Source organism: Peromyscus californicus, unplaced genomic scaffold (genome assembly GCF_007827085.1).
Source record: "Peromyscus californicus insignis strain IS unplaced genomic scaffold, ASM782708v3 Scaffold_9__1_contigs__length_137607984, whole genome shotgun sequence".
Taxonomy (NCBI): Eukaryota; Metazoa; Chordata; class Mammalia; order Rodentia; family Cricetidae; genus Peromyscus; species Peromyscus californicus.
This window is the reverse complement of record NW_026294617.1, coordinates 44,871-189,049: the sequence shown is the minus strand read 5'-3', so window position 1 is coordinate 189,049 and position 144,179 is coordinate 44,871. Positions and strand designations below refer to the sequence as shown.

At 38.9% G+C, this 144,179-nt stretch overlaps 3 protein-coding genes and 1 pseudogene across 9 annotated transcripts; 3 read left to right on the top strand and 1 right to left on the bottom strand.

Annotated features, from left to right (window-relative positions):
- The first annotated feature begins 24,189 nt into the window (after positions 1 to 24,189).
- Hps3 (HPS3 biogenesis of lysosomal organelles complex 2 subunit 1) lies at positions 24,190 to 73,295 on the top strand. Of its 7 annotated transcripts, none has more exons than XR_008216314.1 (17): positions 24,191 to 25,631; positions 31,194 to 31,685; positions 32,544 to 32,715; positions 32,815 to 32,900; positions 38,114 to 38,303; positions 44,235 to 44,316; positions 53,272 to 53,426; positions 54,312 to 54,420; positions 56,070 to 56,251; positions 57,257 to 57,437; positions 58,251 to 58,484; positions 59,779 to 59,964; positions 60,305 to 60,493; positions 62,048 to 62,155; positions 67,509 to 67,715; positions 68,278 to 68,422; positions 72,320 to 72,348. XR_008216314.1 is itself a non-coding variant. In XM_052730447.1 (17 exons), the coding sequence occupies exons 1-17, from the start codon at positions 25,415 to 25,417 to the stop codon at positions 72,445 to 72,447; spliced, it is 3,009 nt and encodes a 1,002-aa protein (XP_052586407.1). In that variant the 5' UTR covers positions 24,664 to 25,414; the 3' UTR covers positions 72,448 to 73,295. The 7 variants fall into 7 exon arrangements, 3 of the variants coding, with proteins under 3 accessions (XP_052586409.1, XP_052586408.1, XP_052586407.1); XR_008216315.1 differs by having other exon boundaries at positions 24,192 to 25,631; positions 68,328 to 68,422; positions 72,320 to 72,433; XM_052730447.1 differs by having other exon boundaries at positions 24,664 to 25,631; positions 68,332 to 68,422; positions 72,320 to 73,295.
- Positions 73,296 to 78,438: 5,143 nt separating this feature from the next.
- Positions 78,439 to 111,881, bottom strand: Cp (ceruloplasmin). Its single transcript, XM_052731162.1, has 18 exons — positions 111,736 to 111,881; positions 104,832 to 105,079; positions 102,837 to 103,046; positions 101,941 to 102,114; positions 99,569 to 99,823; positions 98,598 to 98,769; positions 95,098 to 95,237; positions 93,887 to 94,039; positions 92,700 to 92,917; positions 90,525 to 90,675; positions 88,861 to 89,073; positions 87,477 to 87,684; positions 86,137 to 86,276; positions 84,647 to 84,775; positions 81,750 to 81,856; positions 80,116 to 80,332; positions 79,293 to 79,432; positions 78,439 to 78,462 (listed from the first exon to the last, which is right to left on the bottom strand). The coding sequence occupies exons 1-18, from the start codon at positions 111,879 to 111,881 to the stop codon at positions 78,439 to 78,441; spliced, it is 3,045 nt and encodes a 1,014-aa protein (XP_052587122.1).
- An 11,987-nt stretch (positions 111,882 to 123,868) lies between these two features.
- LOC128105852 (uncharacterized) lies at positions 123,869 to 133,653 on the top strand. The gene is made up of 3 exons (XM_052731161.1): positions 123,869 to 124,192; positions 129,196 to 131,258; positions 133,594 to 133,653. Exons 2-3 carry the CDS (start codon positions 129,672 to 129,674, stop codon positions 133,651 to 133,653), a joined length of 1,647 nt encoding a protein of 548 aa, XP_052587121.1. The 5' UTR covers positions 123,869 to 124,192; positions 129,196 to 129,671.
- A 1,922-nt stretch (positions 133,654 to 135,575) lies between these two features.
- Positions 135,576 to 136,061, top strand: LOC128105851 (60S ribosomal protein L21-like; annotated as a pseudogene).
- Positions 136,062 to 144,179: the final 8,118 nt, after the last annotated feature.

The window sequence follows — 144,179 nt, the reverse complement described above, 5'->3', positions numbered from 1 at the left end:
GCCTATAGGCTTAGCATATCTGACAGACTCATTTGTGAAGTAGGATGTACACAAGGTCAACAGTTCAACCTCACATTGGGTGAGAGCAGTCCATGTACCAGAAACACCTGAATTCCACTAGTGTCATGTCATGATTCAGGATTTTAAATTCTGGAAATTGTTGTTGATTTTTTAATTCAGCTGTCCATTCTTCTTGGCTGTGTATATATGGCTTCATCTTAGCATCCTGTTCTTCTCCACATCCCTCTGTCAAATGCCAGTTTACTATTGCGAGGCGTGAGCTTAGTTACTCTTCAAGAATAACTGTTTCAGCTGCTGTTCCATTGCACATCAGAAGCCATCGGCCCACTGCCTCTTCAGCTGCCTTCGAAGAAAAGGGCACTGTACCTTTTCCGAATTGCGAAGGCCACTTCAGGGATGGTGCCATATTGTCCTGGCCTCAGAAGATGCCTTTTGATAAAGCCATAACCACACTTGTTTTGGCAAGAATCAGTAGTCCTTTGTTTCATGTCTTGTCTGTCCATTTTGTCAGCAGTTGATTCAAGGATACTTTGTTGTCCAGTGGCTAACTTTTGCCACAATGAAAGTTAACTCCATACAGTTTCTTCAATGCCCATATTTTCCCTGAAGTAGATTGGTACTGCCAGGAGCCGACATGTCTCATAATCATAACAAAAAAGAAAAATTTTCTAAGTTATTAAAACATTTTAAATGCCATATTCTGTAGATCTCTGAAGGGTTTGAAGATGACCTGTCTAAAATATATCTGCTCAATTTTTAAAACATATCTAATATGACTACAAATTCTATTGTAATGTCTAACTACTAACTTTCATTTCTTTACATCCTAATAGTTGGTAATAATAACATTCAAGGATCAGAAAATTGCATTGTTAAATGAACGGTATAAGTACAATTAGAAATATACATATAGCATTTTCTAACAATATCAATTTCAGTATATATATAATTTGTATACAATATAAAACAATCCAATCCAATGTAAAGTATTTAAAACTAGTAATTGTCTTTTTCTTCTTCTTTCCTTTTTTTTTTAAACAAGAACCTTAAATCTAATCTCCTTTGCTTAGCCTTTTTCCTAACCCTTGACAACAACTTGTAACCAACTCCCCTAAACAATGAAAATTATCCCAGACCCAAAACCCATTAAAAAGACCAAAAAACCACCCGCCCCACACCACCTCTTTGGGAATGTGGGCGTCGTATTCTTAAAATTGCTTCCTGTTGGGTATGGGTGAAGTTATCTTTATCCTGAAAGAAAAATTTTAGGTTAATTGTCAAATTCTAGGAAAGGTAACCATATCCTTCATTATCCAGTCTGTGTATAATGCCAAAGTTCAGGGTTTATCTCAAGTCTTTATTCAAGTAGTCTTTGAGACTGGATCATCTCAGCTAGTCATCTCAAAATTGCTATGAGCACCTTGTAGTTCAAAGCTGATCTGTAGATGATGTTTGTCAGCTTAATGATGTTATTATTGTCCATGTGGAATTGTTGTTGTTGTGGGGCCCCAACTTCTTCCTGGAGACTTCAGTTGATGTTAGGCCTGGCCGTGATTTCCTGCAGAAAACTGATAAGAGACTCGAACACAAAGACATATATATGCAGCTAATTGAAGCCTTTTTTCTAGAATTAATTAATACTCTATATGACCATTCATATCTTAACAAAGGTTAAAATGTATATATATCTATATATCTATATATTAATCTTGTAAATTTTGATATAAAATTTATACTTTAAGGAAAGTTTTAAAGAATCAGAATAAAATCAAAGAGTTGAGATTAGTAATAGAATAGTCCCTTAGTTAATTTGGCTTTTCTCCTGTCCCATAGCAGAAGATGGCTCTTTTATTCTGGCATGATACAGGGGGTTTGCATTTTCCTTTTAACAACATGCTTGAGTTTAAAGAAGGAGAGAGCCATTCTCCAACTCTAAAGTCAGCTTTAAATTTTAATTGAACTGGGACTATTAGAAGACCAATAGTGTTAAATTTTTAGAGAAAAGCAGAAACAAACATTTAGGAAGACATAAAAAATTTTTAGATAATATATACCCATACGCCATTTCACTCTGTTTCCTGGGATAGATGATTTGTCCCTTTTCTCAGTTGTCTCATTTGTCCAGTGTTCTTCAGATTCCTTAACCTTCATTCTCCTAAAAGACAAAAACAAAAACCTTTCCCCAAGACTAATTTTGGGGATGTTCCTTTTTGGCAAGTTATTATCTGATTAAATGAAAAGACATGTGTTACTGGTATAAGTTAGTCTAAATTGGAAGTTCATGCTGGTTGAAGAACTATCACCTCCTCTAATTAAGAGGTTTCTCTTGTTCAAATCGAACCTTTATCAATTTTGATGGTACCCACAACTTATCTTCTCCTGTAGAAACAAAAGCAAAACCTCGTCCCCAATGTAACACATACCCTGGTTTCCATTCTGAGGTCAGCACATCCTTAAAGCATATAGGCTGATTTAATTCTGTAGTTTTTTCTATTATCCAATGTCTCTCTGCAGCTGTTGTTCCTTTCTCATTGGCATTAAGAAAATTCAAAGTTAATAGAGCATTATGAAGTCTGTTTCTGGAGGTTTTTGTTACCCCTTTCTGTTTATTTAGCATATTCTTTAGAGTTCTGTTTGATCTTTCTATAACTGCTTGACCTGTAGGATTATGTGGTATGCCTGTAATATGCTTTATATTGTAATAAGCAAAAAACTGTTTCATTTTAACAGAGACATATGATGGAGCATTATCAGTTTTGATTTGTGCAGGTATACCCATGATGGCCATAACTTCTAGCAAATGAGTGATTACAGAATCAGCTTTTTCAGAACTCAAAGCAGTTGCCCACTGAAATCCTCAATAAGTATCGATAGTGTGGTGTACATATTTCAGTTTTCCAAATTCTGCGAAGTGAAACACGTCCATCTGCCAGATTTCATTCCTTTGAGTACCTTTTGGGTTACATCCAGCTGGTAATGGCGTTTGATTGTAGAAGGAACAAGTAGGACATTTCTTTACTATTTCTTTGGCTTGTTGCCAGGTTATGGAAAAATCCTTTTTTAAACCTTTACTATTGACATGATGTTTTTTATGAAATTCTGAGGCCTCCAGCACATTTCCTATCAATAATTTATCAATCTCATCATTGCCTTGTGCTAGAGGGCCTGGCAGACCAGTATGGGATCGAATGTGAATTATATATAAAGGATGACTTCTTTTCCTGATTGTATCTTATAATTGAATAAATAGTGAAGTTAATTCTGAAGCATCAGGGATAAATTCTGCAGTTTTAATATGTAATACTACTCTTTCAGCATACTGAGAGTCGGTTACTATGTTGAGAGGTTCTGAAAAATCCATTAATACCAACAGAATAGCATACAATTCTGATTTTGAACTGAATTATAAGGACTTTGAACCACTTTACTTAAATTTTCTGATTTGTAACCTGCCTTTCCTTGTTTGTTGGCATCTGTATAAAATGTACGAACTCCAGATATGGGTTTTTCCCGTACAATTCGAGGCAAGATCCAATCAGCTCTCTTTATAAGATCAAGTCTATCGCTTTTGGGATATTTGCTGTTAATTTCTCCCAAAAAATTACTGCAAGCTCTTTGCCAAGGTTCACTTTCTGTCCATAATTTTTCAATATCCTCCTTAGTTAAAGGTACGACAATTTCTGCTGGGTCTATTCCTGCTAATTGACAAAGTCTCAATTTTCCTTTCCAAATCAAGTCAGAGATTTTTTCCACATAAGTTTTTAATTTTTTATTTGGTTTATTTGGTAAAAATATCCATTCTAATATAATATCTTCCCTCTGCATTAATATTCCTGTTGGAGAATGCCTAGAAGGTAAAATAACCAAAATGCAATCCAGCTTTGGATCAATACGATCCACGTGTCCTTCATGTACTTTCTTTTCTACCAAGGCCAATTCTTTCTCAGCTTCAGGTGATAATTCTCTTGGACTATTTAAGTCCTTGTCACCTTCTAAGGTTTTGAACAAATTATGCAGTTCATCATTTTTTACCCCAACAATAGTTCTTAGATGAGAAATATCTCCAAATAATCTTTGAAAGTCATTAAGAGTCTGTAGTCTATCTCTCCTAATTTGCACCTTTTGGGGTCTAATTTTTTGTAGCTCTATTTTATATCCTAAATAATTAATAGAATCTCCTCTTTGTATCTTTTCAGGAGCAATTTGTAATCCCCAGCAAGGCAAAATTTTCTTTACTTCTTCAAACATTCTTTCTAAAGTATCTGCATTTGAGTCAGCTAGTAAAATATCATCCATATAATGATAAATTATAGATTTAGGAAATTTTTTACGTATCACTTCCAATGGCTGTTGTACAAAATATTGGCACAGAGTTGGGCTGTTCAACATTCCCTGTGGGAGGACTCTCCATTGAAATCTTTTAACCGGTTGAGAATTATTGTAAGTAGGCACTGTGAAAGCAAATCTTTCTCTGTCTTTTTCTTGTAAGGGTATTGAAAAGAAACAGTCTTTTAAATCAATAACTATGAGAGGCCATCCTTTTGGTAACAGAGTAGGCAAAGGAATTCCAGATTGTAGAGAGCCCATTGGCTGAATTACTTTGTTAATTGCTCTAAGGTCTGTTACCATTCTCCATTTACCAGATTTCTTCTTAATAACAAATACAGGAGAATTCCAAGGGCTGGTTGATTCTTCAATATGCTGAGCATTTAACTGTTCTTCTACCAGCTCTTCTAAAGCCTGGAGTTTCTCTGTTGTTAAAGGCCATTGCTGGACCCATACAGGCTTGTCTGTTAACCATTTTAAAGGTAGAGCTGTTGATGTCTTTGGAAGATCATCAGTTGTTGTGCCCTGTTCTTGTATAATATGGATGGCTGGTGACCACTCAGAATAATGCCTTCTAATATTTCTCTCAGAAACATGTGCTAGTTTATGATTTGTTTCTGAGATTGGAGGGATGTTAATCTGAGTATTCCATTGTTGTAACAAATCTCGACCCCACAGGTTCATAGCTATGTTAGCCACATATGGTTTCAATTTTGCTCTCTGTCCTTCTGGACCTATACATTCGAGCCATCTTGCACTCTGTTTCACCTGAGATAATGTCCCAATTCCTAACAGTTGAATGTTTACCTCCTGAAGAGGCCAAGTTGGATGCCAAAATTCTGGTGCAATTATGGTAACATCCGCACCTGTGTCTACCAGACCAGACAACAAAATACCATTTATTTTTATGGATAATTTTGGTCTTTGTTCATTAATAGAAGTTTGCCAAAAAATTTTCTTTATGTTTTCTCCTGAATTTTCTATTCTCTCTGTTTCATCATCCTGACCAGCATGACTTATTCCAATAGGAATTTGGTTATTTAATTGTTCTGAGTTGGGGTTTCCTCTACGACTGCAGGAAAGGTTTGAACTGGATTTGCTATTGGGGCCTGCATGAGGCCCCTCTGGGAGTTTCCCAAAGACTGAGGCAAAGGATTACCCTGTCTGTCCCTTGTTGATCTACACTGGTTGGTCCAGTGTTTTCCCTTACCACACCTTCTGCATACTCCAGAAGGAAGGGGCAGTCTGTTGCCATTGTTCCTTGAAGAAACATTGTTTCTAGGAATGACCTGTTTACAGTCCCTTTTCAAATGTCCTTGCTTTCCACATCCAAAACATCTAACATTCCTCAAACCTCTTGAAATTGCTTCTCCTACCCACGTATCATCATGCTCATGAGCTTCAACATTAACCGTGTCTCTAATCCAATCTTCCAAAGGTGCAGATCTTGCCTTTAATGGCCTGATTATTGTTTTGCATGCTGCATTCGCATTCTCAAAGGCCAAAGACTCAATTATTATCTTACTAGCTTCTGAATCCGGGACCATTCTCTTTACTGCTGAAGCCAGTCTTTGTAAAAAATCTGTGAAAGATTCTTTTGGGCCTTGTACAACCTTTGTAAATGACTCAGTTTTTTTTCCTGGTTCCTCAACTCTGTCCCATGCATTCAAGGCTTCTGTTCAACATAAAATTAGGGTTTGGACATCATATAAACATTGTGCTTGTGCTGAAGCATATTGACCTTCTCCTATAAGCTGATCCTGGCAGACTTGTATTCCTTTATCCCTCCACTGTTTTTCTATGTTTTTAGCTTCATCCTTGAACCAAGTTAGCCACTGAAGCCTTTGACTGGGTTCAAGAACAGCTTGTGCCAGCTCCCGCCAATCCTGTGGTACAATCCTATTATATGTTGACCAAGAGTTTACCATTTGCTTTACATACGGGGAATGCATGCCATAAGATACTATTGCCTCCTTAAACCTTCGTAAATCTAACATTTCAATTGGAGCCCAAATATTTTGTGTAGTCATTTGATCAGGCAACTGCTGTATGGTTACTGGACAAACTAAGGGTGACTGTGTGAAAACAGGCTTTCTTTCTGCAACCCTATGATCCAATCTTGAAGCAACTTCACTGTTAGTTTCTTCTGTCTGAGTTTTTACAGGTTTATCAAGTTTTTCTAAAGCTGTCATCCTGGCACTTAAATTGACTATCTTTTTAAATAGTAAAATGAGAATAAGCATAGTAATAAAAAGCATAATTCGGTCAACATTAATCTTCTCATATAGCTGTTCCATTGTCAGACTGTCTAAAATTGCAAACAAAGCCCAATTTTCTTCCAATGAACACAGAAAACCCATTTTTTTTAAATGTGGAAAAAATTTCTCTTTTAAATAGTTTCCTTTAAAATATTCGATATGTTAAGTGACTTACCAAGTCCTCATAGAACAGTACCAATCCAAGGGAATTTCAAAACAGCCTCCTAGTGTCCGAGGTGTGGATCCAGAGAGAGAGAGAGAGAGAGAGAGAGAGAGAGAGAGAGAGAGAGAGAACACGCAAGAACCGTAGCCACAAGTTCTGCCTAAGAACTTGAATCCAACCACGTGTTCCCGCTTGAGCCTAGTCAAGCCTTGGCTCTGGCCACCTTAAGCTCCAACCACGTGTGTTGGCTTTACAGGCAGGGGCCCTGTTCGGCAGGGGAGGCCTGAGTTGTCTGCAGCACCGGCTTTAAGCAAGTAGCTCAAAGTTAGTCCGGCCTGAGGCCAAGCCGACCTGGGCCCGGGCTAGGGAGCCGGCTGCCCTGGTGGGAAACGTGACCTGCCGGCCGCCCTGGCGGGAGACCGGACCTGCCGGCCGCCCTGGCGGGAGACCGGACCTGCCGGCCACCCTGGCAGGAGACCGGACCTGCCGCCAAGCCAAGTTAAGCGGTTTTTAATGGATTCTTGTCACGTTGGGCGCCAAATGTAGATGTAACCAACGGTCTTATAAAATAAGAAACACAGAGCCAATTCAGAGAAGAAAGCCAAGAGGTCAGAGCTAAGAGCCTCACCCTTCCTGATTCAGGGATCCTCTCCAGCCAAGAGAGCTCTCCGAAAGGGCCTACTTCCTGTGTGTCTGTCTTTAAAGTCTTCCTGTTCTGCCTTCTCATTGGTTGTAAACCCAAACATGTGACTGCCTCGTCACTGTCTGAATGTACCGCCCTCCAGGTCCTTAAAGGCGTGCGCCACCGCCGCCATGCACTTGCTATGACTCTAATAGCTCTGACCCCCAGACAACTTTATTTATTAACATACAATTAAAATCACATTTCAGTACAAGTAAAATACCACCACACCCCCTCCCTCCTCCAACCCCACCTCTCCCTCCCAAGCCACCCTGCATCCCCACAACCTCCAAATCGAGGTCTCCCATGGGGAGTCAGCAGAGCTCTTCTCACTGAGCCCAGGCAGGTACAATCCCCATCCCACTGCACCAAGGCTGTGCAAGGTGTCACACCACAGGCACTGGATTCCCAGAAGCCTGTGTACCAGTGACAGATCCCAATCCCTCTGCCTGGGTGCCCCCCAAACAGTTTGAGCCAAACAACCGTCTTCCATGTCCAGAGGCCCTAGTCCAGTCCTGTGGGGGCTCCTTAGCCACAAGTCCACAGTTCATGGGTTTCTATCAGTGTGGTCCGTCATCTTTGCATGTCCTCCCATCATGATCTCAATGTCACTCACCTGCAGTATCTCTCCTCTCTCATCAATTGGATTCCTGGAACTCAGCCTGGTGCCTGGCCATGGATCTCTGTATCTTCCTCCATCTGTCACTGGACAAAGGCTCTATGCTAGGCTGGTCACCAGAGTAGACTGGTCCAGGCACCCTCTGAACCACTGCCAGCAGACCAAGGTGGGGTCAACCTTGTGGATTCCTGAGAGCCTTCCCAGTACCCTGCCTCTTCCCATTCCCATGATGTCCTCATCCATCATGGTATCTTCCTCTCTGCCTTCCCACTCTGTCCTCATTCCAGCTCAACCCTCCCATCTCCCCACGTTCTCATCCCCCACTCCTTGCCCTTCGCCACCTCCACACACCCAGTCCACTCATGCAGATCCCATCCACCCCACCTTCACGGGGCCATCCATGTGTCCCTCCCAGGGTCCCTTCCCGTTAGCTAGCCTCTCTGGAGTTGTGGGTTGCAGTCTGGCCATCCCTTCCCTCCACTTAGTATCCACTTATGACTGAGTACATACTATGTTTGTCCTTCTGAGTCTGGGTTACCTCACTCAAGATGACATTTTCTAGATCCATCCATTTGCCTGCAAATTTCATGATATCATTGTTTTTTTTACCACTGAGTAGTACTCCATTGTGTATATGTGCCACATTTTCTTTATCCATTCTTCAGTTGAAGGGCATCTAGCTTGTTTCCAGGTTCTTGCTATTATGAATAATGCTGCTATGAACAGAGTTGAGCATGTGTTCTTGTGGTAAGATTGAGAATTCCTTGGGTATATGCCCAAGAGTGGTATAACTGAAGTCTTGGGGAAGACTTATTCCCAACTTTCTGAGAAACCGCCATACTGATTTCCAGAGTGGCTGTATAAGTTTGCATTCCCACCAACAGTGGAGGAGTGTTCCCCTTGCTCCACAGCCTCTCCAACATAAGCTGTCTTCCGTGTTTTTGATCTTAGCCATTCTGACAGGTTTAAGATGGTTATCTCCGAGTTGTTTTGATTTGCATTTCCCTGATGACTAAGGATGTTGAGCAATTCCTTAAATGTGTTTCAGCCATTTGAGATTCTTCTGCTGAGAATTCTCTGTTAAGCTCTGTAGTCCATTTTTTTAAATTGGATTGTTCAGTATTTTGATGTCTAGCTTTTTGAGTTCTTTATATATTTTGGAGATCAGCCCTCTGTCAGATGTGGGGTTGGTAAAGATCTTTTTCCACTCTGTAGGCTGTCGTTTGATCTTATTGACCATGTTCTTTGCTCTACAAGAGCTTCTCAGTTTCAGGAGGTCCCATTTATTAATTGTCATTCTCAGTGTCTGTGCTACTGGTGTTATATTCAGGAAGTGGTCTCTTGTGCCAATTCATTCCAGACTACTTCCTACTTTCTCTTCTCTCAAGTTCAGTGTAAGTGGACTTATGTTGAGGTCTTTGATCCACTTGGACTTAAGTTTTATGCACCATGACAGATATGGATCTATTTGCAGTCTTCTGCATGTTGACATCCAGTTATGCCAGCACCATTTGTTGAAGATGCTTTCTTTTTTCCATGGTACAGTTTTAGCTTCTTTGTCGAAAATCATATGTTCATAGGTGTGCTGTTTTCAGTTCAATTCCATTGGTCTACATGTCGGTTTTTAAGCCAGTACCAAGCTGTTTTTATTACTATATCTCTATAGTAGAGCTTGAGGTCAGGGATCGTGATGCCTCCAGAGGTTGCTCTATTATACAGGATTCTTTTAGCTATCCTAGGTTTTTTGTTTTTCCATATAAAGTTAAATATTGTTCTTTCCAAGTCTGTGAAGAATTGTGTTGGGATTTTGATGGGGATTGCATTGAATCTGTAGATTGCTTTTGGTAAGATTGCCATTTTTACTATGTTGATTCTACCTATCCATGAGCATGGGAGATCTCTCCATTTTCCGATATCTTCTTGTGGGGAGCTGCCCCACTGGGAACTTAGGTCACCTGTGAAGAGGTGACCTGGAACCAAGGAAAGGCAAGTGTGCTCCACTCGCCTGCCCATTCCCCAGCCTCCCTCTTACCCAGAGACAATCAGACACAGCAGGGAGTCAAGTCAAGCAAGAACTTTACTGATGGGCAGTAAGCCTCTTTTATACCAGAAAACCTCAGAACTCTAGGAGGGGGTGAAGGAACCAACCAATCCTTTTAAAGATCACCCTATTTACAAGTTGTTTATTCCCTGACATCATCTCCTGTTTTTAGCATAAATAACTTGAGCTAACTTTCTTTCTCACTATTTGTCTTTAATCTCCATACAAACAACCCAAGCTAACTTCCTTTTAGCCAACCTTTGTATCTATTCTCTGTACAAACAGCTTTAACTAACTTCCTCTGGTACCATTTATATCCACTCTCTGCACAAACAGCTTAAAGCTTAAGCTCTATTTATCTAAATTTCTTTCAGCACCCTCTTTGAAGCCCATGTATGCCCTACATCTTCTTCAATTTCTTTCTTCAGAGGCTTAAAGTTCTTATCATACAGGTCTTTCACTTGCTTAGTTAGAGTTACCCCAAGGTATTTTATATTATTTTTCACTATTGTAAAGGATAATGTTTCTCTGATTTCTTTCTCAGCCCCTTTTCATTTGTATATAGGAGGGCTACTGATTTTTTTGAGTTAATCTTGTATCCTGCCACTTTGCTGAAGGAGTTTATCAGCTGTAGGAGCTCCCTGGTAGAATTTTTAGGGTCATTTATGTATACTATCATATTGTCTGCAAATAATGAAAGTTTGACTTCTTCCTTTCCAATTTGTATCCGCTTGATCTCCTTTTGTTGTCTTATTGCTCTAGCTAGAACTTCAAGTACTATATTGAATAAGTATGGAAGAGTGGACAGCCTTGTCTTGTTTCTGATTTTAGTGGAATCGCTTTGAGTTTCTCTCCATTTACTTTGATGTTGGCTGTCAGCTTGCTGTAAATTGCCTTTGTTATGTTTAGGTATGTCCCTTGTATTCCTGATCTCTCCAAGACCTTTTTCATGAAGGGGTGTTGGATTTTGTCAAAGGCTTTTTCAGCATCTAGTGAGATGATCATGTGGTTTTTTTTCTTTCAGTTTGTTTATATGGTGTATTACGTTGACAGATTTTCATATGTTGAACCATCCTTGCATCCCTGGGATGAAGCCAGGTGGATAATTGTTTGATGTGTTCCTGGATTTGGTTAGCCAGTATTTTATTGAGTATTTTTGCATCAATGTTCATGAGGGAGATTGGTCTGTAGTTCTCTTTCTTTGTTGCATCTTTGTGTGGTTTGGGTATCAGGGTAACTGCAGCCTCATAAATAGAATTTGGTAATGTTCCTTCTGTTTCTATGGTGTGGAACAATTTTAAGAGTATTGGTATTAGCTCTTCTTTGAAAATCTGGTAGAATTCTGAGCTGAAACCATCTGGTTCTGGGCATTTTTGGTTGGGAGACTTTTAATGATAGTTTCTATTTCCTTAGGGGTTATTGGTTAATTTAAATAGTTTATCTGGTCTTGATTTAACTTTGGTATGGGGTACCTATCCAGAAAATCGTCCATTTCTTTCAGATTTTCCAATTTTGTGGAGTACAGGTTTTTGAAGTGTGACCTGATGATTCTCTGGATTGCCTCATTGTCTGTTGTTATGCCCCCCCCCCCCTTTTCGTTTCTGATTTTGTTAAATTGGATTCTCTCTCTCTCTACTTTTTGGTTAATTTGGATAAGGGCTTATCTATCTTGTTGATTTTCTCAAAGAATCAACTCTTTGTTTCATTGATTCTTTGTATTGTTCTCTTTGTTTCTATTTTATTGATTTCAGCCCTCAATTTGATTATTTCCTGGCATCTGTTTCTCCTGGGTGAGTTTGCTTCTTCTTGTTCTAGGGCTTTCAGTTGTGCTGTTCAGTCACTAGTGTGTGATTTCTCCAACTCCTTTATGTGGGCATTTAGAGCTATGAATTTTCTTCTTAGCACTGCTTTCATGGTGTCCCATAAGTTTGGGAATGTTGTACATTCATTTTGATTGAATTCTAGGAAATCTTTAATTTCTTTCTTTATTTCTTCCTTGACCCATTGGTGATTCAATTGGGCATTATTCAGTTTCCATGAGATTGCATGCTTTCTGTAATTTTTGTTGTTGTTGAAGTCTAACTTTAAGGCATGGTGGTCTGATAAGACACAGTAGGTTATTTCAATATTTTTGTATCTGTTGAGACTTGCTTTGTGACCAAGCATGTGGTCAATTTTGGAGAAGATTCCATATGGAGCTGAAAAGAAGGTATATTCTTTTGTGTTAGGGTGGAATATTCTGTAAATATCTATTAAGTCTATTTGAGTCATAATGTCTGTTAGTTCCCTTATTTCTCTGGTAAGTTTCTGTCTGGCAGACCTGTCCATTGGTAAGAGTGGGGTGTTGAAGTCTCCCACTACTAGTGTATGGGGTTTGATGTGCAATTTAGGCTTTAGTAATGTTTCTTTTACGAATGTCGGTGCCCTTGTATTTGGGCATAAATATTAAGAATTGAGACTTCATCTTGTTGGATTTTCCCTGTGATAAATATATAGTGTCCTTCCTGATCTCTTTCAATTGATTTTAGTTTGAAGTCTATTTTATTAGATATTAGGATAGCTACACCAGCTTGCTTCTTAAATCCATTTTATTGGAATGTCTTTTCCCAGCCTTTTATTCTGAGGTGGTGTCTGTCTTTGAAGTTGTGTTTCTTGTATGTGACAAATGGTTGGATTTTGATTTCGTATCCATTATGTTAGCTGGTGTCTTTTTATAGGTGAATTGAGACCATTGATATTGATAGATATTAATGGCCAGTTATTGTTAGTTCCTGTTATTTTTTGGTGGTAGTGTATGTTTCCCTTCTTTGGTATTTGTTGGTATGGGACTATCTATTGCCTGTGTTTTCATGGGTGTATCTAACTTCCTTAGGTTGGATTTTTCTTTCAAGTGCTTTCTGTAGGGCTGGATTTTTGGAGAAATATTGTTTAAATCTGTTTTTATTATGGAATATTTTGTTTACTCTGTCTATGTTGATTGAGAGTTTTGCTGGGTATAATAGTCTGGTTTGCCATCCATGGTCTCTTAGTATCTGCATAACATCTGTCCAGGACCTTCTGGCTTTTAGAGTCTCAATTGAACAGTCAAGTGTTATTCTTATGTGTCTGCCTTTATATGTTACTTGGCCTTTTTCCTTTTAAGCTCTTAATATTTTTTCTTTATTCTGTATGTTTAGTGGTTTGATTATTATGTGGCGAGGGGACTTTTTTTTTGGATCCTGTCTATTTGGTGTTCTGTAACCTTCTTGTATTTTTGTAGGCATTTCCTTCTTTAAGTTGGGAAAGTTTTCTTCTATGATTTTGTTGAATATATTTTCTGTGTCTTTGAGTTGGTATTCTTCTCCTTCTTCTATCCCTTTTGTTCGTAGATTTGGTCTTTTTATGGTGTCCCAAATTTCCTGGACATTTTTGGTCATAACCTTGTTGGTTTTAGTGTTTTCTTTGACTGATGAATCTATTTCTTCTACTGTATCTTCAATGCCAGAGATCTGCTCTTCCATCTCTTGCATTCTGTTGGTTATACTTGCATCTATAGTTCCTGTTCATTTACTCAGATTTTCCACTTCCAGCATTACCTCAGTTTGTGTCTTCTTTATTGACTCCATTTCAGTTTTGAAATCTTAATCTGTTTCCCTCATTTGTTTAATTGCTTTCTCTTGGCTTTCAAGGGATTTACTGATTTCTTCCCATTTTTTGTTTGACTTTTCCTTGATTTCTTTAAGGGAATTTTTCATTTCCTCTTTTAAGATCTCTAATATCTTCTTAAAGTCATTTTTATGGTAGATATCTTCCGTTCTTCTGTGTTGTGATGCTCAGGTCTTGCTGATGTAGGTTCTGATGGAACCATATTGGTTTTTATATCGTTGACTGTATTTTTGCACTGGTGTCTACCCATCTCTTTCTCCACTTGGTGAAAGTGGTGTCTGTGTCGGGGGAGCCTCTCTTGGTCTAATTGATACTCTTGATCCAGCGGGAGCTCTTGGTCTAGTCAATGCTGATGGATTTTTTTGTCTCAGGGATCAGCTCTTAGTCCACCTGGTGCTAGTGGGCTCTGTCTCAGGGAGTAGCTGCAGTCTTACCATGTAGTAGGTGGTGGTAGTCTGACCTGTCTGCAGGATGTCTGCCTGTCAACTGGCCTCTTAGTCCAGTTGGGTGCTGGCAGGCCCTGTCTCAGGGAACAGTTGCAGTCTTGGAGGGTGGGTGGGATTTGGGAGAGGTAGAGCTTGGGTTACAGGGTCTGATGGGGCATGGGAGTAGTCTGACCTGTGTAGCTAGAGTTTTCCAGCCTGGCCCACAGTCAGGACAAATCTCTGTCACTTGCCAGTCCCACAGCCACTCAGACCCAACCAAATAAACACAGAGACTTATATTGCTTACAAACTGTATGGCCGTGCCAGGCTTCTAGCTATCTAGTTCTTAAATCTTAAATTAATCCATTTTTATAAATCTATACCTTGCCACATAGCTCATGGCTTACTGGCATCTTCACATGCTGCTTGTCATGGTGGCAGCTGGCAGTGTCTCCTACCACCTTCCTGTTCTCTCAGTTCTCCTCTCTGTTAGTCCTGCCTATACTTCCTGCCTGGCCACTGGCCAATCAGTGTTTTATTTATTGACCAATCAGAGCAACAGATTTGACATACAGACCATCCCATAGCAGACCTGTGTGCAGGAGGTCTGCCTGCCAATTGGCCTGGAACTGGAACTGCAATGGGTTGGGGTGTAGGGGTGCAGGGTTGTGCCCCTGGGCCCAAAGCCTAGGGGCTGGGGTGTTTGGGTATTAGGATAAAGACTCACCTCTTAATCCAGTCAGGTACTGGCAGGCTCTGTCTCAGGGAACCGTTGCAGTCTCTCTAACTCTTTCTAAGCTTACTGAATCAAAACCTCTAGTTAAAGGCATAGGAAAACTTTAGCAAATCCTTTGGGGGATTCTGATACTTGCTTAGGCTTCTGAACTACCAGTTTATGGGGAAGTGTCTTTTTTTTCCAAGTAACTATTATGAAAAGACTTCTTTGAAAGACTTTATATGACAGATATTTTTAAGTTGACCATCTTTTTGGTGAAGAGATTGGTTTTCAATCATCTATTTTTATTCATTCATTTGTTCCCTTTTCTCCACCACCTCCTTCTCTCCTGTGTTTTCTCTCCTTCTCCCTCTCACCTACTTATGCAGCAGTCAGATAGCCAGCCTGGCCTTGAATTACTATATGGATGAGGCTGGCCTTGAACTCTTAAACTGGCCTCCACTTCACAAATGCTCGGAGATCTGAGCCACATTTCTGGCTTTATTATCTAGTGTTTTGTTTTGGTTGTTGTTTATTTTTTGTTTTGTTTTGTAGACCTTATTGTTTGTTGTCATTTGTTTTTCAGGACATAGTTTAACTCTGTAATTTTTTCTGGCTTGGACCTCACTATGTAGGCCTAGGTTGAATTGATCTGCTATTTTGTATCCTTTTGGAGGTCACTGATCATTTTTACTAGTAAACTTTTGAAATTTTAAATCTTACCTGTATCTTTGGACTCAGTAGTTGAAAGATTATTAAAGAATCATGTTGAGTTTCTTTCTGTTGAGACTTGTGCATTTGTTGGTGTGAATCTCTTCTGATTTTTTTTTCTGGGTAATCTTCTCATTGAAATGGTTTACCCTTGAGAACCTAATGCACAATCCTACTCAGAGAGGAGAAAAAACTGCTGTAACAGTAACACAATCAAACCACATAAGAAACACTTAAAGTTGACAAATACAACTAATATATCACTAATGATCTTAAAGTAGAAAAACCTCAAGACTAGTGTATAAAGTACTATGAAGTTCAAAATGACTTAGATTAAGTGTGGAAACAGTAAATAGTGAGATAAAAGGGCAACATGGAGGAGAAGCATGGATAAGAATGAAAAGAAAAAGAAGAGTTGTGAAGATGATGCCACAGAGAGAAAAAGAGCAAGAGATAAGAAAAAGAAAAACTTTTCCAACAATGAGAAAGATTTTAAAGGCAAAACCAAGAAGATAATATCAAAATATGATGAAATATATAATAGAACAAAATGGAGAAATAGGGCTAAATTGAAAGAAATGAGAAAAAATCATGCTTGATAATGAGCAAAATTGGATAATTGCATTAAGGAGAATTAAAAAAAAATTAATTGGGATAAAGTAGTAATGCTGCCAGAAGGAAAAGGATGGCTAAAAAGGAGAAAGATAAAGCAAGGAAGATGAAATGATGGAGTAGCTTCTCTTTTGGTCCTTGAAATTTGGAGACTTTTGGTTGTACATGTGGTAGAGTGAAGGTCAGTTGAGCCTGTGGGTGCTTGTGTTTTCTGTAGTTTATGCTGGTGCTGAAAATGGATTGGATGTATGCCAGAGCAGTCTTTGCTGTATGTAGTAGCATCTCACACTTAGCCTTGCTGTCTGTGAGATTGGGACTTTCTCTTGTCTTCTTGAGACAACCAAGATTATACTTCTGGGGTGGCTAATGTTCTAGTAGAGAATGTTTCAGGAACACATTACGAGTGTGAGAAGCACCCACAGCACAAATAACTGTTCACATAGAGGACCTATCTTATGACTTTCAAGATCTCCTAAGTATTAATCAAACTACTAGAGTGATGTAGCTGTGGCTATCAAGGAGACTGCTGGAGCATTGCAATTTTGGGGCTTTGTAACTAAACAAGGCATAGGTGGTTCTAGAGGTTGATCCATCTGCTGACCCCAGACTCAGGGCTGTCAAACACCAGTATTACTCTGAGCTGGTAAGATCTGTTTCTTGCCACCAGTGGTGTGCTTTGTACATCACTACTTGTTCTGAGCTCCTGTAGCCTACTCTTTTTAGTTTATCAGCATTAAGGCCTGTCATTTTTCACAGTAGCTCACTAGCAGGCTCCCTGATTTGTAGTCGTTTTTTGTCCTCACACTTTTATAGTAGCTCAGTTTTCAACAATCGTTTCTCCTCAAGATGATTCTAGGCCACTGCTCTCCCAGTCACATAGAAAACAGAGTAAGATTCCTTTCCATTGCTAGCCTGTCTTATTATTTCACCAAAAACTTGCAACTTTATTTGAAGTATGCATGGGCTGTGGCCTTTCCCCAAAATTGAGACTATTTGTCTCTCTTTTTACTAGGGATTCCTGGTTCCATTTATGGATGGGGTTCTTCACATGCCCTCCACTCAGTGAGGACCCTTCCATCTGGAATTACGTTCATCTGGATTTCTTTTCAGTGTATCACCAGTTTTCTTTGTGGTACTTTTCAACTGTTCTGTCACTGTCTTCATGAATTCCTAGTAAGTTTCCTCTTCTTCTCTTTGGAAAGGAATCTCTTCTCTTTTATACAGACTTTTCTCCATGCCTGGCCATATGAAGACTTTGTCTAAGCCATATCTTACCCAGCACATAGTAGCTACTTTTGAATTTCTAATGTCTAAAAATGATAGTTGGTGGAAAAGTTAAACTGGTAGTTATATATTCAAGGTGAAATTTCAAGGGGTAAACTAATAGATGGGAGATGTGCATTGAGGCAGGTAGGGATAGCATGCAGCTACTTAGTAAAGCCATAGAGTTGGTTGATTATATTGAAAGTGTGAGCATAGATAGAATGTCCAGGGGGAATTTAACTTTAGAGCCAGAAAAATATAACAGTAGAATCCAGCAGAAGAGGCTGTGAGGAGGAAAATTTGAGAAAAGAATATCTGGAACTGAGGAAAAACAATAGTTTAAGAAGAGAATGGGAAGCCAGGTGTGGTGGCTGGCACCTGTAATCAGATCACCCAGTAAAGTGAGGCAGGAGGAATGTAGTAATTTCTAGGGTAGCTTGGGCTATCATGTGATAAGATAGGATAGAGAAGAAACCCTCTAACTCTAGAACCTGAGTAGGGGTCTGTTATGGTTTCATTATAAAATACTCCCATTTAGGTACATATAGTCTAACATGTGGTCCTTAATAAGTTTTTTTCACCCCAAAAAGCCTCTCCACCGATGCAGCAATCCAAATCAAACCAAATCACACTGAATTAGAAAAGCCTCAGTTTAATGGGTAAAGTGTTCCCAGGTGATTCTCCAGCCCCCCAGAGAGGAGATGGGGATGAGAGACCGGAAAACCACGTGTGTGTTTTCTGGGATGCAGTTTATATACCTTGTGGGAGTGGCCTTGAGCCTCTCTCGGGGAGGAGCTGTGTTTGGCGAGCCTGGAAGGGGCGGGTTTAGGGAAAGAGATGGGGGAGGGGAGTTGAGGTGGATCTTCCATGAGAACATTCCAGACTCTGGGTATAGGTATGCCTGGGTGCCAGGGGTTCAGGTAGAGCTTCCACTCAAAGAGTCCCAGTTTACCCCACTTCCTGTTTTTTTTTCTCTCTCTCTTTGCTCCCTGTGTGTGGATGAAATGCGATCACTAGTTTCCTGCTCCTGTTGCCATGCCTGCCTGCTGCCATGCCTTCTCTACCATGATGAAATACTCTTCATCTTGAACTGCAAGCTAAAGTAAACCCTTTATCCCTAATTCTTTCTTTCTTTCTTTCTTTCTTTCTTTCTTTCTTTCTTTCTTTCTTTCTTTCTTTCTTCCTTTCTTTCTTTCTCCCTATCTCTTTCTTTCTTTCTTTCTTTCTTTCTTTCTTTCTTTCTTTCTTTCTTTCTTTCCTTTGATGTCTGTTTTAATCACAGCAATAGTAAGTAATTAATACACTGTCAAAACCTTTAACATAGCTGATAAAATAAAAATTATCCACAAAGGGAGTACTTGCCTTCCTAAAGACACCTCAAACAAAAATATTACAAGCAATATACTGTGCTTACTTACAGCCAGAACATTTGTGCATTTGAGTTTAAGTGTGTTAGCACTCATTTATTTTTACCTAAATATAAATTATGTAATTCATGAAAGTACTTTTAAATCTCACTCACACAATGAAATTCTTCAAGGGAAGTAAACCAGCTCCTATTTTTATTTAATTTTAAAACTTTGCTTGAATTCTAAGCTTTGCTCTATCCTTAAACATCATGATAAATTATATCCTTTGAGTAATGTAACTTAGAAATGCACAAAATTTCATAAATAGTGCACATCCATGCCTTCAGTGTGATATATCCTTCTCTTTTTCCTCTGTCTAAACAAATAAACTCACCAATTGTTAAGGATCTTGTACTATCTGAGTACAGGACTTGGGGATTTAGTCAGTAGATTTTCTCAGGCTGCTAGAAGCAGTTCTGGGCTTTAGCTCCCTGCTAGCACTAACAAGGAGACACTATTTCAAAATATAAAAGCAAAACCAAACAAGAATTGTAGCTGGAGAGTTTTCTCTCTGGGTCCACCAAGCACCAGCAGTCCGATAGCCCACTTATAAGATAAACATACAGATGCTTATATTATTTAAACTGTTTGACCTCAGGCTTCTAGCTATCTAGTTCTTACATCTTAAATTAACCCATTTCTATAAATCTATACCTTGCCACATGGCTCATGGCTTACCGGCATCTTCACATACTGCTTGTCATGGTGGCAGCTGGCAGTGTCTCCCTCTGCCTTCCTGTTCTCTCAATTCTCCTCTCTGTTAAATCATTTCCTTAGATTGTGCTAGGGACAAAGCAGGGCACAGTTTCCTCTATCTTGCATTCTTGCTGAGGTCATTCCAGGTTTAACTGGAATCCGATTTACTGGATGGATAATCCAATGGAAAACTATCTAACTCCATCTTAGGAACCAAAGGTCAGGATGTCCTAGCTAACTTAGCTTCTGTTAAAACTGCTTATTTCAAATTGCTTACTCGATGAAGAAACTTCCCCTCTTCAGCTGCCATGCAAGTTGCCAAGACATGATTTCTGCCAGATCCACATCCCTCTGACTCCTACAAACTGCATGATATGCTGGGGCAATGTTAGTGCAGAACTTATGGGAGTGGCCAACCAATATCTATTTTAACTTGAAGCCTACTCCATGAGAGGCAGTCCATATCCGACATTGCTTGGATGAACTGGAGACTAGATAGCACAGAGACCTAGAGTAGAACCAAATATGACTTGTCTAAATACACACACCCACCCCATACCCACACCCACACCCACACACACCCACAACCACACACCTATACATATATATCAATGAAATTATTCCTAATGATATTCTGCTATACTCCCAGATCAGTTCCTTGTCTAGTCATCAGAGAAGCTTCCTCTGGCAGCACATGGGAGCAAACACAGAAACCCATAGATATTAAGCAAAGAGAGAGTCTAAGTTAGAGGTTACCATCAGGTCCCTCCTCTTGGAGCTCAGGGAATCACATGCAAGAGGGAGTGAACAGATGGTAGGAGTCAGAGAGGATAGAGGACACCAGGAGAACACGGCCAGCTGAATCAACTAAGTAGGGTGCATATGGGCTCACAGAGACTAAAGGGGCAAGCAAGGGCCCCACCAGGGGTCTGCACAAGGTCCTCTGTGTATATGATGCAGCTGTTAACTTGGTGTTTTTGTGGGACTCCTAACAGTGGGAGCAGGTGTGTCTTTGGACTCTTTTGCCTGCTCCTGGGACTCTTTTCCTCTTGTTGGGTTGCCTTGTCCAGCCTTGGTATAAGGGCCTTTGCCTTGTCTTATTGCATTTTGTTTTGCTGTGTTTGGTTGTTTTTTCTCAGAGGCCTGCTCTTTTCTGAAGGGAGATGGAGGGGAGTAGATAGGGGCTAAAGTGGAAGTAGGGAGGGGGAGATGGGAGGAGTGAGGAAGGTGAAACTGAGATGTTTTGTATGAGATGTATTGTATAAGAGGAGAATTTATTTTCAATTAAAAAAACGATGATTTCAATTGAAGATCCTTTAACACCAAAATAAAACTTCAAACCATAAATACAGTCTACTGAGAGACTTGCAACTTTACCTTTCTGATACTTTTATAGTGTGTCTTTATAGAACATCACAGTTTCTTATATGACTCAGTTTATTGAATATCTAAAGCTTAACAAAGTTAGCAAAGACAAAGAAGCTAGACATATATCATCAAGTCAGTTTCTGCAAACCTGAGTAGACCTTAGGAATTCACCAAATATATATTGTTTCTTATCAAAATTTTCTAGAAGATTGGTGTTGAACACAGTGTGCTGAGATGTAAGTGGTTAGGCATACATGTCTAAGACAGTTTCTGTTAATCTGAGTATACCTTTATAATTTTAGGAATTTATCATCATATAAAACCCCATCCTAATCCAAAATATTTTGAAGACCTCAGTCTAAAAAGAAGATACAATGATAAGCAGAGAGTGTAAAGAAGAGACAGAGTGAGTAGCTCCAATGGGGAGGCAAGGAAGCTTTAGGAAGTTGAAAACATGTGGGGAGGAGAAAAGGATGGAAAGGGTAGGAGAGAGAAGGATAAGGTCCTGGTGAAAAGATTTTTCAATCCAGGGCATCCCCAAGCAGACTGAGAGACCCATCAGAGAGCAATGTCCCACAATCACAGAGGAGAGGTGTCCCTTTCCATATGATGGAGGCCAGTACAATGAGAGGAGCATCCTAGCATACTGGTGTGGCTTTTATAGTAATAGACACAGCAGAAAGCTCTGGGGTGACACTTACCCAGTAGAAGAGGAGAAAACAAGTGTAGGGAGAGACAGCCCTTTCCTGTAACAGGCACCCAGGAGGGTTTAGCAGACTCCAGAAGCCAGAGAGACTCAGATGTTCAGAATCAGTGGTGAAACATAGTAGGTGGAGAGGAGAAGTGGCTGATGGCATGTACGCTAGAATTTGTACTCAAATATAAAGGGTGGCAGAAGCCAGTAGAAACAAATGCTCCATACACACCATAGAAGAGTCAGATCAGACGCTGGGTCCCTTAGAAAGAGGTCCATTATGCACTATCCCAGATTTCAGTGCCAGATGCATAAAGTGAAGACACAATTGCTCCAATGTATGTTTAAAAGAAAAGTTTATATTGTAGATAAAAGTCAAGAGAAGGGAGAGAAAGTCATACACTGAACACAACCAGCAGAATAGACTTGGCCAAGGGGGTGGAGAGGAGGAAAACGAGAGAGAGAGAGAGAGAGAGAGAGAGAGAGAGAGAGAGAGAGAGAGAGAGAGAGAGAGAGAGAGAGAGACACGGAGAGAGACAGAGCACAAAAGTGCTTAGCAGAAATGTCAGGGTTATATTGGAATCAGAAGCTGGAGGAAGGGAAGACCATGAGCTGGAGAAGTTTAGTGTGTGATGTGGGGTGAAAAGAGCTAGGATGCCAGCAAGAACTCTGTAACAGGTATTCACAATGCTGAGGGAGCCTGGAGGCCAGCATGTGCTTTGGTATACTAATAAGTACCACAGTTAGCCATTTGTCCAAAGTTTCTGTTTGTTTTTATTTTGGGACCAGATAGCCTCTAAATCCATCAGGACAATAAAACTAGGAGAGTGCCCTTCCTGTGCCAATTAGCAGAGAAAAACCAAGAAAGTGGGAGAAGAGAGTATAGAAAGGAAAAGAGAGGAGCCTTTTGAAGCAGTAGTTACACACCATCAATTTCCATATCCATGAATACAGGAGACTGAAAACCTCAGTGTGGGGACTTGAATTTTTCCCAGGCACCTTGGGCCCTTCTCATATCCCTGTTGGTATTGATCAGAGTTGTGGAAACTGTTTATCACTTTGAGAAATTCTTTAGGAAGATGCTTATGCCATCAACTTAGTGTTTCGTTTTTGTTTTTATGGTCTTGCTCAGTAGCCCAGGTTAGCCTTGGGTTGGTGATCCACTCGACTCAGCTTCCTGAATGCTGGGATTATATAGATGGTATGTACCACCACACCTGCCTTTGCTACTTTTCCAGAAACTTCTTTGAGGATAGGTAGTAATTTAAAAAATTATAAATAAATGTCATTTTGTGTTATACTTTCTCAATACATTATGTAGCTTAGCTATCCTGGAGTTTAGCTCACAGAGAGGAATGGAAACAGGAGATCCAAGATCCAGAGCCTGCTCTTCCCACAGAGCCTGCCTGTCCTACAAAGCCTGCTCCCCTACAGACCCTGCTCTCCCCATAGAGCCTGCTCCTACAACAGAGCCTGCTCTCTCAACAGAACCTGCCTTCCCTGAACAGCTTGTCTACAGAGCCTGCCCTCCATAGGTGGCTGAGGAAATATGTCCCTGATTTTGGAGCTCCAGCGTTGTAGTAATCTCCAGAAGGGCTAACACCAGTGTCAGCCTGGGATACTATTTATAACTGTAGAATTCACCTAAGCTTCTCCAGCAAATGCAGTGTTAAGAAGTCCCAAAGTGAGGTCTCTTCAACCAGAATGTCACTCTTAGAAATCTCTGTTATAGGCTAAATTCTATTGAAAATTCTCATTGAAGTCCTAAACCCTAGTACCTTAGAATGTTGCAGACAACACTTTATGGGGTTATTGAGTTGAATAGAGGTCTTATGTGAAGGCCTTAGCAGAGATGGCATCTTTATAAGAGGAGGAAGAGACACCAAGAATGAAGTTTATAGAGGCAAGACTGTGAAGACAGTGAGAAGATGGCCATCCGCAAGTCAAGTAAAGAGGCCTCAGAAGACACCAGGTCTCTGACACCTTGATCTCAGACTTCTAAACTCCAGAACTGAGAAAAAATTTAAGAAGTCTGTTGCTGAAACCAACCAGTGTGCTGTATTTGTCATGGTAGCACTGAAGAACAAATGGCCTCTCCCACTAGGAAATGATGGCAAGCCACCCTGGTCCCCGCTTTTGTAACAGGAGACAAGTGAGTGGCTTCTATTCACAGATCCTCACAAACATGGAATCTAGACACACACACTCCACCTTATCTTCATGCAGTAATTACTTTTATCAATTTTACTGGACTTAGAATCACCTAGTGACCTACTTCTGAATGTGTCTGTGGGGGTATTTCCAGGAGGGTTTAGTGGGAGAAGGAAGACACAACTTGAATGTGGGTAGTGCCATTCAGTGTTGTGAGGTCCTTGACTGAGGGAAAAAAAAATAAGGAGAAAGCCATTCTCCTTTCTCTGCTTTCTGATCAGCCCGGATGGAACCAGTTTACTCCATGTTGGCCCCTATCTCCCAAACACTGACCTAAAACAAGTATTTTCTCTCTTAAGCTGATGTTGACAGCAGTGAACAAAGTGGTTATTAAAGATAAAATATCTCCTCCTAAAGGCCCTTGGGTGAGCCAGTTTCAGGGACTATACCAAGGAGAAGAGGCTCTCTAGAGAAGATGGTGCAATTCTACGATAGAATGAATCTCATGTAAGTCAAATTGCATTAAAATAATACCCAGACCAGTCTTGAAGAGGAAAATTAATTAAAAGGACAGATACTTGTGAAAGGGAAAAGAAGTATTCATGGATGTCAAATCTAGAACATGAGTTGCAGTCTGCTTGATTCCCTCTACCACTTTTGCAGTCCAGATTTCTATGCTTTTCTCTGCTTATTGAATTTGATAAACCTGTTATCTCCCAAAGTGTTCCTAGCAGTGGGTGAGGAAGGCTATCACATAATTCATCTTCATCTGGAAGGCATGGGAAATGGAAGCAGGTTTAACTTCAGTTCAACTGCTCCCATTTTATAAATTCTTGGAACAAAGGACTTATGATGTGATGACATGGGAATTGAAGTTTGCTCTTTTCAGTTTTGTCCCGGTGTCAAGAGAGCATTCCTCAGTCAATACATACGTGCATGCATGCATGCATACATACACATTTCCTAGAATTGTTAAAAATATTATATCTGTTGTATTAAATTTCCAAAAGTAGAATTCAGACGGCAAGTTTCTCTTAAAAAGGGTGTATTTAGGAACACTGCACTGATCATCAGGGGGATTTCCCTCCTTCCTTTCTATTATCTGGGGCTTAGACGAATCTTTGCCAAATGCCTACAAAATGTTCACAGATTCTTTCATGCAATACATTAGCTTTTTGCTAAACATCTTAAAGGATTTGCCTTTTCAAAAAAAAAAATCCATTGTACAATCCACAGTATTTCTATTTCAAAACAACTCTGGCATGTTTAATCCAAGTTGAGCGGTATATATCCACTTCAGGTTTGCAGCTCCATCCTTCAGAAGCTCAAAGGCTACGGGAAGACAAGAGAGACGCCCTGAAGTCAATCCAGGCACAAGCCAGCACATGATCGAGTCAAACACATTCAAGGGTCAAGAATTACCCTTCTGTCCAGAAGCAGTAAAGTGAAGTCCCAAGGAAAAGATCCGAGGTCCCCGCACCCACCCAGTGAGGAGCCAGTCACTCCACCGGCAAGACCTCTTTAAGAAGCCCAGCTCAAGGCGGGGGCACAGCGCTCACGTGATCCGGAGCAGCTTGCTAGTTTGCGGAAGTCGCTCTTCAGTCCAGTTGTCGGGATGGTGCAGCTGTACAACCTGCACCCGTTCGGGTCGCAGCAGGTGGTCCCCTGCCAGTGGGAGCCAGAGCAGTTCTGCTGCGGCGGGCGGGACGCGTTGTTCGTGGCTTCGGGCTGCAAGGTGGAGGCTTTCGCCGTCCAGGGAGCAGATCTGTGCCAGCCACGCTGTGTCTTCTCCACGCTGGGCAGAGTGCTGCGCATGGCCTACAGTGAAGCCGGTGAGGAGAGACTTTGGGGCGGGTTTCTGAGTGGGGAAGGGGCGGGTGCTTCTACTTACATGCTGCTGAAGGCGCTTTGTGCAGTTGTCATAGCAACCACAGATCTTGTGGAGCGCCTTGTTGGAGTGCTTGCCTAGTTTGCCTGAAGCTTTCGGTCTGACCTTCCGCATCGACCTTGTTCAACTAGTAATCTCAGCACCTGGGAGGTGGAGGCTGGAGGATCAGAAATTTAAGATCAACATCTGTTATTTAGTGAGTTCCGGAGTAGCCTAGGCTACAGGTAATCTTGTCTCGAAGCAAAGCAAAACAAACACCCCACACAGGCATGGGCCTGCAGTGGGAAGGGAACGCTGACTTACCCCTCCACGTCTTGAATTAAAGGCTTGTGGCTGGGTTCCACTTATGCCAGACCCATAAAACAAACAAACAAACAAACAAAAATGTAAGAAGAAATCTCAAACCTCGCCCAAAAGAAAGAGGGAGAGAGAATCATAGCCTGAAGTTCACGGATCTCAAAAATTATTCCAAATCATAGGCAGCCCTATAAGTCACTATTACCTCTGTGTGGTTTAAAATTCTTACATTCTGGTCTGATTTTTAAAAATTCTTAAATACATTGTGTCTGTGCGTGTGTGTAAGACAAAGACATAGGCTGTATAAAATGTTCCTAAGGGACATTTATGCCAAAATTTGAGGCAGCAGGCATTATAGAAGGCGGTTTTCTTGCTGTCATTGGTGTTGATTCCTGGGATCCTTGCATGGCTACTACTTGTGTCTAAGAATCATTTAGAAAGCATTAAAAAAAAAAAAGCCCCCATTCCTGGGCCACACATTTGGAAACACTGTTAAGTTTCCTTGGAGTGAGGCTGACATTGCAGTGTATTAAATACTTGTCTGGGTTGGATACTAATGATTTGAGCCACAAGGATTGCAGGAGGCTAACACTAAACTGTGATTAACCTCGTTAATGAAACCTTGAAGAACAAACATGCTTTTATAATCAAACTGGTTGCCTTAAAAAACTTGAGAAGTCATGTGGTATGGCATTAGCATCATGAACCATATAGCTCAAAGGTAGCTTTCAGTCCACAGTTGAACTTTAACCTCTGAGTGTAACTTCTTTTAATTCATGTGTGACCAAACATTAATACACTGACTCCTGGCTTTGCCTATGTCCAGAAAACCTGTCTTTGACTTTTCCTTTGGCCTCTTTTTCATATTCTCAGTATGTGGACCTGGGGATTGTATTCTCAGTGCCCAGTATCCTCCGCTGTAGCAAATCTCCCCTTGTAAAAAAACCAGGATAATTTGTGTATTTATATTTACTGTAAATGTTTTCTAGGTCTTCTACCAAGCAGAAAGCATTTTCTTTTACTTACTGTCAGATCCAATGGAAACACCAATTCTCAAACTCCAAAAGGCAGTCCATATATCCAGAAATTAGCTCATCCAGTACTTTGGGGGAGGAAGGGGAGGTTTCTGGCAGTTAGATAAAAGCCAGCATTCCTCAGGAACTTGTGAAGCTGGTTCCAAGTGAGTCATTTTCCTTACCTCCAGCAAAAGGGATCTATGGTTCTCCAGTTAACCTGTGGTACCTATCAGCATACCAAGGTCCAGACTAGCCTCCTTACCTGTTACATATTTCAAAGTTCATACTAGTATTTTAGGTCCTTACCTTCTTCTCTATCCTAAACTCCTTTCAGCTTGTGGGCTTCCCTTGCCGCAGCTACTTATTCCACTTATAACCTGGCTGTTCTCTGCTCTTGCTGGTCTCACTATGCTCCCTCTGTTTTCTACCCACTGCTGTTCTCTCTCTTGCAGATAGCCCTGGCCATGTCCAGTCAGCTGTGCATGTTGAGTGTGCTTCTTTCTCTTTCTGCTCTGGACTCTGCCAGATCTTCTGGCTGTTCTTTCTCTCTTACTCAATAAAACCTTCCCCTTAACCATACTATTACTGAGTGGTCATGTCATATTGGCAGTTTTCCTTCAGTGCCTGCCTGCCCTGCCAGTGTACATAAGGTGTTAAAACCCTCACATACACTTACTAATCAGTCAAATGCTGTTCTCCTTTTGTAAAATGTGGACAGGATGTAAGTCAGCCTTGGGCTCCCTGTGTCCAAATTTCTGACGTAAACAACTTGAAAGAATATAGATTTATGTTGTTTATAGTTTGAGAGGACTCAGTTTACCATGTTATGGAGGGCTGTAGCTAGAGTTTTCCTGCCTGGCCCACAGCCAGGACAAATCTCTATCACCTGCCAGTCCCATAGCCGTCAGACCCAACCAAGTAAACACAGAGACTTATATTGGTTACAAACTGTATGGCCATGGCAGGCTTCTTGCTAACTGTTCTTACAGCTTAAATTAATCAATTTCTATTAATCTATACCTTGCCACATGGCTCGTGGCTTACCGGCATCTTCACATGCAGCTTGTCATCATGGCGGCTGGCAGTGTCTCTCTGACTCAGCCTTCCACTTCCCAGCTTTATTCTCCTCCTTGTCCCACCTACACTTCCTGCCTAGCCAATGGCCAATCAGTGTTTTATTTATTGACTAATCAGCAACACATTTGCCATACAGAACATCCCACAGCAGAGGGCTTATGTCATGGTGACCAGAAAATAAAGTAAGCAGTAACAGGAAGGGACTAGGGCAAGATAGAGTTCTCAGATGTCCCCTCTCCAACAGTGATCTTCCTCCCAGATGTCTCCTTCTTCTAGCCAGACTCCCTTCTATAGTTCTACCCCCAGCACACTAAAGTTTCCAGAATTTAAATTTACCAGTGGACTGCTGCATTGATTAGGTCAGAGCTCATGATATAGTCATTTTTGGAAATGTTCTCACAAGAAACAATCAGAGGTGTGCTCTAAGGTCTTTCTTAGTTTAATCAAGTTGAAATGCTGAACTATTATAAGAACATTAGGGAGAAAGTAGGTAACAATATAGAATGTAAGTTTTGAGCTTTTAACGTCATCAGGGATAATGGAAATTGAATTTAGGCTGCGTATGTGATGTGAAAAGGAGGGATAACCAACAGACAGAGAGAGACCCAATGGCCAGTGCAGTGTTGAAGGCCCTGTTGCTGGACATGTGTTTATGAGGGTGGCAGGGCAGGAAAGTGAAGACCACACAGCTCTCCTTGTATGTACTAAACCAGCACAAGTCATTCTTTAGCACTTTAGCACAAATATACTGAACCATTGACCATTGTCCACCCATCCCATCTGCCCCCATCTCCACGCCTATATTTAATGATGCATCAGGCACATACTTTCTTTTTAAAGTTAGGTGCTCTCTTAAAAGGTTATACGGAACCCTATAGAATTTATTTCCTTTCCAACAGTTTGCAGAATGAGCATAAGCCTTTGGATTAGTTAGAACCATCATTTGTTGACTGTTGCCTTAGGCAAGTTGCTGTTAATAACACTCTGAGCCTCAGAGTGCTGAACTATAAAATTGGAAGGAAGATATTTTCCTGAAGGGCTCTTATAAGGATTTACAGAGAACTTTAAAAGTGGGCTCATGAGGCTTGCTAAGTAGGCATGCTTAGCAAGTGCTATTACAGCATTTGCAGAACAGGTCATCAATCTGAAATCATGCAATACAATGTGGATATTACCTATAACTTGCAGACACATCATTTCATGTGTGGACATTATATATATATATATATATGTGTGTGTGTGTGTGAATTGAAAGCTTTTATTGTAACTAAAGAGATATTATTTTAAAATGTCAACTCTTAAATATGGTACCAAAAGAATATGGCAACAAAAGAATAGTAGATGAATCGGACATCACCAAAATTAAAGATTTTTGTGCATATATTCTACCAATAGATGGAAGGAGCTATTCAAAGGATTTGAAAAAATATTTATAAATCATATATTTGATAAGGGAATGGTGTCTAAAATATATAATAAATTGATTTGGTGATAGAAAACCACATTAATTAATTTTTTTTAAATGAACAAGTGGAACTGGAACTGGGATGTACAACCAAGTGCCAGTGCACTTACCTAGCACACGTGAGGTGCTGGGTTTGATCCTTGGCAGTACATACATAGCAAAGGACTTGAATAGATATTTCTCTGAAGAAGACATGCAAATGTCCAAAAGCACACAAAAAGAGGCTCCACATCACTAATCCTCAGGGAAATGCAAATTAAACTCACAGTGATATACTCAAAACCCATAGTATAGTTCTTATTTTAAGATTATCATAAAGTAGCTGGACGTGATGGAATAATTATAAGCACTCAAGAGGCCAAGGCAGGAAGATCTTGGCAAGTTTGAGGACATCCTGGGCTATGTCATGAGTTCAAGGTGAGACAGGGATATATAGCATGCATGACCCCTGAGATGGTAGGAAACAGGCATGTATAAATAGTTTTGCTGGCAGTCTGAATTTCTGTTATCTAATTATGGTGGTAACTTTCCAGTTTCTAATAAAGTTTAAAATACTCTTGATCTGTAGCCCAACATAAATTTCCAACATAAAACAAATTATATAGGTATAGGTTTATTTGTTACAGAATAAAGTATAGTAGGTAATCCCCCTACATTAATAGGAGAATTATTAAATAGCTATGGCACATGTGTATATAGGATATTTTATAGATATTAACATATCTGTATGCTCTGTTGGGATGGTGAATGGTGGATAGCCATGTATCAACTTGGAGGAAAAGATTTATTCATTGTTCAAATAATTGTAAGTGGTTCTATTGCATGTTTATGCTGTGTAGTTACTTGGATTTTTTTCCCCCAAGAAAATTGCTAACCTGTATACTTGAGGTTGTTATTTCATAAAATAGGTATTATTACAACAAAATGTGATTATTAAGTTAGACATGAATTTAAAAGTTACAGATTGTTAAATAGAGTTAGTGTGATATAAAAAGACAAAAAGCCTTTCTGTGACCCAGGTTTATATGAGAGAACGTGTTTGGAAGGTCAACACCAGACTGTGTGAATATTAGTCCTTAAGGATGAGACTGAAGGAGGATGTCATTGTGCTTTCCTTTTGTGCTTTACCATTTTGGTTTCTACAACAAATGTTACTTTTATAGTTAAAACAATCCAATATAATCACTAGTTAAAAGAATATTAACTTGAATTTATATTTTATTTGGTATCTCTAGTTTTATCCTACTTTTCAGAGTTGTGACTTATGTAGCAAGAGAAGGAAATGTCTAATGTAAATTCTGTTAAACTCAGACTTCCTTAGTTTTTACCTGAATTTTGTAAGTTACGCTAATGTTGCTGCGCTTAGTTAGTAGACCTTTCAACTGTGATAAGAGTTAACAGAGGAAAATGGAAAGTTTTTTTTTTGTTATATGAATAGTAAAGGAGTTGTTGTAAGACACTGAGATGGGAAGAGACTGTATTTCAGTGACTGATGTGATTTAACACACACCTCTGTCACTTAGATGGCAGCTTTGTTCCTTTGAATCAGTTATGCATTTGAGTCATGTTATACGTTCCATTTTCAGGCAGCAAAATAAGTGGTTGAATTTCTAATTCCAAATTCTAAATGCAATCTTGCTTCCTTTTCTAGGAGACTATCTGGTAGCAATTGAAGAGAAAAACAAAACTATATTCTTGCGTGCTTACATGAACTGGAGGAGTAAGAGGACTGAAAATTCCCGTGTGTGCATTCGAATGGTTGGGCACAATGTGGAGGCACCCTTCTGTGAAAGCTTTAAAGACCAAATGTCTATAATTGAAATGCCATTGTCTGAGGCTCCTTTATGCATTTCATGTTGTCCTGTGAAGGGTGATCTACTTGTTGGCTGCACAAATCAGTTAGTCCTATTTACTTTGAAGTACTGGATCATTAATGAAGAATTCTCAGTGTTGGACTTTGAACGTTCATTAATTATACACATAGATAATATCACTCCGGTTGAAATTTCTTTTTGTGTTGGGTATGTTGCTGTCATGTCTGATTTAGAAGTCTTAATCCTAAAACTGGAGTCAGATCCTTCAAAGGGAGAGGGAGTTAAACACCACTCACAAAAAACCAACAACCAGTTGAAACAGATGGAAGGTAAATGATGAATTTGACTTTCTAAAGAACCCTAGTACCTATGAGGTTTAGGTGTTCCTATCACATTGGTTTGGGTTTATAACTGTCCATAGCCTATTCTGTTTCTACATATATTTGTCAGTATGTGAGTAATGGAGCAACTGCTATTAGATGAGGGGTTTCTAAAGAGAAAACAGTTGGTGTTCTTTTGTTGAGATAGGGTTTCAATATGTCCCTGGCTGACCTGGAATTCACTTGGCTGAGGCTTGCCTCAAACTTGTGGTCTTCCTGTCACAGGCTCCTGAGTGTAGGCATTATAGTTGTGAGTCCCTATGCCTGGCCTACATGACTTTCTAATTTTTATTGTCATTAAATTTGATGTTTAATGACATTGGATAACATTGTCCTGATTGCCTTTTTTTGTTCCCCAACTTGCTGCAGGCTAGAGTTTTTAAAGAGTGAACTTTAATGGAAATAATGTCTCCATAAGGCTGACCTGTAGGCAGTCCTGGGGGGGGGGGCATTTTCTTAATTATTGATGTGAGAGGGCCCAGCCCATTGTGGGTGGTGCCACTCCTGAGCAGGCGGTCCTGGGGTGTATAAGAAAGCAGGCTGAGCAAGCCATGGGGAACAAGCCAGTAAACAGCATTCCTCCATGGTCTCTGAATCAGCTGCTACCCAGAGTTCCTGCCCTGACTCCTGCAGTGATGGAGTGAGATCTGAGAGTTGTAAACTGAAATAAAACCCTTTTCTGACCAAGTTGCTTTTGGTTATGATATTTTATCACAGCAGAAACATAAGTCACAAGCCATGCCTAATGTTCATTCAGGCGGATGGTAGTACTTATAGTTGCTAAACTCTAAAATGTTATGTTTTAAGATGTCAGTAATGACACTTCACGGCTTGAATCAGAGGATTTTGTTATCTGCCTAAAACCCATGGAGCTTCTTGGTGAGAAGTGTGAACAGTCGGGAATATCTGTTAAACTGGAGTCCACAGGATTAGCCGATGAAAAAGTAAAATATTCAAGTGTTCAGCACCTGCTATATAGGTATGAGAGCACTTTTTATTCACCAGGATTTAATATTTATGTGCCTGCTTAAAGTGTATGGAAATTAGATCTGTCCTCTTTCTCTTCTTAAACCTACAGACGTTTTGCTCCTGATATTTCATTCTATGTCTTGTCTGATAACATCAAGTTACATTCCCTTCAGCTGCTACCTATTCACCAAACAGGTAAGTACGGCTGAGCTGCCTTGCAGAGAGGTGACAAGGCCCTGGACTGGAGGGAAGACCCATATGTAGACAGACATTAGATTTGGTTCTCCTACTCAGTCTTCTGAGGAAAGAAAAGTCATATTGGCTAGGAGAAGTGAAGCCACTAGGTGAATGTGACCAGAAAAAACTCAATTCTTTTGTTGTTATTGTTTTTGAAGTAGTCTGTAGGCCCAGTAAAAGAAATTTGTGAGCACTGTTGGAGCTGAGTAAGTGACAAAGTTTTTTAGGATGGACTTGTAAGTGAGGTGGGAAAACTTGGTCTGAGTGGAAATTCATTTGAGTACTGCTTTTCAACAGTGCTGCACATTACATTTACCTGGATACTTAAAAATACTGTTAAGGGAGATTTAGCTCAGTTGATCAGGTACTTTTCTAACATGAATAAAGTCTGGGTTTGATTCCTAGCACTGAATAAACAGGATGTGGTGATGTACACATGTAATCTCATCACTTGGGAGGTAGAGGCAGGTAGGGTCAGAAGTTCAAGGTCATCGCCTAACTAATGAGTTCTAGGCCAGTATGGGCTACATGAGACCCTCTATTAAAAAAATGCGAGTGATTCTGATTCTGACTTATTGGACTGTTTTGGACTCTGGCACTCTCATCTGGCACCAGAAATCTAATGAGCACCAAGATTGAGACCGGTAGGCTCTGCATTCACTCATGGCCTGTTCAGCATCTTCAGATGGTTTCTGGGAAGATATAAATGTTGCTGTAATCCAATGTCTTTATAATGTTATTTTTTTTAAAGTAGACATTCAGTAGCTACTGTTGTTGATCATTGTGCTGAGTACAGAAAGAACAAAAGTAGGCAACATGCTTGTACCTATGAACTTAATTATCTGACGGTAAAAGCAGATACTCATTAAATACTGACAAAATTGTGGTGTGGACAGCATGACAACCATTGCTGCTTGACAAACTTCCAGCATTTCAACATTGCAGACCACAGTTTGCACCTTTTTACTTTCATTTTTAATGATTCTCACTATGTGTTATGAGAGTTCTCTTTTCCTTTGGGAAATTTTGCATGGACTTTGAAGGATGAAAATGCATAAAATGGCAGGCCCTTTAAACAAAATAATTCTTTGGGAAAAATCCCTGTTATCGAGGAACCAGGAATCCCATTATGCCCTCCTAATTACACCAAGAACATTTACTAGATACACCTGGTCCCAAGCATGAAACATCTACAATCCAAATTCAGAGCCTGAGGTCATTAAGGGCAAGAGTTCAGTTTATAAGGTATAATGGGAAAAGAGTAAGATATCAGGACCTTCCTTTTTTGGAGCTATGGGGGTAACAGGCCCATATAGTAAGACTAAGACACAAAGGGACACAATTAGGGAATACCTCAGTGGTTATCCCCTTGAGGAATGAGAATTGCTCTTAAATTGTACTGGAGTGTCTGGTCCCCAGAGGAAGTCCTTTTCCCAAGGTCAGGCATTTGGATAAGGGTCTCCATTCCCTCTAGGCCTTGAGGCAAGTTCCTGCTTGCTAATAGCAGTCATTCTCCTTATCTCAGGAGGAACTTGTAGCCTTTCCTTGATGTAAGAAGGTTCCTGGTAGAGTTACTGAACATGTGAGAACAATAGACATTTAGATACTCACTGAATTTTCTGTCACTGAATCATTGAGTCTGCTTTCCATCTTGCCTGTGACTAAACTATTAAGTACAAAAAGTATATATATTCCTTTTCTAATAAACGCTTCTGGCAGCCATCCCGATTTACCCTCAGATCATGTCTCCCTCCTCCCTTTCTCTGCTAACTCTACTCATCCTCTTTGGGACCTGAACCTCCCACCCCTCTGAAGCAGGTCACTGGCAAAATTAGACACTGAAATAGTGCTCTATAGGAAAAAAAACCCTGGTAGCAAAAGCCTGTAGCAAAAGACCCCTACTTTCTCTGGGGTCTAGGAAGGCTGCTTCCTGAGAATGGATGACTCTGGGATTTAGATGGGTTCAGCAAAGGGAGGAGAAGATGAAAGGACCAAGCAGATGCCATAACAGGCTGCTCAGTCTTCTCTCAGAGATCAGGCCTCAATTTCAGTTTCCTGAGACTTGAGTAAGCAGTTTCTGGGAGGGCCATGAACAAAAGACTGCTCAAAGTTCAGCCAGATGTTTACTTTCTGGGGCCCCTCACCAACTTAGAGTTATGTGCAGTATGTGCTTGGCCAGCCAGCCCCCATGGTGGCTCAAGGACAAAGCCTGGGACTTGTGCTGGACTGCCCCCAAAGTAATAAATTGTAACCACCAACCAGTAAATTCAAAGGTTACATACCCTCACCCAATTAAAAGAGAACAGAGATAAAAATAAACCAATCCGAGTTGCACCTGTGCAAAATTCCCCCAACCCCCCTGAAGGGCTTGTGGATTTTGCCTTTAAAAAGCCAGCCACACAAAGAAAAAGCAAGTTCCTCCTGGCCTCACGACTACAAGTGAGTGCTTTGGATCCAGCTTTCCTGTCCGCAGCTTGTAAACAAACAGAAATAAACCATGCTAATTGCATTCTGAACCTAAGGTCTGTGGTGGTTTGTCTTTGGGGTCCTAATCTGGGCATAACAAAGAGAGTTTTCTAAGTAGAAGAAGCCCCAAAGCTGAGCAGAGAATCTGTATTTGAGGAACCGAAAGAACCAAGTGGAGTAAAGGAAAGGGGGATGTGATACAAGACTGGAGACCAGACAGGGCCAGTTAGCCAATCAGAGGGGCAGCTCTTTTCATTCAGTGAACTTCCCATAACAGTAGGAATAAAAAGTCTCAATCGTTCCATAGCCAATGTGACCTAACTCTGGGTTCATTTTGTCTCAGCTTGACTTGCTTACTGTTGTAGCTTGAGTTTTCCTGCCTGGCCCACAGTCAGGACAAATCTCTATCACCTGCCAGTCCCACAGCCCCTCAGACCCAACCAAGTAAACACAGAGACTTATATTGGTTACAAACTGTATGGCCATGGCAGGCTTCTTGCTAACTGTTCTTACAGCTTAAATTAATCCATTTCCATTAATCTATACCTTGCCACATGGCTCGTGGCTTACTGGTATCTTCACATGCTGTTTCTCATCATGGAGGCTGGCAGTGTCTCTCTCACTCAGCCTTCCACTTCCCAGCTTTATTCTCCTCCTTGTCCCACCTACACTTCCTGCCTAGCCAATGGCCAATCAGTGTTTTATTTATTGACTAATCAGCAACACATTTGCCATACAGAACATCCCACAGCATACTGTTTTCCATCCACAGTAGCCTTTCTGCCTCCCTCAGATATGCCAAGTAGTCTTTTCTGTAAAAGCTATTACTTTTTCTACGTAGACCTAGAATGTGCTTTCTTCAGATCCCTTGTGAGTGGTTTATTCATATCATTTATTGCACAGCTCAAATTTCACCTTATCACAGAGATCTTACCTGGTTCTCTCAGTTTGACATACTTTTATTTTTAATTATGTGAGTATGTGTGCATGTGAATGTGGTTCTGGCAGAGGCCAACAAAGACGTTACAGGTGGTTATGAGCCATCCAACTTGGTTGCTGGGAGCTGAACTCAGGCCCTCTGCTAGAGCATCAGTTAACTACTGAGCTGTCACACAGGCCCCTGGCTCTTTCCATTCAATAATCTCTCTTCACTTTAGAATTTACTTGTTTGTTCCCTGTCCCAATTCCCATCACCAGAATGCAAAGACTCTGTGAAAGAAGTCACCTTGTTTTGTGTATTGCTATCTCCCTAGAACCTTGAACAGCAATACTGCAGCAGGCCATAGGGAATATTTATTGAATAGACAAATGACTGTAGATGTGTGGTCTATATTTGAGCTGTGTCAAAGGTTGAGTGGTTGTTTTAGAAGCTGAAGAATTTGGTTAGGTATTTTATAAGAGGAACCAAGATATGTAAGCTGTAACATTGTCATGTGCTTAGAGATCAGTTCTGTTTAGCTAGAGCTCAGATGTGTACCAGAAAGAAGAAATGGAAATGGTTTTGGGCTAGTTGTGGAAAGTGCAGAATTGGACTTTCAATATCAATGAGTATCATAGAAGGAGGAAGAAAACTTTAAAAAAACCCTCTGGTTATGAAAATTTGAAACTTATTTAGATAGTGAGAAAATAGTAAAACAACCCCCTATATCCCCATCAACAGCTTACACATGACAATATCCTGATCCATTCCTAGTTATTTTGATGACTGTTTTAAGATCTATACCTTTTCTCCATCAATATTTCTCTAAACAGAATCAGGATGTTTTATTTTAAATGAATTCAAAATACTTCTCATGTAAAAATTCCAAGATGTCATCAAATATCTTTTTAGGGTTCCCATTTTCTTGATGCTCTAAAGATTTTTTTTCCCTTACAATTCATTTGTTTGAATGAGGTACATAAACAAGTTAGATTTATGCATCTTGGTTGATTTCTGTGTCTTATATGGGATCAGCCTTCTCTTTTTCTTTTTGCAATTTCTGTAGCAAGAAATTGGACATTTAATGTAAAGCTTCCTATAATCTGAGTTTTGCTGATTGAGTCCTCACAATTGACTGAGTAATTCATCAGGTTTCTGTTGTACCCACTGTATTCTTGTGTGAGTTAGTCATTATATCTCAGTCTGTGCTTTTTAGTACATTATTAGCTATAAGTTGCCCTCAAACATTTGAAATATAGCTAATAGAAACTGATATATACTGTAAATATAAACCACAGACTAGATTTTGAATGTTTAATACTAAAATATAAAACACTTGTTTTTTGTTTATTGCTTGTTGAAATGGCAATGTTTTAGACATGATAGATTACTGGACAATATTACTAAAAACTGTTTCCTGTTCTACTTTTTGGAAATACTAGAAAATTTAAGTTCCAAATATGGAATAATTACGTGTTTTATTTTCTTGTTGTGCAAGTAGTTCTGTTGTCTCTTAGAAAGGCTGTGGTTCCTGGTGGACAATGCAATATTAATAGCCATCAATGAGTGTTGTGACTTACGTTGTTGCAAGATGGTGTTTTCCTAATTATCTCCTCCCTTTTACATTTCTTACTATCCACTTCCCCTTATCATCTCTGTGGTCTCTGATACAGTCTAGTCTGATATAGTTTAGTCTGTCTAGTCTGCATAGGAAAATCATGATATTAATTCTCTCCTTTTATTTTCTGGCTTCATGGCATGTCTCTCTTGCATTTTTCCAATGCAGGTTTTCCTCCTGATGGAAAAGGTTTGTCTCAAGAAAAAGAGCTGCTGAGTCTTTTCTGTTTCTTCTCATTACCTCACGTGGGCTATCTGTACATGGTTGTGAAATCTGTTGAGTTAATGTCAGCCTATTGGTATCCTGAGAAGTCTCAGCAAGCAGTGCTCACACCACAGTTTTTGCACGTCATCACAAGGTATGGGTCCATTGTTGCTTCTTGTTCTCTGGCTCACTTGTTTTCAGTACATTTTCAAGCTGCTGCTGAAATCTTTGAGAATTTTAAGCCTGTTATAGTGGTCTTGTTAATGTTAAAGGTTTAGGCTCTGGCTTTGCCATCGTGGTGCTCCCTTAGATTGGATGGGTGGCCTTGTAAAATCTAAAGTTCTCAATGAAGCTTTTCAGAGAATTAAGAAGAGTGGGGGACAGTTGAGCATCTCTTTAGATTCCCTTTCTATGCCTCATCTCATGGCCACTATCTCCCCTCAGTGTGAACTGAGTCATTTCATAATGGTTTAGAACTCAGAACAGCCAGAAATGATCTGATTCTGTTCCTCAATTAATAAATCTGGAGAAGCATTCATAGGGAGGTAGAGATTTGTCATCATGTGACTAGTGGGTAGCAGTTATTTTCAGGGTAGTCCTGGCCTTACATACTAGAATATAAATTGATCTCTCTCTCTTTCTCTCTCTCTTATCTTTTTTCTTTCTTTTTTTTTTTTTTTTTTTTTTGGTTTTTCGAGACAGGGTTTCTCTGTGTAGCTTTGCACCTTTCCTGGAACTCGCTTTGGAGACCAGGCTGGCCTCGAACTCACAGAGATCCGCCTGGCTCTGCCTCCCGAGTGCTGGGATTAAAGGCGTGCGCCACCACCGCCCGGCTTCTTTTTTTTTTTTTAAATAGCATAATTCTTTATATATTCTTTGGGAATTTCACATCATGCACCCCAATCCTGTTTACCTCCCCATCCCTCCATATCTGTTCATTACCACTGCAGCATCCCTCCCCAAAAAGGAATTCCTCCCAAAATTAATTTAAAAAAAAACACAAAAAAAAAAAAACCCACCTTGCTCTTCCATTTTTTCCCTTCTCTCCAACACCTCTTCATTTGACCTAGTGACATTGGGAGCTGCGGTGTGTCACACATTATACCTTTTGTCCAGTCAGCCACACCCACAAATTTCCTTGCAATGAGTCATTGATCTGGTTCAAGGCCTCTGGCACACTCGTTATCTCTGGACCCTCACGGAACTCCTCCCAGATATCCTGATGGAGTCCTGGGTCTATCATTCTGCAGGACCAATTCCTTCATGTGCTCTAGCAGGTCATAGATGGGATAGATGTTAGGGTGGGCCAACCCAAGGCCCAGGGTGTGGGTCTGATTGGTAGCTGAGCTGGTCAGCCTGGGCCTCTGGGCCTCTTCCCCTCAGGCAAGGTGTGGAGCCAGCTCTTCTAGGCCCATGCCGTTGGGGCCAGATCTCCCATGCCCATGATGAGGGATAGGGCCATCTCTCCTGAGTGCAGAGAGAGGAAGGGGCAGCTCTCCTGCGTCAGTGTCCAGTGAGGAGCAGGCCAGCTATCCCAGGGCCAGCAAAAGATGGGGCTGGCCCTGCATAGCTCCTGGATTTCAATATCCAGATCATTTTGGCCTTGGCAACATCATGGCCCTCGGATGCCAATAACTTGGATGGCTGGTCAGACCCCAGGCATCTTAATCAGCCCTCAGTGGTAACAGGAGCCATGGACATCAACTCAGACCCTGGCTGATGTAGGACCATGGGCCCTACTCTGTAGGGTGCAGGCCTGGTTCCAGCAGTTAGGGCAGTTAGAATGTCCTGTGGGTGGAATCTGGCAGTTGGAGGTCTTTGGGGGAGGGCCTAGCCACTCATGTGGCTCAGAGGCTTAAAACTGATAGAAGGAAGTGATAAAGGCTGTAATCCAGGTTTTCAGAAATGTCCAATCGTTAACTGCCCACAACCTTGATTTTTGTTTTAATTTGGTGAATATATCAGAATTTCCAGAGGGTGTTAAGAGTATATTTTTAAACAGTACAGAAACCACCTTGGGATTCTGATGTACATTTTTTTTTTTTTTTTTTGGTTTTTCGAGACAGGGTTTCTCTGTGTAGCTTTGCGCCTGTCCTGGAACTCGCTTTGGAGACCAGGCTGGCCTCGAACTCACAGAGATCCGCCTGGCTCTGCCTCCCGAGTGCTGGGATTAAAGGCGTGCGCCACCACCGCCCGGCCCTGATGTACATTTTTAAACAGACTTCTCCCTGGTGTAAGGAAAAATGCCAACAGTGGGAGTGTCAGAACACAGTCTAAGAATGGAGCCATGTGAGTAGAATTCTTAATGCTTGTGAGAAAACTCCAAGAACACAAGACAAGAGTCTTGTGACCTCAGTTCCTTCTAAATATGAGTTTGTTCTTGGAATGTGCTTTCACAGATATAGTAAAATGTGTTTACTTCAGATTACCCATTATCTTGCTATTCTTATTCAAAATGTTTATAGCCTGAACTAATATGACCTTGTTTAACCCTCAGAATATAGATTGTCTGATGATGTAAATAAAGTTGGCGATTGCATGAGACTTTAGTCCACTTCATTTTTTGGCTCTATTCTCCCAGGTCCTCTAGAGTGGTGACAGAAGTGTTTCAAATTTGTGTGTAGTGGATAGTGTTTGAATATGAAGAAGCTAAAAATAAACATGTGGGAATCATGCTATAGAGCTAGTGTCAAGTTTTGAAAGTCAAGCTGAGGAAGGCTTTTTCTTCTTGAACACTGATAGCAGCCATTATGCACAATGAATTTATCATCTATAAATAGGCTGTGGGAGTGGTTCATAGGGTATTAAGGGATTGTATATAGGTGAATGGCAGGGAGAGAAGTAAGGATGACTAGGAGCAGCTCTGTTAGAATTCCTTTGTATCTGATAAGCTAATTGAGAGAGAGAGAGAGTTTTTAAAAACCCACTAGGGCTTTGAGCCTGATTTTATTTGTTTATTAATTTGTTAACATAGCATTTTGCTATGTAGTCCTGATTGGCTTGGTACTCACTAAGTAGACAAGACTGCTTGAAAGTTCTAACAGTCTTCTTGCTTCAGGCTTTTGAGTGTTAGAATTACCAGTTTGTGCCACTGTGCCTGGCTTAAGCCTGATTTTATGAAATAGTGCTGCCTACTGTAATGTAGGGCACAAGGGCAGTCTGGTTTAGACCATTGAGTTTGAGGTGCTTATAGACTATCAAGAGAGCATGCTAAGTGAGACTTTAGATAAGAATAGAGAAGAAAGTTCAGGTGTGTATGGCCAGGAAGCAAAAGCTGATTCTCAAAGTAGTCAAGAGTTTATAGAAGAGAAAAGTCACTGAGAATCCTCAGCTCTAATGAAGATTATGTTTAAAAAGCAAAAGAAGGAAGACAAAGATTTATTTTAAATTTTATTTTGAGTGTTTTGCTGGCATGTATGTATATGCATCATATGAATGTATGTACAACATGTGTGTGCCAGCTGCTTACAGAAACCAGAAGAAGATGTCAAATCCCCTGGAACTGAAATTAGGGATGGTTTTGAGCCACTGTGTAGGTGCTGGGAACCAAACGCCAGTCCTCCACAAGAACAGCAAGTGCTTTTAACCACTGAGCTATCTCTACAGTCCCAAGGAAAAGCTCTTTAAGGATATAATGTAGTATCTCAGAAACCAAGGAATTGAAGAAAGAGAGAAGGGAGGAATAGAAATACCCATCTCTGTCCCCAAGTGCAAAAAGACTTTTCATTTTTTTCTCCACCTGATTATGTAAATGGATAGTACAATAGAAATTAGTTTACCTACTAAATTTGTACCCTATGTTACTTCTCATGTCATTGTGACAGAATGCTCAACAGAAATATCTTGAAGAATTGATTAGGCTCTTGGTTTTAGAGATGTCAGTGAATTTGGTGAGGAGTATGTAGCAGAGAAGAGCCTTTTGCATCATAGCTGATGGGAATCAGAAAAAGAACTGCTGGTGTTCAGCTGGCTTTCTCACTTCCCCCTTTTATTTTCTCTGGGCCACTATTCCAGAGGATGGACAGTGATGCTCATGTGAGCCTTGAGGTTTCAAAAGATACAGGTGATTCCCAGTACTATCTCTATGCCTCATGGCTGTGAATTAAGAGCTCCTAGGTGTTCCTTCTCTTTGTCATCATGGACTCCAGTGCTCTGAAACCATAAGCCAAATTAAACTCCTTAATTAATTAATTAATTAATTAATTAAAATTTTAGTTTTTCAAGACAGGGTCTCTTTGTGCAGCCATGGCTGTTCTGGAACTGGCCTGGAACTCACAGAGATTCGCCTGCCTCTGACCCCCAAGTACTGGGATTAAAGGTGTGTGACACCACTGCCCAATTAAACTCTTTTATCAGTTGCCTTGGTCATGGTGTTTTCTCACAGAAATAGAAAGTAACTAAGGTAGACATTTTGAATATTTATCTTTTATTCCTTTTGTACTTCTGCTCAGTAATCTAATAGTAGCAAATAAACAGGATTACGGGAGGTGGAAACAAGTCAGAGACCCTTGCCTTTTGTCTTCAAAACCTAACAATCATTGACCTTTGTGTCATACTTGTTCACTGTCATTCTAGACCCATTCAGATGTTGTTTGTGCCTCATTCTGTCAGGCTCTCTTCACATCACAAGGTTGCTTTCTCTGGTGTACATTAGTAAATGCTAGTGCTGGTATCCTAGTTTATGTGGTAGCATCAGAGATTATTTCCTGTAACTGTGAGAATGACACTTAACAGTGGTGTGAGATGAAAATGGTAGCATTGAGAACTGGGCAGAGGCCTGGTGCATGCCTTGCCATATGAGGTACAGAGCACGGCTGAAAAGGTGCCACCACTTCCAGTTTAATGCTAGCTACTGTTTGGTTTGGTTTAGGTATTTTTTTTTTTTTTTTTTAGACAGGATTTTTTTTATCATGTAGCTCTGGCTATCCCAGAACTCACCATGTAGACCAGACTGGCCTTAAATTCACAGAGCTCTGTCTCTGTCTCCTGAGTTCCAAAAGGTATGCATCACCCACCACACCTAGCCTTTTTTCCTAATTTTTAAGAGCTCATGTTTACTTCTCCAAGTTTCTAGTTTGTTTCCAGTGTCATTCTTGTAAATCCTTTACAAGCTGAATTTGGTAGTAATTTCTCAGTAAATAGCTTTTTAATCAATATTGCTATTGATTTAGATAACAGCAGATAACAGCCAGGTGTCTGTGTGCCCTCAATCTGTCCTTTACCCTGCCCAATGACCCTTGGGTTATAGGAGATAAAGGAGTCAGGAGCCTTGTGTCTAGTTGGTTTTACTCTCTAGAAAGGTGGCAGCCAATATGAACTTTTCCAGTTTACAAGGCATTTTGAAGAGTCTTGTCTCATTTTCATTTTACCATTCATGTGTTTGTGTAGTCTGAGTTGGTCATACTTCATAATCAAGGCTGAATTTTATTCTGAGATGGTATGATAGGTAATAGGTATTTGAATCCCCTATAGTGGGTTTCTCTGCCGATGCAATAAGCCAGATCGAGCCGAATTAAAAGTCCACACTCTCAAGCCCCCTAGAAGTAAGGCAGGGGAGGGGAAGGAGAAATCATGAGGCACGTCTAGGTACAGGAAGATTAAATAACCTGTAGGTGTGCTCTTGAGGAGGTTTCAGGGGAGGAGAGGGGCAGGGTTTGGAGAGGGAGGAGGGAGGTTGAGGCAGAGCTTCCAACTGAACAGTAGGCAGCATCAGGAAGCAGATTCTAATTCTGGGTTCTAGTAGTCAACCATTCATACTGTGAGCTACTGTTAGGGGCATTTTGCTATTGGTTAAGTGAGGATGTTGGTTCCAGCCTGGATAGCCTGACTATTAAATGTGGGTATACATCACAGTCAGTGCTTGAGATTTCGAGTCCATGGGAATGAGGTAGTCTACAAACATGCCTCAGGGATTCCGCAACACTATCCTTTCTAAGAACCAGACTAACTCACTATCATGTAACAGATACTAGCATTGTTTTCTGCCCTCTGCCATTGCTGTTTGCTGATGAAGCCCTTCCCACCACAGTGAGTACATTGGTTCTTGACCCCCTCTTTGCTTAGTGGCATCTCTCTTCTTCCTTAGCCAAAGCCTGCAGTGTTTCACAGTGCGGTGCAGTGCAGCAGTGGCTCATGAAGAGGACCTGTGCATGGATAATACGTTGAAGGTTAGAGCTGGCTTCTGATGACAGTAAGACACTGAGCTCAAGGGAGGGCATGAATGCTTGCAAACTTGTTCTTAGACCTAAGCTTGGAAAAGACTATAGACCCAAGAAGGCTTTATTCATTGTGCCTGCTAATTTTATGTCAACTTGACACAGGCTAGAGTCCTCTGAGAGGAGGGAAACACAATTGAGAATGCCTCCATAAAATCAGGGTATAGGCAAGCCTGTAGAGTATTTTCTTAGTTAGTGATTGGTGTAGGAGGACCCAGCCCATCATGGTGGTGGAGGGTATCCCTGTGCTGGTGGTCCTGGGTTCTATAAGAAAGCAGGCTACTAATGAAGCCGTAGGAGCAAGCCAGTAAGCAGCACTCCTCCATAGTCTCTGCATCAACTTCTGCCTGCAGGTTCCTTCCCCGCTTGAGTTCCTGTCCAGGCTTCCTTCAGTGCTGAAAAATGTGGAAGTGTAAGCCAAATAAACTCTTTTCTCCCCATCTTGCTTTTGATCATGATGTTTCATTTTAGCAATAGTAGCCCTACTTCTATTTTAATAAATGTATTAATTAGGGCAAGTTTGTAACTATGACATATTTTTTGTCTTCTTTTGTTTTCAGTCTTTTATTCTCTCATATATTTCAACCACAGTTTCCCCTCCATCTCCTTCTCCCAACCCCTCCCCTTCATCTCATCTCTATAACACCAATTGCTGAAATGGTCTTATTAATAAAAAACCCAGAGCCAGATATTGGGGTAAAAGCTGAGAGATCAGAGAAATAGAACAAGCCAGCCACAAGTTCTTACTGCTAAGAAATATTCAGCCCAAGAGAGCTACTTCATGTATGCCTACGCCTTATATACCTTTCTGTGCCCTGCCATCTTTTTTGTTGTTGTTGTATTTTTTGTTTGTTTGTTTGTTTGTTTTCGAGACAAGGTTTCTCTGTGTAGCTTTGGAGCCTGTCCTGGATCTCGCTCTGTAGACCAGGCTGGCCTTAAACTCACAGAGACCCACCTGGTTTTGCCTCCCGAGTGCTGGGATTAAAGGTGTGTCCTGCCATCTTACTTCTTCTCTCTGCCCAGCTACATTACTTCCTTTTTCCACCCAGCTCTATCACTTCATATCTGTCTGTACACACCCCCAGACCTTTATGGTTAACTAATGCTGGGATTAAAGGTCTGTGCCACCATGCCTGGCTCTCTTCCCAGTGTGGACTTGAACTCATAGAGATCTGGCTGAATCTCTGCCTCTTGAATGCTAAGATTAAAGGCATATGCTATCTCTGCCTGACCTCTGTGTTTAATATAGTGGCTGGCTTTATCCTCTGATCCCCAGGCAAGCTTTATTTGTTAGAGCACAAATAAAATACCACCCATTTTCCCCTTTTTTGTCTAAAATAAAAAAATTATAATATAAGAAAAACTATATACAATAAGTACAATAACTATATACAGTATATACAGGAAATAAATACATCAACAAAGTGTAGTCCATTTGCCTTTGACAAATTCAGTGAAAATATTCCATTATCTATGCTATTTTGGTGAGTCCAACATGTATCTATTCACTTTCTATCCTAACTTGTATTACCAACCGAAAACTGTCTTTTGATGTCTTTCAAACTTACACACTTTACACTCTTTAGTGAGTTTCTCTTCGAATTTGTTAATAAGAAAAACTATAACTATCTAATCTTTAACTCTCTCCAAATCCGAGAAGGAAATAATGTTACCTAGTTAAACAGCAAGTCCAAACAAGTGACTTCCAAAAAATGTGAAGAATGACAGAAACAGCTGGCTGCCAGGACAATCACCTGAGGTTTCTCTGCAACATTGGGGCATCCATTTTCAGCCTACAGACCTAGTATATATGACAGAATCATCTGTGAAGCAGGATTTTCTAAAGAGCCTTCCTACCTTGTTTTGGCAAGGATCAGCAATAATTTCTTTTGTGTTCTGCTTGTCCATTTTGCCTGCAGTCCAGGCAAGGGCAGTTTCTTGGCTAACTTTTGCCACAATGAAAGTAATCTCCAAAGGAGTTTCTTCAATGCCCATCATCTTCTCGGAAGTAGATTGGTGATGCCAGGAGCAGACATGTCTCATTATATAAAAAAAGAAAAAAAAATCTTATGTTATTAAAACATCTTAAATGCCATATTGTGCAGATCTCTGAAGTGTTTGAAGATGACCTGTCTATCTAAAATATATCTCTATTTGATTGAAAACATATCTAATATGACTACAGGTTCAATTGTAATGACTGACTACTAACCTGCATTTTTTTATTATCCTAAATAGTTGGTAATATCTTTCAAGGACTAGCAAATTACATTACATTGTTAAATGAACTGTATAGGTACAACACCTTGAATAAGATTAGAAATATATGTACAGTATTTTCCAACAAAATCAATCTCAAATTTGTATCAATATATGTATTTTATATACATTATACAGAAATCCAATCCAATGTAAAATATATAAAACTAATAGTTGCTTTTTTAAAGTGGATTCAATAAACTACCTTTTTAATCTTATATCTATATCTTCCCTTTTCTTTTCAGAGTAGATTCAATAATCTACTCCTTTATCCTATTATTTCTATATCACTTTTTTTTCTCAAATAAGAACCCTGAATCTAATCTCCTTGTTTAGCGTTTTTCTCCTGACCATTATCAATTAACAACATGTAACCAACCATCCTAAACAATGACAGTTATCCATAACCCATTGAAAGACCAAAACCCACCACCCCACCTTTTGGGAATGTGGGCATCATTTTCCTAAAATTACTTCCTGCCGTCTAGGGGTGACAATATCTTTAGGAGATCCTGAAAAGAAAAAAAAAATGGGCTAATTGTCAAGTTCTGAGAGAGTTAGCTGTATCATTTGTCCAGTCTCTAAATAATGAGAAAATGCAGGGCTTGTCTCAAGTCCTTGCTCGAATAGTCTGTGAGGATGGATCATCTCAGCTAGCCATCTTAAATTTGTCCTGACCAGTTTGTAGTCCAAAACCAATCATTGGGTGGTGTTTGTCAGCTTAGTGGTATTATCATCATCCTGATGGAATCATTCTTGTGGGGCCCCATTATCTTTTTGGTGACTTCAAAGTCACAGTTAGATGCGATCGTGGTTCCCTTCAGAAAACTGATAGAAACTCAAACCCGATATCATGTATAGGAAGCTAGATAAAGCCTTTTTTCTAGGATTAGTTATTATTCTATGTGACCATTAATATCATGACAAAAGTTTAAAAGTTTTAAAGAGTCAAAATAGAACCAAAAATTGTGAGATTAGTCGCGACAGATTAGTCCCTTAATTTTGGTTTTTCTTCTGTCCCAAATAAAATGGCTCTTTGGACAGGATACAGAGATTTTGGATTTTTTTTAAATAAGCATGGTTGGATTTAGAGAAGGAGCGAGCCACAGTCCAACTCCAAATCCAGCTTTAATTTTTTAATTGATCTGGGACTACATAAAGACCATTTGCATTCTGTGTCTGTAGAGAAAAGCAGAAACAAACATTTAGGAAGACTTATGAAATTTTATCCAGTTAGATATGTGATATACCAATAGGACAATTAACTCTTTTTCTTGGGACATTTTTTTCTGGATGATTTGTTCTTTTCCTTCAGATGTCTCATTTGTCCAGTGTTCTTCAGATTCTTTAGCCTTCATTCTCCTGAAAGACAAAAACAAAAACCCTTCCCCAACACTGACTTTGGGGAGCTTCACTTTTGGCAAGTTGTATCTGATTAAATGGAAAGCATTTGTTAGTGCTATAAGTTAGTTTAAATTTAATGGTCATGCTGGTTGATGAACTATCACCTCTTCTAATTAAGAGATCTCTCTTGTTCAAATCGAACCTTTATCAATTTTGATGGTATCCATAGCTTTTCTTCTCCTGTAGAAAAAAAAAGCAAACCTCATCCAATGTCTCTCTGCAGCTGTTGTTCCTTTCTCATTAGCATTGAGAAAATTCAGAGTTAATAGAGCATTATGTAATCTATTTCTGGAGGCTTTTGCTACCCCTTTCTGTTTATTTATCTTATCCTTTAGAGTTCAGTTTGATCTCTCTATGACTGCTTGGTCCATAGGATTGTGTGGTATACCTGTAATATGCTTTATATTGTAATAAGCAAAAAACTTACTACAAAAAATAAGCAGAGACATAATGTTGGACCATTATCAGTTTTAATTTGTACAGGTATACCCATAATGGCCATAACTTCTAGTAAATGTGTGATTATAGAATCAGCCTTTATGGAACTTAGAGCAGTTGCCCATTGAAATCCTGAATAGTTATCAATGGTGTGGTGTACATATTTCAATTTTCCAAATTCTACAAAATGAAACTCTTCCATCTGCCAGATTTCATTCCTCTGAGTACCCTTTGGGTTGCATCCTGCTGGTAGTGGAGCTTGATTGTAAAAGAACAAGTAGGACATTTCCTTGTAATTTCCTTGACTTGTTGCAAGGTTACAGAAAAATCCATTTGAAAACCCTTACTATTGACATGATGTTTTTAATGAAATTCTGAGACCTCCAGCACATTTCCTATCAATAGTTTATCGATCTTCTATTGTGCTAGAAGTCCTGGTAGACCTGTATGGGATCAGATGTGAGTTATATATAAGGGATGATTCCTATTCCTGATTATATCTTGTAACCAAATAAATAACAAAGTTAATTCTGACTCATCAGGGATAAATTCTACAGTCTCAATATGTAAGACCAATCTGAGAGTCAGTATCTATGTTGAGAGGTTCCCAAAAATTCATTAATACCATCAGAGTGGCTTATAATTCCGATTTTTGTACAGAATTATAAGGACTTTGAACCACTTTACTTAAATTTTCTGATTTGTAACCTGCCTTTCCTTGTTTGTTTGTGTCTGTATAAAATGTAGAGGCTCCAGATATTGGTGTTTCCCATGCAATGTGAGACAAGATCCAGTTAGCTCTCTTTATATTTATTTCTATCTTTTTGGGATATTTGTTGTTAATCTCTCCCAAAAAATTACTGCAGGCTCTTTGCCGAAGTTCACTTTCTGCCCATAATTTGTCAATTTCATCATTTTGTTACAGTGTAGTTACAGGTACTACAATTTCTGCTGGGTCTATTCCTGGTAGTTGATTCACCAAATTTGCCGACAGTGACCCTTCAGATGTGAGGCTGACTGTTTCTGTGTAGAGCAGTAGTGGCCCGAGCAAGTTTCAAGGCAGCTACCTAGTGTGGTAGCAGCCCAAGATGGGGATCCAGAGAGAGCCTAAAACCCACCAGGAGAAAAGAAGCCAAGGAGACTCCAGCCCACGTGAGTGGAGACTCCAGCCACATGCAGCTTGGGCCTGAGCCAGAGGCCTGCAAGACTATAGGCAAGCAGCTTTTTAGTGAATTCATACCACAAATGCTGGGTCACCACCAGATGTAACAAAAATTGCTAAACAGTCTTATAAATAAAAAAACCCATAGCCAGATATTGGGGTAAAAGCTGAAAGATAAGAGAGGCAGAGCAGCAAGCCACTAGTTCTTACCCCTAGAAAATCCTCCACTGAAAGAGAGTGAGCTCCTCCCTCTGCCCTGCCTTATCACTTCCTTTCTCCACCCAGCTCTATCATTTCCTGTCTGTCTGTACAGACCTCCAGGCCTCTATGGTTAGCAAGTGGGTGAATTGATTGCATGCTTACTCAGTAGCATCTACGGTTTCCGAACTAGTGAGGCAGTGGGGAAAGGGAGCCAGAAGGTGTGAACCACTGCCTTCCCTCTCATACCTCCACTGATGCTGTGCACATCAAAAAAAGTACAGAAAAATCAACAAATCTTAGTTTTCCCAGCAGCTGAAAGCAAAAAGTAAGCCAAGACAGCAACAGAAAACTACAGCACTACAGTCGAGCAGGTAAAAAATGAACCCACTCTATTGGACACAGTCACTCTTCAATACCTGTTGATAGTACTGTGGTACCCATACCTCAGGCTCACTAGGCAGGACAAAACAGCTAGTTACTAACTAATATAACCATCACTAAACAACAGCACCACCACAACCACCAAAAAAAAAAGACACTCAAGGTAGACATAAAGTAACCTGTGAAAACCAGGGCAGAATAATTTGGGGGCTACTTGCAGCAAGCATAATTGTTATGAATATTCATTCAATTAGCTTATACCTTAGAAATGAAATAGCACATACTGTTATGCAGATGATGACTGCATTACAGAGAAAAGAAATTCAATGTCAGATGATCATCAAAAACTTGCCTACATTCAGTTGTATTCAAAGATTTTCTGATATTAAGGATATTCTCACTAAAAGCAAAAATGAAATTATTGATCCAGCATATTGAGAAACTTTAGAGTATAGAAAATTGTCAAAGCCTTGGAAAATAAAGAATTGTATTCTGATGATAGTAAAAGAAACCACTTTCATGCACTACTTTCAACTGAACAAATTGCACAATACTGTTTTAATAGTTCTGTACGGTTGTTACAAATATGTCTGTTAAAAGCAAAACTATAGAACCAGGAGTGGTAGTTCACACCTGTGAACCCAGCACTTGGAAGACTGACACAGGAGGACTGATCCATGTTGGAGGCCAGCCTGGGCTGCTGCCAGAAACATACAATGGGGAAACAAAAAGCATCTTCAACAAATGATACTGGTCTAGCTGGATGCTGGTATGTAGAAAAATGCAAATAGATCCATATCTGTCACCTTGCACAAACACAAGTCCAAGTGGATCAAAGACCTCAAAGTAAATCCAGATACACTGACCCTAATAGAAGAGAAAGTAGGGAATAGCCTTGAACACATTGCCATGGAAGACAATTTCATGAACAGAATACCAATAGTGCAGGCACTAACATAAACAATAAATAAATGAGACTTCATGAAACTGAAAAGACCTAGAAAGACAAATATGGTATGTACTCACAAGTAGATATTAGCTATAAAGTAAAATATAATCAAGCTACAGTCACAGACCCAGAGAGGCCATGAAGCAAGGAGGGCTCAAGGGGGACATAAGGATCTCCCTGGGAAGGGAAAAGCAAACAGATTTTGTGGCTGGACTGGGAGAGAGGTGATAGAGCTGGACAGAAAGAGGAAGTGATGTAGCTAGGTGGACAGAGGACGTAAGATGGCAGGGTATAGAAAAGTATATAAGGCGTGAGTATACAGGAAGTAGCTTTTGTGGGCTGAGGATTTCCTAGCTGTAAGAACTTGTGAATGGCTTGTTATATTCCTCTCAGCTTTCACCCCAATATCTGGCTCCAGGTTTTTTTAATTAATAAGACTGCTTAGCAATTCGTGTTACATCTGGTGAACCAACGTTTGTGGCACAAATTCACAAAAAAGCCTCTTGACTAGGGCTCAGGCCCGAGCTGCAAGTGGACGGAGGCTCCACCCCACGTGGGCCAGAGTCTCTTTGGCTTCTTCTCTCCTAGTGGGTTATGGGCTCTCTATGAATCCCCATCTCAGACTGCTACCACACTAGGTACCTGCCTTGAAACTCCCTCAGGCTTCTCCTGTTCTATGCGGTCGGCAGACTTGGTGAGTCAATTAAGATATCTTAAAAGGAGAAATTAGTTAAAAGAGAATTTTTTCTCCCACATTAAAAATGTGGGAAACATTTTTCTGATGGAGGGAATTTGTTCTCTGTCTGATAACATATTAGGTGTTGTGGAAATAGAGCAATGAAATGGAAGGATAATTAATGTTGATGGTTTTTGTATAATGTCAATTATGAATATTATTTGTTTGATCATTTTGTTTTATTATTAGAAAGGTTAGTTATTTGAGTGCCAAGATAAAAGTTTTAGAAAACCTTCTTAAAATAGATCATAGACATATTCAGACCCAGACAGAAGAATTTAAAGATGAACCTGTCTCAGCATTGCATTATATGGTTACAGAGAAACAGTCTAAGGCTTTCAAACAGCCAACCTTAATCTATCCAGTAACCTTACAGGAACTGCCAAATGCTCAAGGCTGTGTATGAGCTGATTGGACTCCTGTGCAAATGTTAGATTTGAGAATTTTCAAGGAAGCTATAGTCTCATATGGCAAGCATTCTCCATTTGTAAAGCAGATGTTAAAATCATGATCAACTTGTAATAGAATTATCCCTCAAGACTGGAAAAATGGATACAGCTGATTTACAGACTGGAACCTGATTACAATGGAAGACATGATGGAAAGAGGAGGCTGAGACTATAGAACAACAATGTAGCGTTAGAGGTATAGAAATGTTCCAAGATCAAATTCTTGGAGAAGACGATTATGCGAATATACAAAGACAATCTTTACATGCAAATTAGGAGAGATCGATTACAGACTCTTAATGACTTTCAAAGATTATTCAGAGACATTTCCTATCTACAGACCACTGTTGGAGTAAAAAGATGAACTGAGTAATTTGGTCAAATTCTTAAAGGGTGACAAGGACTGAAATAGTCCAAGAGAATTATCAGGTGAAGCTGAGAGAGAATTGGCTTTGGTGAAAAAGAAAGTACAGAAAGGACAAGGTCTTCAAAGACTATTCTGCAATAGTTCCCCTAGCTCTCAGACCCTCTCTCTGTATTTATAGTTAGCAGTTCAAAAAAGATCTATAAAGTAGGTGGTGGGTGACATGTATAGATTAGTATTGTAAAGAACAAGAACTGAGTGGAGAATTTTTATCAAATGAACAGACAGACTTTGTGGGTTTGTTTTTAAACACAGGGTTTCATGTATCTCAGGTTGGCCTCTAAGTTACTTTGTACCTGACTATAACCTTGAATTTCTGATCATCCTGTATCCACCTCTTGAGTGAGATGTGAGCTACTATCCCTGGTACTATGCCATGCTGGTGACTGAACCAGGGCTTCATGTACTCTGCTAGCTGAGCTACATCCCCAGCCTTGATGTTTGAAGATGAGATTCACATACCTTCATTCCTTGGTTAAATTCGTAATTTTTTTTCTTTATTAGGCTTGCCCACCTGTTACTATGGATGTGTGTGCTCTAAGAATACAGCTTTTCATAGGCTTGAAAGCCATCTGTCATTTTAAAAACCACATCATACTTCTGACCAAGGCAGACCCTGAATCCATTCCAGAGAGAAAAGAGTCACCCAAGAGGCTTCTGTAAGTATTCCCTGAGCCCCACACATTTCTGCCAGTTTCTGAAATGAAGTGTAACTGGTATATTGTATATGTGTCTTACTTTTATTTTTTTAATTAAAACTCAGAATGATCAGATAGGTGGCTTTTCCAGAGAAAATAAGGAAGGTGTAATGATCTCTATAATATTGTTTGTAATTGACCATGGAACTTTTACAAGAAATGAATTATAAAATAGTTTTAGTAGCTATCGCCTGTACTGTGGATAAGAATATAAAAGATGTGCCTTCTCTGTGGAATTATGGGCATAGACAGAACCCATAATGTTAATCCTGGCCACAAAGCTTTTTCCTGTTTCTCCTCTTTGGCATTTCAGTACTACACTTTTTATCCAAAGGTCATTTCTATGTTATAAAAGAGCTTATTATATTTTTATATTAAAGAATGATCCATTTTATATTAAAGAAAATACATCACAGTAAGAGATAACACTTTAAGCCAACTCACAGGCTTATGTATCTTCAACATTTTTCCAGTGATGTGAACATTTACATGTTGTTTCTGTTAAGATTTTGTGGTCCATGGCATGCTGGACTCAAGGAAGCCACAATGAAGAGGGCCTGGACATGAGGATTTTCAAAACTGATAGGTTTTGAAAATCCTCTATTTGGGGACCTTAGTCTTAGAGAATTGGAGGCAAGTTGGCTTACCAGTATATGACAGAATAGTAAATGCTATATACTTGTGAAGTGATGTGAACTTTGGAAACTGACTATGTGTATAGCTAATTACCAAGGAAAAATTAAATGAAAGTGATGTAATACTTGTATTATTTTTACAGTACCCAATATTTACAGGTGAGAACGGTAATTTATTAATAACATGTCTTGTAATTCTGATCCCTTTCAGTTCTAGAAAAGATGCCAGTGTTAGGAGCAGAATCCCTCCCATAGCCGAGGCCGGATGGAATCTGTATGTTGTGAATACCATTGCACCAGTTCAGCTATACAAAGAAATGGTACTTTTTCAGACATCTGATTCTTCTTTATAGAAATTTAGAGTGAAATTGAATGTGAAAGAGTGGTTCTAGACAGATGTTGCTCTTGTTATTACCCTGCCTCTGTCCCTTGTATTTCACTAAGGAAACCTCAAAAGAGAAAAACAAAATGGATTAAATCAATTATACATTTCAGTTTGCTGCATCCAGACAGCTTCCAGGCTCCATCACGACAGTCAAGCATGTATCTTTCTTCACCTTGTTTTCACAGCTTCTGGCATTTGAGAGGCCACTTATACTCACCCTCCAGAGAGGACTACTGAACTAATTTAATCCATTGATTTTGAGTCCTAGTGTGCTGGTTGTTTTTTGTCAACATACCACAAACCTATACATAACCTGGGAAGAGGAAATCTTAATTGATTCCTTCATCAGATTTCCTTATAGCTCTGTCTTAATTAATCATTAAGGTAAGAGGGCCAATCTCACTGTTAATGCCACTTTCTAGCCAGGTGGTCCAGGGTGATATAAGTAAGCAGGTTGAGCAAGCCATGGGAGCAAGCCCAGAAACAGTGTTTCCCCATGGCTTCTGCTCCAATTCCTGTTTCCACGCCTTGGTTTCCCTCAATATAGATTATAAGCTTTATGCCAAATAAACCCTTTCCTCCTCCCAAGTTGTTTTTGATCAGTGTTTCATCATAGCAACAGAAGCCAAACTAAAGCACCTAACAAAGAGAACCAGGAAATGGAGGTGAAAAAACAAAAATCTCAGGTAATTATTTTCTGTCACACTCTTACTTCCAAGTATAATAGGTTGTCCAGGTACAGTAGCTCCAGTAGCAGCCTGGTGAGGGGCCTAGAGTAGAATTCTTGTCCTGTTTCAAGATTCACAGCTCCTTACTCATCTCTGGCACTTAAAACACTTTTCTTTTAAATAATGCCAAGCTTAGATAAATTGAAGGAATGATAAATATACAAAGAAAACCTTACAGCTGACACACAGATTGTAGTCTGTACTCCTCCCAATTTGCCCTCATGTGCTCCTGTTCTTTCCCAACACAGTTATTTTCCTTGGTCCATTGAAAAGTAACTGCATACATCACAGCTTTTAACTTTAAATAATAAGATACACCTATATAACCATGGTAATCCATATGCTTCAATAAATTTAATCTTGACACAATATCTAGCCCATAGTTCATATCCCACCCAGTTTAGTCAGTGGAGTCAGCCATGGCTTGATGGCTTTCCCACCAATCCATTCTAGAATTGGGCAATGTGCTTAATTATTGTGTCTCCTTAGCTTACTTTAATCAGGAGGGTATGCAGGCTGAGCAAGCCTAAGCAGTGATCCTTTCTGGTCCCTGTTTCTGTTCCTGCCTCCTGGTTCCTTCCTCCAGGTTCCTTCCTTGGCTTTTGTTAGTGAACTGTGACCTGTAAGCCAAATAAACCCTTTCTTCCCCAAGTTGCCTTTGATGGTGGTGTTTTATCATAGCAATAAAAAGCAAACTAAGAAAATATGCAACCACTTTTTTACTTACTTTTAGTGTTTTATATACTTATATATTAATTTTATTAACAAAATGTAATGAAGTTCTTCAGAGTGGAGACGGGGTAGGGAACTGGTGATCTTTCTTCAGCAACACTAGCTGTTTGTCTTTTTGTTTCAGGTAGACTACAGTAACACCTACAAGACTGTGAAAACCCAGAGCTGTATCCACTTGCTCAGTGAGGCTCATCTGCTAGTGAGAGCTGCCCTGATGGATGGCAGTCAGCTGGAGCCTGCAGAGAAAGCAGAGCTCTTAGAAGCATTTAAAGAAAGCTGTGGGCATCTTGGAGACTGTTACAGCAGGTTGGTGAGACCTCTTAAGCTTTGTTACAGAATTTTACATGTACTTACCAGATTTTTTTTTTTTTTTAATCTCTAGGAGTTGGTTCACTTTTTTCATTTATTTTACAAGCATTTGTTGAATGTATGCTATGGGTCAGGTACTGTGGTAGGCTTAGAGATACAAAATGAATATGACCTACCCAGTGTCTTGAAAGTGTCACAGTTTGTTAGAGAAATAGTAAATCCACTACTAAACTTTTGAATATGGGAGGGTGGTTTTATTTATTTATTTACTTTTTATTTATTTTTTTACTTTATTTTTGTTTTCAGGATTTGAGGGGCATATGACCAGGAAAAAAGACCTGAGATAGCTTTGGTACTTGTTTCTTGTCTGTTAGCTTGAGGGAGGGGTGTCATTGGAATAGTCTGAGATCTTAATATTAGTAATCAGTGTTTTCTTGATGTCACAAAGAAATACTAAGGTCAATAGAGATTTTTATTTCTGAGAACCAAGTTTATAAAAGTTTTTGTAGACAGTTGTTTTACAGGCTTATTTAGCTGGTGTAAATGATTATAAATAGACTATGCTGAACCATAAATGCCATTATTTTAGAGGCATATTAAATATTAAAATTCATGCTGGGTGGTCATGGTGCACACCTTTAATCCTAGGACTCAGGAGGCAGAGGCAGGTGAATCTCTGAGTTTGAGGCCAACCTGGTCTACCGAGTGAGTTACAGGACAGCCAGGGATACACAGAGAAACTCTGTCTTGAAAAACCAAAAATGAAAACCTAAAATTCACTTAATGAATGATTGCTATTCCACCTTTATTGCATTCAGGAAAAAAGAAACTGCAAATTGGAGTGAAATTAAATAAAATCAAACTATATGGTTACTAGTGGCAGGAGAAAAGCACTGTGAGGCTTATTTCTTTGAAAGCATTATCTGTTTTATTATTAACTATTTTAAGTAGCTGGTTTAGAAATGAACAAGTTGAAGCCCTTTAAAATTTCTCTCTCTTTAGGCTTGACACTGAGCAATCCCACCTCGCCTTACCGTACTATAAGATGTCTGGTTTGTCTCTGGCTGAAGTTTTGACCCGTGTGGACTGGACAGGAGAGAGTGAATCACAGAAATATGAGAGAGGATTATTATTTTATATTAATCATTCACTTTATGAAAACCTGGATGAAGAATTAAGTGAAGTGAATATAATTTCCTATACAGTTTCTGTTTTTAACTTTTCATTTTAATAATTTTTTAGTAAATAGTATTTAGAACTTAAGTTCGAAATATTTTCTTCTTTTTTTTTATACTAAAAAGAAATCAGTGTGCTCTTTTCTCCTTTAATGATTTTAGGATTATAGCTGGGAAAAGAGTTTAGGGGTCACCTTCTCATATTTCCTCAATATTCATCATGGAGATGTTATCTGTTGTGGTTGAGGGACCTGCCCAATCATAGTGACATCTATTCTTGAAGTGAAGGACAGAATCAGGTCCCTGCCTTCCTTTGCAGTATGATTTTTTTCACAACTCCATTTGACTTATTTTTCAAGTGTCCAAACGTCAAATGGGCCAGTGACCTGTTAAGACATTATTAAAGTTTATTTTTGTATTTTGTGTTTTAAGCACAGTTGGAAATTGCAATACTGTCTACTTGGAGATTTCATGGGAAGTAAAATTTCTCTTGAGTTATATTATTGTATATATTTTGAACTACGTTGTAGTTTTTAAATTGTAGACTTTTAAGTATAATAATATTTTCTCCTATGTGATTAAAATTAGAAATGTTGGTCACAAATTGGTATCTATTTTTCACTGATTTCTTTTTCTTATTGCACCTCTGTAGACAGATCATGCCATCTCATTTCTAGTCTCCCAAATATTTTTATGAACACTGTTTCTCAATCATAACATTATATTGTTTATATACTGGCTTTACATGCATACATTCCTTTTGTTCTGATTATATTCCTCCTATTGGCTAACCTCTTGTACTTTGTTCATATTCATCAAAGGAATTAGCAGCAAAAGTGGCTCAGATATTTCATGTGGCTGAGCCGAAGCAACTGCCTCATGTCCTCTGTAGTCCTTCTATGAAGAATATCAGTCCTTTAACTGCCTTGCATTATTTAAAGAATCTGGATACTTGTGAATTTTCACCAGTCTTAGTGACCTTGACCAAGGCAGCAATGGCCTTGAAAATGGGAGATCTTGACATGTACAGAAATGAAATGAAGAGCCATTCAGAGGTATAGTACCATGCCTGGTGTTGAGCACAGTCTGAAAGAGGATTGGAGGTTGTCCCGAGGCATTTGGCTTTCTTCTGGCTTTGTACCTCATGGCCTCTACTTTTTTTTTCCTTTTTTTTTTTTTTTTTTTTTTCTGAGATAAGGTTTCTCTGTGTAACTGCCCTGGCTGTCCTGGAACATGTTCTGTATACCAGGTTGGGCTTGAATTCATGGAGTTGCATGCCTCTGCCTCCTGAGTGCTGGGATTAAAGGTGTGTGCCACCACCTCCTGGCCTAGCTCATGGTTTCCTAGTAACAGATAACAGACAGTATTAGATGGGAACTAATCTAAGTGGCTATTCAAAGATCTTTCATCATCTTAGTACCACATATATTCAGAATATTATGTTTGATACAGAAGAATATAAAAGCTGTGCCCAGAGTTGGCGATTAGAGTAGGTATAAGAGACAGTGTGTTCCCTGGAAGCATAATAGGGTAATGAGTTTTTTCAAGTATAGAAAGAAGGATATTAACTGTAAACCATATGAGTCTAATAGGTGCAAAAATGCTGTCCACTCAGAAAAAAACCACAAGTGACACCATGGAGTAGTGGATATTTAAATGGTACACCAAAGGAGGAAACAGAGGCCAAAGATGCTAATCATTTAAGGTGGGGGTAAGGGGATTATTTGTGTGCTTATGTCCCAGGCCTATTCTAAATCTTTCATGTATTATTTCATTTCATTCTTGTTTAGTGCTGAGGTCAGTGTTGTCATAACTGTTACACACATGAGACCCCTAAGACACAGAGCCAAAATAACTTGTCTATGATCGCACAGTTGGTCAGCTTTTATAGGCAAGGTGACTTTAGAGCCTGGGCCTTCTTCTTATTGTTGCCTGCTTGGTCAAATATTTGCTCACAGTATAAACATGTTTTCTGAAACAAGAAAGATTATACCAGGAGACAATTTGCTATGAGAAGAAGTCAGCATTAGGGCATCTGCTTAAAAGAGCAGAGTTCTGAAAATCAGAGTTTTCTTTCCATAATTTTGAGAAGACTTAGGACATATATTCCGAATCTAAAACTCTTTACAAAAATGGAACATCTCTAAGTTTAGTTATCTATTAGTAATTTATATAATACAGCTAATGGTATCCTTCTTGGGATCAGAGTTAGTTTTTGTGGCTAAAAAATAGAAATAAAATGTTAATAACTTTCCCCTAAATCATGAATGCATTAGGATGTATGTATGAGATGAGTAAAGTTGATTTGTAATATACACTGCATTCTAACATTTCTTTTTTAATCTGAAGATGAAGCTGGTATATGGCTTCATTCTGGAACCTCGGCTGTTAATTCAACAGTGGAAAGGCCAGATTGCTCCTACTGAACTTGCAATTCACTTGAAGGAAACTCAGCCTGGATTGCTTGTGGCTTCAGTCCTGGGCTTACAGAAAAATGGTAAAATTGGAATTGAAGAAGCAGATTCTTTCTTTAAGGTTTGTCCAGTTGAAAATATAATTTTTCTGAACAACCTGATAGAAAACAAAGGAGAGTAGGAAATAGAACTGAAGTGAATTTTCATTCATTATTGAAAAGACAGACTTCTGTATAATGTTTATAATGTAAACATACAGATTAAAAAGAATGTTTCTGCAGAAACTTCATGCATACAACCTAGAATCTGTTCCTTATTTTTAAAAAAATATGTAACTTTGCTCTTGCCATGGCTGTCAGGCCATGACCACATGACCACATAAACTACATGACCACATGGTGGAGCGGTAGCTCTGTTGTCACATCTGGCTCAGCATTTATGTGGGGTACCCTGTTTTCAAGGTGCTGTGTGGAAAAGATGAAGACACAATTCCTCAGCTTTTGGTAGACTTCTGGGAAGCTCAGCTGGTAGCTTGTCTCCCAAACAAGGTACTTCAGGAACTCTTCTTCAAGCTTTTATCTCAGTACATCTGGAGATTATCCAAGAGGCAGTATCCTGATACCATACCATTGAGAACAGCAGAGGATTTGGTAAGATAATGAAATAGTACCTTAAATGCATACATTACATGCTACAATAATCTGTTCTTAGTTTTGTTTTATTTTTGAGAGAGAGAGAGAGAGAGAGAGAGAGAGAGAGAGAGAGAGAGAGAGAGAGAGCACAAGCAAGCTGTGCATATGCACACATGTAGATACTCTGTGTGCAGATCCTAAAGGTCACTCGCAGGTATTATTCTCAGGAACTCTGTCCATTTCTTTTGCAGCAGGGTCTCTAATTGGCCTGCAGGATATCAGTTAGGCTGTACTAGCTAGCCAGAGAGCCCCAGGTATCTTCTGTTCTGCCTCCTCAACATTGAGTTTACAAATATGTACAGCCATACCTGACATTTTTCTAGGTTCTGGAAATCAAATTCAGGTTTTTATTCTTGTGAGGTAAACACATTACATACTCTCTTTCCAGCCCCTACCTTAATGTTGAATGCATAGAACGTACCTGAAGTTACCCATATCTTATGTATTTTCCCATTCTAAAGAACACCACCTGAAGCTGCTAAGAATGCTTATCAGGTAAAGGCTCTTTCTGCCAAGTCTTAGGACCTAAGTTCCATCCCTGAGATTCACAGTGGCAGGAGAGAACTGACTCCTGAAAGTTGTTTTCTGATCCCTACATGTGCTTCATGGCACACACAAACATACACACACGTAAATAAATAAAAATTTAAAGACTACCACCTAGAAGCCAGGTGTCATGGCTCATTCCTTTAGTCCTACCATTTGGGAGGCAGATGCAGGTGAATCTCTGAGTTTTTGGCCAGCCTGGTGTACAAAGGGATTTCCAGGCCAGCCAGGGCTACACATGAGACCCTACCTGTCTCAGATTCTATACCCTCAAAATAAAGAATACTCCTGTTCCCCTTGCAGTGTCACAGCATGTGAAGGGCTTTTCTCAGAACACTGCCACAGCTGTACTCGTCAGTGGAGGACTGAGTAAGAAGGGGCCTCTGAGGAATTTTGGAAGGCCTGAGACCACTGTGCTTCCATTTCCTGTCAGAGCACACTTGGTTTCAGTGTGTTGAAGGCAGCCGTAGCAGTTTGCTTCCTATCCTGCTCTGCTTCCCTTTTTCAGCTCGGCTGTCATGACTACTGTGGCTACTGTGCAGTGACTGAAAAGGTCACCACTGTAATTTCTTGGATAAAGGATATCTGTGGGGATCATCTTGAGAACTTACAAGGATGTTTTGCCACCCCCAAAAGGATATAAATAAAAATTATTTCCACTCTTACCTTTAACTTTTATTGAATATAATTATCTTAAGAACAATGTTATTCTTTTTTTTCTAGAAAGCACTTCTGTAGAATATTTTTAAATTTCAAAATATTAGAAAATATTTATTGCAGATTTTTGGTATGGAAGCAACGAGACTGCAGCCTTTTCCAGAGAAATACATTCTAAAAATCTTCCTTTTCCTAGGAGAGTTTGTAATTGAGTCTGAGATGTAGCAGAGGATTAATGAATGTGTGAAGAAATTATTTGTTTGTTTTGCTGTTATGTTTGGCTTGTGATGCATTTCTGTAATGTTTCAGATAAATGCCTGCAGTCATTATGGCTTCGTCTATCCATGGGTTCATGTCTTAATATCATCTGATTCCTTAGCTGATAAAAATTACACAGAAGACCTTTTGAAACTACAGGTAAATAAAAATATCTCCTTTACTCTTTAAATATGTAATATATTACAATATAATGTACAATTTAAATATGATGTTATATCACATGGCTTGCTAATTTAGAATATAGCTTTTGGTGGCAAAAATCTATAGTTGATCACATTCAGGAGCTTTGGAATCCTGGCTTCTGTTTGGAGCTGCTGCTGGATGGGGCATCTGAGCTGAGAAGCTGGTCTTATTGCAGGTAAATGGGTAAGCTGTGCAACTGTCCTCATTTTAGGGTGTTCTTGAAAAAACTGTGAGAAATAAAAGTGTACAAATATATAGGGATGTTTTGTGAGCATGAATTTTGTTTAATAATGGCTTAACACAATTTAGACTTCTCACCCAAGCCACCACTACCATCTGTCTTATGAAAATTGTGTCAAAGTAGCCAGTTTATCTGACCTCAGAAGAGAATATTTCAAAAGAACTGTGGGACACAATTTATAGTATGGAAATTCATTCTATAACTATTTCTGCATGTGCTGTGGTAGGTCAGGCTGGGCTAAATGTGCATATCTTTTAATGTTTTTTTTTTGGCCCAAAAACAGAATATAACTTTTGCCTTTCTTTTATTCAGTTTACTTGCTGTAGCTGGCCACATATAAAAATCAATATTTCATATTAGGAATTCTGAGTTTACAGATACTCTTGAAAAATGCAGGAATACTGACCACCTGTGCCCTTCACTACTCCTGAGGCCTATTCTGACAGATGCAAGCAGCTCCTGTCTGAGCAGTGCACAGCCTGTCCAGTCTGCACCACCCTCATCTCCATGGCTTCCTATCTAGATTCTGAGGGCCTCATTGTGTGTTTCCTTAAACCCAACGGCCTTTATGCATTTTTGTTCTGCCTGATCCCTTTAAGCTTTTGTGTGTGAAATTCCTGATATAAACTTTGGGAATTAGTGTAAATGTGGTTATTATCGATTATAGAGCCTGCTGGTGAGTTGGGGATGGGCTAGGGAAGGAAAGCCAAGAGGCTAGATTGTTAGAATCAGACTTCAGACTGTGTGGCCTACATTCTTATATTAAAATCCCCAGAGTTGGGCATGGTGGTACATGCCTATAATTCTAGCACCTAGGAGGTTGAAGCAGAAGGATCATGAATTCAAGTCCAGCCTCAGTTATTTAGTAGTTAACCACACAACAATACATCACCAAAGAAGAGTCTTTCACTGCCTCTTATCTCTAGCATCTGTGTGACACTGAAACTCCTGTGTTGGGTGCTTATTTGTTCATTTTATAGCTACTATCTGACAATGAGTTGTAAATGTGGTAGATAGCACTGGGTCTTGTCCTCCCAGAGCACACAGAATATAGTGATATAATTAAAATTGTAATTGTAATATGCTATGAAATTTCTACTGATAAAGCTTCAAAACACATTCATAATCACAATCAAACAGTATAATTCAATGATCATTTAAAATCCCTGTAAGAAACAAAAGATAGTTTTTGTTACTTAATCCATTCAATTAACCTCTATCTTTTGATTGAGAAATTGAAGCCAGTACTTAAAGTTAGTATTGAAAAGGATTTGGTGAGTGCTGTCATTTTGTTGTGTTTTTGTTTCATTTGTGTTTTTTGTCCTATTTGGTGTTTCTGTAGTAATGGCTTCGTTTGTTTTCTTTATGTGGCTTCTTGTATTTGCCTATCCTCTCTTCAGTCCAAAGTATTGCTTCCAGTTTCCTTGTGGGTCAGGCTTGGTGGGTAATAATTTTTTCACCTATTTATATCACGAAAGGTTTTTCTTTCTCCTTCATTATGGCATATAGTTTTGTGGGGTAAAGTAGTCTGGTTTGGCAACTGTGGTATTTTGGAGAACATTGCACCAGGCTCTTCTGGCTTTCACAGTCCCCATCAGCAATTATTTTTGCCTTTAAATGTGACATGTGCTTTTTTTCTCTTGCAGCTTTCAGTGTCCTCTTTGTTCTGTATATTTAGTGTTTTAATTTGATGTTCCATGGGGAATTTTTTTTTTGGTCCTAGTTTGTGTTCTTTGTGCTTCTTATATCTGTATGGTTGTGTCTTTCCTTAGTTTGGGGAATTTTTTATAATTCTGTTGAAAATCTGTTCTGTGCCATTAACATAGAATTCTTCTCTCTTATCTATACCTGTGCTTCATAGATTTGGTTTTCTCATGATGCCCTCCAGTTTCTGCACATTCCTTTTACTCATTTTTGGAAATTTTTGTTGTTAAAAATGGAAAATAAACTGACTAAACATTTCTAAATCTTTCCCCTAGATCTTCTTTCTAGATTATCCATAGATCAGTTAATCTCAGTCACTAAGAAAAAGGACCATCGGAGCTCACAAAGGGTTTTTTTTTTTTTTACTCTCATTTAGAAGTAGGAGGTTCAGAGTCACCTAAGAGTGTTTCCAAAATTGTGGCTTGCTCCCCATCCCTTGGTGGGGTGGTATGTTGGTCTGTTGTCCTCATTTACTATAGGGGCATATTTGTGTAAAAGTTAGTATAAAATCTATAAGTCTTTGATAGGTTAGAAGGCTATTATTTGAGAGAACACTGTGCTGTGTCCTTGCCTGTAAAAGTAGAGAATCAGAAATTTGCCAAATCAGAGCTGAGGCAGAGGGATCTTGGTAGGAGAAAGGAATAAATAGTATGTGCTAAGGGTGGAAAGAATTGATTTCTAGTACTTAAAAAAAAATGAAGATGTTTAAGATACCATCCTCAACAGTCTTTTACAGACTAACAGTAATCTTTGGGCCATTTTCAGTCCAGTGATAGAAGTTTTGTTGAGTATTTATCTATTTATTTGAGACAGTATCTCATTCTATAGCCTGGCTGACCTGGAATTCACCGTGTGGCCCACATTGCCACCAAATTCTGGGCTCTTCAAGACTTCGTCTCTCAGTGCTAGTTTTATAGGGTATGATGTGATATCTGGATAAGTGTTGTTTTGTGTTTCTTATTATACTGATTTTTAAATTCTTAGCAATATAGCTAAAATGAAGCAAAATTTTACAAATAATCCATTTTTTGCTGTTTTGACTAGTTTCATTTCAGCTCTGGTTTGGTATCCATGCTTTTGCCTTTTCCTGCCACACTCATTATCCCATTTAATCAGGGGTCAGTAGAGAAGTAATCTGTGCCTCCTTCTGTGTTGGAAGATACTGTGTGTGGGAAAGTCTCACTTTATTTCATCTTTGCTATCTTACTGCCAGGAAATTATTCAGATAAATTATTTAACTTGGTAAGAAAAGATACCAACCTTATTTTCATGGCCAGTCCATGGTAGATATGTGGAACAAAATAATCATGCTGATTAAGAGTGTATAGTGGATGTTCCAGGTCATCCTGTAACTCTGAGAATATGCTGTAGCAAAAGAAGATACAGTGAAAGAAATTAAGCCATAAGTATATCTCTTAATAGGAAAAGGGAAAATTTTGATGGTAGAATAAAAAATGCTATAGAGTTTAAAAGTAAAAACTAGTAAAGTTGCTTAAAAGGAAATACTAGTAAATTTATGAATATTAAAGTAATGCCTATGCCTGTCATTCAGTATGTGGCAGGTGGTATATACAAATGACTAGGTTCTAAACAGCCACTTTAAAAGGAAAAATTACTATTTATTTGGGGGAGCAGTGAGATCACTGCTACAGTATATGTGTAACTCAGAAGAAAACTTGGGGTACTCACTTCTCTCCTTCTATCATCTGGTTCCCAGGGAATAAACTCAGTTCATCAAGCTTTGGTGACATGTTTGCTTACCTGTAGAGCCTTCTCCCCATCCTGCAATCACTTTTAAAAAATATATTCAATTTTCTTTGTGGTTACTGTTCTAGTTTGATCCTGTTGCTGTGAAAAATATCATGGCCAAAAGCAACTTAGGAGAGGAGAGGAGAGAAGAGGGTTTGTTTGGTTTATACTTCCAGGTCATAGTGCATCACTATGCAGGAGCTCAGCAGGAGCCTGAAGGCAGGACCGCCTGCTGTTCTATGCAGCATTACCTCCAACCAGGATACTCACAGCCAAGGAAGCATAGCAGAAACCACGATGGATTTTGCTCACTAATTTATCCTACACTGTCAGTGTTTAGCTGGCTTTCTTATACAGCCCAGGATCAATTGCCTAGGGAATAGTGTTGCTCACAGTGAGCTAGAATCTTCCCCATCAATTAACAATAAAGACATTACCTCATAGGCATGCTACAGACCAAACTAGTAAAAGCAGTTAATCCATTGAGACTTGTCTTGTGTGTGGTACAGTGACAGGTGACAGTTAATGCTAAAAAGGACAGTTACACCCCCACCTCTCTACCCCCATACATTTTACATGCTCATCATTGAAATTTTGGAAAAGACAACAGAAAACAAAACAAACAGGGCTTTGTCCCATCCCCTCATTTGCTGAGCTAATCTCTGCTTCAAACTGCAGTATTCTTCCAGAGATCTTCCTATAAAGTTTTGTACACTGTGTGGATTTTACAACATTGGTCATGCTCTGTGTACAATTTTACCTTAAGACATTTTGGCTCAGTTTGGTCATAATTATTTTCCTCCTTAACTGTCTTCTGGAAATATAATTTTGGCAATTCTATCATGTTCTGTGAAATATGTGTCATAGTTTATTGATCTTGTTCCTTCTTTGCTGGGGGATGTCTTTCTGTACACTGTGAATATATGTTGTTCCCATTGATTAACAAATAAGCTTCTTTGGCCTATGGCAAGGCAGCTTAGAGGCTGGCAGGAAATCCAAGGAGAAAGACAGGAAAGAGAAAGGTAGAGTCTGGAGGGATGCCAGCCTGTTGCCCAATGAACAACATGCCAGCAGAGTGGTAAAGCCATGGAACACGTGACAAAACATAGATTAATAGAAATGGGTCAATTTAAGATATAAGAGCTAGCTAGCAAGAGGCCTGTCATAGGCCATATGGTTTTTAAATAATGTTAAGCCTCTGAGTGATTATTTTATATGTGGCTGCAGGACCGGGGGCCAGGCAGGACCAGAGAAAGCTTTTGACTATACTTCTTGTTGGATTTGCAACCACCCATGGTCTTTCAGTGTTATGAATACTCATGCTAAACATTATGGGGCATAAATCTCTGACAACATGTTGGACGTATCCTCAGGTTAGAGTCCTAATTAAAGACGATTTCTTTGTATTCAAAAGACTTCTTTAAATGAGAGCTGAATTTAAGATTATTTAGTACTTCAGTACGAGTATTTCAGGACCAAATTCATGTTCTCTAAAGTTGCATTTTCTTTCCGTTTTTGGCAAAGTGGGATTTTATCATTTTGAAAAATTATGCTATACATTGTGTTTTAATTTGGGATGCTCCATTCCATAACATTTCACTTTTCTGTTCATAGTCTCTCATATGTGGCCCTTCATTTGACGTAGCTTCCATTATTCCATTTCTGGAGCCACTCTCAGAAGACACTGTTGCTGGCCTCAGTGCTCATGTTCTGTGTCGTACACGATTACAAGAGTATGAACAGTGCATAGACACATTGCTAGAGAGATGTCCGGAGGCAGTCATTGCATATGCTAATCAGGAACTGAAAGAAGAACACTGGGTATGCATTTCAGATTGTGCTTCTAGTCTTGATCACTGGTGATAAGATTTGGTAATTTTGTTGGCTTATTGGCAGAATGGGGACTATTTATGTTAGTCTAGCTTTACAGGGCTGTGTGACCAAAGAACATGTATGTTTAATGTTAGACATTTTGAGTACTTTTAGATGCTATTAAAATGCATGGGGATGATATATCTCATTTTTAAAGGGCTTTTGTTTTCAGATGAGATCTGTGATTACTTGAAGGTCTGAGTAATATATGTGTGGTGGAGGAAATACCTTCCCTGTATTTGGTCTTTGATTTAGCAATTACAAGAGTTAGCTTTAGCATTTCTTTTTTCTTTTCTTCTTGCCAACCAAGATAAAAGAACACATCTCTGTTTCTCCTTGAAAATAAATGTGTACAAGAACCTCTAGTTACAGGCCTGCCCTTCTGTTTGAGTTTCAGCAGAAGCCTAGCTGCTGATAAAACGTTTTTTTGCAACAGAGGTGATGGATGCCTTAGCCAAAGCATACATTTTTCTGTTTGCTCTCTCCTGCACGGCCTTCTTACTCTCATTAGAAATCTGAGGATAAGATGCATCAAACTACAATGTATCCGTTTTTCCTAAGATAGACTCTGTGGTGGAAAAAACTGCTGCCTGAACTTTGTCAGAAAGTCAAGTGTGGTGGAGAGAAACATCAACTTTATCTGTCATCGTTAAAAGGTAAAATTCTCTTTTTTGGATGATTGTTAATTTCACTCTCAGTTTTAAGTTGGACAAGTTATTGATTTCTCTGGTGTTGTCTCCATGATGTCAAGTGAGGTGCAGAAGTTATAGGAGTCATCTGGAGTGTTTTCAGCTGTCATGTTGCCTGCCCCCTCATATTTGATTCTCATCCAGCATCTGTATTCACAGAGCTGATGTTCTTAGAAGTTAGTATTTCCAGACTCTTAGCAGATTATTGCCATGGAAACTGTCATAATTCTAATATTTAAAAAATTTTGAAAGTTTAGAGCACTCTAGCTTTTTAAATTACTTCATGTAGGAAATTGACATTAGTAAACATAATTATAAGTATTGAAGAACAATAAGTTCTTCAAGGACTTACATCTTGAACATGTAAATTCCAGTTTTCTGCAGTTTTGGAATTATTAGTGTTTTTGTAACTCATAAACTGTTAGAATACGGAGTGCTCTGGTGATTTTCAGTTTTAGACCGCAGTAGCTGAAGGGCTGGCATAGAGTTTTATTCATTTTTGTGGTACACTCCTTGTCAGCATTGAGCTCCTGTAGGGAAGGCCTATGGCTGTTTTTTGATGGAGTCTCATTTATTTGAGGTCTTTCTCTTGGCACCTACAGCACACTGAGAGGAACTCAGGAGTAGAGTCTTAGGAATTGGAACTGAGTTCTAGGTCTGCCACTACAATCCAGTTTTTTTAATATTGTCAGATTAATGAGAAGTTCTTAGCTGACTCTGAGTAAACTTATAAGAAGATCAGGTTGAAGATGGTGGACAGGGAACTACATGACACATTTAGGAACCTGAAGATTTCTTATCTTTCTACTCGAACCTGTCACTTTGCTTTGGAAAACTATCTGTGTTGGGAAGGCTTTCTCCCCATCCTATTAAGGGTGTTAGTCAGTATCTTTGGCTTCTGCTTGTAGCACCACCACCCTAGTTATAACAAATACAAATATCTCCAGATGTTGCCAGGTGTCACCAAGGACAGAATTATTCTAGTTGAGAACCAGTTCATTAATGTAGAGCTATTGAAATGAGGGTGAATAGGTGGCTTATTTAAGGAAGAATTTGTTACTGATTTTGAAGTAATGAACTATTATTTTTAAAATTATTTTTATTTATGTACTTTTAGGTATATGAGTGTTTTGTCTGAGTGTATGTATGGGCATCATGTGTATGTCTGCTGCCCTCAGAGACCAATAAAAGTGTATCAGATCTCCTGGACCTGGAGTTACAGACAATTGGGAGCTACCATGTGGGTACTGAGAGCCAAACCCAGGTCCTCTATAAGATCAGACAGCACTTTTAACCACCAAGCCATTTCTCCAGCTCACTACTTTCATTTTTTAAAAAAATCTAATATTGTAATATATTATAAAAATAAAGTTTTAAAAGTCATTTAAAATCTTAACAGTGGAGTTAACTATTAGCAGCACACATTTTTACATTTTATTTATTCATTTATTTATTTATTTAATTCATTGTGAATGGTCATACATATATGCATGTGTTATGATGCACATGTGGTTGCCAGAAAACAACTTTGCAGTTGGTTCTCTCTTTCTACTTTTTTTTGGTTCTGGGGATTGAACTCAGGTCATCAAGTTTGTGTGGCACATACCTTTACCTGCTGAGACATCTCACTGCACCCTTCTGTCCCCTATTTTAATCTTTTCTTGTCTTCAGTTTCTCCAACTGAACCACAAATCATACCTATTCTCTTTGGAATGAGGCCTAGATTAAATAAATAAAAATATTAAGGGATTCAGGAAGGAAACCAAATGAGAGGTTAGGAGGAGCTTTTAAAATACTGTACAGATTTAAGATATTGGCTTTATTTCTTAGAGTTATCATTTATATTAGGGCCTTCTAGTGGGAGAAGAGAATTGAACAGTGGTAATAATTTTACTGACTTTGTAACTGCTCAGTACTTACCCCAAGTAAAAGTTCTTGTATCCAGGCTACTACTTATAGGCTCCACATTTAGGTAAGTAAGTGTATTTGATAGGAAAACATTAATAATATATGTGTTTCATATGAGTTTTGCAAACTAGTTAGTGGTTGCTATTTATTAAGATCATTGTATATGTTAGAGAAGTATCCTATTGTAATTCTCAGAGAACTCTGAAAGCTAGCAATTGGTACCCAGGATATTGTAGATGAGGAAACCCACTTGGAAGGCTCAGTAACTTTTTGTAAGATTTATTTTTATTATTTTAAATCATATGTAGTTTTGTGTGTGTCTGCATGTGTATGTATACACATGAATGTAGGTGACTTCAGAAGGTGTGGATGTGTGTGTCTGCATGTGGGTGTGTGCACATGAGTGCAGGTGACCTCAGAAGGGGTGTGTGTGTGTGTGTGTGTGTGTGTGTGTGTATGTGTATGTGTATGTATGTGTGCACATGGTGACCTCAAATACCAGAGGTGTCAAATCTGGTATTGGGGTTACAGGATGTTGTGACACCTGACATGGGTGCTGGCAACCCAAACTAAGGTCCTCTGGAAGAGCAGCAATTGCTCTTAGCCACTGAATCATAGTTCAAGCCCCAAGTACCATTCTTAAAGTCATACAGCATGTAGGTTGAAGAGTATCCATCCATTCTCAGATGTATCTGATTGGAAAGGTAAAAGTCCCCCTGTGTCACTGCTGCAGAGTTCTTTAACTTTTTAGTGATGGGGCAGGCCCATCCCATTGTGTGAAGGATGATTTAGATTGACAGATGAGTGAGTGGGTTGTACAGTAGCCCTGCAAATGGGTAAGGAGCACACAGGAGATGATGTTGGAGTATGGGTAAAAATGGAAGAAAACAATGTTTTCCCAGGAACACTATTCTTAGGAGAACAAGGTCTTGAAGACATTGTTGTTATTTATTCATTTTTGTGGAGTGAGGGAATGTGTGCATCTATGTGTACATGTCAGAGGTCAGTTTTGGTCATCGTTCCTCAAGAGCCATCAGCTTTTTTTTGAGACAGGGTTTCTCACTGGAACCTGAGGCTAACCAATCAGGCTGAGCTGGCTGGCCAGTGAACTGCAAGGATCTACCTATCTTTGACTTCCCAGGTCTAGGATTGTAGGCATGCAACAATGCCTGGTTTTCTTTTACCTGGGTACTGGGAGTTGAATTTAAGTCCTCAGGCTTGTGTGACAAGCACTACACCAACTGAGCTATCTACTCAGCACTCTGAAGTCTTTGTTAGTAGGGTAGGGCAGCACCAACTAAGAATAGAAACAAAATCTGCATAATTATCTTTTTTTAAAATGTTTGGCAACCCCCTCTCCCTGCCTGCACATGCTCTTTTATTGGTACTGAGGTGAATCTAGGAAATTGTATACACTAGGCAAGGGCTTTATAGCTGAGGGTATCCCCAACCCCATTAAATTCCTTAATATTGAAAATGTTTACTAGAGTACTTTACTATTTAGAAGAAAAGGTATGTGGTCATTACAAGACTTATGCTTATTAACAACATGAAAATCTCATTATAGAGAGGAATCTATTTAGAAAAATGTTTTCTAGTAGATAATGGTATTCATGTCCTAGCAAACAATCTTTGTACAGTAGCAGCATTCCTAACATTAAAGCAGCAGCTACGTGATTATATTTTTCATTAGAAAATGGAAGGAGTTGATTAAAAGGCAATGTAGCAATCCACCAGTGAATTAGTAACTCATTCCAGGGGCTAACTGCAAAATAAAATTTGAAGGGCTCTAGAAGGGATAAATTAAGAAGTATGAACTTATGTTATGTGGATTAAAGAGTTTTATTTATAATTCTAGCACTTTGTTACTTGAAGGAACTTTGAATCATTAAGAGCAAATTTGTAAAAAAATAGATTTGTAGCTGTAACTCATGCATTCTTCTTTTCCACAAACAGAAGCCTTGTCAGTTACTGCTATGGGATTGGACCTGAAGGATTTCTTGAATGTTCTCCCAGAAGATGGTGCTGCAGCATTTTTCCTGCCCTACCTCCTTTTTTGCAGCAGGAAGAAATCACTGTCTTGAACTTATCCTTTGCAACACATAAGCAACTGCACTTTAAATGTTCTGTCCCAGATAAAATGAGCCCAAAGGGTTCTGTGTTAATGTGTATTGCAGCTGCTTTATGGTGCTTGTTTACCTTACCATGTAATGATGGCTGTTCGCTTAATCTATAACCTGGACCCATTTATTATCCAGAATGTAAAAAAAAAAAAAAAAAAAAAAAAAAAAGCCAAACAAACAAAAAAAACCCCTTCAAAATGTAAGATCTCTTCACATGTATTTCCTTTTATTTATTTATTTTTTATTTTTTATTTTTTATTTTTTTTACTCTCTATCCTATGTGGGCCTGGAACTCATTATGAATCTTGTGCTGACCTCAATCTATGCGAACCTCCCAAGCTTTACAGGTGTGAAATGTCATGCAGGTATTTTCAAAACTGGACACAGACTTCTGTTGTGAGAAATATCATGGATTCAGTTCTGGGGGCATGACAATCCTATCCACCCCAGAGTCATTGGAAGAAACTACATTGCAAGTATGCACAAATGCCCCTGTTGCTGGTCAAACAATGTCTTCATGGTTACAGATTTTTCTATTTGGGTTACTATTTTGTTTTTTCATGTAAGTATGAGAAAGATGTAATGTTTCTCTCCAGTGAAAGACTGAATACTTAGCTTTTGAGCTACTTTTGAAACTCATGGTGTACTTCTCTCAGAATTAAATGAATATACTCATCTGGCTGTTAACATGACTTGTTGAGTTCACATATTTTCAGCCAAAGTCTTGTTTCTATTCTTTATATGTATATACTCTTATTCTTTCAAACACAGTATATGAGAAAATTAAAAAAAAACTATCATGATGTTCATATCTGTCTTTTTAATAACTTCCTTGTTGGTTGGTTGGTTGGTTGGTTGGTTGATTGGTTTTTTGAGACAAGGTTTTACTGTATAACAGCCTTGGCTATCCTGGAACTAGCTGTGTAGACCAGGCTGACCTCTACCTCACAGAGATCCACCTGCCTCTGCCTCCTGAGTGCTGGCATTAGACTTGTTTGGTTTGTTTCAAAGATGTTATTTTTTGTATGTGTATGTGTGTATGTCTGAGTATATGTATGTGTACTGTGTGCATCTAGGTACCCGAAGAGGCCAGAAGATGGCATTGTGTCCTCTAGAACTGGAGCCACTCATTGTGGGTGCTGGGACCTGAACCTGGGTCTGCTACAAGAGCAGCAAGTACTCTTAGCCATTGAGCCCTTTTAGTAACCTTTTGTTGCATATTATAGTGTTCAAGTCCAGCTCATTGCTAGAGCCCATAAAGCTAGTAAGGCTTTGCAAAACGTCTACTCAATCATTTCTTTGGAACCCTGACTTAGTCCTCTTACTGACAATTTCTTATTTATTTTATTATTTGAATTTTAATTTTTTAAATTTAATACTCTTGGACTCTACCTTTCTTGACTATCTTTTCAGGTTTCTGTAAAACACAGCTTGCTGTCTTCATATTTCCTTTCTTTTCTATGCTCTTAGCCCCACCACTATACCCTATGGCTTGTTAGAGCAATTGATGGTAAGGCAAGAGTTGGAGACAGTTCAGTGAACTTTGTAGTGATCCTGTGAGGACCCTCATGGACAGCATCTGGTCATATGTTTTTGTTTATTTGGTACTGTTTTACAAAGTCCTAACAATGCAGGTATAAGTGGACTATGTGAAGTAATTCTGTTACCCAATGAACAAATACATGTCATGATATAGTCTGTTGATCTGTCCATCTGAAGTAATACCAGTTCCCACACAAATGAACAGTTGTGTGGCTTCGATTTTTTAAACTGTTGATAACCAATCCAGCGCAAGTGTTCTATTCAGTGACACATTGTTATGAATCATTGCTCTCTTTTTTCCATTTTATCACCGATTTATTTCTTTCAGCCAGACTTAGTCTCTATAGAAAAAGAAATTTTAAGATGGTTACTTAAAATAGTATGTTTTATATGGTTAAAAAGTCTGTACATGGATGTTTTACATTTTTCTATTTTTAAAATACTAGTTAACTTCAATTAATTCTTAATTCACTTATTTTTCATATGTTTAAAAATATCTCATTCTAGTACTGCTTTAATTAAGGAAAATTTATTTTCTTCATTGCAAAAGATCCTAATCAATCATAATGGAGAAAAGTAGTAAATTTACCATGGAAAATCTTGGCAGATACCACGTTTAACCAAAGCTCAAAGTTCAGCAATGATAGGCACATTAGGATGTAGGTACTAGAAGGGATGCCAGTGTGTAGCCTGAGTCAGATGAGGAAACAACAGACTGAACTTACATGGCAGAGTCTACAAGGTAACAACTGCTCTGTATTACAGAATGTCGCTGGGGGACTGGACCTGGGTTTGATTCCCAGCACCCTCATGTTGACTCACAACCATCTGTAACTCCATTTCCAGGGGATCTGATGCCCTTTTTGGTACTCTGTGGGCACCAGGTCTACAGATATACATGCAGGCAAAACATTCTTGCACATAGAATTAACTTTAAAACAAAAAGAAGTCAGCAATGTCAAAGAAAAAAGTGAGAAGTTGTCCCTCAGGATCTTTGTATGAGCTAGGATTTTCTTTTTGCGTAAAGAATATTAGGGGATAGTTGTTGAAAGCTGAAAAAGAGCTATAGTTTTTTTTTTTTTTTATCATTTTTTAAACCATTCTTGACATTGATGATGGTATTAGGTTATACATAAGAATATAATTAGGAAATAAAAATATATATGCACACATAGACATGTTCAAGCGCAAGATGGGGAGATGAGGAGAGAACAAGAAGGCAGCTGTAACTTTGTAAATATGGGAGGAAGGTCTGTGGTAATTCTTTTGCAGCCTTTTTTAAAATTATGTTTTGGATTATGATCAAAGAAAGTTTCAAAAATTCTACTTTATCAAGTGAAAGTTTTTAGATATTCATCATAGTATTGTAATAGATTTGCCTATTTAGCTAGAATTGCAGGTATGTATAGTCCAACTTTGAGGAATTTAAAATTAAGCCAGCTTTCCCACTATAGTCTGTATCCTAAATATTATCTGACAGAGTAGTCATAGTTCAACAAAAGCACTTTTTACATTTGTCTAAGGAGGTCTTTATGTGTTTCTTCTAATAGGGAAAAAGAAACATGGAAATGACAGTGGTAGGAAAGTCACCATTTTTAATTAACTTTTTCCTTGAAGAGACAACTGTCACCTGATACGTGATATCAGAAGATTTGTTTTTATTTCTATATGTTCTTGTCTGTATAATGAAAGGCAGTCATTTTCTGAGATGTAGAATTGATGTAGATTTCCCCAAAGCTTTATCAAACTTATTTATAGATAATATAAACTGATAAGCATGGCTCCCTATTTTTCTGTGTTTAATTCAGACTTTTTTCTGTCACTCTTTCTTCCAGTCCTATATAATATCTTTTCTTTTTGTAAAAGTCAAATTTCTCTAAAATATTTTCCAATGTATTTTTTTTATATTGGTTCTTCTTTCATATTGGTATTTGCTCTCTAATTTCCTCTGCTATTTTAAAAACACTCTCTTCTTTAATAGCAGTTACCACTCCCTCTTCTCCCAGGTTTGTTAGACACAGAAGTCTCTAGTGTTTCTATGTGCAGGACCAGCCTGTGGCAGCATCCTCTGTGTCAAACATTTGTATACATAAGTTTTCAAGTGCCCCAGTGTTCCTTCCTCTCCATTACTTTTTGCATGGTTTATATGTAAGTAAACGTCTCCCTCCCTCCCTCTCTCCTTCCCTCCCTTCCCCCTTCTTTCTTTCTTTCCTTCTTTCTTTCCTTCTTTCTTTCCTTCTTTCTTTCTTTCTTTCTTTCTTTCTTTCTTTCTTTCTTCTCTCTCTCTCTCTCTCTCTCTCTCTCTCTCTCTCTCTCTCTCTCTCTCTCTTTCTTTCTTTCTTTCTTTCTTTCGTATGGGTATTTTGCCTGCATGGCATGTATATCTGTATATGACTTGTGTGCCTTGTACCCACAGAGGCTAAAGGGAACTAGATTCCTTAGAACTGTAGTTACAGTTTTACAACTGGAGTTACAGAGGGTTATGGGCATGTAGGTGCTGGGAATTGAACTCTGGTCTTCTGGAGGAGTAGCCAGTGCTGCTAACTCCTGATCCATCTCACTTGTTTATTTAGAGCAGTGGTTTTCAACTTTCCAAATGCTGCAACACTTTTTACACAGTTCCTCATGTTGTCATGACCTCCCAACCATAAAATTATTTCATTGCTATTTCATAACTGTAACCTTGATACTGTTGTGGTTGTGCATTACCAGTAACTACATTTTTTACTTCAGTGAAAATTTTTTTTTTTGTCAAAAAAGATGGTGTAAGAGCAAAAATGAAAAGTTTATTTACAATAAGGTGTAATCTTGAGTGACTTAGATTTGTAATATATTGACTTGGACTAGGAACATAGCTCAGTAGTAAAATGCTTTCCTAACATTTGCAAAACCATGGGCTCTGTTGCTAGAACCACACACACACACACACACACACACACACACACACACACACACACACACACCATGCATACTCATGCATGGACACTCATACAAATGCATATGTGCATGCACATGCACACTCATACAAACATGCACTCACATGCCTATTCCTTTCTATTATTTTTAAGGAAGAAGCATATTCTGTATGTAACTTCCTCCAGTTACATTTGCTATTTCTTTTTTTTTTTTTTTTGGTTTTTCGAGACAGGGTTTCTCTGTGTAGCTTTGCGCCTTTTTCCTGGAACTCACTTGGTAGCCCAGGCTGGCCTCGAACTCACAGAGATCCACCTCGCTCTGCCTCCCAAGTGCTGGGATTAAAGGTGTGCGCCACCACCGCCCGGCTACATTTGCTATTTCTGTTCCTACAGTTCTCAACTACAGTGCTGGAATTTTACTTTTTGTACATTTGTTGTTGGTATGTAGTCACAAAAAGATTATTTTCCTGTGCTCTGTGTATGTGTGTATATCTAGGTGTCTGTGTGTACTTATACATGTAAGAGTTGAATAAGGAATTTAAATTTTAGTTTTTCCCAGTTCCTTTAGAAACTGTCCTTCTCTGGCAGCACAAAAAGAACTGTTCTGGGTGGTGAATGAAATTATACTAGGCTGGTTCATGCTTCTCTTATGTGGGAGGTACTACAGAGAAAAAAATGCTAATACTTTCTCTTAAGAAAGAAATTAAATCCTAAATGTTCATTTCTAAGTCATGGTTGCTTCTTGTTAAAACAAACAAACAAAAAACCCTAATGTGATTGTTCCCTTACACCAGTTTTTGGTGTGATTACACTGCAAAGTTAGTGTCCATTTGTACACTTAGACAATCAATTCCATCCTAGCTGTCACCAAGTAAGTGATATCCCACTGGCCTAGCACTAAAATATTCTATTTGGAGGTAGAGAAGGAAGATACCAGGGCTGCCAGTTCACAAGTACTTCATACTGGAAGATATATTTAGACAAGACAGGAATCTTAGTTGCACTCATAATATATACCTAGAGGTACTAACTGTATATTCACCTTGATTTGGTAAGACAGTGTAGGTAGTTTCCATTCCAGCATGAACATGGTCAGTCACGTGGCAGTGGAGTAACCAGGTTCCAGGTGTTTGGGGAAACATTTCTAGGGTTTGGTATGTTCCAGGGAAAAGGTCAAAGACATCAGAACTGTAAATTCCCCTGTGCTTTATTAGAAAAATGACAAATATTAGAGTTTATTCAGTAGCCTTTCATTGGCCAGCTCCAATGAAAAAGCAGAAACATTTTTTTAAAAATGAATCCCTCTATATTTTATGTAGTGAAATCTGTAATCCTCGTCTAAAGCCTCAGCACTCTGGGCCATCAAGGAAGATGTGAAGGAGGCATTTATTAGTCAGGACAACTATGTCTACACCACGATTCTGGCTTGCCTCTTTTTCAGAGACTTGAGCTACACAAAACAACCAAGCTGTGGTTTCACTAGTGTTTGAATCATTTATAATCTCTCTTGCTTGTGAAACTGTCAGGCAAAGAGAGTATAAAAGAAGCAGAAAAGGATGCTGATAGAGAATTTAAATAATATTGACAATTCAAGTATTCTTGACTCCCATCACTGGCATATTTCTATGAAAATAATACTGAAAGCTCATTAATGATATATGCAGAAAACAGTACAGATTATACAAAGGACATTCGGCAATGTGTCTTTTTTTTTTTTTTTTTTTTTGGTTTGTTGAGACAGGGGTTCTCTATGTAACAGTCCTGGCTGTCCTGGAACTTTGGAACTTGCTTTGTAGACCACGCTGACCTTGAACTCACAGAGATCCACCTGCCTCTGCCTCCCAAATGCTGTGATTAAAGGTGTGCACCACCACCGCCCGGCCGCCTGTGCATTTTCTACATTAGTTTAAAAATGAAAAAAAAAATGCATCTTCAAGAGGACCATTGTTTTCACTAGATAAAGGGTAGTAGTTCTAGGGATATTAGTTGCTTGACACCTAAGTGTTAATTCACCTCACACAGTTTAAGAGTGAACTTGGAATGATCAGGGTTACAGTGAAGTCTTGTTCTGATCTCTGCTTCCTGGCCCACCCTTATGTGAACACTCCTGCCAGCTCTGACTGTCAGTCATTCCATTCAGATGCCTTAGAATTGTGTGAGCAGAACTAAGAAAGACAGAAAAAACCTGCAAGTGTAAGGATGAGCTCAAGATGTGAGGAGGCTGGTGTAGCAGTGAGACTGCAATGTTGTTTGAGTTTCTTTTTCATAGGTATCTCTGATGAAATGTATTCTTGGCTTAATTAAAAGGTATTAAGCAGAGCAAGAATGACTGCTGTGTGTGGCTCTTACCTTATATTGGAAGCTGTGGCCATGAAAGTGTACGGTGTGCAAGTCTATTTCATTGCCCATTCCCATCACATACCAATTGACTTCATCTCCTACGTGCATTGTGAGGCCTCGTAGGTTTCCAAACATTTTTCCATTAATAGCTGAGGAAAATTTGATACATTTCAGAATAGTTTAAACTTATAATGGCTTCATGGGAATTATTACTAGGTCCATATAACAGAGCTTATGTAGTGGGTAGCCATCCCAGCTTTGATCTGGAAGTTTTAACCCCCATTGAGACTTTGGCAACTGTCACGCCTACAAGGCGGGGCCAAGGGAGGCCCTGGGGACCCGAGATCTGGATTGGTGGGCGCTCTCTCGGTTGGGGGACCCTGGATAGTGGAGGTGGACCTAGCAGAGCTCCAGAGAACATCGCTGGACTGTGATACACCTTTCCCAGACTCCATGACCTACCTATCCCTTAATTTGTAAGTTACGACATTAAATAAATCTCCTTTTAACTACGTGGAGTGGCCTTAATAATTTCACCAATAAGCTTACTTCACTATAGATGGGGAAAATAGATCTTTCAAGTTCACCAATATCACTGCTATTTCTCAAGTTACTTTATATGAAGAGCCTTAATCTTAATTGTGAACTTATTTAAAAGGGAATGAGGGTTTAGAATTGGGAGAGGAATTAGTAAAAATTTTAAACATAGTCCTATTTTGGTTTTGAGCAGAATTTTACATTACAATATATTTTAAATAAAACAGCCCTACAACATGATTTTCTTAGAAGACAGGGGTAAAAAAAGAAAGTGGTTTAAAATAGTTTCTCATACCATGCATTTTATTGCTTTCTATGAATTCCTCGTCATCTTTGTTTACTTTCTCAGGATGATCAGAGTATATTTTGATGTTGTCATCTAAGTACCAAGATTCATTCTCATCAAATATTAGAAACAAAAGGAAAAACTCCATTTTCTTCATAGGATTGAATACTTTCATGTAAGATTTCCGACAAACAACCAGTGGGCCTATTAGTCCACTATAGAGATCCTGAAAACAAGCAGAAAGTACAATTATCTTGGAAGTGTTGGTCAGGATTTCAAGAGCTGGGACCTTATCACTCACAATCCCAGCAGTTTTGGAGGGACTGGTTTTAGTGGGATACCTAAGCCAAAGGGAAGCCACCACTGTAGTATCCTCATACTTGACATGGTTAAGTGGAAGCAATGACAAATAGTAGGTAGGTTATGTGGCTGATGTGGAACTTAGAGAGATTAAAAAAAATGACTTAACTCATGAGCTGCCTGAATGAACAGTATTGGTTGTTAATTGTATAAGCTTGTGGACTTATCAGGATGAGCCAAGCATTATGCCAGTCACTATAAATCCATGACTGAATGAAACAAAATCTTTTGCTGTAGGAGCTCATATAGGAATAAAAGAAATGAGTAGAAGCTAAGGAAATTGTCCATTGTCATGAAAAAACAGAATGCTAATGAATACCTATGTGAAAGACCACAATTAACAACTCTTAAACATCTGAGAAGTTTGGTGTGGCCAGGTGCTAGTGATGGCAGATTTTGTCATATCATATTAGTGAAATTCAGGCAGTGTCATAAGTAACCTCTGAAACGTTGGACAGAGAACAACAGCAAATCTACATCTTTGTCCAGTTATATTGGTTGATTGCAAGAAGACTTAGAGGGAGAAGTCTGGGGCCTGGGAGGCAGCAGTTGAGACAAATTACAAGTACTGAAGTGTGAAAATGGAGAGAAGTGGGCTGAGTAATTGTAGGGGCACATAATCTGTGTAAGAAGAGTGGTTCAAAGTTCCTGCTTGAGTGAATGGATAGAGCAGCACTTACGCTGCTGTTTTTTTTTGTTTATTTGTTTGTTTGTTTTTATATCAGGAAATGAAGGAGGAAGAAGACCTCTTTAGAAGTGTCCCTTTTAGAAGGTGCTAGGTTTTAAGTCTGGGAATTTCTGGTAGAGCAGCCCAACATGCAGCTGCATTGACATATTGGGAACTCAGAAGGGATTCTGATGAAGATTTTGTTCTGCAGAATGATGTACCATCTCACTTTAGAGGACTGTTGGGGGATTTTTGGCTTTGTGATATTTTATCAGACAGTACCTACTGTTCTGATTGCCTGTTGGGATTGCTCAGACAACTAAGAACTCTGAAGTCACACATCTTAGTTTTTGCATTTAATATGTTTTCATATCAAAAGAAAAATAAAATACACTGGCTTGCAATTTTTATTAAGTATTATCAATAATCAGCAGGAATAAGATAATTATAACTATATGTTTAAAAGCAAATAAACTGAAAATGTATAATGAAATAGATTACAGAGCAACTTATTTTCCTGGTATTTTGACATAGGTTGGAGGACAGGAAAACTCTATGTTCTTGCAATTATCTTTCTATCTGGAGAATTTTTATAGAACAAATGGTTAAAATTTACCTTAACTCGATCCACAGTTGAGTAGTAAGCCCATGGTATACAAGGGGCATCCTCTGCTCCAGCGCCTGATCTCTCTGGGATTTGCCATATATAAATGCGAATTTCACCTAAATTAAGCAAGGGTTACATGTCTGGTTATATTTGGCTTATATCTGACACGCATTATGTGTTTCATGTGCATATACATTTTATATACACATATAATATGTTAATCCTTGATAACTAGTGATCCAAAAAGTAAAAATATTAACATGTTAAAAAATAATAGTACTCGCCGGGCGGTGGTGGCACACGCCTTTAATCCCAGCACTTGGGAGGCAGAGGCAGGCGGATCTCTGTGAATTCGAGGCCAGCCTGGTCTCCAAAGCGGAAAAAAAAAATAGTACTCAAAATTCTTCCATGAATTTAGTTTTTTAATTTTATAGTGAGTGTATGTGTATGTGTGGGCATGTATGTGCATGCAAGGGAGCATATACACTATAACACACATGAGAGTTGGGATAGTTTGTGACAGTGGGTTATGGAGATGGAGCTTGAGTTATCAGGCTAAGCATCTTTACACAATGTACCACACTGATGACCCTGGAGTTTAGTCCTAAGACACACTAAGGTATTTTTATGTCATCATATATTTACTATGAATTAAGCAGCTCTCATTCACTTGCCATAACAAAGCCAGAGGGTTGTCATTCTAATGCCATATTTTGAAGAAACTGAGTGGATCCATCTTTTCTTACTCTAAAGTAGTTTTTTTTTTCTTTTTTTTTTTTTGATTTTTCGAGACAGGGTTTCTCTGTGTAGCTTTGTGCCTCTCCTGGAACTCACTTGGTAGCCCAGGCTGGCCTCGAACTCACAGAGATCCACCTGGCTCTGCCTCCCGAGTGCTGGAATTAAATGTGTGCGCCACCACCGCCCGGCTAAAGTAAGTTTTAATAATATCTTTTTTTTTCTTTTTTTTTTACAGATACCTCAGCACTTTGCTCATGGTATTTCTGTACCGATGTTGCCCTGTAGAATCAGCTTCACTTTCCCTTTCTTTCCTACTTCCTTCTCACTATCCTCCTCAGTGAGCTGATGATTCCTGCAAGGAGCCATGAGAGCACTTGATCTTAAAGATCCCTGATTTCTCTCATGTGTCAACTTCTGTTGTTATCTGATTCTGTCACACCATGTGCTTCTTTTTTACACTTCTGTCACATGCAAGACATATACTCGTCCTTGATGCTTTGAAGATGGTTACTATATCCTCTTACTTTGTCATGTACTCTTTTCCCATGAGCTCCTGGCTCTTCTCCAATCTAACCTTTTCCATTTGCCTCAGAACTTCCTGTATATCTATCCACAGACCTTGACTTACTGATCCTGACAACCCTCTGTCCAATTTGTTTAGATTCACTTTGCCATTTCCTACAAAGATAGTGCTATCAAATTAATACTCTGGAGTCTGGAATCCTTTCCTGGGGAATCAAGCAAGAATTGAGGTCTGGTCTTAAAGGGAAGTGTGGGCTTTCTCCCCTTTTCTCAAGTCATCACTTTTAGTCCCAATGTCCTCATACCTTAACTAAGCACACATTTTCACCAAGAACATAAAATGTAAATGCAGCACCTCATTGTCTCACTTCTGCCAAACACTCTTATTTCCATAAGCTGTTCTTCCAGCCTGCTCTGTCACCAGGGACTGATTCCCAAAGCTTTAGAGTCACCCTTGACTCCTTCCATAAGACTCCAGTGCTCAATTTTCAGCAGGCCCTTTTGGTAGCATGTTAAAGTAGAATTGCAGTATCAGAATTTCTTCCTCTGCTTAGTCCCATGTTAAATCGTGTTAATTCTAATTCTGGTAATTTTGTTTCACCTGTTTAGTGCAGAATTTCCCTAACTGATCTTTAATGTTGCCATTTTTCTCCCTTACTCATATGTCATCCAGAAGAGCCTCTTATTGATAATCAATCAGATAAATCCCATTTAGCTCAGATCCTCAGGTGAGTGTTTAGTTTAAAACCTTGAGTCCTAATCAGCCTTCCAGGCCCTTACTCCATCCAGTTCCTTCTCTCCCTGCTTCCCATCTGTTAACATTCTGTTCCCTCTTCACTCTGTCTGGACTCCTTACCATTTATAAGAGACACAAAGCATGCTCCCACATGAAACCCTAGAATCTTATCCCACAATTAGCCTGAGCTGCACCTCCCTTAACATTTGTCTTCACCAATGTCCAGCCCTACTGACTCTCCTACCTAAAATAACCATTTACTCTCTGATGAGTCTTTTTCATAGCCTTGTTTATGACTCAGTATTATCTATGTTTTTCTCTCTTAGAAGATCAAGAGAGAAGTTTTTGGTCTATTTTCTCTTAAATTTATAAAAGTAATTCTACAGAACACTATCTTTTTTTGTTTGTTTGATATATTTGGAAACTGCTAAGTTTTTAAAACAAATCCTTTTTCCTGTAAAATTTTAATTTCTATTTGAGTGTACATAATCTATCTCAATTTTTATCTTAATTGAACATCTGTTAAGCTCTTGGGACATGCCAGATACTAAAGCAAATACCCAGGCTTTAAATTCCAAACCGCAGACATTGTTTGACAGGCTGGCACATGAACATTCTCCCCCACAGTGTAGCAGATGCCACTTCAAATATGTTCTAGTTGAGTGGAGGAAGAATCTTTCTAATTCACTCTTCCACCTTTGTAAGTGTCTGGTACTTCCATATTTGTTTTTACAGTACTTCTGTAAACTGTTTTGGTGCAAACGTGCTTATACTCCATCACCCCTGCATCCTCTGTCCCACCTTTGCAGTTCCTTACAACAGAGTTGTTTAGAAAGACTATTCTTTACAGCAGCTGGCATTTGTGGAGTGGCTACAAAATCTGTATGAAGCATCCCTTTGTTCACAATACCTGGCAGTGTTGGAACAACTGTAGAACTCTCTGTTTTCACCCCATGGGCATGTATTGAATATGGCCTGTTTGCCATGTTTTTAAAGACAATTTTAACTTTGTCTCCAATATCTGCATGAATTTGTGGACCTGGTAAAAGTGAAAAAGAAAATCAATTTATTGTCTTGTGTTTTGAAATTTCTGTGTTAGTGATAAAGGCAAAATTCAGGTAACTTTTCAGTGTGAAGGTAACTTTTCATCTTCTTTTTCTCACATGTCTTTGAGCTGTTAGAGTGATTTATTTCTGCTTCCAGAGGATGTGCATAACAACACTAGACAGAACTTCTCTAAATATGGAGACCATAGTGTATCTCTTAATCAGAGTTCCAGAAGACACTATAGCCTGAAAACCCTCTGAGGGTCAGAGATCTAACAGGGAGAGCTGGTGGCAGGCCAGGAACTACTGTGCACAGCTTACTCTCTGGGTTCAGTGTTTGGACTTCTAGGCAAAGGGTTGTGCTGGCAATGACTAAGCTGGCCCTCTAGCTTCTGCCCTTCAGCCAGCTGCAGCTGTTTCTTGTCACATGTGTTTCTGTTATTCTCAACAATGTCATTAGCTCTAGAGCAGGAGTTCTCAACCTATGAGTCAGAACCTCTTTAGAGGTTAAATGACCCTTTTATGGGGGTCACACAAGACTATCAGAAAACACAGATATTTACATTATGATTCATAAGAGTAGCAAGATTACAGTTATGAAGAAGCAATGAAATAATTTTATGGTTGGGGAGGTCACCACAACATGAGGGACTTTATGAAAGGGTCACAGCATTAGGACGGTTGAGAACCAACTGCTCTAGAGTATCTCACTAGGGAAATTCTGATCCTGTGGAAGTACTGAAAGACTCAAGAGTTCAGCATCTCAAGGGTTGCAGGTTACATGTTCTGCCTGAGTGTGGTTCCTGAAAACTTGTAAGGAAACACATTTTTTCAACCCCCATATACGTCTTTATTAATTTTTCAAGTAAAGAGTTGTACTTCTTTTTGGAAGGGGTGTGTGATAACAAGGAGAATTTGGTTAAGGTTTTCGTTAGTAATTTCTAAGAACTTCACCAAAGCTATAGGCATCAAGTTAAAAAAATATTTTTGAGACAGAGTTTCTCTATGTAGCGTTGGCTGTCCTGGAACTCACTCTGTAGACTAGGTTGGCCTCAAACTCAGCCTGCCTACCTCAGCCTCCAGACTACTGGAATTAAAGGCTTACGCCACCACTGCCTGGCTCATTATAAATAATTTAATCAGTATATGGAATAATAAGTTATTCCTGACAGAAATAAGTGATATTATCTGTATTCTTCAGCAAGCACAAACTTCTCCTTTTTTATTGAATGATTTAAAAAAATAACTTTGATACATGAGCTAGAAAATTGCAATCTATATACGTGGATACATGTTGCTACAGGCAGCTCTTGTTGCTAACCGAAGGCTGGCAGGATGGGGCTGTTCACCTTACCTAGGATACCCAAGTGCTCATCTTCAGCTTTTCTCTTCACCTGTTCTCTGAACGTGCTGTCAGTAAATTGCCGATACACAACTTTCTTGTACTTTGAGCCTATGTAAAATTCTTCCTTATCCAAAAATGCATTTGAAATACTAGAAAAGAAAATCGATGCAGGTTACTATTTGTTTTTATGAAAGAAAAGAAATTGTTTTAATTTTTGAGTAAAAATTCTTGTGAATTGTTATGCTCATTTAAAATTACTTTCCATCCTGGTAGGAAAAAAATAGACTTTAAACATATTGAGGTGTCATATAAGGAGAACTGTCTAGTGAGCTGCTTCAGTCCTGGCCCTGACTCTTGTCTAGCTAAGCTGACCTCTCAATCCATGTTGTCTGAAGAAGCCTTAGTTCCTATGCCCCTAAAGAGAGGCATTGATCAAATCATCTATCGCATCACATTTTTCACTCTAACGTTATGAAATCCAGATTCAATCATTTAGGAATTAATGCAGTATTTCTAGCCAATAGGAACTGAAGTAGCATATTTTTTTTCTAGTCATTTTCTTTTTCTAAAGTTTTGGTTAACTAATGATTCCTTTGAACTACCTTATCCAAATCACAAAAGCACCCTTTTAGTCCTTTCTATGTCAGACCACACTCATCACTGAAACCAAACTGTCCAGCTAGCCACTGCCAGCCAGATCGTTTAGTTTTCCTGGGCATCTTGGGCCTACCTGTCCCACAGCTCACCCTAGTCCCTCAGATCTTGTGCACATGAGGTCACATGTTGAAATGACATGATAGAGCAGATGTGCCTGGGAAAATTTTTAAAAAATGGACACCTCGAAGTATCAGTTGATGCCCCATGATGCTGAGACATGCTTTTGATGTTCTCGTGGCTATTCTTTACTTGGATTTACTCTTACTGATTTTTTTAAAAAAAAATTTCACAGTGTGTCATAATGGCTTTGAACATATTTTCCTTTAAGTTCTTAGAAAAAAGAACTGCTAAGCATTTAAGAAGTATACAGCATAATTAGGAATGTGGACCGACTGATTATTATACTGGAAATAAAATCAGGAGTAGTAAGTAAGCAACACTGTGACTGCTCTCAATTTGATTGAGTTTGATCAGAAGAGCAATGATGCCACAGACTCAGAACTGGTCAAGGGAAGGTCTCCTGTAAGGATGCTAAGAGAAATAGAAATGAATGAGCACAAGTTCCCAGGAAGTGGTCATTGCTATTGCTTAATGCAGTTGTTGCTTTTTATAAGGGTTGACATAACTCTTTAATGAAAGAGAGACCTAAAATTACAGTTGAACACTTTGGGAATCTGAGACTGGAAAGTTACTTTTGTTCTTGCAAATGATGCAGTTCCTTTTCCCAGTCCCTGCTTGGTGAATAGTCCCATTCCACCTCCACTGCTGCGACATAGTAGGTCCTTTCTCCCAGGTAGACAGTGGACTCTTCAGATTGCTGCTTGCATTGGTTCACAGTATATTTTTGCTTCATGCCACCTGTGTAGTGATCTGTTGTAAGACACTCTACATCAAAAGTCCCTGGAGTAGCAAAATAGAAAACTTGTCAGTTTTAACGGAAGTCTCTTTACTGTTCTAAGAACTATCAGGGGTGTATATGTCTCAGGGCATCTGCCTGTCACTTAGCAGATGTGTGCATACCTATGCTCTTACTTCATTCTGTCTCAAGAGAGAATATCCGTCACCTTTTTCTCTTGCTTTGGTTTTATTCGTGAGCTTACAGTTACCTGATCTTGAGTATCACACAGTGAATTAAGTGAGGCCAGAAAGAAGTTTTTCATGATATGATTAAATTTATTTCCCATTTGTTTTAATTTGATTTACCCATTGAGAACCAGGCCCACATATGTGTCTAAGCATACATGGCTACAGTTTTTATACAGACTACCCAGTTGCAAGCAGTCTGTAAGTAAGCCAACTCCACAACAAATGTAGTGACATGATGAAAACTGTAGCAACATGATGAAAGCTTACATGTAGAGCACATGCAGGAGTCATTTATTCTAGCCTGTTTTTATCACAGTTATCTTTAAAAGGATAGAAAAGTAACCATCTCATAGATTCTGCTGTTTGAAACAAGGAAACACACACACACACACCACAGACTTCTTACTTATATGCTCTTATTCCACCCATAAATAGGAAGGAGATCCACCTGATATGTGCTTCAACATTAGTAACCCAGACACCCTCTTAAGAGAAGGTCTATCTTGGAGGCATTGAAAGAGTTCATCATTCGATATGTTTTCAATAGGATTTTCAACCAAAACCATATACATAAATTTATTGTCATGGCTAATTTTATGTCAGTTTGACACAAGCTAGAGTCATCTGAAAGGAGGGAACCTCAATTGAGGAACTGCCGCCATAAGATCCAGCTATAGGGTATTTTCTTAATTAGTGAGTGATGGGGGTGGTCCCAGCCCATTGTGGGTGGTGTCACCCCTGGGCTGGTGATATTAGGTTCTATTAGAAAGCAGGCTGAGCAAGTCATGAGGAGCAAACTTAGTAAGCAGCATTCCTCCATGCCCTCTGCATCAGCTCCTGTCCTGTTTGAGTACCTGTGCCAACTTCCTTCAATAATGAACAGTGATACAGAAGTGTAAACCAATTAAACCCTTCCTTTGCTTTGGTCATGGTAGTCCATCACAGCAATCATAACCCTAACTAAGACATTGACCAACAAGAGAAGTGTACCTTCTGTGTCAGGCTGCATGAGAAGGGTCAGACTTGTATGAGGGAAGAGGTTTGCAGTGTCTCGTCTTTCTCCTTTAGACAGATAAGTGTTTCCTTGAAAGTATATCCCATGTACATCAGCTTCATTTCCAGCACTGAACAAATACCACACAATGGAATCTCCCAGACACATGTTGAGCCCAGGCTGATTGCCATACATGAATCCATTCATAGCTGCAAAAGTTGGAGAAGGGGGAGAAGAAAAAGGGTTGAATATAACATATCCTATTAAATGAAATGAAAATTTATTCCTAATGTAACTTCCTAATGTAAAGACACAGTTCAAGCCTGCCCATTGTTTATGTGTCGGAAATGTCTTTGCTGTCTCCAGAGCATCCTCTGGCCACAAGGAGCAGTTCGCAGAGCATGGAGTTCTGTGTCCCTACCACATTGGGGAGTTCAGTGTTTTCAGCTGGAATGAGATCCCAGGCGATTTTTCTCACTTTTTTCAAAGGTTATGTTTGTCAGCAACTATTTCTGTGAATAATAACAGCTTAGCCTGGGTGTCACACACCGGGAATGTATTTGTTGTTTTACATGAAAAATTTCCTGACTCGTCTTGGAAAATGAGGACAATCTTGTGTAGGAAAATTTTTCTCACTACTGTTTCCAAAAGATGATATTCTTGACATGTCCAAAATGTTAAATGTAGAATTTAAAGTAATATTACAAGGATTGTGGGTAGTGTGAGTAGTATCATTCTAGCTTAAAACAAACAAACAAAAAACCAAAACAAAACCCAAATAACAAAAACTATTAATTTGTACTGCAACTTTACAATTTTTACTTCTACCAACTACACTAAATGTTTACTGTTCTCTCTGAATGGTGTGGGTCTTTGGAACAATTAGCCCACCATGTCTCAAAACTAAACACATATATATAATTAGCTAAAACATAAAAAATATCTGATGCTCCTCGAGTTTTAAATTTTGTCAATTGATTCTGATGAGCAATCAAGTATGAAATCATGATAGCAGAGTTCATATTTTTAAATCATAATGGAAGAATTCATATTTTTGAATAATTGAAAAAATAAAGGAGCCTGTCACTACTGTGCTACAAATGAGAACAGCATTTAACCCATGATTCTCAAATTGATCATGCCATCAGAATCCATTAAAGGATTTGTGAAAAACAGATTTCCAGGACTTGTTGCTGTGTAACTCAAAAGTGGGTCAAGGAATTTGTAGTTCTAACAAGCTCTTGGGCAAAACCGAGGCTGCTGATCAAGGGACCACAAAGAAACATTCAGGGGCCAGCAAGATGGCTCAGCTGATAAAGGCACTTGCTGGGAATCCCACCAAAACCCAAATTCTGGGAAGAGAAAACTGATATGCATGTTGTCCTGTGACCTTCACAGGCACCATGGCATGTGTTCATTCTCCCTGCCTCCTTCCCCTCTAAATAAATAAACATTTTTTTAAAAGGCACCTTCATCACATCGCTATGTCTGCTACATTTGGTTATTTTGAGGTGGGTTTTTTTTGTTGTTGTTTATAACCTAAGATTTTGCCTTCAGAACACTATTAAGTTTTTTATTGAAAAGTAATCAAAAAAAAAAAGCTGCTTACTTTGGGTTTATTTGAAGTAGCCTGGGCAGGTGGAAAAGGTGCAGTACTCACAGTGCATCTTATTAGACTCCTGGAAGTCTTCATCTTTCTTATCCACATGATGAGGTGCAGCTGTGAACATCCTGATATTATCATCCAAGAGTAAACTCTCATTCTCATCAAACACTGTGGGAAACAAGTAGAACTCCTTGTCTACATCCTTCTGCAAATCAAAATAACAATGAGGTGACGATAAAATGAGAAAAGCAAAAGATTTCTATACAAATAATACTCTGTGCACAAACCACTTTAAGGAATGTCAACAGAAGTTTCTGTTTCCCTTTAAAATTTGGTTCATGATGTATTCCACTTGGCCACCAAAGTTTTCACTGGTATCTGTTGAGAACTTAGGGTTTAGTAAGGTAACCTGAGCCTCTTACATCTAAAATTTCAAATTTCCTTCTTCCTTCATGCCCACATTGTCCATACAAATTGAAACCATTAAAACAATTTATTCAGATAGAGATGTGATTTAGATTTGAAATGTGCCCAAAGCTATGTGCCTAAAGGATTAATTCCCAGCTGATGGCATTATTGGGTGGTAATGAAGACTTTAGGTTGGGCCAAGTTGAAAGGACAATGTCACTTGGATTGTGCCATTGAATATGGTAGAATATCTCTCCTCCCTCCCTCCCCCACCCCTTCCCTTCTCCCTTCCCCTCCTTTCCCTTGTCTCATGATATTGGGTATCCTGAGAAAAAATAGGTTTCCTCAACCATATGCATGTCTGTTTCTCTACAGTCCAAAATGGAATGGAACTAGCTGACAGACCGAACCCTCTAAAATCAAGAGCCAAAATAGATCTCCCCCCTTAATTTATTTATCTTGGGTATTTTGCTGCAGTGATTAAAAACTAATATGGGGATATCTGTGTGCTGAAATTGTGAAAGAAGCCTTCCATGTTCCTGAAACCAGTAAGAACTATAACCCACACACATCATCTTTAGTGAGGAAATGGCATGGCAATGAGATGGAAGAAGGATCCACACAATCTTCAAGTAGATTAAAACAAAAACAAATAAGGAAGTGGAAATATTATTTGTTTTGGGAATGGTCTAATCATTCAGAAGACAATCAGTCCATGGAATCAAAGCAAATGAGCCATCAAGGAAGAGAATACTGAAGTCCTGTTTGTCTTTCTCTCATGATTCATTCAAGTGGACAATATGTTTATTAAAATAAAAAAGGCCAACTAAGATGCAAACTTGAAGGTTAGATCCTACAGAAAATTTCATCAGTGATAGAAGGTTGTCTAGGGTGAGTTTCTTGGTGATGTAACTACATTTATGCTACTCATACTTCTATAAGTAATTCCAGTAAAGCTACTGATTCCTGGAGCTAGACTTGGGTAGGATCTCTTCTTTGGTCCATCAATGGCATATCTGGGATGAACAAATACTTGTTCTCATTTCCATGGGAAAGTTCATAGTACAGTAGCCTAGACTACTCTCACATGTGGTCCTTGTTTATTTGCTTGTTTGTTTTATTGAGACAGGAATTTTGTGTAGCCTTGGCTATCCTGGAAGTCATTCTGTAGACCAAGCTGGCCTGGAACTCACAGAGATCCACTTGCCTCTGCTTCCCAAGTTCTAGGATTAAAGGCATGTGCCATGATACCTGGCTAAATGTGGTCCTTTTCTCTCTCAAATACTGGGACTTCAGGTATGTGTCTCCATGCCAAGCTTAGGAGACCCTATCTTTATAATTTTGTTTGTTTATTGGAAACAGGGTCTCTGTAGCTCAGAATTGCCTCATACTCTAAGTATCTGAAGATAGTCTTAAGCTCTTTATTTTCCTGCCTCTACTTCCCAAAGGCTGGGATTACAAGTTTATAGGATCACATGGCAGGGTCCCTTATCATCAGAGGTAGGTACATTTATAATACAATTTCAGATCAACTTGAATTATTTCTACCAGAAAAAAATGCATAATACATTTTTAGTGCATGATCTTACTGCAAAGCCCAGAATAGTTTCATACTTTTGATACTCCTGACTCATCTTGGCCTAGTGTTGTTTACAAGTATGTACCACTATGGCCAACCATAATATAAATTTTATAAATCTGAGGAAAATTTAAAATAAGACATATGTAAAATCTTCAGTGCCTTAAAGACAAGAATTCTCTTTACAGTGATAATTCAAAACAGATTGGGAGTCATTTTCACTCTCCCCTGCCTGAGCTTACCTGTCTTCCATTTGCAAGTAAGCTGCCTTTCTTGCATATTTTCATTGGCCCAATAAGCCCAGTGAATATATCTTTGGTGGGATCTACACCAGAATAATACATCCTAGATAAGCACACAGGATCTGCATAAGTGGGCCCCATTTCTTTGGGAACAGTCCATTCATATGTAAAGGTTTCTTTGGGTGCCACATGGGAAGCTGCTTGAGGATGAGGCATACCTACAAGAAAGGTCACAGCAGAGAGGTTACATTTGTGTTTTCTAATGTGACTATTGAGCCACAGAGTAGGTTAAGTTTAGTAATACACTTCTAAGTTACTTGATCCCAATTAGAATAGAATCCCCCTTGTGCTGCCCTGTCAGGGTTGACAGACTGGTGTGATAAACTCAGGAAGCCCCCAACCCTGCCCCAAACCTCTATTTAGGGTTGATACCCCCTTTTGTGCTCAAAGAGCAAATATGTGCATTTTCCCCAAAGAAGAACTAATGTTGAAGGCAAATATCGTCTCCTCTCTCCTACCAGCTAGAACACTGCCTGGCAGTAGGAGGTAATCAGTCCATTTTCTGTTGACCAAACTGATCAGAAGGTAATTGCAGAATTGAAAGGAACTTAGCCTGTGATACCTTGCAAATTATCTAGATTTTCACTTGAAACTGAAGCCAGAATATTTCAATAAGCTGCCTATAGTCACATTGTAATTAGTGGCGAAATCAGGAGATTTCATTGGTAAGCCTCAACAAAAAATATTAGAATATATCCACATTATTGAATATTTTATATCACTAAAATCATATTAATAAGTGCTTATAATGTTAAGAGTGCAAACATCACAAAACTATAATGCCAGTATATTTATTATCCTATGAACTCAGCCATATTTAAAGTATGTTATATATACACAGATAAAAGCAGGAGGATTATGTGATCACATATGTGTGTTTGTCTATGGAATTATAGATTACTAATATTTTTGGTTATAGTTTCCTGTACTTTTCAAATATCAAAAAAATGAGCCTCTAAGCTAAACATTTCAGGAACTTAAAAAAGAGATCCATCCAATAGTATTTCAGAAATGTATAATTGATATAGCCCAACTAAATTCTTATTGAATTGTCAGTAGTTATCCAGTTAAGGCAAAGCAAGATTCTATTGACATTCAGCTTTCTCAGGACTGAATTTTCTACTCACCTCCCTTCAGGGAGTGGGCAGGTGGGGCATAGTATGTTCCCTCATTTTCAACAGTGAATCTCACCCCTGTTGGCTGAATGCTGAGAGGATATGGTCCTTTGTTATGAAAAGTGACTTTAATGATGTCTCCTATTTCTGCCCAAATGACAGGACCTAGGAAAAAAAGAGCATTTGTTATCTTTTTTGTTGTTGTTGTTGTGTGACATACAGAATGTGCAAAACAGTTACTGGCTTTAGCTGTGTCCCCTGACAAGCATCCCAGGATCAAGCTACATATGTGTAGCAAGTTGGAATGCTTGGTATTTAAAAAGTCCATTATTACTTCAATGCGGCAAATTTGGAGAAATGCAAGAATTCTTTTTACTACAACTTGAGGGAAATTAACTTGTTTATTATATTTCTTCAAGTCAGTAAATTTTGTGCATCACAAAAAACTAATCCAGAGTGTCTACACATCTACAAAAAAAAACATCTGGAGCATCTATACATTCTTTAACCTGGTCTGGGCTGTGTGACTTTCATCCCCAGTTAAGGTAAGTTTAAGATGCATTGTTTTGGGTATGAGTTTTTTAGAATGTAAAACTCTAAAATTAGTATTGTTGCCAATTATAGAGTAAAGATATAGCTATATAGTATACAAATGTTTTATGTAATATCCATAATGACATTTATTGAGGGCATCTTATCCCTACTTCTAAGTGTTTATTTATGTCTAATATCTTATCTAACCCTTACTAAAGTTTGATGTAGTTATAACCATTTTCATCTCCACTTTATAGAAAAAAGCAGGCCCAGAAAATTAAGTCACTTTCAAAAGTCACCCAGCTTATGAGGAAGACTGTCTCATGAGTCTAGACTGTGTTTACCATTTATGAGAGAACTCAGAGCTCACTGGGAGCAGCTTCTAGGACAGATGCAGCCTGGGTCATCAGTAAGCCCACATTTGGTTTCTGAGAAAGTACACTTTTGGCTAAGTCAGTTATTTAAACTGTCACACAGTTTCCTTTATCTCTTCATGATATAGTGAAGATTTATGGCTGATAATTTGTTTTTGGGAAAGTAGCCAGATGCTATGTGTCAAGTGGTACCTGATCTTCTGTGTGCCTGGATTCTAACTAGAATTCATGCTGCAGGTCCTGACACTTTTCTTCCTGAGATTGGGAAAATCAAGAAGAAAATGTTCCAACCATGAGTATTCTGCTTGGACTCACCAAGGATTCCAAGATGTTCCTCATCAGGGCCTCTCTGTTTTTGGTTTGTGAAGGAGTCATCTGTGTACTCACGATAAACCATTTTTTTATAAGAGCCACCAATTCTCATAGCACTTTGTTCAAAAAATACTCTTGAATCACTGCCAGAAAGAAAAAAGGGGTTAATTCTGGTTTGGAGGTAGAACAAGGTGGCTATTTACATAGGATCCTAACTGAAGAAAAAGAGTCTGTCTAGTACTTAGTGCTGCATTACACCCATGATTTACAGTCCACACTAATTTTGCTGAAGAGGCACACAGACCTAGGCCACTCTTGAGGTTTGATGAAGGAATAGAAAATCAAGGAGGAAGTTGCATTTTAAAGTGAAGTGAAAACAAATTTCAATATAGCTATGTCACCCCTGTTCTACAGTAGAATCTTTCTACCCCATTGTACAGCAGCTGTCCTTTGTTGGGTATAAGCATCAGCTTAGTGTTTGCCTTTACTTGCTAGAAGTCACATGATAATGCAGTGGGGTTGCTAGTTTTCTCCCATTTACAAAGAAATTCAGTTTCAGAAAGTGATATGATTTTCACAAAGCTGCCCTATTTATCTCTTCTTTTTTTTGACAAATGGGTTAGCACCAGAGTTTTGCCAAGACCCTTGTACTATGTTGGTGAGACAGTGACAGGCAAGCAGAACTCCTCATCCACATGGATCATACATCTATCAGAGGAGACCAAGCTCCGATTACACAAGCTGATTGCATACAGTCCAAGAAGTATGTTGTGGTACATTTCTCCTAAGAAGAACAGCTTTGGTCTCTGACAGAAACTGTTAGAAATGATGTTCTAAATGTGATGTGTGGATAGTGGGGAGAATGGTCCAGAAGACTGCAAACAAGCAACAACCTGTGGGAGGTACAAAGGAGCAAGCGTAAGTATGTCATGAGTATGCCATGCTCCACAGCAAGGCTCCTTAAGCCTTCCCACTCTAAGCTACCTTTTGCTTGAGACATTTTTACAAGACCCTGGGTACAGAGATATATAAAATAGGTTTACAAATCAAATATTGCAAATAAGAAACCGTAAATTTATTTTAAGACAATTTTTGATGTATATAATTTTGCCATTTATTTAAAATGAAAGCAAATTTACATACTTATGACATGCATGTACTTGTTTATCCTTACAAAAAGAATGAAGTATTGGCTGAACATAGCATCTTCAACATTTTTCAGAGCAGATTAATATTTTGGTTTTATAATTGTTAGTATGGAAAGTATATAGTACAACATGGTACAAATATGTTTAAGGTCATTTCAGGAATTGTTGGACATTCTGCTTTAATCCCAAGCAAGAACTCATTTAGCAATTGTGTGTGTGTGTGTGTGTGTGTGTGTGTGTGTGTGTGTGTGAAAGTCAAATCAGCAACTCAAATAGCAACTTGTTTTGTTTTGTTTGTTTTTTGAGACGAGGTTTCTTGGGAACACCCTTTGTAGACGAGACTGTCCTCGAACTCAAACTCACAGAGGTCTGCCTGCCTCTGCCTCCCGAGTGCTGGGAATAAATGCTGTGCCACCACCACCTAGCTCAAACAACAATTTTTAAAATCAAACATTGTAACAAATACAGTTCAAAGATATGCCAGTTTGTCCTTGCTTGCTGGGTGACAGAAAAACAGTTAGCTTTTGTTTGCTGTAAGTAAACCATGATGTTTGTATAAGAATAGAGAATTCTGTACATACAATAACAGCACTGTAATTCATAACATACTGGATGTATCCTTGAATCTGAGCTGAGGTGTTTCGGGCAGGTAAGATGACTGTGTGTGGCATAGTAGCATGCAGAATGCAAAGTGTGCATGTTGTGCATTCAGGCCCAAGGCTGCAGAGAAATCATGTGGTAGAATACAGGAAAACACTGCCCAGAACACCTCGTATTCATGATATACTAGGTTTTAAATTAATTTTTGGTTGTTGTGCATTCAAAACCTTTTACTGTTGATGAAATGTTTGTGATTCTCACACTCATTTGTACAGTCCCATATGGGATAGCAGTCCACATTTGAAGAGCTGTGACCAGAAATCACAGCAGAGGCAGAGAATTTAGGCAGAAGAATAAGGAATAAGGCCTGGAGAGATAGAATTGGGCAAGAGGACTTGGTTAAGGTTTGGATACTCCATTCCATGGCAATAATGAAGGATTTAAGACTTCAGGATGAGTGTTTTAGGAGGATCCCTCCAATAACTGCTTAGAGAAAAAGTTAGGAAATAAAATACTATAGGAGGAAGGCCAGATAGAAACAACTTTTATAATTTCAGTGAAAGATAGTGAGGGGTTTAGTAGTATTGGCAAAGAAAATGAAGAGAAGAAAGCAGCTTTCAGAGAACTGTACCTGATGAGGAGAGTAGGAGGCATTAGTGAAGGAAAGGGAGATAGGACAGTTCTCAGGTTCTGGACTTCAGCACATTGTGGGGTCAGATGGTGAAGCTGTTCACTGAGTGAAGAGGAAACTGTTTTGCACAGGAGACAGTGAATTCAGGTTGGACATGCCTCATCCAAGTGGAGGTGTTGTTAAGAAAACAAAAATACAAATCTGAAATTTGTAAGTCTCTTTTAGGTTGGAGATGCAGTTTTAGGAATTGTCATGTGGATGTTAGTATAGCCTGGGACTTAAGTTTGTGCTTTAGGATTCACAGACCTGGGCACAGCCAGGCCCAACTCTCCAACATCGAGTAACACAGAATAAATTTCTTAAACTTTCTAAAAGGGGATTTTTAAAAAGATGAGTCACAGACAGACATTCTGTGAAACAGTGTTGTCACATGTGTAGATGTGGATTAGTGGAATAATCTTGTAGACATTAAAAAATTAACACACACACACACACACACACACACACACACACACACACACACACACACGTGTGTGTGTGTGTGTGTGTCCATGAATGCCGTGGTGTGTATGTAAAGGTCAGAGAACAACTTTCAAGAGTCAGTTGTCTCTTTCCATCCTTGTAAGTCCTCAGGATGGAACTCAGTTTATCAGGCTTGGCAGCAAGCTCTGTTCCCCACTGAGTCATTGCCATGGTGCCTGTGACTTTTAAGATATCACCTTCTCTGCTTTGTGAAAAGTTGCAGACAGGAAAGGAAGGCCAAGAAAGGAAGACTGCATCAGCTTATGAAAGTCAGCCACACACATACAAAGAGTAACCTGTGTGCATCAGAGACACATTCAGAAGGTGAAAGACTACACAATAGAAGAAAAAGCTCTGTTGATGAAGGACTAATATTCAGGCTATATAAAGCACTCCTAAAAAAATTACCAACAAAAACAAATTTCCCAAGTCAAAACTGGGCAAAGGACATGGATGGGCATTTCCCTGAAGAAAAAAAAAAAAAAAATATATATATATATATATATATATATATATATATATATATATATATATATATATATGGCCGGTAAGCCCTGCATGGACACTTGATATCATTGCTCACAAAGGAAATGGGCAGCTACCTTTCCAGGGCTGTTAAATTGTCTCCAGTGAAGACATCTGTCCCAGAAGGAGCGTAATCCCAGATGATCTCTTCAGCAGCAATGTAATAGTGTCTCACATGTCTCTCCTGGGTATCAGCCTCTGGTGAAGGCTTGTTACAGTTTCGAACTTGGAAAAAGGCCTGCAAACCGGCTGAAATATCACAAAAAAGACTCTGATGAGTAGTGACAATTGCTGATGAGATGACAGATGGAAATTGAATCCAATGACAGAGATAATACAATAAAACATGGTAAACAGCTGTGAACTGACTACTGATGAAGAATTCAAGTTTTTAAACAGACATGTATCTTTTAATGTATTCATGACAGAAAAGAGACATTGAGCATATGAGTTTTCAAAGTAAGATATCAGGCTTTGTGGGATTACTCTTGAGAATCCAGTGAGATCTGAAAAAATACTAATTTCTAAAATATAGCAATGACTTCTGCCATGAAAATACAGTGTCACTTGTAGTTTCTCAATGTAAAAACAGAGGACTGTAAAAACAGATTTATACATTATGCTGGAAAATAGCTTGTTTTTTGACATGTGTCAAGTATAACCAACTTTTTTATTGATCTGTGATGTATCTTCTTTGTCTTAACTTGCAAATGTTATTTTTGTCTCTGTGACACAAGATATAAGAAAGTTTTAGTTCTTAAAACCTATTTGTGAAGTTTATCTCCCAAGGAAATTAGACTTTGAAAAACTTACCTCCTGATCGGTAATTCCCCTAAAGACTATTATTTTAAAACAGCCAACCTCCTCAAAGCAAAAGGCTAGCTCAATTAGTTTTCATGGATACGGAGATAGAACTAAAGTAATAATTCAATATTTAGATTACTTATTTAGCTGTTTGGTTCTGCTTCTCTTCAAACATCTCCTACTAGAGTAACTAATACACAGCTCTTTTTACAACTGACAGACGACTAAAGGTGAAGATGCTTACCTTTCAAGTGGTTTAGGTTCTGGCAACTGAGCATCCAGACTCCAGGATTCTGGGCCACCATAAAAGCATCAAATAGGGTGGCAGGGAACAGGTTGATTGTATCAGTACGGTAGTTCTTGCTGGTCAGTGCTTGACCATGAAAGAAAGCTGCATGCACATCAATTTCGTTACCCATACCAAAAAGATACCATTTCACTCTGTCTTCTGCACACATGGAGAGTCCTGGAAGGCTTCCAAATGTGTATCCATTCAAAGCTGCAAGACAGAGTTTTTGCTTTATAGACATTGGTGCTTGGAATAGTGATAATTACCTCTACAGAAACGGAATCAATTTGGCATAGAAAATATATGCCACACTTGCAGTTGCCCAACCCCTTATTTATGCCAGACATTGCTAATCAATCACATAATCTTACATTCAGGCTAAGGCTCATTGCTAATACAATACTGAAGATGAATGTAATATTAGAAGTAAAACTTATTTGGTCTCTGATGTTTATAAACTATTTACAATGATTGTGTGTGTATAAATATAAATGTATCCATATACATATATAGAGAGTACTCAGCTAAAGATAAAATATTGAAGGTTATTTAATAATCAATTACTTACTGTGCTTGTAGGCAAAAGGCATATGATTTAAATTTATTCTTTTTGCTTAGGACTTTTTGGAGTTACATGAATTTCTTTTGTAATAATAATATCAAGTAGAAATGTTTCTAAGATTGAAAGACACACTTCAAAGAGATTTGAAGAAAAAAGAAATTCAGGAAAGGGCAGCAGGGACCAAAGCCAGGAAGATCTGAAAGTTCAAAAGCAGTCAGGCCCTTGGAAGAAACTGAGGGTCATTGTTCAAATTGTGCAGTCCTAGGAAATTCATGGGTAGAAACATTAATGTTAAGGACCATTAATATAGCAGATGTGACAGTGTTACCAAACTGTCCATCCAGACTAGAAATCTGAGGATAGTTTTCAAATGTCTGTTTTTGTTAGCAGGATAACAGAGAGAAGGTGAAATGTGTAGGAAGGAGATACTCATATTAGATGAAAACAAAACAAAACCTTTCAGATAGAATTCTGGAAATAATTTCATTTTCTTTTTTTTTTTTTTTTTTTTTTTTTTGGTTTTTCGAGACAGGGTTTCTCTGTGTAGCTTTGCGCCTTTTCCTGGAACTCACTTGGTAGCTCAGGCTGGCCTCGAACTCACAGAGATCCGCCTGGCTCTGCCTCCCGAGTGCTGGGATTAAAGGCGTGCGCCACCACCGCCCGGCTTCATTTTCTAATTTAGAATTGCAGTTATTTTCTTGGTTTTCAAGTGAAGATCATTTTAAAGAAGCTAAATGAAAAATAAATCTATACTTTTTGGTCTAATTAATGTTAAGGTACTTAATTTACCATGTAACTTCTGAGGGATGGATAACTTAATTTCATTATTTTTGTCCCTGGGAATTAAGGGAAAGCTTGGGTTCTCAGGAAGACATTTTGTCATTTCTAGGAGACACAAAGTAAACCAAAATATTTAGTTAATACAGAATGGGGCGCTTGATGAGGACAATGTAGTATATAAAAGGGATAATTTTTAGAATTAGTAGTCTGAGTTATTTTATTAAACATAGGTGGGTGATTTATAGTGTGAATCTAATTTTAAACATGTACTTCAATAGTCCTAATTGGCTCCTTCAAATAACTTCTAGAATGAACTTGGAGGATAAATAAAGATGTATGTATAACATGTGTGCATTAAATTTCAACTGATGATTTTTCTTGTAAATTAAGGAACATGTTTGGTGTTTCTGCCTTTTACCTTCCCTAGTATTTAAACAGTGTGCTGACTAGTTTTGTGTCAACTTGGCGCAAGCTAGAGTCATCTGAGCTGAGGGATCCTCAATTAAGATATCGCCTCCATAAGCTAGGGTCGTAGGCAATCCTGCAGGTCATTTTCTTGGTTTGCAATTAATGTGGGAGGGCCCAGCCCATTGTGGTTGGTACTACCTCTGAGCTGGTGGTCCCAAGTACTGTAAGAAAGCTGGCTAAGGAAGCCATGAGGAGCAAACTAGTAAGCAGCACCCTCCATGGCCTCTGTATCAGCTCCTGCCTCTGGGTTCCTGTCCTGTTTGAGTTCCTGTCCTGACTTTCTTCAGTGGTGGACTATTATGTGAAAGTGTAAGCAAAATAAATCCTGTCTTCTCAAACTTTTGCCTTTGGTCATGGTGTTTTATCACAGCAATAGTAATTCTAACTAGGACAGACAAATATCAAATTGTGTGTCCATTGCTTTTGTTATTATGGCCTCAGGTTAGGATTACTCATGTGAGAGAATAATCATAGCATAATTATTAAAACAAAAATGATATATCTTTTTTAATCTTACAGTACATCCTGTTGCTCTCCTGAAAATCTTCATTGTCTTTGTCAACTTTCTTTGGTTCAGAGCAGAAGGTGTTGATGTTATCTTCTAGATACCAGCTGAGATTTTCATCCACCACAGAGAACATTACTACAAATTCTCGGTCAATATTTTTTTCTTTTTCCTTATCTAGAGAATCTAAAGTAGAAATTTATGATTTAGTAGATCTGAATTTTTATTATGTCATTTTAGGCGATTAGAATATTTTTTAAATTTAGTGTTCATCTTCTTAGTAAACCACAGATCTGGACCAGCTACTCCACTTTGTTCATGTCCTGTGCACTGCATGTGTATGTATCCATATATCTACTGACAAAACCATTAAATGTTTTTTTGGTAACTGAAAAAGTTATAATTCAAGTGTGTCCATATCATCTAGTACACACATATGTGCCACAAGCCACCACAAAAAGACTTTGCAGGTAACTATTGGTCCAATAAACATAACATTTCAATCTTTTGAGTTATGCTGTCTTCATAAGGTGAGGAATAAATGTACTAACTACTAACATAATACAGGTAACTATAGCCATTGCTAGGGAATGCCACTGAGGTAGTCACACATAGTAAAGTCATGTATCTCCATGTAATACCATTGTTGGAAGTTACACCCAGCAAACCTACCCCACAGAGGACTGATTTCAAGCATCTTAGCTTCATTGGCATTTTCCTCTAAAGGTTTGTTCAATTTTTTTCATGTCATCGAGGCCTTTCCTGTACTTTACTTTTTTTTACTCTTACCATTTATCTATTCAACTGAATCACAGAATAACTTATAGTTTAAAAAACTAATTGAAAAAAAAAAGAAAACAAACTGCCTTGTACCTGTGTCTCATATTGTGATTAAAGAGAAAATATACCTTTTTTACAGAGTATTAAAGGTCCTATGAGTCCTGATGCAATATCTTTGGGCGCATCAACATGGGAATGGTAAATCCTGGTCACACAATTGCTGTCTCCATCAACAGGACTTTGCTCACTGGCATGGAGCACATACAAATATTGCTCTCCAGGAAACACTTTATCATCTGCTTTTTGAAAATCAGTGGTGTTGTCAGGATAGATAGCCCCTGGAAAACAGCATGTAATAGAGTTAGAAAGTGAGTACATATGAATATAGTTGAAGGAATAATCAGTTCTCATCATCTCAACATGTGCCCTTTGGACATTCAGTAATGTCCTATTTGAACACACAGAAAAACAAACACAAAGCTAATATCTAGGGAGTCCATAAGCCTCACAGAAATGATTATTATTAATTTGGTAATTGATTGAGTATAGATATTTCAGGATGATTGTAACTATTTTAATGTAAGGGAAAGCTTTCACCTGGGGGTCATGGTTTAAAGAATAAGCAAAATAACCACCCTCTCAAATAATTTAAAACTTCTTATATAATATCTGATTTGTGTGTGTATGTGTAGTAATTACAGAACTAAAAAATATTTACATTTAATTTAAAAAATTTTCAAACATGCAGAAGTTGAAATGAACTTCTATCTTCCTCTAAGTGTTAGTGGATTTCCAGTGTACCTATTAATGCAGTTTTAACAATGGTAAACTGAAAGCTATTTTTGTTTTTTCCATAACCCCACTCAACTTTGTCTTCAGCCATATGAAATTATTTTAAAGAAAATTCTAGGCATATTTAATTTATAAATATCTGAGCATGTATCTTTAAAAAATAAGAACCTTTCCTTTTAACAAAATCACAAGCCTACTGTTGTCTCTTGAAAGTTAATATTAACTGTATTATACCATGGTGTTGTAAAAAAAGAAAAAGCATGATAGTCAATTGTTATATTATTAGTAGAACTTGGCTAAGAAAAAGAGAACGAGATGGTGTAATGTGGAACTCTGTCCTCTGATCATGACATGGCCATTATAGTTTTGCAATCAGAGCAGCTGTGGTTACCCACAGGAGACTCTCACAAAATTGGGTCCAGAGAGTGAAGGCTTATGAGGTGCCTCAGGAAGAAGTGCTCCATGGTAACCCTGCCTTCCTCTAGGACATACATGATACTCTTCTTTAGTATCACTGCCTGTGTGTTGCCATGCTCCTGCAAGTAAACCCAATTCATCTCACTGGTTCATCATTCAAGGCTTATGTAGCATAGTTTCTTTAGTGCCTTATCTGTGGTAGATACTCAAAAGTCCATGTCTCTTCAGTAAAGACACACAACAAAAAAATTCACTTTCTAAAAAATTACCTCTTTTAAATTTATTTTACATTTATTCATTTACCATGTGTATGTGTTTGTATGTGTGTATGCAGGTACATGTTGTGGTGCATGTGTGGAGGTAAGTTGACAACTTGGGGGAATCATTGTTCTCCTTTCACCATGTGAGTTCCAGGGACTGAACACAAGTCCTCAAGCTGTGTGGCTGGTGTATGAGATTATTCAGGCCACCTTAGCTGAGCTGGAGTTTATGAGAAGTCAGGATGGAAGGTGATAGCAACTACAATATCATCACTGGAAGAATTCCAAAGATAAGACAGCCTCCACCCTGAATCCTTCTCCTCCCTCTGGCTTCATGCCTTTTCTAAGCTGTCAGGCACATTATCCACTTCTCATATTCTTCCTCTATTAGATAAGGAATTAAGTACTCATGGTCCAGCTGTGGCTCTCACTAATCAGCACCTAGTCCGTTTAGGGATGTATGGCATTCCCACTACAGGAAGTCACATAATTTGAAGAAACAAAGCACTTATTGTGATGAGTTCAAATTCCATTATAAAATAGATAGGTGTTAAAGGGTGTGGTTACAGGTTCTATCTAAAGGCATCAATTTAGAAGTTAAAAGATTTTTCCTACTGAAGATGAAATTGCAATCACAATACACACTGAACTTACCCTCATGCTCCTTATAGTAAGTTACCCCATGTGAATGAAAAGTATAGGGTCTAGAGGCAAAGTTCTTTAAGTGAACATAAACTTTATCTCCCACTTCTGCTTTGATGATAGGGCCTAAAAACCCTAGCCACACTGGTTTGTCTATAGTCATCCTAAAGGTGCCATCTGTATACTGAACATAAAGGGCCTTCTTGTATGTTCTTCCAATACGATCTGGGCCATTTTGAAGATAGAGATTAGACTGTTCCCTGCAAAGAAAAAGACACTTTCATCAGAAGCCATCATTTATGGAAATATCAATAGAATTGAGAAGAATCAATGATCACATCAACATTCAGTATTTGCCTGTTGTATAAACAGCTTCAATGATGAAGGGGAGAGCTGTCAATTGGCTGTTATTTTAATATATGGGGTGTTTTGTATTGGACACATGGTAGAAAACCACCTGTGAGGACCTCCCAACACCATGGTGCCAAAAACGAAACAAAATAAAAATGAATGAAACTAAATTAATTCTATCTTTTAGATTATTTGTGTGTGTGTGTATGTGCACGCACACACCCCCGTGCATGTGCACAGGTGTATGTGTGTGAGTGCACACTCACCTGTGGATGTGGAGGCCATATTAGGACCTTCCTTTATCACTTTCCACTTTAGTTTCTGGGGCAAATTCTCTCCCTGAAGTGGAGCTCCTCATTTCAATTGGCCAGTGAGCTTCCCCATGCCCACTTCCAGAGGCTGTCTGTCTTCAGTGATGTGATTCGTTTTACCCAGCTCTGCCCTGCTTTTCCTGATGCTGGGGATCAGAAGGCTAGTACGGCAAGTACATTACCCATTGAACTTTCCCCACAGCCACAGTTTATCATTTTCATTTCTTTTAGGAGTCCTAGAACTGATATATATATTTGGGTTTAAAAATTACCTTTGCATTTAAATTACAACATGTATTTTTCAGTCCTTCACTACCATAAATACTTCATATTGAATGCTTATATTCTTATTAATGTTAATTAATAATTTGAAAATTCTCCTAAATATATCAACACAATAAATAGAACTAGGATGGGAGAAAAAAGTGGGGAGAGTACATTTGATATTTACACCTAAATTGGTTCTTACATACTGAATTTACAACATTAGTTTTCAGTGGGATCTGTTTGTGAACAGTGCCATACAGCCATTTAGAAGGCTAAATCCTGGTTTTGGTAAGGTCCTCCATATCCAAGGCCTTGCATTTGTACTGTGTATGGGTGTTGTCTCTTATAGCCCATCAGTTTTCAATACTTTATTGTGTTCCATGTAACCACCACAGAACAGGTTAACCTAACTGGAAAGTAAACTTTGTCATGTTTCCTGGGCTGAGAGCTCCTCAGCAAGGCTCAGAGACATTTTCCTTTTCATGTTTCAAGTCAAAAAATGGGGTTAGTTAGGAGCTCTGGAGTTGCTACAGAAGTTGAAGAGGTAATTTTCAAAAGTCTAGGGCTCTACCTTCATGTTTTCTAAATGTTAACCTGCATAATTATCTACTAATGCACTAGGTGATGTGCAAATAAATTCCTGGCTTCAGTTTGATGATTCTAACTGGGGGCAGAGGGGAGTGCAGCACAGTCACCTTCAGTTTTTAACCAGCAGGCTAATATATTCTGGTGCAGGCAGCCACTTCGGGCTTGTGGGAATCTGTAAAGTTGAAGGTGATGTGTTGAAGGTAAAGTGCAGAGGCAGTGGGGTTCCTTGATATTATGAGACAGAAATATGGAAAATTCTGTTTTCAGCTGATACCATGGTGGTGCCAGATCTCTGCATTTGGTAGCTGTATAGATGAAACCTGGGTACTGTGGTTAGAGAGCACCACCACTTGGCAGTGATCCTGGGGCTAGATTTGGGCAGAAGGAGCAAGAAATAGGTAGTAAAAGAGCCACATTTCTCTGGATTGACTAAGAACTTCTAGGGTGACAGTCTCAGAGACAACCATATACTGACAACTGATTGTATAAACACCAGGACTCAAAGGAAGCAGAATTGTACACTGAAAATGATGGAGATGGTATTTCTTGCTCCTTCAAACCCATTCTGGTGTGATGGTCACACTGGAAGTAAGAGAAATAAAGCAGCTAAAAACACACTAATTGTGGAACAGCAAAATCCTACTGAAAATACTTGCCATGGGGTGTCCTGCCTGTGTTACCTTGTAATTGTTGTGTGCTTCCCTTTGTGTTAAAGCAAAGCAGAAGAAAATGGAGATGGCTTGGAGACTTCAAGAAATTCATGAATAAAGATAAGAGCACTGGGGTGAACTCTGCCATAAACCCACAGAATTAGTGTAGACAGGAGGAATCTTAATAAATATGTGCTCAAACAGCAGCTAGGCTGTGCAGCACTGAAAACCCCTGAGGTCAAAGGCATATAGTTGACTGTGTTAAGAGGGCCCCACAGGGAACAGGAACAAGGTCAGTCAGAGCCAGCTGTCTGGCTTTCCTATCCAGCCAAAAGAACTCTGAGCTAGTCTCAAACATATTTGTCTAAACCCCAGAATAAATTGTCTTCGGGGTTTGACACTATTTCTAGGAGTCTTGCCTGATAATATTTAGCAGAGATCCTAATCTACCATGCCCTTTGATATACATCTTATGGAGAATCAGGTTTTAAGGCAGCCCTCTAGTTACTAAGGCTTTATTGAAACACTGTGACACTGTGTGCATCTGATTTCTGTAAGGTGACTCTACAGCACCCAGGAATCCATGCCATCACATATACTGTAATAGATGTCCATTTGTCAAAATGTTTCTACTGTTCTTGTGTTTTATTACTTATTTTTTAAAATAAGATGTACTCTGCCTTAGTTTTGTGACTTATTTTTTCTAAACAAAGTTTTTGAGGGGATGGAGTATTCATGAAAATGACCTTTAAAATAAAAGTTGATCTGAAGCTAAAATATACTAAAAGATTTTACATATATATGTATATATATATATATATATATATATATATATATATATATATATATATGAATGTATTTTACACACACACATATCTCAAACTTGTTCTTCCATTTGACCTGGTCATTGTGACAAATTTCCCTTACCAAATTGAGAAATATCTAACTTTGGGAGGTCTGTTTGCTTATGACACTGTCCTGCAAAGGAACATCGGGGGCCACTCATGGCTTGGGGACAAAGGGTCAGTCATCTACTGGAAGCTTGTCGGAACTTTGCCAGTCACATATTCAGCCACAAGAATCTATTATACTTGGTCTTGGAACCAAACAAATTATCCACATTTATTTTCAGTCCTTCCTGTTGGCAACTGTAATTCTTTCTACTCAGTACAGAAAATGGGTGTTCTTCCCAGCAATCACAATTTCTATTTTAGGCCCCATTTTTATTTTTAAAGAAAAGTAAAAGCCTATTCCTATTATTTCTAGTAAATTCAGAATCAGAACTGAATTTTTAATGGTAGATAATTTGTCATAAATGCTACTCTAATTAGTTAATAATACTGTTCCACATAGCAGCATGAAGTAATACCTGCTTATAACTCACAGTTGGATGAGTCATAAGCCTGACACCTCATGACTGTGTTTCCTGCCCTGGGCACCACAGCACTGAAATCAAATGGATGCACTCCCCTGAAGACTTGTGGAAAAATCCACTTCCTGAATCAGTCAGATTGTAGGCACAATTCAGTGTCTTTAGTCTGTAGGATTCAAATTACTGTTTGCTTGTGACTGATGTCTGGAGCCCTCTCTCAGGTCTTTAAGGCTGCCCATATGTTTATCAAGTAATCTTTCCAACTTCCAATCAGCAACACTACACAGAATTTCCCTTAATCTCTGCAGCTTCCAATGTTCTCTCCAGCCATGGGAGGACTCTTTGTTCCCCCAACCCCACACCAGCTAGTCTTCTCCAACCCCACCCAGGCTAGCTATGTTGTTGACTAAAACACTGGTTTTGTACATGATGTCTCATCCTACCCACAGATTCTAGAGACTAGGACAGAAAACCTTTTGTAGGACATTTCAGAAATATTGCCTTTAACATACAGAAATCACAGAAAAATGGTCTAGTTACAGGCAGCTCATGCCCCCCCCCCCCATACACACCAGGGGTATATAGCACAAGTCTCAGTGAATTATAAATCAAAAATAGCTAAGTTTTACAAGTATAGCAGGAATACAATGCTAATCAACCTTCTTAGTCAGGAGAAATGGTAATGGTTATAGCAAAGTGTGGAAAGAATGAAATGTTAAGGTTAAGTGTGTTCAGAGAGGCTGTCTTGTATGAGGTGTTGTCCCTTACAAACCACTGTTTGTTATTTTTATTTAGCAACTTCAGAGAGTGGGACATTATAAGTGGATTTACCCAATAATGTTAGCCAAATGTTGTACCTCTTTGGAAAATTTAAAAAGATAAATTTGAGGCAGAGTCTCACATACCTCAGGTTAGACTCAAACTCACTGAATGAACTTGATGACATGAATACTCCTAGGTAGTGGTGAGAAGAGTCTTAGTGTAGACATGAGGGAGAGTATAACCAGAGACATCTGAAAGAGTCCAGACTGAACCTGGCCATGGGGGAAGGAAGGCGACAGAGGAAGAGAGCTAAGAGGGCAAAGAGTCCAAGAGTGAGCCAAGAGAACCAACAGACATAGTTAAAAGGGCAGGCTTTTATATGAAATAGAAGTTAGGGGAAGGGAAGTGAAGTCTCTGGGCTGGAGAAGTTTAGGGTAGGAGGCAGAGATGAACAGAGAGAAACCATGGTACTGAGAGAGCCTGTAGGCCAGCTGTGTGCTTTGGTATGCTAATAGGCAGCAGAGTTAGCCATTTGTCCCCGGTTTTTGTATTTTTTTGGGACCTAATACCTTGTAGTCCTTTAATATTTTTAAATTATTATTTGAGGGAGTGTTAAAATAATTAATTGGGAAGCCATTCAGTTAAGGCAGGCCTAGCAACTTGGGTGTCTATATAAGCCAACCAAAAAATAATTTAATATAAAAGGAGTATCCAAGCTCGTGACATTACAATATGACATTGCCATCTACAAATGTGTTGGACCACTTTCATAGCTGTTCTATAAAGGTGTATGTGGCCTGTGGAGTGCAAGTTAAACATACCTAACAGTAAATCATGGACCTAACCAATCAGAAACTGCTAAGTAATATCTACTAGAAATTTTCCACTTTAATTAATCAAATGTATTCTCTTAACGTTGCTTCCGAAAACATAAAAGTCTTTGGTAAACAGTGAACTGCTTAGGTGTGAAGTAGCTCAATCCATGATTGACAGAATGGTCAGGTAAACTTGTTAAAATGTAAATGTGTGTTTTTTGTTTGTTTGCTTATTTTGTTCTTGTTTTTTGAGACAGGGTTTCTCTTTGTAGAACAATGATAAATAGAAAGCTGAATGATTACAAACAGGGACATGGGTTAGTGGACTATTGAGTAGAACAGTATTTTTCTTTGCTTTAATTAATTAATTTGTGTGTGTGTGTGTGTGTGTGTGTGTGTGTTGCTGATAAATGAACCCATGGCTTTGAGCCCATACTTGCTAGGTAAGTACTCTACCACTGAGGTATACTCGCAGTCCAGTTCTTTTGTGTGTCTGACCCCTTTCCTTGGAAATAAACACTAGATAATTTACATTGCACTTAATCAGGAAAACAATGAACCACACAAAACTAGGCTTCTAGTGAAACGGGAAAAATATGTCCGACTCTTGAGAAGAGAATACTATCTCAAAACCAGGTTTAAAAAGACATAAGTTCAGCCGGGCGGTGGTGGCGCACGCCTTTAATCCCAGCACTCGGGAGGCAGAGCCAGGCGGAACTCTGTGAGTTCGAGGCCAGCCTGGTCTCCAAAGCGAGTTCCAGGAAAGGCGCAAAGCTACACAGAGAAACCCTGGCTCGAAAAAAAAAAAAAAAGACGTAAGTTCTATTTATTGTCTTTTTAGCCAGTTATCGACTTGGAACTTTTTCTTACTAAACATTACTAGGTTAATAAAATAACAATTTGATATTATCATTAGCAATGCATTTTTTCTTACCATGAAAAATTCAACCATACATAAAATTAAATGCTAATCTTAGTTGCTGCTGCTCATTTGGCTCATTTGAGCTCTCTTGCCATTCTAATGGCAAAAAAAAATGTTTGAATCCCAAGTTTTCATTTGGTAGTAAATGTTTAGATAATATTAAAAGTGATGGTGTCAAACTTCAAAGAGACTCTACTATTCTTCTGTATAGAGAATAGTGCTTGATATAAAGTAACTGAAACATAAAGACTTTTAAGTTACATGACATTTTATCAAGACTTCACAATAAGAAGATAACATTTCTTGCACATGTTATGTGTGGAGTTGTGCTAAGTGCTTTGCAGGCACTTTAAAAATAGCCTTGTAAGGTGTGCTAGCTATCTCATGTTATAGATAAGGACTGTGAGAAACTGTGAGAGAGATTAATATCATTCAATCACTGTCCTGAATCACCGAACAAGAATTAAGCAGCATCATATTTCTTTAAGTTGTGTTCATTTTTATGTTTGATATTTTGAAGGATTAAAAATACTGTACTTTCACCATTAGGGACATTCTATATAGTGATTTTTTTAAAGTAAAGAACTTCTTCATCCGGAGGGAGAGCACATTTGGAATATAGAAAAAGGAATGACTAACCACAGGTAGGAGTGAAAAAACAGCACAGCTCCCTTGGAGTAACAGGAAAGGAGCAGGACAACTGCATAGGAACAAATTTTGGGAATATAAAGGAAACCAGTAAAAGTATTGGTTTTCAAGTTAACATTTTGCATTTTCTATTTTTAACAAATTAAAGAAATACTTTTCTTGTTGGCTTCATTTTTTAAGTTGATTATTTACAAATTTGGCCAATAAACAACAAAGAAGTAGTGACTTACGTGTCAACTGAAATAAGTTTCTTTTCTCCATTGTCAGAGGCATAGTTCCAAACTGCTTCAATAATTCCAATGTAATAATGCCTATCTCTTGTCCAGGCTACAGGAATATACAAAAACAGAAAAGTACCAAGCAGCAAAAGGTTCATTTTTTCGCCGGTCTTGGAGACTGAGATGCAATACAGTGAAAACGGAAGCAAGCAATTTTATAAATAAGGCTTTCTTTCTTTACTTGCTTGATTGACACAACTTAATGTTGCACAAGAGTAAATAATTTCATTAAAGCAAATAACATTTTCCAACTCAGTTTGCCTCTGGTAAACCAGGAAGGGGGGAAAAAAACAGTTCTCAGTTGCCAGGCTTCTCTAAATACAAATGGAATGTCATCAGTTAGTGTTGGACTCGAGTGTTCATAACTCTGAGCTTCCTTCCATTCATTGTGTGAATTCCAGGAAGGCAGAGAACATCTCTTAATGCTCCCTTTGTTCTTCTAGCAATTCCAGGCACTACAGCATCCTGCCCAAAGCCAGTTCTTAACAAGTCAAGATAAAATGAATCAAAACATGCAGCTGTTAACTATTCTAGAAGACTAACAAAAACTTACTTGTAGTTTTAAAGATATGAAACATGATATTTAGCATGTCATAAAAGAAGCCAATGAAAATTTCATTTTGAAATTTTATCTACTCTGTGGGATCTGGTCACTTCTATGTAGAAACTTTAGCAAATTGTCCTGGATTTCCATGTAGAAATTAATAGCATAACATACCATATATGTGTGTTTGTGTGTGTGTGTGTGTGTGTGTGTGTGTGTGTGTGTGTGTGTGTGAGAGAGAGAGAGAGAGAGAGAGAGAGAGAGAGAGAGAGAGAGAAAGAAAGAGAGAGAGAGAGAGAGAGAGAGAGAGAGAAAGAAAGAGAGAGAGAGAGAATGGGGTGAAGGAAGAAGAAGAGAAGACAAAGCAGAAGCAACAGTAGCAGCAGCAAGGAAGAGGAAGAGGTAGGAAAGAGAAAGAAAGGAAAAGAAGAAACCAGCCACAAATAAGCCTGTTTTTAAAGGCAAAGAATGACTTTACTCAATTGAAAAAAACAGACAAACAAACAAAAAAAACCCTTGGTTATTAGCCTAGAATTTCTCTTCTTGTACTGTGTGTGAGCTTCAAGATAAAAGATGTTTGATAAAAACCTGGTCTTTACTTGTGGCATGTATCTAAATGTATAAAATACTTTTTAAAGCCAAAGAGAATCCTGATGATAGCAGTTAACATTTTGTGTTAATACAGCTGTTATTGTTATTGTTGTTTTCTTATTGGATACTGTTTAGCATTACAGACTATTTGCTGAAATAGACTGGTATGGGAACAGGTGACCTTCCATGTTAATAGATCATTCACTTAGTAAATATTGAGTGAGTTCCATTGTAGGCACATAGCAGTGGATAAAACTCTACCGAGCTTACATTCCATTAAGGAGGAACTAACAATAAACACATAAAAATGAAGAACATAATGTCAGTAAGAAGGGTTATGGGGAGAAATAAATCAGGGAGAAAAAATAATGAGTACCAGGGAAAATTTTGGGATAAAGTTAAAATCTGATGCTGTCAAGAGTCTTACCCTCAGCTTTCATTTCCTCCTCAAAGGGCAATCATCCAGATTAATTTAAGTGACCTTGTAAGCTGGTATTAACAGTGTGTGTGTGCTTTGGGATGGTCTGTATGTCAAGTGTGTTGCTGATTGGTCAATAAATAAATCACTGATTGGCTAGTGGTCAGGCAGGAAGTATAGGTGGGACAAGGAGGAGAATAAAGCTGGGAAGTGGAAGACTGAGTCAGAGACACTGCCAGCTGCCACAATGACAAACAGCATGTGAAGATGCCAGTAAGCCATGAGCCACGTGGCAAGGTATAGATTTATAGAAATTGATTAATTTAAGCTGTAAGAACAGTTAGCAAGAAGCCTGCCATGGCCATACAGTTTGTAACCAATATAAGTCTCTGTGTTTACTTGGTTGTGTCTGAGAGGCTGTGGGACTGGCAGGTGATAGAGATTTGTCCTGACTGTGGGCCAGGAAGGAAAACTCTAGCTACAAATGGCGCCCAACGTGTTGGCAAGAGTTTCCACCTAAAACCTGAGAAAAGATTCTAAAACGGAGCTAAAAACAGCTTCCTAATTGTCTCTTTCAAATGAGCGGCAGCTGCCGGTTTGAGCTACTGGTGGGTTCCTAGCATGCACTCGACCTGCTGTATGGCGGGAATGAGGCCTCTGCAAGTGGCACATTAAGTTGCGTGGTGGATTTAGCCTTTACTAGTACAAAACAAAAAAAGAGGTTTCTGGGCTACACGCTGCTTGGATAAAAGCATAGACCCACGATAGCTCCCAGAGCTGGCGGTAAACGTACCACCGCCATGTTGGGAAGCTGAGGTGGGCGGAGCCAGCAGCCACAGCTGCTTCAGTTTAAAGCAATAGATTCACAATAAGACAGATTCAGATGTAATAGTTTACAATGTGTGTAAAATATACGTAGGCTTGAAAAAGACCAAAAAAGGTGATATATACAGTTATATAAACAAATACATAGTTTTAAAAAATAAAGTCTTTAAAGAGACAGTAAAATTAATATAAAAATAAGCCATGTAAAGATGAATATTACACAGAGAATATGGATTGTGTTGTCTTTGGGATTTTTAACTGCAGAAAAACATTTGATCGTAAAAGATGTTGAGTTAAACCAATATGTATATTTTAAAGGTACCTTGACTTCAAAATTTGGATGTAAGGATGTGTTGCTTTGGAAAGGAGACTCTGCTTTTGTTCCCACAGAAAGCCAAATGCTATGGATTTGTTCCAGATTAAGATACATCAGGTTTGACCAGCCAAGACCCCCTAAATGATCTCCAATGACACCATGGCCCAGATGATCCAACATCCAGAATGGTTTGAAGGCAACTGGCTCAGACAATACAGCCTCATGGACTATTCTATCATTCTAAAATTTTCTTTGTGTCTCCATAAGATACAGCGCCCCCCTCCAGCAGGAAGTAGTAAGAGAAGCTACGCCCAAATTCCCAAATTATATGTAATTTTACTTTAAGGTTAAAACCTTCCTTTTTGAAAAAAAAAAAGGGGGGGAAGTGCTGTGGGATGGTCTGTATGTCAAGTGTGTTGCTGATTGGTCAATAAATAAATCACTGATTGGCCAGTGGTCAGGCAGGAAGTATAGGCGGGACAAAGAGGAGAATAAAGCTGGGAAGTGGAAGGCTGAGTGAGAGACACTGTCAGTCGCCATGATGAGAAACAGCATGTGAAGATGCCGGTAGGCCACGAGCCATGTGGCAAGGTATAGATTTATAGAAATTGATTAATTTAAGCTGTAAGAACAGTTAGCAAGAAGCCTGCCATGGCCATACAGTTTGTAACCAATATAAGTCTCTGTGTTTACTTGGTTGTGTCTGAGGGGCTGTGGGACTGGCAGGTGATAGATATTTGTCCTGACTGTGGGCCAGGCAGGAAAACTCTAGCTACATGTGTGTGTGTGTGTGTGTGTGTGTGTGTGTGTGTGTGTGTGTGTGTGTGTGCGTGTGCGTGTGCGTGTGCGTGTACGTGTACATGTGTGTGTGTGTGTGTGTGTGTGTGTGTGTGTGTATTAATGGGATTGAACACAGGGCTTTAGGCATCTTTATGCATATCAGGCAAGTGCTCTACCACGAAGCCTAGTCCTAGCTAGTAATAATCTTGGATAAATGACTTGAAACAGAAAACTGAGTCATAGAACCTAGCATGTCTTAAGCCTCCTTCTAGGCTTTCCTTGAACAATTCTCCTCTCATATTCACAGAGCAGACAGGAGAAGGTCTGAAATCATGTGCAGAATTCACTGGTCAAGCTCTATGCCTTATATGAAACTTCTTCCCAAAGGCTCTTTTCCCCATAGATGGGCCATATAGGGGGCATCTCTTAGCAGTTCATTCTCTAGTGGAAGAAGTGTGCTTTTTGTTTGTTTGTTTGTTTTTTTGAGACAGGGTTTCTCTGTGTAGCTTTGGAGCCTGTCCTGGAAGTTACTCTGTAGGCCAGACTGGCCTTGAACACACAGAGACTCACCTGGCTCTGCCTCCTAAGTGCTGGGATTAAAGACATGCACCACCACTACCACCTGGCCAAGGGGTGTGCTTTTAATTGGCAAGAAGCCACTGCATGGTCCTGCAGATATCTTATTTGTCTCAATGTTTAAATTTACTGTGGGATTAAGATGGCCAGAGCAGCTGTCTCCAGAGTGACTTCTTCCCAAAAATTCTACCAACCAGTAAGTAAACAGGATCAAATAATTAAGGGCTCCAGAGGTATACCTATAGGACCCTTCACAGTGATGGTGGGATTAAATGGTTAAACATTAACCCCAGCTGGTGTCAGTGAGTCCTTTATATATAGTATAAGAGGAATCATTGAGTGTGCAGGTTATTTTTCCCATTGAAAAGCATGTGGCGCCGGGCGGTGGTGGCGCACGCCTTTAATCCCAGCACTCGGGAGGCAGAGGCAGGTGGATCTCTGTGAGTTCGAGGCCAGCCTGGTCTCCAAAGCGAGTTGCAGGAAAGGTGCAAAGCTACACAGAGAAACCCTGTCTCGAAAAAAACAAAAAAAAAAAAGAAAAAGAAAAGCATGTGGCTGCTGTGTGGCAAGAAGTAGGGACTACTTACATAAGAGGGAGAAGTTCTAAGCAACCAGATGTGTGCAGAGGCATGAAACACCACACATCTCTCCCCAGAGTTGATATGTAAAAGGAAACTTTGGATAATTGTGTAGTTGATTCTCTGCACTCAAAAAGTACAACACAACAATACAAACTGAGTTGACAAGAAATGTGAGCAGGAGTATAAGAAGAAACTCAGCAAAAGTAGAGCAAAACAAGAGATGCCTCCCAAGTTTCAAGCAGCATGTCTCTTAGCTGTGCCTGTCAGAAGGTCTTCACTTCAGAACCTCAGGGTATGCTTTTGCTGTTATAAACAAGCATCATGTGTCTAAGCTAACTGTTTGGTGATGTCAGTGAAGTTATACAACACATGTTTCAATCATTTTCCACAGTTTCTTTTTCATTGTATTCATGATTTATGGACTGAGGGAGTCTCTTCTACATTTAGCATCAAAATTCTGAAGTTGATGATAACTGAAATCAAGGGGGCAGGCCCTCCTACTAATCCCACTTTGGTTTATTTCTGTCAGCCAGGATGAAATCTCTCTGAACCTCTAGTATTCCTGTTCATATTTTTTATGGGTCCAGTGAGAACTGTTAATCTGTATGCTAATGGAATTACTAAAATGAGTCACCACTAAGGGTTGCCCTTTATTCTGACAGCAGAAGATTTAGTATAAAATAGGAGGGCATTCTTCCTAGAGCAGTCAGACCACCACCTTGCTTGCTTTTACAGAGGAAGTTGTGCAACTCTGGAACTTTATCAGTGGTGTGGACACCTACAGGACTTTCATTATGTGTACACAGACTTAGCCCCACACAATGTGAATGCTGCCAAGCTTTTCTGTACTATTGATTATTTCATGACTGCTTAGGGATGGGGTTCTCAGAAGACTGATTGCTTCATACTTCTTTGGCTGCGCAGTCATAGGTCATGACCCAGCTTATCTGTTCTGGCACACAAAGCACTCACAGGCAAGAGAAGGAAAGCCCAGGCTTGCTGCTTCAAGAAAGCCTTGTTGCTGTCAAAACTGACAGCTTACTGTAAAACAAAAGGATCCTTTTAATTTTTAAATGGTAGAAAGTTTTAAATTAATTTTTCATTTTTATGCGCTTACTGCCTTAAGTGATATAGACACAAAGCATGTGGCTTATCAACAGTGAACAAAACCTTAAAGACTGAGGTGGGTTAATTTGGATCTTTGTTTGGTTTCTGTTTCTGTTTGGTTATTGGGTTATTTTTTGTATCTTTGTTTGGTTTTGAGACAAGGTCTTACTCTATAATTCAGGATGATCTGGAACTCACTAGACTTGAACTCATGTTGAGCCTTCTATATCAGTCTCCCAAGTGCTGGGATTATAGGCAGGAGCAACCGTGTCTAACTAAAGACTTTTTTTCTTGGGGTTAGGGAAGGTGAGGCAAGGTCTTGTTATGCCCAGATTGGGACCCCAAAGACTTCACCACAGACCTTAGGTTCAGAATGCAATTAGCATGGTTTATTTCTGTTTGTTTACAAGCTGCGGACAGGGAAGCTCGATCCAAAGCACTCACTCGTAGTCGTGAGGCCAGGAGGAACTTGCTTTTTCTTTGTGTGGCTAGCTTTTTAAAGGCAAAATCCACAAGCCCTTCAGGGGGGTTGGGGAAATTTTGCACGGGTGCAATTCGGATTGGTTTATTTTTATCTCTGTTCTCTTTTAATTGGGTAAGGGTATGTAACCTTTGAATTTACTGGTTGGTGGTTACAATTTATTACTTTGGGGGCAGTCCATCACAAGTCCCAGGCTTTGTCCTTGAGCCACCATGGGGGCTGGCTGGCCAAGCACATACTGCACATAACTCTAAGTTGGTGAGGGACCCCAGAAAGTAAACATCTGGCTGAACTTTGAGCAGTCTTTTGTTCATGGCCCTCCCAGAAACTACTTGCTCAAGTCTCAGGAAACTGAAATTGAGGCCTGATCTCTGAGAGAAGACTGAGCAGCCTGTTATGGCATCTGCTTGGTCCTTTCAGTCTCACTATGTACCCTTGGTTGGCCTGAAACTTGCTGTATAGGCTAGGTTGGCCTCAAACTCACAGAGTTCTACTTGTCTCTTCCTCCGTCTTCCAATTGATGGGATTACAGGCAGGAGGCACCACTAACTAATAGAATTACTTTATAATAATAGAAACATATCCTTTAGACTTGATTAGCTCAAACTTCAAAGGGCAACTGTTGAAATACTGTAGCTCTTAACATATCTGACTTTTTGCTTCTGCTCTATGATGAGGTGATAGACACTGCAAAGTTCTTAAATATTGTTTTGTGCCAGGACTTACTTTGTACAAAGCAATTGAATGATGACATAAACCAGTGCACCTCAAGTTTTAAGAATTTTATTGATGCTCACAGTTCCTCTTGAAGCAAGAGAGCAGCATGCTACATAGGGACATGCAAGGAAAACCCTGAAGCTGATCAGGAGAAAGCAGCAGAGGTAAAGAGAAACATAGACAACTGGACTGGCCTTCACTGGGAGTGCAGGGTAAACAGTTTCAGACTGACTAATTTGAAAAAAGCCCAATTTGTTTAAGAGCATGTGGGAGCCCATTTTCAGCTTCCTTGTGGCTTTACCCAGCAGGCCCAAATAGAGAGGATGATTAGGACCATGGGCCTGAGTACAGGTGTCTGAGATAGTCTGCACTTGGCTGTGCTAGGGGGAAGTTTTTTGCTCCACCCCTTGGCATCTCTATAAATACCCTGGGGCAGGGACAGGGCTCATTGGAATAGGTTTCAGGCCTTCTCGAGGCTAACCTTTATTTTCTATCTGATTATCTCCATAATCCAAATCCTTCTATCTAATATTTCCTGCTGCTTGCACTCAAGAAAACTCTGAGGAACTATGGGGTTGGTGAGTAAACGCCCCGCAAGGGCAGAAGTGCTATCCCTATGTCTAGTATCTAGTCCTGTGCTGAGTTTGGATGGAGAAAACAGTGGCTCAGTGCATGAGAATCAAATAAAGCAGGTTTGGGGGAGTATGTGAAAGACCTGTTCACCAAGAAGTTCTTTACTACCCTTGTGAATTAACTTGCTTTAGAAAATCTTTCTCTAGTCAGAGAAGTTTCCCTTCCCAAAAAATGTTATAGCACCATGAAATATGAAGAAATTATATAAAACAGTATATACTTCCTCTTAGAAGTAATGTGTATGTAGACGTATCCTTCATTAGGCAAAGCCTGTTGTGTATTAAATCCCAGTACACAAATTAAATCCTACTTGAAAGAGTTTTAGACATATAATTTAATCAAAGTTGAAAGAAAAAAACAAATGTAAATTACTGTAATAGTCACATTTCTTGAATGATCACTCTATGTAAAGCTCTGTGCCAAGAATCATATAATTCTCTTATTGAACCCCTACACAACTGATTAGGTAAATATATTGTTTCTAAGGCTACTTTGGCAAATTGTCATGCACTTAGTGTCTAGTATGACACAAATTTGCCTTATAGTTCCATATGTCTGAAATATATATCACTGGGCTAAAATCAAGGCTCAAGGAGGCTGTATATCTTCTGGGAGGCTATGGTGAGAATCTGTCACTTTCTTGGTGGTCATGAACTCTAATCCTCTGAAAATGTAAGACCAAAATAAACCCCTTCTTCTATAAGTTGCCATGGCCATGGTGTCTTATCACAGTAATCAAAGAATAACTAAGACACCCATCAACTTTAATTTGTGCTATCCTTAAACTTCTGGGCATGGGGCCATTCTCTGAGGTGTAGTTGTTCTAACAGGAGCAATACCCTTAAAGAAAAACTTAATTTTCCTCCTCTGAAGACATCAACTATCCACAGTTCCTCAGTGTCTTAGTTACTGTTCTATTGCTGTGTAGTGACACCATAACCAAGACAACTTATAAAAGAAAAAATTTTATTGGTGACTTGCTTATAAATTTAGAGGGCTAGTCCATTTCCATCATGGAGGGGAGCATGGTGGTAGGGAGGCAGGTATAGTACTGGAACAGTAGCTGAGAGTTCACATCTGACCCATAATTTGCAGGCAGAGAAAGAGAATGAGAGATACTGGGCCTGGCATGGTCTTTTGAAACCTCAAAATCCACCCCTAGTCCTACACCTCCTCCAACAAAGCCAAAACTCATAATGCTTCCTAAACAGCCCACCAACTAGGGACTATGCATTCAAATTTATGAGCCTATGGGGTCATTCACATTCAAATTACCATACTCAGCAGTTCATGAATCCTTCCTACTCCATGATAGAATGTTGACTAACTTGGTCTTGTGCAGATAGCCATAGATGTTGTGAGTTTATGAGTGCAGTGGTCTTGTCATATCCAGAAGACAACATTTCATTCTGGTCCCTCCTGACCTCTGGCTTTTAAAACCTTTCCATCTCCTCTTCTGCAATGATCCCTGAGCCTTGGTTATAGTGGTTTAGATGTCTCATTTGTGGCTGAGCAGACCACAGTTACTTATTATCTGCACTTTGACCAATTGTGAGTTTCTGCGTTAACCACCATCCACTGCAAAAAGAAACTTCTCTGATAATGCCTGAAAGCTTCACTAATCTATGGGTAGACAGACATGAATAGTATGTCCATTTAGTAGAATAATAGAAATAGGTTCACTCCTGGGTTCTTTGAGTTTCCAAGCCCTGATTTCATAATCAAATTGTAGTAGTTCCTTCTGTGGCGAGGGCATTAAATTCAATCAGAAAGTAGCTAGTTACCTCTATAATATTTATGCCACTGTACACTAATATCCATAAACATATCTTTCCATGGTATTAACTATTGAAGTTCATGGGATTCACAGCTGAGTAAGACTGTGTTTTCTCCCCCATGCCCAACAATCGGGATAATACCTCCCTGTGAAAACTACCCAACAGGGGAGGAACTTCCTGATGAGTACGGATTTGATTTCTTCATGCCCCGTGACCAAGACTTACTCTCTTACTTGTATTAGGGTATCACTATCAATTTTTGGTGGTAACCTAGAGCAAAAATAGCCTTTATTATTTTGGAGGTGTCTAGGAATCCTCTGAAAAACAACTTGAGAGGAGGTATCTCATACCAGAAACTGGGCTTTTCATTTGGCAACTTCTGACTTCTGGGATGAGTATAATTTCTTGTGTAAGGTAACTCCAATTAAATTTTTATGTGAGTTTGTGTGTGTGTGTGTGTGTGTGTGTGTGTGTATTTAAGTTTTCATATGACCTTTACAACCAGTGCTCAGTGTAAGTTATCCTCCCCCAACTCTCTTCTTTATCCTTTCCTTCCATCCTTCTTCTCAAGCTGATTAACAGTTTTCTTTGAAACACAGAAGATTTTTAATTTCATCAAGTCCCACTTGTTTATCATTTGACTTATTTCCTGGACAATTGAAATCAAGGAACTCTTATGTGAGACTATGTCCAGAAGTGTACTCCCTATTCTTGTTTCTTTAAAATATTTCAGACTTTGATGTCTAACTCTGAAGATCAATTTCAGTGATCTGAAAGATCAATTTTCATTCTTTTATATGAAGATATATAGTTTTCCCAATAATATTGCTAAAAATCATTTGTAATCCCCACTTTTTCCTTTGAAAACCTTCCCTTGCCTTGGCCTCTTTGAATATGTTCCTGTCATAACTATTTATTCCTTTTAAATCTCACTTCTTTGAAAATCTCTGTTTTCCTGTTACTTAGGTTGACAACAATTTTCAAGACACCAGCAAATGCTCATTCAGTAAGTACTGAGACACTTACCCCACTGGGAGAAGGTGCCTTTAGGCAATTAGCTGTGACTCACTTCCAAACCAGGTTAGAAACATCAAAGGACTGTTCCACTCTGTCCAGGAAATGCAGAGAGAAAAGCCCAGGGTAACATCCCACTAAAGCAGTTAAATTAGACCTCAAGGTTAAGAGACTGATGAGTGACTACAATGAGAGCTCTGTGATACACAGAGGTCATTCTTAATTGGGGTCTGTGGAAAGCACTTGAGTATAGAATCTGCAATGAGAGCCAGTGGGTCACTGTTGAAATCTAACTTTTACTACTTTCCATTTACAAATACTAAGGGAGATACTTAGTCCTGTTAATATTATATTCCACTTCCCTTTAAGTTCCTTATAGCACATAATATTATTCTAGGAATATTAGAGGCATTTACCAAACTGAGGTGTCCAAATACACTATAACCAGATTTTAACTGTATTCTCATTTGTCCCAAGTTTTAAGGACATTATACAAAGTTATGAACATGTTAATAATCCCAGTGTCTATCTTTTTGCTTCAAATCACTATGGGCAGCAGAGAAGGATTCGAAGAAGGTCATGGGAGGTAGAGCTAGGTCAGACATAATGAGAATTTATTATGTTATTCTGCCTACTTTATTATATAATATTCTACACAATGAAACCTCTTATGCTAGAAAATAAAGTTTAAAAGAAATTAAATCTGCTCACTGAAGGATAGGAAGGAAAATAGCATACTTAATAAGGCTTTGGGCAAATCAAATCTTGCACGCTCTTTTAATTTATCTCTATAATAGACCCTGTGCATTAGTAAACTATGAACATAACACATCTAGAATTCAGGAAAAGTTTGCTTCAACTTTTAGCAATATTGTAAAAGACAGACTATACTAAAATCAAGTAGTCACATTAAATATCTGAGGCATTCGAGGCAAAGACTATAATTGATGTTAAATTGTATATTAATGTTTATGTAAAAGATTAAGGTAAAAAAGAAATGCCTTATAAGTAAATAAATCATACTTATTTGAAACCCTAGAAGCATAGTGAGTTCGAGGCCAGCCTGGGCTACCAAGTGAGTCCCAGGAAAGGTGCAAAGCTACAGAGAAACCCTGCCTCGAAAAACCAAAAAAAAAAAAATTCAAATGCTCATAATAACTCACTTAAATTTTGAATAGAATATGCTAATGAAAAAGAACTGTGGGGTGAGAGGAAGCAGTTCATGCTGAATATACAAAGTGACTAAAAATATGGAAAAAGAGATACCACAACTGTGCAAGGTACTGCAAAGCTAGCCAGTGACACCTGCTCCTACATGGCTATTTTATAAGAAATAGTAAAGGTACATTAGACCTGTATCATGAGCATTGTTTACCTTGAACCTGCTTCCTTAGTTAATCTATAGAACCTATGTTTATGAAAGCTGTCACTTGTTCTTTAAAGGATTTTGATGTAATCATGTCTTTAACTTCCTTGTGCACACAGAATAGAGTTAGTTATCACCAGGAAACTTTCTTCCAAACTGTGTTATGCTTAAGTATGCCTAAAGTAAACTACCCTGTATCAGACTTGCATAATTTGAGTCAATATTGGCTACTGAGTTGTGCTGAACAAGACTTCCTTCTTGCCTCCTCTGGATCAGCACTCTGCTGGCCACAGTGTTTTCAGAAACCCCTCTATCTCTCCACAAAAAATAACAAAACAAAACAAAAAACCAGTGTAAGGAACACATGTAAGGCCTAGGGTGAACAACCCTGGTCAGGAATGATAAGCAATAGAATGATGTAAGTAAACCACAAATGGAGTAGTGATAAGCTATAAGCTATGTGTGGAAGTAGGGATAAGACTAGAAACCTAGCCAGGAAAGAATATAAAAGATGAAGCCTCAGACCCGACCAACAGAGCTCGTCAGGCCCTCGCGCGAGACGACTCTCCTCTGCCAGAGACGTGAGATCCTGTCCCCAGTGCAGACGTGGCTGACCTGAGGAAGGCTGACCCAAGATCCAGAGGAACAGACGTGGCGAGTCCGGACCTGTATACCCGGAGAGGTACTCCTGCTTCCATTTGGAAGACAGGATGAATATTGTTTGTAATCTTACTGTGTGAATAAATGAGTGTTATACCAAGTCTGAATCAAGAGTGATTATTCCTCCCCCGTAACTGGGGTATGTGCTCGCTACAGTTGGCGTAGTCGGCAGGATTTTGGGCTTAAAGCCTCCTTGACCACTGAGCACTGAGGAATGTAAAATAAGTAATACAAAAGAATTGGCTATTACTCTGGTGGAGTAACAAATTACAGGAAACCAAATAAACTAGCAAGTGACCTCAAAGCCGCTCTGAGAAATCAACTCCTCGAAGTCAACTCTGAGGACCTAAAGAAAATCTGAAGGTCCAAGGAGGAAGAACTGGTAGGAGAGAGAGTATCAGAAGCAGACGGGAAACACCACCCTCCCTAAGGGTGCGGAGTACCGAAAGAATACCGGACACCTTGATGCCAACCCAGACCCCTGGGGAAGAGCGGAAGGTGCTGGGAAAGAGCTAAATGAGGCGCTGGCTGGCCAAAAGGATAGAAAGGATTGCGGATTTGAAATTTGAAAAATTGATAACTGATTCTTTGAATCAGTCTAAACGAATTAGTGACTGGGAGTGGTACCGTAGGAAAAAATTAATTAAATTTTTGTACGGCTTGGTATACCACTTACAATGAATAGATTAATTAAGAAATTTAAGAAGACTAACATCTCCCCAGTGACAGGTAGAGAATACCAAGATGAGGTTGAAGAACAGTGGGGAAAAGTAGCCTCCAAGGTTAAAAATAAGGCCGGCATGAAATCAGTAAATGTAACTAACACATTAACAAATCCGGATGTGGTAGAACAAGAATTAGAGGGATGTAGCAAGGCACAAACTACCGCACTGCTTATGAAAACGGTGCAGGATATTGATAAGGACAGATTAATGGGCAAAAGGCTAGCCTTAAACATAGTGAGGAAGGAACAGGAGCGTAGCGCTACTCCTGGATGGAATGGATGTAACACCGTACCATCATTTCCTGTCTCTACCCAAAGTAAGAGAACTCCTATTAGAAGTACTATATCAGCTCTGAACCCCTTCAGCACTGGAGGAGGTAGTAATCGTCCCAAATTTGAAATGGGAACGAAGTTTGAGGAAATCAGGCCATATACTCCTCAGGAGATCTCAGAATTACGGAAAGATTATGCCCAAAATGGACAGAAAGACGCAGAATATATGTGCCGACTGTGGGAAAAGGGAGCTGACACAGTCATGTTAACTGATCTAGAAATGAGAAAGATCAGAAACATAGTAGAGAACCCCTCAGTATCAGAAGCTCTAGAGCATGTAATTGAGACATCAAAAGGCGATACACATCCACTATTAGATTGGATTACTGCAGCTTGGAGATTTGCATTTCCAACATTAGACCTCACTCAATTTGAATCAGCAGCACAGTGGACAACATATGCACAAGCCATAAAACAATGTAGAAAATTAGGCATATTGTATTTCATATACAACCAGGTACCCACACCTCAAGCCGCACCTTTTACACCACAATTTAAAAAGATCATTATTAAAGGAGCTCCAGCACACCTTAAAATGAGCCTAGCTGGACCCCTGCAGGCATGTCAAACCATCTCAGATGCCATGGAATTCTTTAAATCTTACAGGGAAATGGACATAGACAAGGTAGTATCATTCAATGTTAATAAGAAACAGGACAAGAAGAAATGTACACCGCGGTTTTCGAACATAAGACCATTTGGGAAAGCTAATCAAATGCCCATAAGACAGAATGCAAATAAACCATGGAACCCAATTAGAAGGTTGACAGGAAGGAAAAATATCCCATGGAGAGAGACACAGAGCAACCCATGGAGACAGACATGCCAACCAAAACCTTTTTTAGGCAATCGAAATTTCAAACCAAATTTCAGACCAAAATTTTTCAATCAGAACAATCACAGGCCCCCAAGAGCAGGACCCCCCAGACGCTACATACCAAGACGGACTTGATCAACCCGGCTGGTAGACCATTCGTAGCTATACCTATAATAACTAACAAAGGGCCGAGAATAGTAAAATGGCTAATAGATACAGGTTCTGAAATTAGTATAATAACGGAATTTACAGAACATTTTAAAACTGATAAAAGGATTATAATACAGGGAGTAGCAGCAGAAACAGAAGTACCAGTAATAAAATTAAGACTCAAATTATATAATAAGGAATATGAGATTGAAGCAGCTAGCTTCAATGCACCCTGTAATATCCTAGGCATTAAAGAAATAAGAAAATTATTCCCAGACTTTCTAAATAATAAGAGAATAGCTAAGGTCAGATGTAATCTAGCAGAAGTAAAAATACAACCTATTAAATTACCACACACACCCCCGACCTTCACGGCACAATACCCTATCAAAGGAGGTATTAAGGAAATAACAGAGACTATACAAACTTTGCTAAAAGAAGGCATTATAGAGAAATCTCAATCATTCAATTATAACAGCCCAGTATGGCCGGTGCTGAAACCTAATGGCAAATGGAGATTTACAGTTGACTTCAGGAGAATAAATGAAAAAACACCTAAACTTCCAGGACAACTTCCTGATGTGGAAGACATCTTTCTTAGAATTAAAAATTCAGCTCCAAAGGCAATGGCAACTATAGACTTAAGTGATATGTTCTTTGGAATCCCATTACACCCAACATCTAGGGAACTTACTACATTTACATGGCAAGGACAGCAATATCAATTCTTGAGACTCCCTCAAGGGTATTTGAACAGTCCTATTATTGCACACAACACCTTAACAACTACATTAAAGGGCTTCGAACCAGAATCAGACTGTAACATATACACCTATGTAGATGATATAATGATAGTAGGACAAGCCATTGAAAAAGTACAAAGTACATTAGAGAAACTGATTCAACATTTAAGAAATGAAGGATGGACTATAAACCTAGAAAAAGTAAATAAAGCAGGAACAGAAGTAAAATTCTTAGGGGTACATTGGACTACAGAAGGACCAACAATACCCGAAACAATAATAGATAAATTAAAACAAATTAAGCGACCCCAGAATAAAACTGAGGTACAACATCTAATTGGCCTATTTGCATATTGGAGGCAACATATTCCATACTTACAGATCATATTACAGCCTTTATATAAAATAACAAAGAAAGCACAGGATTTTGAATGGGACCAAAACTGCGAAAATGCCGTTAAATTGGTACTGGAATATATAAACCAGTATAGCCACCTATATTATATACAGCCCGGTGACCACGTATTTGTGGACATCTTGTATATGCAGGGTTATGGTAATTGGAATATATTTTCAAAAAATAAAGACAGGGAAACGCCAATAGGCTTCTACTGCAAGAAATTCCCATGGTCAGAGAACAAATATTCGCTGTTCGAAAGAACCATATGGACAGCCTACGAGGCATTCAGGACAATCCACTCACTGCTCAAAGAGAACCATGTGACTCTCCGATCACATATACCCATTTTGGACTGGGTAAAGGCACCAGGAGAGGCATGGGCTGGACTACCCATGGAAGGAAAGGTACTTCAATGGAAATGGTACCTTCAGGAGTTCCTTCGATCAACACCTCTGTCAGCAAAGGGGTCGGTACCAGCGGTATCGGAGTCGATACTTCAGTCCGACAGGCCCATGACTCCAGAGGGATACATTTTCCCAACCTCAACCCCTCCCCAGAAACAGGTACCAATGGGCCATTGGGGGACTAGAGAGTACGATCCCTCTCTGGTTAATGCCTGGTTCACCGATGGATCAGCAACCACGGTGAACAACAAAGTGAGATGGAGAGCAGCCGCTTATAGACCTGGGGATGGAATGGTCATTACAGACCAGGGCACTGATAAATCAGCCCAACATGCAGAAGTTATAGCCGCACTATTGGCGATAAGACAAACTATAAAGGACAATTATAAACAAATTTATTTATACACCGATTCATGGTGTGTGGCAAATGGCATAGCAGTATGGTCAGGTAAATGGAGAAATAATGGATGGAAAATTAATGGTAAAGACATATGGTCAAAGGCAGCATGGCAGGAATTGGATGCAGCAAGCAGACTAATCAAAATCATAGTATACCATGTAGATGCACATACCAAGAAACAGGATGAGACAAGTAAAAACAATGAAGTAGTAGACAAACTAGCTTCAGCGTTAAGTATAAAGTTAAAAGGTACATGGAAGGCAAACATTAATCCAGAAACAGGAAAAGGTAAAATACAGAGAGAATGGATACAGGTAAGACCATCAACTAAGGACATACCTATAAGTACAGAAGAGATACTGAAAATCCATGAGCAGTTAGGACATATAGGTACACATGCACTAAAAAGTTGGTTCGATAAAAGAAATCTTAAGATAACATGGCAGACAATAAGGAAAGCAATCAATAGTTGCAACAATTGCCCAAAGGCTATTACAAGATTAACACACAATTACCAAGGGATAATAGGACACCGAATGGATTTTAATAGAATCCTACAAATAGACTTCATAGGACCGTTAAACAGCTTCAAGGGAAAATATTGCTGCACCCTAGTAGACATAACAACAGGTCTCGGGATGGCCCGAGAAAGCACACACCCAGACCAAAACACAACAATACTTACAGTCTGGGGATGGTGTGCAGCATATGGAATACCTGATATAATACAATCAGACCAAGGAACTCATTTCACAGGAGCCAAAACACAAAGAATGGCTAGAAACTTAAACATTCAATGGGACTTCCATAGAGCCTATACACCGACAGCAGCTGGAGCAATAGAAAGATGGAACGGAATGATTAAAAAACAGCTAGAGATGCATAAGGGAATACCACTGTCATTAGCAATAAAAATAGCAACTTATGAATTGAATACCAGACCCAGAATAAATAGGAAGTCACCAATAGAAGAAGCTATACAAAAACAACACACAATAGATTACCCTACAGTTATAGATAGAGAAGTAATAAGGAATCCTAATTGCCTTTACAGGAACCGGAAGAATAACAAATTATCCCCAGCAGAAATAATAGCACCAGGAACAGGAAACAACGTGTGGATAACTCAAGGTAAAAAGGACTTGAAATTAGTCAGGCTGGAGGATATAGCATAAATGTGTGTCAGGGAGGTGATATTCATAAGGGCAACCCTCCTGACGATTTGGCTAATAGCTATTGCAGTATACATAGTACTGCCAATCTTAGAATTTGTTTTTCCCTTCTGTAACATCATTTACCAAAGAAGCTACTCATACAACATAGTCAACAATACCAATCCTGGATACGCTTCTGCAGCATCCAGAACAGCCAACTTCACGGTATGCTGGATACACTATCTGCACAGGAGGCAATAAGAATAGCAAAGGTGATGTGCACATTGAAGGCAAGCAAGCTATATGCTATTGGAGCCTTTGTGTGCTCATTTTTCTGTCTCAGGTTAGCAGATGTGATGGCAATAACAGCATACCAATGCCAGCCCTATTGGACAGTACACCCACAACAAACAGACCCACCACCACACCACATGTTATACAAGTGGGCACTAGGAAACAGAATACCGTTGCTACACCAACAATTTATGATCTAGAAGGCAAATTACCGCTATATTGGTCAGCAGAGAGAAGATTTACACATTACATAGGAAAAACACACAGTTTTTGGCAAAAATATGCAGCATGTTTAACATATGCCTGGTATAAGGGTTGCGATCAATATAGAATGGCACTTAGCATATACCATCCAAACAAAGAATATATGTTAGAATCAGGGGATGATGTTAACACCAACATACATGAGCAGAACCCGTTAAAATGCCATTACAATGAATTATGGACCAACATTACCAATCACGCAGCCATATACAACATGTATTGGACAAAGAATTCACATATCAGAACAAACACATTAAGGGTAAACTCACACTATAGGACCAATACAATGGGAATAGAGACAGAACCAGAATTTGACTGCGAACTAGGCATGAATAGCTCCTTTGTGAGACAATATTTCGCACCAGTAATAGCACAACAAATGGAGGAGATAGGTATGCTGTATAATAAGACATCAGAAAGGTGGGAAGAACAAGTGTATAATTACAATGATGACTATTATGATGGTGATTACCCTGCTAGTACAACACCTAAAGTAACTACAACACCTATAAACCCATGCAACCCTATGAATTGGACAGTATGCAATGATGGTGAAATGGTAAAACCATGGCCAGTAGTATCTGGAATAATACCATTACCCAAACCCTGGGGAAATAGATGTCCCAATAACTTATGGAGATACATTCAAAAACATAAGCTAGATGTACCAGGACAAAATAATACTAACTGGTTATGCGTAGCAGACTATCCCAATTTACCATTCTATGGTAACTTCTCTGTATTATATAGCACAGATAACCCATCAGTAAAAGGAAAGGAATGGAAATGGGATGACTGGACAAAAATATTGCAATTAGGAGTAGAACATTGGAGATTCCCAATCATACTTACAGATATTATACAACAACCTTGGGCTTCAATGAGACACACAATGAAACCTAAATATGATTGCAACACAGACACCATAACACACATTTGCATACTTACAGTAAATTCCACATTACACAGGGAAAAACACTCTTTTGCATATGCATGTATAAATATGTCCGAAGCAAATACAAACATTAGACAAAACAACAATACAAAGACTATAGTGGACCTACATGTAGGACCTTTATTTACTGGAAGAACATCAAGGTCAGTACAAGATTTAATAGCAATCACAGATATAATAGGCCAGAAAATACCATGGCTAGGAATTTTTGTGGACAGTACTGCAAATATAACAGCTACTAAACAGGTCCAGGCAATAATGAGATTTAATGACGACCAACAGTCATATCCAACATATTTTACGCAAGCAAGTAATTTGGGATTTTTTAACCTAACCTTAGCAAAATCACTAACACAAGGTACCACAAGCTTGAGAAACAAATTATCATGCTTTACCGAAACAAATAATACAGCGGTACGGACTAACTGTACCACAAATAAAGCAACCACAGTAATAAATTTGAATATATATGGTAAAATTACCATAATAAACAAACATATGTCACTAGTAAAATTTGACAGCACACCAATATTAACCATAGGCATGATACATGAACCAAAACATAAAATACATAACATGCTAGGTGGCAGTAAGATATCAATTTGCTGGTTTCACGAATCTAAAGACTTACTGGACATGCCCATACCCTGGGAAGTCAGTGCCAATGTTACTACAGATGAAGTAGCAGCAAAAAATATTTTCATATTTAATAGGGCAATTGAACAAAAGGCATACAATTTCACAGGTATAAGGGAGGTAGAATATATCCCACCATATGTACAAATGACAAAGGCTATGAGAATCAATAAGGTTATGGATCCAGATGACCTAATGGTACATTATAAAAATGGGATAACTAGATCAGGGAGTTTTTGGCAAACTTTGGATTATGAAATGGATAGAGTAATTGAATTACAGCACCATAATCTCCCATATTATTTCTACATGTTAATGCCAAATCCACAATATAAAGAATGGAATAAGGCTGAATGGGTAGCACACAAACCTAGAGGATCAATGAAATCACATACACAATATTGGGATAAAATATATTATCTCCCGATATCAAGAAATAAGGATTTTCTCAGCGAACATTCCAACACACCATTAATTATATTTAGAGGAAATATGACCAGACCAAATAAAGAAAATATTGGATTATATACAGCTCATTTTCCAAAAGGATACCTAATACCACCAGAAGGAACCCCAACAGTAGTCAAGGCACCAGCTATTATACCAGACCTAAAAAGTCCAGCTAAATTAGTTTTATACCCTAGGATTAGAAAAATTGAAATTACAATAGATTTGACAGCACTGAAACCACCTATAGAATATTGTAGTGATGTGAATTTTAGATTTGATTTAGACTACTCATCACCAACAAGAGTAGGAAGAAAACCACTACAAGCAATGGCAGTAGCAGCCTTTATGGCAGGAGCAATTTTAGGTGGAATAATGGGTGGAGGAGTATCAGCAGCAATGATAGAACCAATAAAGGCAGAAATATACCACATACAAGAAGTAAATAAGAAAACAGCAGAAGCTTTAGCAGCTATATCAAATTCTATAGATGGCATGCATACACTAATACAAACTATGCAAGGTGAGATAAAAATGTCACAAGACCTTTATAAGGAACAATTCTCCTATCAAGCAAAACTTATTAATACTAACCATAACATGATGATGTGTCAAATGTATCGAACTCAAGTCAGTAATATGAATAATGAATTAAATAGTTTATTTAGCACAGGGTTAGGGAGAAGAACAAGAGAATATCAAAGTATACTAAACCCTGAATATGAAAGCTCATGCACAGATGGATTATGCAATATACATTTAGTACAGATCTTCTTACAAAATTCATTTTCAGCATATCATTCCAAGGCGATACCACAGCTATATACTGAAAGAACAGGAGTATCAGAATGGAACCACCAATACTTAGTACCCATAGACCATTACTTATGGACCAATATGAATGACACACCAGTGTACATACCATTAGAAGACTCCATATCATTAGGAGCAAATACATACGTTTATCCACATTTACCAGAAAGCACACTTGAAACTAGTCAATTGGCAGTAACTACTATCACACAGTCACTAGAAGATACGGGAGATTACACTTTCTTGATATGTGCTAAATATTTACCTACTTTAGTTAGCTGCATAAATCTTAATGAAACCACAATGAATGATGATATCACAACATTCAATATTACAGAATCAGGATGCTATATGGTACACAACTGTAGCATCCTACAAATGAATTTCACTAATTATGATGGTAAAAACATAACCAAACAAAGAGTGACCACATTAACACTAGAAGAAAAACATTATTTTGATGGCTCACACTTATTTAATGACCCAACAGAATTAGAACATCACCAAACATTTGTAAAACAAGCAATGGAGTTACAGCACATTGCAGATTTCAATCAGAAACAACTGGAATCCATACATAACAAAATTAAAGAACAAGATGCAGCCATACATACATCACAAGCACAAACGCACAATCTAGTGAATCTGTTAAGAACAAATACATACATACATAAAGACTGGGCAAAACAGATGCAGAAATGCAGCTTTTGGGATTATTTAGGCAGACTAGTCAGATTAGATCTAATATGTACACCAATTTACACATGGTGGCACTGGATAAAGTTAGCAACCTTTTGGTTTTTAGTAATTTTAGGGATAAGTATTGCTTTATGTTTGTCTAAAAAAATCAAATGCTTGATAATAACTCCATGCTTAAGATGTCTTACAGGAATCAAGTAACAGGAAACCCACTTTGGAATCCGTCAGGCAGACGCTTCGATTTACTTAGTAAAAATGGAATGAGTAATTTACTATATACCACATACCAAAAATATATGGAACCATTGTCTGATATTTTCTATAGAATAGGTATATTATCTATGGCAGGAACGATACAGGGATGCAAATACTGCACCCATAAATATGCAATGTTCTACCTATCAGAACCAGGTGAGGTAGACAACCTCCCAATGCTCTTGATGCACTTAACGTTCCACTTGACAATAGAAGGAGGTATACATGATATGAGATTAATTGGAGATGGATACATGAGATATTATGGAACCATACAATCTAGTGTATATAAAGTGAATGGAATGTACAAAATACACAGAAATAACATGGATGCAGCCCTACATATAAGCGCAGCCTTAGCTGCAGCATATGTGGGCCGCGGTAATCACAGAATATATGAAACATATAGAACATGGCTAAAACATAATCCTGATGAAGCAATAATAAGCATTGATAAAGATTTCCTGAATGACCCACAGTGGGAAACAGGAGAACCAATGTATTTACAAAGCATATGTACTAGAATATTGTGTAGAGATTTTGTTATAGATGTGTTAAAAGAATTTGCAGCTTATAGCACTTGGTTGAAGTTATATAATGCATATATAGAGAAAAAACATAAAAATAAACCACCCAGAATGAGAAGGATAAGAATGCTAGGATTAACAAATTAGGATAACATATTGTAAATCCCCAGGCTGCGACCTCATGTGATGCCTTTTATGTTGAAGACATTTCAGGCATCAGGGGATGGAATGTAAGGAACACATGTAAGGCCTAGGGTGAACAACCCTGGTCAGGAATGATAAGCAATAGAATGATGTAAGTAAACCACAAATGGAGTAGTGATAAGCTATAAGCTATGTGTGGAAGTAGGGATAAGACTAGAAACCTAGCCAGGAAAGAATATAAAAGATGAAGCCTCAGACCCGACCAACAGAGCTCGTCAGGCCCTCGCGCGAGACGACTCTCCTCTGCCAGAGACGTGAGATCCTGTCCCCAGTGCAGACGTGGCTGACCTGAGGAAGGCTGACCCAAGATCCAGAGGAACAGACGTGGCGAGTCCGGACCTGTATACCCGGAGAGGTACTCCTGCTTCCATTTGGAAGACAGGATGAATATTGTTTGTAATCTTACTGTGTGAATAAATGAGTGTTATACCAAGTCTGAATCAAGAGTGATTATTCCTCCCCCGTAACTGGGGTATGTGCTCGCTACAACCAGTATGTCTAAAAGCTTGTTTCCTAGGTGATTACTGATCCATTCAAACTGATAATCAATATGAAACATCACAAGTATCAGAAGCAAAACCAGAGCCTAGCTCCTCAGCATATATACTTTCTCTCCTAGGGCACCCTCACTTCTACTTTGGTACTGGTCCATCTGCTTCATCTGTCCAAATTCAGTGCCTCATCTTGGAAGTAAATTTTTTTTTTTTTGGTTTTTCGAGACAGGGTTTCTCTGTGAAGCTTTGCGCCTTTCCTGGGACTCACTTGGTAGCCCAGGCTGGCCTCGAACTCACAGAGATCCACCTGCCTCTGGGAATTTTATTTACAAACTCTTTCTCCAGGTCATATTTGTAGTCCAGTGGTCACTCCTCTGGAACAATAACACATTTAAGAAAGTTTGCCTATGTCCCAGGATACCAACTAAAGTTCTCGAGTTTTGTACCAGGACAAAGAATTGGATGAGTTAGAAATAGAAATACAGACAATTTATTAGGAAATGGAAAGTACTTCTGAGAATTGGAGTAGGTTGATGAGTTAGGGAAAGCACTGGGCTTTTATCAGTCACCCTTATTTTATTATGCTGGCCCAGAAGGAGAAGGGTTTCCATCCTTCTAACAATTAGTTTCTTCTCTTTTTTAAAAAAATTCATTTAAAAAGGGCCACGGCAGCCATCTTCCAGTAATTCGCCAAAATGATGAACACAAAGGGAAAGAGGAGGGGCACCTGCTATATGTTCTCCAGGCCTTTTAGGAAACATGGTGTTGTTCCTTTGGCCACTTACATGTGAATCTACAAGAAAGGTGATATTGTAGGCATCAAAGGAATGGGCACTGTTCAAAAAGAAATGCCTCATAAGTGTTACCATGGCAAAACCAGAAGAGTCTACAATGTCACCCAGCATGCCGTGGGCATCATGGTAAAAAAGCAAGTTAAGGGCAAGATTCTTGCCAAGAGAATTAACATGCGGATTGAGCACATCAAGCACTCTAAGAGCCGAGACAGCTTCCTGAAGCGGGTGAGGGAGAACGACCAGAAGAAAAAGGAAGCCAAAGAGAAGGACACCTGGGTTCAGCTGAAGCGCCAGCCTGCCCCACCCAGAGAAGCACACTTTGTGAGGACTAATGGGAAGGAGCCTGAGCTGCTGGAGCCCATTCCATAGGAATTCATGGTCTAACGTACAAAAAGAAATGAAAGACCTGTGTCGCGTCCGCCTCGACCAGCAAGGAAGACACAACACCGAGCTCTTCTTCAAGCTGTTTTATTCAGGTCTTTTCAAAATCTGTGTCCTTTGTTCTTCTCCCCTAGGGAAAGCCCGCCCAGCCTTATATAGGTCTCAGACCACCAGCCATCATGCACCACATGGGATTCCTGGATAGGTGCACGTATGCCTTAGCAAGCCGAAATTTAAAGCCAAGCCAAATAAGGAGTTGTTTAACATAGAGAGCACTCGCCATCGGGAAGGTGGGGGGGCGAAAGCCAGAGCCATCTCAAGAATGCAGCTTCACACAGCTCTCTACAGACCTGGACTGTAAAGGGCAAAAAAAAAAATTCATTTACAAATTTTATTTTTTATGGGTGGATGTTTTACCTGCATGTATGTCTGTACACCATGTGCATACAATATCCATAGAGGTCGGAAGAGGATGTTGCATCCTTTGGAAATGAAGTTAGAGATAGTTGTGAGCCTCTCTATGTAGGTGCTGGGAGTCGACCTCCCTCTCACATCTTCTGGAAGAGCAGCTAATGATCTTAACCACTGAGTAACACAACTGGCTTCTTTTAGATGTTAACCTTGATTTATTTAGCTTTCTTTAGTCCCTGATCACCATCACTGCATCAAAGCCTTAATGTTCTTTCTCCCAAACTTTAGCTGGATTGGAATAACAGAGGAATAGTTTATCACATGAACTGAATCACATGATTTGGTGTCTTTGTTTTTAGAGATAATCTGGAGAATTAGATCAGGATTGAGAAACTTTGATTAACCTAGTAACCTAAGAAGGAATACATAAGGAATTATTGATTTTAAATTGAGTCACTGCCCTCTTAAATATGTATATTGTCTTATCTTTTTACTTACATTCAGCTGAATAGAACAAAGACAGATTCAATAAGTAGATCTTTGCTAATTTATAGAACATTATTTTTGCTTCAAAAAATTAAGTCTTATACATTTTTTAAGTTTCTCTCTGGAAAATGGACTTCAGAGAACATGCCTAGCAGAACACAAAATTTGGATTCTGTAGTTGTTTTGAAAGAGTTTACTGATGTCCAGGTGGGCCTTGATCTGGCTATGTCTGAGAATAAGCCTAAAGTCCTGATCGCCAAGTGTCCACCTCTGCAAAGGCTAGGATTAAATGTGCTCCACTGCTATGGCTTAGGAGGTGTTGAGGATGAAACCCAGGGCCTCTGGTGTGGTAGGTAGACACTCTACCCACTGACTAAATCCTCAACATTTAAACAGCTTAAGAAGAGCATAGTGATGGTTAATGCTGAGTGTCAGTTTGAAGAAATCTAAAGTCACCCAAGGGACAAACATTTGAGCTCTCTGCTAACTCACAGACTACTCCTGCTATGAAAGCAGGTACACTGTCTACAGATATTCTCCTCTCTTTCTGTTCCTGTAGACCCTACCCCCTTAAAAAATCCTGAAAGACAAGTAAACAATCATAGGGAATGAACAAACACCTTAAAAGAAACCAAGAAAAACCAAACACACATTTAAAGTAAACTGTTCAAGACTTGGGGGCTGGAGAGCTGGCTCAGCCATTAAAAACACTAGCAGTTCTTTCAGAGAACCTGGGTTTACGTCCCAGCATTCACATGGCAGCTCACACCTTTTTGTAACTCCATTTCTAGGGGATCCGACACCCTCACATCACATATATGCAGGCAAAACAACAATGCACATAAAAAATCATTTTTTAAAGTTAAAAAAGTATACACTAAAAAAAACTTTTTAAGACCTGGAAATGGAAAATAGAAGCAATAAAAATAACCCAAACTGAGGGAATTCTAGAAATGAAAAATTTAGGAATTCAAACAGGAACTATAGAGAAAAGCTTCACCAACAGAATACAAGTAAAGAAAGACAGAATCTCAGGCATTGACTATATGGTAGAAGAAACAGACACATCAGTGAAAGAAGATTCTAAATTTGAAAAATCCTGATACAAAACATCCAAAAAATCAGGGACACTATGAAAAGACCAGGCCTAAGAAAAATAGGAATAGACAAAAGAGACGAATCTCAGCTCAAAGGCCAGAAAATATTTTTAACAAAATTATATAAGGAAAATTTCCTAACCTGAAGAAGGAGATTCCTTTAAAGATACAAGAAACATACAGAACATAAAATAGATTGACTAAAAAAGAAAGTCACCTTGCCACATAATAATCAAAACACTGAACATATAGAACAAAGAAAGAATATTAAATGCTGCAGGGTAAAATATCAAGTAACGTTTTAAAGACAAACTTATTACAACCTCACCTGACTACTCTTAAAGCCAGAAGGACCAGGGCAGATGTACTATAGACTCTATGAGACCACAGATTCCAGCCCAGAATATTATATCCAGTGAAACTTTTACACATCATATATGGAGAATATATTCACAATAAAGTCAAATTTAAATAGTATCTATCTACAAATCCAGCCCCACAGAAGATACCAGAAAGAAAACTTCAAACCAAGGAAGCTAAAAACACCCATAAAAACACAGGAAATAATCTCACACCAGCAATATGAAAAGAAAGGAAACGTATACATACCACCATCAATAACAACAAAGCAGGAATTAACAAGCATTGTTCATTGATTTCTCAATGTACTACCAAACATACTCAGTTCCCCAAGAAAAAGACAAGGGCTAATAGAATCAATGTGAAAACAGAATTCATGATTTGGCTGTTTCATAATGTTGAAATACTCCTCAACATCAAGGATAGACATTACCTCATGGTAAAGGGTTGGAAAAAGGTATTCAAAGCAAATGGACCTAAACAGTAAGGTGGTGTAACCACTTTAATATACAACAATATATAGTTGGAAAGACACTTCAAACTCATCAAAGGAAAAATACACCAAGAGGACATTGCATTTTTTTATTTTCCAACAAAATATTTTTATTGGCTATTTGGGAATTTTCACATAATGCACCCCAATCACAATCAATTCCCAGTCCTCCCTAGTCTGTATCCCACTCTGTGACCTCCTCCCCCCAACCCAAAAACAAACAAACAAAACAATAAAAACACAAGTCTAATTTGTAATGTTCATGTATTCGCTGGAGCATAGTCGACTTCCTTGAAGAAAACTGAGTTCCTTCCCACCCATGTCCCTGCAAGAAGTCATCAGTTGTGGAGAGCTACATTTCAGCATCCTTATCACAATTTTAAGGATTTTTCTTGGATGGCTTCCTGTCTAGGCTTTTAATTTTTGGGTGGGGGTAGGGGTTATTACAGGAGCCTGCTATGACTCTCAACTGTGAGCCTGCAGTTATCAATACCGCTGGAAAAATAGCTTCCTTGCCATGGGCATGGATCGTGGTTTCTGCCCAATGATTTCTGGCTACAGCACAGACCACAGACATCCACATGGTCTCTAGCATCAGCATGTGCCATGGATGTCAGCATGTTCTCTGGTAGCAGAACAGACTACAGATATCAAAACAGCCCTCTGCTGCAACAAGGGCCATGAACAGCATCCTGGCCCTCAGCCCAGCACAGGCCACAGATATTAGCATGCCTCTGGGGCATGGCCTACAGACACTAATATGGTTCCTGGCAGCACGGCAGCCCATGGATATCAACATGGCTTCAAGGGGGTAGCACAGACCATGGACATACACATGGCATTCTGTGGTAACACAGATGATGGATATCAACATGGCTTTCTGTGGGAACACAGATGATAGACATCTGTATGGCTTTTAGTGGTAACACAGGCCATGAACACTCCTGGCTACAGTAGAACCACAGACCACTGCTCATGGCTATTTACATGGTTTCATATGGTGACAAAAATCATGGATCTCCACATGGCCTTGGGTGGTAACACAGGCCATGGACATCAGCTGCCAGCTGCAACAGGATCACAGGACACAACATTGCCCTAGGTGGCAACATAGACCACAGGCATCAACATGGCCTCTGGAGGCAACCCAAACCATGAACACTAACATGGCCTTCTTCAGGAGCACAATCTACAGATGTTCATTTTGCCTTCAGTAGTAGCATGGGCCTCAGACATCAGCATGGCCTCTAGCTGTGGCCTAGACCACAGACATCCACATGAATGATGGGCTTCAACATTGCTGTAGGCCATAGCATGGACAATGGAGGTCTTTCAAGGATGTCCAATCCAGATAATAACCATTCTTCATATTAGATATCCCATTGTTGCTCAAAGCCAGGTCAATTGTGCATCAAGGCAGTGTGTTTGGGGGCTGAGTCTGCTTAAGTTCCATGCTGCTGTACACCACCCTGCTGACCCTACTTGGCAACATGTTCCCTTAACAAATGCAATCTTCTGTCATATCTGTCACTGCAGTTGTGTCTCTAGTTCCACCTCTCTCTACTGCTCATACATTGCTCCATTCCTCCATCTTATTCACCTCTCCATCACATATTCATTCATTGAAGTACCATTGGTCTCTGCAGTGTGTCACACAGTATGTATTTTTTTTTGCCCAAACAGATTTACATGCAGATGTTCATTGCAGCTAGTCATTGGTCTGCTTCAAAGTTTCTGGATTCTGATACACCATAAACACTGGACCATTTCCCTGATATCCTGTTGTTGCCCAGAGTCAGGGTGATCTTTTGGCTATGCAGGGTGTTCTGTTGCAAGCTCTAGGCTGATATACATCTTCTCACACTTGATGTTGGACACTAAGAGACTTTCCAGGCTCAACCTTTGTGCTTGCAGCCTGCTGACAGCACCACTATCTCATGCTCTCCTTCTACCAGTCACAGTAACTCCATTTAGGGGCCAGCAAGTAGGCTTAGAACTGGCTCTATTCAGCAATGACATCTGGTTCTGAAGGACTGGCCCCCATTCATGGACTCAGGCAGCTCATAGATAAATTAGATATTGGAGTGAACAGACTCAAAGTGCTGGATGTGGGACTGGGTGGCAGCTGAGTTGGTTAGCCCAGGCCTGCTGTCTTCCCAGTGTTCCACCAATCTCAGGCATTTGTCTAGCCACCAACATTGTATTCTTAACATCTATGTACAAAACACAAGGGCACCAAATTTTGTAAAAGAAACGCTACTACAGCTTAAATCACATATTGACCCTCTCACACTAACATTGGGAGATTTCAATACTCCACTCTCACCAAAGGACAACTCATCCAGATAAAAACTAAATAGAGAAATACTAGAGTTAGTGGAAATTATAAACCAAATGGACAAAACATATTTCCAAAAACACATTTTACCAAAACACAAAAGAATCAAGAACGTAACTTCTTCTCTGCACCTCATGAAACTTTTTCCAAAATTTACGACATACTCAGACACAAAGCAAACCTCAACAGACACAAGAAAATTGAAATACCTCCCTGTATCATATCAGACTAGCATAGACTAAAGCTGGATATCAACAACAACAACAACAACAACAACAGAAAGCTTACAAACTCATGGAAACTGTATAAATCTCTACTGAATAAAAATGGCTCAAGACAGAAGATAAGAAATAAATTAAAGGCTGTCTAGAGTTGAATGAAAAATGAATGAATTTTACACAACATACTGAAACTTATGAGTCACAATGAAAGTGGTTCTAAGAGGCAAATCCATAGCTAAGTGCCTACATAATAAAACTGAAGAGATCTCATACTAGCAATTTAACAGGACACTTGAAAGCTCTAGAACAAAAAGAAGTAATCACACCCAAAAGGACATATACAGCAAGAAATAATCAAACTCAGGGATAAAATCAATAAAATAGAAACAAAGAGAACAATACAAAAAAAATGAAAAAAGAGTTGATTCTTTAAGAAAATTAACAAGACAAACTGTTATCCAAATTAAAAGGGAGACATAATTTCCAAATTAACAAAATTGGAAATTAAAAGTGGGATATAAAAGACACTGGGGAAATCCAGAGAATCATAAAGATATATTTTTTAAAAACCTGTACTCCACAAAATGGGAAAATCAAAAAGAAATGGATAATTTTCTCAATAGATACCACTTGTGAAAGGTAAATTAAGATCAGATATGCAATTTAAATAGACTTAGATTCCATAGTGAAATAAAAGCAATTGTTAAAATATCCTAATCAATAGTAGTCCAGGGCCAGATGGTTTTAGGGCATAATTCTACCATACTTTCAGAAAACAGTTAATGTCAATAACTCTCAACTCTCAAATTATTCTACGAAGTAAAAAACAGGAGGAACACTACCCAAATCATTTTATGAGGTCACAGTTGCCCTGATATGCAAACCACATAAAGACTCAAAAAAAGATATAAAATTATGGACCAATTTTCCTTATGAACATAGATGTAAAATTACTCAATAAAATACTTGCAAACTGAATCCAAAAACACATAAAAATGATCATCCACTGTAGCCAGAGGCTTTTCTGCATCCTGCCTGGTCCCACAATCACTTATAAAATAATCATTCAGAGGCTTAATATTAATTACAAACTATTTGGCCTATTGCTCAGGCTTGTTACTAACTAGCCCTTACAACTTAAACTATTTCTATTAATCTATATTTTGCCACATGACCAAGGTATTACCAGTCTGCTGGCATCTTGCTCCTTGGGCAGCTGGATGACTTCTGTCCCTAACTCTACTCTTCTTCTCCCTGTATCTCTGCTTGGATATCCCACCTGGCTCTTATCCTGCCTTGCCATAGGCCAGAGCAGCTTTATTTATTAACCAATGGGTTAACTGATATCCCACATCAATCCACTATGATTAAACAGGTTTAATAACATGATCATCTTATTAGATCAGAAAATGCCTTTGACAAAGTCCAACACCCCTTCATGACAAAAGACCTTGTGTGATTATGAACACAAGGGATATATCTCCACAAAATAAAGATATTCTAAAGTAAACCCATATCCAACATCAAATTAAGTGGGGAGAAACTCAAAGCAAGTCTATTGAAATCAGGAACAAGACAAGGTTGTTTACTCTCTCCATAGCTATTCAATATAGTACTTGAAATCTCAAAGCAATAAGACGACTGAAGGAGATCAAAGGAATACAAATTAGAAAGCAAAAGTCAAAGTATCTTTATTTGTAGATGTTATTAGAGAATACATAAATGATTCTAAAAATTTCACTGGGGAAATCTTCCAGCTCATAAACACTTTCAGCAATGTAAGTAGATACAAAATTAACTCACAAAAAAACCAGGAGCCATCTAATATACAAATAACAAACAGGCTGAGAAAGAATTAAGAAAACAAAACCTTTCACAATAGCCCCAAATTATATAAACTATGTTGGGGTAGCTATATCCAACCACCAACTAGTGAAAGACTTGTATGATAAAACTTCAATTCTTTTGTTTGTTTGTTTGTTTGTTTTTTGTTTTTTTGAGACAGGGTTTCTCTGTGTAGCTTTACACCTTTCCTGAAATTCACTCTGTAGCCCAGGCTGGTCTTGAACTCACAGAGATCCACCTGACTCTGCCTCCCAAGTGCTGGGATTAAAGGCATGCACCACCACTGCCCAGCTAAAGCTTTAATGAATATGGCAAGATCTCCCATGCTCATGGATCGGTAAGATTAAATAGCAAAAATGGCCACCCTACCAAAAGCAATCTACAGATTCAATGTAATCACCACTAAAATTCAAACACAATTCTTCACATACTTTGAAAAGACAATTTTCAACTTCATATGAAAAACCAAAAATCTTAGGATAGCTAAAACAACCCTGAACAATAAACAAACTTCTGGAGGTCTCCCTTTTCCTGATTTCAAATTGTACTACAGAGTTATAGTAACAAAAACCACATGGTATTGGCATAAAACCAGACACACTGCTCAATGGAATCAAACTGAAGACCCAGACATAAATCCACATATCTATGGGCACCCAATTTTTTATAAAGAAGCCAGAAATACACACAGGGAAAAATCCTCTTCAACAAATATTGGGCAGTGGTGGTGCATGCCTTAAATCCCAGCAGAAGCAGAGGCAGGGGCAGGTAGATCTCTGAGTTCGAGGACAGCTTGGGCTACAAGAGTGAGTTCCAGGAAAGGCATAAAGCTACACAGAGAAACCCTGTCTCAAAAAAAATGTTCTGGTA

What these genes read in the sequence shown, in the direction of transcription:
- Cp (XM_052731162.1), bottom strand. Translation starts at nt 111,881, where the DNA reads ATGAACCTTTTGCTGCTTGGTACTTTTCTGTTTTTGTATATTCCTGTA. An exon ending in AAACTTATTTCAGTTGACAC is followed by an intron (nt 105,080 to 111,735) that starts GTAAGTCACTAC and finishes TTTTCTTTGCAG; the next exon opens with GGAACAGTCTAATCTCTATC. An exon ending in CATGCAGCCTGACACAGAAG is followed by an intron (nt 87,685 to 88,860) that starts GTACACTTCTCT and finishes TTGCTACTCCAG; the next exon opens with GGACTTTTGATGTAGAGTGT.
- LOC128105852 (XM_052731161.1), top strand. Translation starts at nt 129,672, where the DNA reads ATGCCAGCCCTATTGGACAGTACACCCACAACAAACAGACCCACCACC. An exon ending in CCACAAATAAAGCAACCACA is followed by an intron (nt 131,259 to 133,593) that starts GTAATAAATTTG and finishes GATGTCTTACAG; the next exon opens with GAATCAAGTAACAGGAAACC.
- Hps3 (XM_052730447.1), top strand. Translation starts at nt 25,415, where the DNA reads ATGGTGCAGCTGTACAACCTGCACCCGTTCGGGTCGCAGCAGGTGGTC. An exon ending in CATGGCCTACAGTGAAGCCG is followed by an intron (nt 25,632 to 31,193) that starts GTGAGGAGAGAC and finishes TTCCTTTTCTAG; the next exon opens with GAGACTATCTGGTAGCAATT. An exon ending in GAGTCACCCAAGAGGCTTCT is followed by an intron (nt 53,427 to 54,311) that starts GTAAGTATTCCC and finishes GATCCCTTTCAG; the next exon opens with TTCTAGAAAAGATGCCAGTG.